General features: G+C 40.0%; 3 protein-coding genes, 2 long non-coding RNA genes and 1 other non-coding gene across 10 annotated transcripts; 5 read left to right on the plus strand and 1 right to left on the minus strand.

Annotated features, from left to right (window-relative positions):
* The first annotated feature begins 896 nt into the window (after positions 1–896).
* Positions 897–95,959, plus strand: LOC105387341 (serine/threonine-protein kinase minibrain). Of its 4 annotated transcripts, none has more exons than XM_048627379.1 (12): positions 897–1,896; positions 11,843–12,021; positions 13,392–13,493; positions 85,007–85,195; positions 86,162–86,309; positions 86,718–86,891; positions 87,352–87,464; positions 88,418–88,627; positions 89,318–89,406; positions 91,728–91,857; positions 92,371–92,506; positions 95,260–95,959. In XM_048627379.1, exons 1-12 carry the CDS (start codon positions 1,833–1,835, stop codon positions 95,397–95,399), a joined length of 1,674 nt encoding a protein of 557 aa, XP_048483336.1. In that variant the 5' UTR covers positions 897–1,832; the 3' UTR covers positions 95,400–95,959. The 4 variants fall into 4 exon arrangements, with proteins under 4 accessions (XP_048483336.1, XP_048483337.1, XP_048483338.1 ...); XM_048627380.1 differs by having other exon boundaries at positions 91,737–91,857; XM_048627381.1 differs by having other exon boundaries at positions 11,843–11,964.
* A 4,376-nt stretch (positions 95,960–100,335) lies between these two features.
* Trnah-gug lies at positions 100,336–100,407 on the plus strand. Its single transcript has one exon. It is a non-coding gene; the product is annotated as a tRNA-His (tRNA).
* Positions 100,408–101,946: 1,539 nt separating this feature from the next.
* Positions 101,947–103,362, plus strand: LOC125489836. 2 transcript variants are annotated; one of them, XM_048627119.1, is made up of 2 exons: positions 101,947–102,977; positions 103,044–103,362. In XM_048627119.1, exons 1-2 carry the CDS (start codon positions 102,410–102,412, stop codon positions 103,076–103,078), a joined length of 603 nt encoding a protein of 200 aa, XP_048483076.1. In that variant the 5' UTR covers positions 101,947–102,409; the 3' UTR covers positions 103,079–103,362. The 2 variants fall into 2 exon arrangements, with proteins under 2 accessions (XP_048483076.1, XP_048483075.1); XM_048627118.1 differs by having other exon boundaries at positions 102,090–102,983; positions 103,050–103,362.
* A 3,442-nt stretch (positions 103,363–106,804) lies between these two features.
* Positions 106,805–109,652, minus strand: LOC125489837. Its single transcript, XR_007267270.1, has 3 exons — positions 109,511–109,652; positions 108,986–109,100; positions 106,805–106,943 (listed from the first exon to the last, which is right to left on the minus strand). It is a non-coding gene; the product is annotated as an uncharacterized LOC125489837 (long non-coding RNA).
* A 5,000-nt stretch (positions 109,653–114,652) lies between these two features.
* Positions 114,653–115,432, plus strand: LOC125489838. The gene is made up of 2 exons (XR_007267271.1): positions 114,653–114,710; positions 115,369–115,432. It is a non-coding gene; the product is annotated as an uncharacterized LOC125489838 (long non-coding RNA).
* A 22,071-nt stretch (positions 115,433–137,503) lies between these two features.
* On the plus strand, positions 137,504–138,377 carry LOC105394043. The gene is made up of 2 exons (XM_011565881.3): positions 137,504–137,714; positions 137,993–138,377. The coding sequence occupies exons 1-2, from the start codon at positions 137,563–137,565 to the stop codon at positions 138,276–138,278; spliced, it is 438 nt and encodes a 145-aa protein (XP_011564183.2). The 5' UTR covers positions 137,504–137,562; the 3' UTR covers positions 138,279–138,377.
* Positions 138,378–144,179: the final 5,802 nt, after the last annotated feature.

A 144,179-nucleotide genomic window follows, 5' to 3' on the forward strand; every position in this document is an offset into this window, starting at 1 on the left:
TTATTTTATAGTTATATCGGACCAGCGAGCGTGCCAAAGATATGGAATATTTCTAACTCCTGGAAGAAACAGAACTGGCCGTTCATAAGAGAAATTGATGTCTTTACTATGTGTGCCCTTCGTCAACAGATCCAGTTTTTTTATACAGTTGTAATAACGTTATCTAAATAAATATTTATTGGTTTTAATATTATAGCCTTCATATTAACACCTTCTAGCTTGTATAAGAGCTTTTTTTGTGGATGGTAAGTTGTTTTTAAAATACATAAATAGGTAGGAAGTTAACAGGCAAAATTTCAAGTATCAAAGTCGCTATATAGGGTTGCTACATGAAAGATAGCAGTGCCCTCATTTAATTTCAGGACTTTATAGTTTCACTGTATATGCTCACGTCTGTCTCCCAGAGGGGTAGGCAGAGACTATGGATCTCCACGTGCCACAATCCTGACCTGACATACTTCTTTCGCTTTCTCCATATTCATAAGTCTCTTTTACAACGTACAAAAGTGTATATTTATGTTTTCTGGTGAAAATACTGAAGTATCTTTAGATATAAAAAATATTGGCGTACAAAATCTACTACGTCAAACATATTTTTTTAAACATGCAACACTTTTCATATTCTTGTCTATGATATGTCATAGACAAATGACGCTTGCTCGTTTCATTACACGGAAATAATTCATTTTTTATTTTATCTTATAATCATAATAAGTATTACAATTATATTTAGGTAAATAATAAATCTTCTTTTAATTAAATAATATAAAGTTTTTTGTTTTTTTAACCATAAATTTCTATTTTATCTAACGCAAAATATAATTTCAAATGTTGCATTTACGTGTAACGAAAAAAAGTAATAATAGCTAAGCATTTAAAAAAAATGAGACCACAGACAATTTCGTGTGCTTTTTCGAGTCTGCCATGTTTTGTCCTATTTGTCGCGCTTGATGAACGCGTATTCTGTCCTAAAACTATTATTTCTGAATGCATTGCGGGTTGTGTTGTGTTTACAAATAGTGCAGTTGATTGAATAATAATAAGTTTAGTGAGACTTTAAGTCGAAGTATCATTTTTGATACATCTGTGTGTAACGGTGTTATTTTGTATTTTCATCATATTACGGAATATTTCAATAGCTTTGTACGGTGCTGTGTTTAGCGTTGCTTCGTAGCTACACGAAACATTCCTGTCATTCGTCGCAGTGAATACATACTTTCGGCCTGTGACGCAACCCACGTGCACATATTTCAGCGAGGAACGCATGCACATTTGTTATTATTTTGTTCGTGCGTCGGAACCCATTACGGTGAAGGACCGAGGACCGAGCGATCGGGGGGGCGATCGGCTGTCCGACTTGCACGCGCCCTCGGCCGTCGCGCCGTATTCATTCATTCGCGGATAGTTTATCGGTGATTTCTCGGTGTCGTTTGTTGTAATCGTGTGCGCGAGAATAGTGAGTGGTGGTCGATCGGGCGGTGCACCGCACACGTGACACGGCCGTGTTTGCTTGCATCAGTCGAGCGCGGCGCGAGGGTCGGGCGCACGAGCCCGCTGCAGCGAGCGACCAGCCACCTCGCGGAGGTTAATCACCCGCTCTCGTGCCTCTGTTTACCTCGCGAGTGAAGCGCGCGGCCGGAAGCGCTCATGCCCTGCCAATGACGCCGCCGCTGCCGGCGCCAGTGTGTTGAGCCAGTGAATATCAGTGTTATGCCCCTTTGGTTATGAGTGTGTGACAAACAAGTGCTGTGCTAAGGACACTGGAGCCCCTCAACGGAGTTGGGCCCGCCGGGGCGGCCCTAGTGCTTCTCGGGGCTCCTCACGAAGGCAAAATGGCTGCGTGGAACCGCCACCACCACTTTACCATGCTCATGGATGAGAATGGCAAAAATAAGTGTAAGTACTTCACAATCTCTTGTTTTTTTACAGCACCTGTAATATGCTGTGTCAGCAAGTTCATGTGTTTGTTTAGATGGAACCAAAATAAACATTTTAAATCAGATCATAATAAATCACCCTTGGCAGGGTTGCTAGGTTAGTGCACTAGACAGATGCATAGCCCGATTCCTCTAGAATAAATAAATTGAAATAGCCATTTGTTTGTGTTCAAAATACTGAATATTGCCAAAGGACCTAATACAATAGACATTCTTTAATATATATTTTTCCCGCTCATTTCACACTCATGCCCTAAGATATTGGGTACATATTTTATTTATTTCTAAAAGGATATGGACAGTTAAAATAATCTTTAAGATAGTAAAATACCCAACTACTTGAGAATAATAAATCTTAAAATGCATTTAAAAATGATTATTGATCCTAAGAGTGGGTTAAAAGATAGATGAGCTGAAGAATACATATAATCAATTTGCTGCGGTGCATCTAATATTTCTTGGCTCATCTGTGACTCTTAGTTACAAACTGTTTTACAGCATTAGAACCAATATGATTGTCAACAGTACATAAATTATCAACTCTATACATAGCAACTGTGTGACACAATTACCATACCCCCTAGCATAATGAAGATCTTCATTTGCCATAAATAACCCAATTATCCGTGCCATTGGCTCTCACGGCCCCTACTCCGTGTAGTCTGCAACGCAACAACATTATGATCTGATTATGTATGTCCTTTGTTGAATGCACACCCTTGAGCTAGCAGGACAGGAGAACCCTTTGACCTGATTATGTACTCAGTACTCGCTACTGATTGATCCTATGTTTCCTGTAGTTATGATTGTGTTATGACCCTTTATTTACTTCCCTGCTATGAGATAAAATAAGACCTGAATATAGCTTTAAATGATTGGATTTGTATTCATTTACTTTTTGCTCCAAATTGTAATTTAAAAATAAATGTACAATGTATAATTTTAGAGCTGGTAGAAGCTAAATGAATAATGAGCAACATTTTTGTCATACAATTTTTATATAATTTTTTCTAGTTCGTATGTAATCCAATTGATCAAAAACATGGGAAATTATGAAGCACGTATCAGAAATAATTAAATTGGGTATAATTAAATGACTACAGTCTACAACTCAACACTTTATACTACAAACAACACGTTAATCGTGAATAATTACTACACACTCAAGACGAAAAACGTAAAATTATTATGTTAACCCTCGCTCATCTCCGAACGCCGAAAATGCTTAAATGCGTCGCTGACCCCAACCTTTGACCTACTTCCTCATCGACCCCACTGACGGAAACACATCCACGCTTGTTTTTATTTCACATCATTTTTATATCCATCCATCCAAGCCTGATACGATCGCCAAGTACAAACACACTAATTTCTTATGGCTGTATAAATTGAAACTCCATTATTACAGATTGGATGTGTATTGTATAATTTCATCCTATTGTCATTTTATTGTATGGATATTGGGGTACGTAATGGCTGATTTATTACAGCGCATAATGGATGCCAAGTGAATTCGATTAAGTTACATTCCCAAAAAAAGCTGATAGTGCTTCCCGGTGAGTCATATCTGGATCTCGGTAGGTCCCGGCGTTTAATTCAGCTTTGTGGAAATTAGCCTGGCTTTCTTTCACCGCCCACGCTTTTGGCACAACGGTGGAAAACGATGCATTCTGCGGATCTAAATAAACACGGAGATTGTGCTCTTAATACCCAGTTTCTTAGTAATACGGCTCAAATGTAAATCTATCTTTAGCTCTGGGGAAATAAGAGTAACAAGACATTGCACAGCACAGTCGTGTTTATCAGAAAATAAAAGATTAATAGGTAAATGCCCCAATCATTGTTGAGACGGCATTTACCTAGTCAATAAAGTTAAACTGAAATGGTGTAGATTTATTTTATGTATGCCAAGAAGATCAATCAGATCTATGTAGGTAACGATTATCATAAGACGCTTAAGAACTATTCTCCTGTCCATCACTGGGTGAAAGTGACCACATTTCATCGACTACTTCTAGGAAGCCATTGTTGTGAATTAGCATATTCTGGTCTGTCATATTTGTCTGCAGGTAATTGAATTGCCTGCCTATTTAGTACAGACACATTTGATATATTAATTTCTCCATTAGTTTGTAGTTTTGTTGCTATTATGAAGCTACAAGTTCTATAATTGGATGAGACACGAACTGTGCAGGTTGTTTTACACGAAAGTTCCTAATTGGCTCGACGCTACAGTTCCTGGCTTAATTACCTACCAGGTACAAATGCATGAAACTACTTACTGATGTTGTAAACCAAATATTACACATTTTAGCCGCTTCAAAACAGTTCGAGAGACATTTTTTGCGACTCGTCTGACATGCTCATAAAGTTATTGAATATTCGCTATTTCAGCTTGTTTACTTTGTCATAATGTAAACAAAGCGAAAGGCATAATCATTATAAACGGCACAAAAGAATAATCGTCTGGTATTTCCCCATAGACTTGCCGGTACAAACGCGATCCCGATCTTCCTTATATAAGAAATAACAAGGACAGTGGATTCCTTAAAAAAATCTCAACAGCCTCCTTGGAATTCATGAATGCAAAAATAAAACATTGGTAATTTCACCGAATGTCTTCCGAAATGAAATTTCTTGTGAATAAATTAGTGAGGTTGGATTTTGCTATTATAAATTATTTATCCAGTTATTAAAGCAAGATTGGGGGAGGGGTCTACCACGAAGTGTCTTACAGCATCCATACGCAAAGAAAGTGTAATGGACGACGAAGGGCGCGTGGTCGCCGAATATTTGCGGTGATCATTCACACCGGAACTATCGGCGGTGAGTGGCTCGCATTTTTGCGATCAACTTTCATTGAGCGTCTGAAAGCGTTGCTATGCGGATGCTGGCCTCACGGTGCGCCGCCATTAAAACAACGCTCGTGCCTCGTGCACTCGTGTTATGTTGATGATATCGTTCTCTTTGGAAAGTATTTAGTTCAATTACTGACGATGCCGCCTGAGCCTTGTCCTCCGTTATTAAATTCCGCATTAAGCGCAACCTGAACAAGTCATGCCGCTATTGCTCCGTTCAGTGCACTAGACGGAGAAATTACACTATGGCGCTCCATCTAATAGGCCAAAAGAAACAGCGATGTCCATAATTAAACTGTTCAAGTGCCGTTAAATATAACACTTTGCGGATAACAAAGTCTTTTTAATGATTTTAATAAATAAAATGGAAATAAAGCGAGAGCCTCTGTCGGCGCGCATGGCCCCCGCTGATGACGTAGCTGCTAACGGTACCGGCGTGTCTCGGTCTGTGGGAGCGGCGGCTCTTGCGCACCGCGACCGGTGAATGGTCACCTTTCTCCGACGCACCGTCTAGACGCTTCTAGACACTGTCTCTCCGACCTCTGAATGAGTTTCGCATCGGAATGTGTCGGCCGATTGTTCCACTAAAATTCTCTCCCGGAGGCTATTAGACATTAATCGACAGCTCGTCAGAATGTTGCCACCGAGATAGGCTTCCCTATCGCTATTGCTCAGACAGAAACAAATGTGGGACTTTTAGTCATTTGACAGAATCATTTATCGTCTCCGCGTTTAATGGCAGCTTGCCATAATTCTCGAAATGTTTTCCGTAAACAGTCAAAGCGATACCGACGATCAGTCAGGGTCGGTCGTCAAACCTTCGAGGACAATCGGAAGTCCACGTGTTGGGAGCGTGGGCGCCCGCCTGAAGGTATGCAAATACACGACGATTTCTCCACCGCACACACTAACTCAACCGACCTATTATTTCTGAGGCCACGATTTCATTGCGCGCCGATGGTGATTTGCATTTTAAGTGGATTAAGACGGGCTTACAACATATCATGTGCGAGGAGTGTTTCATTCGGCTCTGTCATGAAGATGAAAGTACCTTTTATGGCTAAATAAATTCTCGCACTTTATGCTTTGTTGGTTGCAATGAAAGGTAATAAACAGAGATAATTTTCTCGGAAAAGAGGTGTATCAATGTAAATAATAGACAGTAGTAAATACGAAGTGTTGGAGGAAAAACACTGTTAATAAAGGCAGGTTTGGGCTCGCGAAATGAGGAGGGCATCCTTAAAGTGCCCCTCAGAGTCATTGACCGTCCGTAAAGGTTTTTGCGCAGTCGTTGCTTTAGTCATAGTGTTTGTTATATGGAAAGTCCACAGTAAGTAACGGTTGTAATGATCAATATAACGTGACGTCAATAGCGCACTATAGATTGGAGATCATACGTATTCATGAAATATGCTAATTTGTGTTTGAATAGGCTGTATCTATTCACATGGAGATGGAAATCTTTGCGTTATTTTTGGGAAAAGCAGTTTGGCGTGGCCAGAGGGTGACGTCAGGTGGAGGCTTGATGTCGATGACTTGTTGTTTGAAGGTTCCGCGCTAGATGCCGTGATGCTGCAGCCCCGGCGGCCTCCGACGTTGACCGCGGTTTTTATTAGCAGCGGTCGCTAAGCCATGTGGACCGACTCGACACGAGTAGGTGGTTTAACAAAGGCTTCGTCTATCATAGCGAAACGGAATAGCCGACCGAAAGCTGTGGGTTGAGCTTGGGCCTCTTATTTTATACGGTTTCCGATCCGGGGACACTTGAAGTTTCTCTTTCGCAAAATGATTTGTTTTCCCAGGTCTGGAACTGGTTCGTTGCTTGAGTTTGCAGTTTGCCCTCTCTTCCGGCCCTGATTTTTTTGACTGATGATGATAGTGGGTCAGTGATAGTGAGGCGCAAGTATAAAGTACGTAATTATAGACCAACCCAGAAATAAATACGTTCATCATTATTCTAAGTCTATTTTAATATATTTTTTGTATTAACTAGAAGAATTAATTGAAAATTTTATATTAAGTTAAGGTTTTAACTTTAATTAATGATGTGATATGTAAATGTGTGCAAACATATATTTTTGAATAATTATAAAAATATTTTGTGTGCATGTTGTTGGTACGCAAAGGTCGATAAAATATAAAAAATATATAGCATTACTTAATCAAACCAAAGTCAAGAAAACTAGATTATACCTATAACCTAGTGTGTTTAATACCAGCCAACAGCACTCTTTACAACAGCGCGTTATCAAACCAAGCAATTCGATTTTGAATATTCGCAGTTCATTCACTCTTATTCGCTTATCAAGTTATCAGCGGTGGATTGGTGGATTCGGCGCGGGCGCTGTTTTCGCGCACATTCGGGGCCGCGGAGCCCCCGCGCGGGCCTCGGGTGAACGGCCAGACGGACTCGGCCGGCCGTTAAACCTGCCGCGGACGATCCTGAGGCCTCGCCGCCCGTGCTGCCATCTACCGTTCACCGCTGAATCTGTCATTATGACAAACCACTCAGCGCTCACTTGATTGTTTGAGACGCAACTCGTTGTAGCCTCGACGTATTTTTCTCTCTCGAGGCCGCCCAGAGATGCTAATGCAGTCGCGACCGCTTCCTCTTGCTTATGCGGCGGCGGCGCCGGCGTCCTTGCCGCTATGAAAATCTAGTAGATGCATTATTCTTCCGCCTAAGTGCATAATAGAAACCCCACTGAATTATTCACCAGACGAAGACGGCTAATAAAAGCCTGTTCGACAAGACGGTGCTCGACTATGGAGGTCTCTATTGAGGTATTTTAATAGCGTGCTCGGATTGTTTACTGTGGCACTCTTGGCTTGCCTCAATCCGTGTAAGGTTTGCGTAGTGGATCAGCGCGGCGGTGCGGGCGCTGCAGGCGGGACGCCGGCACCGCTGGGACAGGTAGCACACAACGAATGTCTGCGTTTTTTTCCATTCTTTGTTTGTGTAGAGGATTTGCATACAATCGGGGAAATTGCGTGGCTGGCAGCCGCGCGGGGAAAAAGGAATTCGTGTAGTTTTATGCATATGTGTGTTCGAAATGTGCGGGCCGTTTTTCATTTCTAATGATTCGCAGAATGCAGCTTCGCGTATCGGAAGCGTGCGATACACACATTTAGAAATCGACTCTGTCTGCGTTTGTTTTGTTATTGCGCATGGCGCCTACACACTCTACTATCAAGTGCTTCAGTCTAATCTAATACACTCATACTTATTGCTAAACATTGTAAGAAAGCGAGTGACAAGATGCAAAGATTAGTTGTACACCTAGACAGCTAGCTGTAAGTGGTTGCGTCTGTCGGGGGGTCACGTGGCCGCAGCCCGTGGTGGAGCCTCCCGGGGCAGCGCAGCCCTCCACGTGGACAAACACTGTTGCACAACAACAAGCCGACAAGGACGCTGGCGACACGCTAACAACTCCTTATCTAAACACTCGCTCCATGTGAATATCTGTCTGGCGAGCTGCGGGTTCCCGCGAACACATTCTTGCACCGGATTTTTCTCAGTGCTTTTAATGAGATAACGTCGAATGCTAATGACTTCTTTGTGTGCGGCAACGATAAATCTCTTGTTAATAAGTAAATATTGCGCGGCTTCGCAGAAATGGTTCGTATGAGAGGTTTGTAATGTAATGATAGGGAGACTGAGGAGGGTTGCGGTGAACGTAAGTCAATTTCTTGGAGTAAGTGTACATTTGTATTGCGCGTGTTTTTCCACGGGTCCCTCGTCTGATACAGTAATGTGTCAAGGAGCTCACTTAATGGATTCCTCGAAGTTTGTTGTCGGTTGTTGCGCAGTTGCTGGCTCGCGTCTATAGCATTTAGTTATTTAACTTCACGTCACGACTCCCAGACGACCTTGTGTTTAATGCTATCGAGTTGAAAGTTCAAGACCCCGACGCTAGAATTGTAAAAACCAAAAATCTAACTTTTTGCTGTGTGTTTATCGTCTGGCTAATACAGCGCGCAAAAAGCTCGAAGATACAAAAGGTTTTGTTCATAATGAAAATCAAAAGTTTGTTTGACCAAAGGCTTGGTTAAAGACAAAATAGAGTCACAACTCCACAACAACATTCCTATGTAACAGACAAGTCCAAGTAAATAAACAAACGCTTCGTTCACACGGCACCTCCACAACAGCTATCATCATTAAATAGAAATACTCATTTCAATAACTTACCCGGCTACTAATTATTATCCGAAGATGCTATTTGCAAGCAAATATGTATAAACCGTCGCCTACGCGAACCTACCTGGCGGTTAGCAGTAAGGAATCAACATACCACACATTCCGATGGTTGTCGTCCAGCCGGTTTCCAACGGTCGGCTTGCAGCCGGTGACGTAGCGGCGCGTCTCGGCGTTCGACGACCAGCCAACCTGCACCACAGTAACAAGACCCCTCCCGCCCCCCCGAGCCTTCTAACCACAGGATGACAACGGGCCGAGCCGACATCAGACGCCGTACCAACGTACACTGGTACATTTACTGCGCAGTTTAAATGCAAACTGTAATATCACCGATACATAGATCGCGTGCCCGTTCGCTTTCGCCGCGTGCTGTCTTTCTACGTCGAATTGTATTATCGACGCGACCCTAAAATTAGTTCTGTTGATGTTTTTATTCCATCCGTTTGGCTGTCGAGCTGCTTATTTTCTAAAGCATCAAGTGCAATTTCCCTGCTTTTAGTTGACTGACGTTGCATGTAAATGGTTCATCTCGAGTCGGATATAATGAGCGGATGTAGCCAGATATTCGAATCGCCTCGCCATTCATCTCGTTCGAATTAAACTGTACTCGACGTGCACTAATAAGCAGTCTCAATTTGAATACCGAGAAAGACGCCGGCTCCTTTTAACGGTGCATTCAATCAATACGGTTTGCCCATTTCTCGTGCGGATATTCCGTGTTAATTAGCCGGCAACAGAGTGCTCGAGTCGGTAAACTTTTGCCAAAGAAAGTGGAGTAGTGCAGACGTTTGTGGCCCGTCTCCCGACTTATGAAATGTCACCGTCGTCCAGTCGGCAGCCGAGACGGTACATAAATAACATCGAATTAACCCGTCTGCGATCTGACTGCAGCTCTATAAAACGAGTCGGCGGGGATCTCTCCACACCTTGAGTATCAAACACTGAGAGGTGTTGGATTAATGGATTAGCTCCTACGATCCCGTTGTAAGGCATCCTTTTAATTAGACAACTATTCTTCAGGCTGACCTCGACATAAATTGGATCAACTACTAAATATTAAACGTGAAAAATACTTTGTAAAGACTAGAGATATGCAACTCTGTCACCATTTTTGCTTAGCTTATTTTATTTATACTATTACTACATACAGACCTAAGAAGTAAGTTGTTAAAATAAAAATAAAAAATCAATAAATTTTATATTTTTATAACTTAATATTTTATATTATTATTTTTACAACTTTATTATTTATAAAGTCTGCATTTTGGCGGCTATTGAATCTTAGCTTTGCCCCTCAAAAATCCTACAGCCGAAACAAAGAACATTGGCTCTGTCACTCCAGGGTTGGGCAAGGTCGCTCCACGTATCTGCGGGATTACAGACGTCACTCGAACTACACCTCGGGGATGTAGACTTTAAACGAGAAGTCTTATAAAGACGCTGCGCCTTAGGAATGTGTACTGGCGGAATACTAAGCAATTTGTGTTGGTTAACCGGTAACAACCAGTGCGAGACTGCAAAGGTTATAGATGATATAAGTTGTATTATTTATTTGTTATTATGTATTGAACTAGCCATGAGATTTGTTAGACTGTCATGTCTAATGCAACTCATTGCCACGCATTGAATTACAACACCGAAAGAGGAAAAATACCGCATCTTGTGGCCAAAGTAGCTAAATCATACGACAGTCAAGGCGTCGCCCGTTAATTTGAATACCGAGAGAGAGAGCCTAGTAGACGCTCAGTTTACAAGGCGCATACTCATAAATAAACACGTAGGCTTTGCTAGTCATCGTGATTCATTCGCGTCAAATTCCCACGCGTTACATACACACATACATACGGCCGGCTCCAGTCAACGTGTGGGCGGTAACAGGTGAATCGAACGTTCACAGGCAATTTCAACTATTATCATATCACGGTTTGACTGACACGGTCGTTGTGTATGGGAAGTGATAACTAATTGACACACATTTAACGCTCACGGCTACACAGCGACCAACTAAAACACAAATTAGTCGAATGTTCTTGACATGCTTTTTACCGTCATTATTTATTGTGTACCTGTGTACATCCGAAAATTGCGTCGTAATGATCGAATCACATGAATAAGTTTAGGTAAACATTGATCTTTGTCTTCTACTAACGGTTGATGAGGTTTTGTTAATGAAGATGATAATTGCCTTTTTTCTGGAATGTAAATTACCCATTAGTTTATTTGCCATTGGCTTTTTTGTGTTGAAATATTTTTTATGCGGCTTTTCTGCCCTTCGTAGTCATTGTAGTCCAGGACATTGGGTTATGAGAGTGATGGAACAGAGAGTGCTCCTGTGTACTGCGCACACACTTGGGCATTGGGCACTATAATCTACTCCTGCGTAGATGGCTGATCTCAATTGAGATTGGCCGCCGTAGTCGAAATTCGGCTAGGAGGACATTATTATTAGTCCAGAACAAGCGTTTTTTTTTTAAAATCCGTTTACAAGCGTCTAAATGTTGACTATTTCACAGATCCAATCAGATTTACCCTAGAAAAAAAGAAGATTAAATTATTTATTTAACATTTGTGGTTTCCTCTATTACATTTCGCAATGCGTAGGTGCTGCATTCATTTCCATCCTCAGCCAATAATCGCCAAAAGCGGTTTGGACATAGTTCCCGATTTTCATTAAATTTAACCTTCTTCTAGTACTTTTAACTGATGTTCATTTGTTTCTTGTAGCACTCCTAAAGGCGGGATCAGACGGTTCATTCGAGTCATACAAAAATGAACCACCTGAGCCCGCCTTAACTGATGTTCACTTGTTTCTTCATGCACTTCTAACTGTGATTCACTTGTTTCAGTGGGCGCGGTGGGCGGCGGCGTGGCGGAGGCGGGCGGCGGCGAGCGGCGCCACGTGCCGCTGTACGGCCGGCTGGTGGCCGAGGAGCAGCTGGCCGCCATGAGCGCGCCCTCAGACATTCAGGTGAGCGCCGCCGCGCGCAACCCCCGGGCTTTCCACCGCTACCGAACCCCCGCTCAGGTAAATGATGCACGACGCAGTTTTGTGGATGCAGGCGTCTGCCCCCCGCGAGGCCAACAATCGGTCGTGGGTAAACAAATGGTGTAGCGATTTAGTGCTGTTGACGGGAGTTTAAAGTAAATTAACAGGGAGATGCTCCGTCTTTCTTCGGCGGGTTATTGGGGAGCTGTTTGTTTTGTTGGTAACGGGAGTACAGCCAGGTTCTGAAAGGCTAAAGTGTTAAGGATGATCTTACAGTTTTTTTACGTATGTCTTATGTGGAGGATCCACGGGAGTATGTGGTTGTGGACTGATGCTAATCGTAATCGTTAATTACCGATAAAGTAAAAAGATTTTTCATTGACAATTATTATTAGCTTTAGCATCGAAAGCTTTAGCTATGACTCCTGTTAATGATGGTGTCTACATTTAAATTTCCAGTATAAAATATGCATTTCTTAATCGATTGTTAAATTCCGAAAGCCTTTAAGAAACGAGGCGTTAGAGACGTAACGTTCAGTTAAATAAATTGGCTCATAAAGTGGCACTAATTACGGGTTAGCACTAAGTTCCTTTGCCCAGGGACCGGTGATGTATTGAGTGTTGGACGCGGTGAATACAGAGCAGCAACCGATCGATACCTTCACTGGAGCCACTCACTAATTAATAAATGTGCGCCGCCATAATATGCTCACGGAGGATCGCTCTTGTTACTTGTTTAATATGTTTCGTCTACCAACTTGTATAATATATTGAAAGGCGCGTGCAAATCGAATCCTATATCAAAGTTATAATGATCGTCCCACGATGAGATCCGGCGTGGTTGCGGAAAAATAAATCTTAAACGTCAACAAACAAGTTATACCCGAGGGAGGCATATGGGCAGAAATAACAGAAACCTTCAAACAAAATTGCCTCGGAATCATTTGCCCTCTCTCATTCCCATCCAGTATCCGATTATGAATTTCAATCAGTATTTTTACCTAGTATTTTTTTTATCCCGGCAACAGAAGCCGCTTAGTTTTGATTTTATTATCCCGAATGCTGAACCCCATATGCGTTGGTATGTTTGTGTTAGAGCGTTTGTTTTATAATTTTATTTGCTATTGCGACAGCAGTTGAAAGTTTGTTTACTCATTTGATTACCGATTTGTTGCGAACTGCCTCACCACCTTTGTTCCTCACGTGCTTATTTCATTTTGCTTGTTGTTTGTTTGACTCGTGTACAATCGAGAAAGAAAGTGAGAAAGACAAAGACCTGTTGTCGTTAGCTGGAATGCGGCTCGTGTTTCATAACAAATTATGTTCGTATTATTGCCGTGTCTTTCAGATGACATTCTTTCTCGGTTTCGCTGTACCAGGCACGTATTAATGATGGCTCCCTTGTGCAGGCGATGCAGGCCCGAATACCTCACCACTTTCGGGATCCCTCAACGGCGCCGCTAAGGAAACTCAGTGTCGACCTCATCAAAACCTACAAACACATAAACGAGGTAAGTGCCAACTTGTATAATTATGTACTGTATACTTTTCCTATTTGATATACCTTGTGGTAAAACATCATATTATATAAATTAGTTGGTAATACGTGTATACAGATTACAGATACAATCGTTACAAACATACATAAAATATCTTATTATATCGGAAACTGAGCCCCGGAAAACTGTTACCATGGCGACCACATAAGCACCCAAATGTGACACTCTCACGTTTGACGCCCGCGAATTCGCCCACTGAAAGGCAAAGCGATAGCGTTGGTTGTTTCGACCTTTCCGCGCCCATCACGTGGGCGCCGTTGCTAGGCGGCGCGGGCCGCGTGGGAGACAATTTATTACGATGTGCCTTCATGAAAAGAAAACTCTCAATGAAGCTGTGACCGACTTTTAACCGTGTCAGTCAGTATTCCGCGAATCCAGAGTAATTCGGTTATTTTTTGCGTACATTATTATAAAAAAGTTTCTCAATAAAGAATAAAGTGCTAGGGGAAAGTGTGGGCGCCGAAATTATAAATAGACGTAGAGTATCATACTGATGGAAAGCTTTTCACCCACGTGTTTTTGTCGTGAATATTCCACATAACAAATCGAGCGATTTTCATACGCCTACGGCTACGTTTACTAACAAAACAAGTGGATTCCGGCAGGGATGTGTGCTAATTTAAACAATTCGCACAGAACTTGGTCACACTCTCCCGCAGTAAATAAAAGTTAAGGGCTGTGACCGAACTCGAGGGTCATCGTAAAGTTGTCAGTCCGAAAACGCGATAGTTTTCCAACGCGCAGCCGTTTCGGCCACAAATTTCTGAACTGAAGTGACGCGCAAGTCTACCACAGTCAGAAGAATTCATATACTGCATTTTTTCAGACGTGGCAAAAAGGCTAAACAATCTTAGCTAATATTTTAATATTTATAATCTAGTTTTTAAAATAAAAAAATCTATAATTTGGTACTTACCTACTAGCGAACATTTGTCACTTTCTCAATGAAACAATTAGTGTTAACTAAGTTTATTTGTTTATTAATATATTGATGAAAAATACACACTAGGATTGTTTACCTAAGTAATTTATGTTGCTGCGACTTTATACATTCGCAATACTTAATCTCATAACGACCGGTAGGTATTATAATTATAAATCCGAAGCGAACAGTGTCCATTCATAACTGCTCTCAACAAGAGTGCAATCATTATCTAGATTTGTTTACGAGGGTATAGTCGCATCTGGAGGGTCACTCTATATCACAAAAAACAGATTGCTGCGCGAGCCACGTCTATCTCGATGCATTAAACAGACAGCTCTCGTTCGTTCGTTTTTCGCCAGTATAGAGTGACCCGCCTGACCTTTTCGTGGTCGGTGGGCGGTCGCGCTATCGCGGTGCATTGTACACTGCGCAGTGGCTCCACTGCGTCACGCGACTTGTCGCCGGTGGCCGTGACGCGACGGAACGTGGAGACCTATAAACATGGTGGAATAGCGCCGCATCATTGCGTTGTACTGGTTTATAAGTTATGGTGTGATGATAGTGACGCGTAGATGGTTTTCACCAAAGGGAGAATGCCGTGTTACGCTTTGGAGGTCTCGTGCTGAAATACATATATGCCCTAAAACTAGTGAATCATAGGTCATCCTAGTCTAGTCAAATCTAAGATGCGCAATACCCAGCAAAGCTACGCCTTTCCAGCACGCGTAGTGATCTCTCGAACTTCACCGAACTCACAACAATAATAACACCGAAAGCTAATTATAGCATCGAAATTCCTGTATCCGGAGCGTACATGCGGCGGCGTCACTCGTCCCCTAAGTATTTTTTCTGTTTATTTATTAATAGATTTGTGTTTTGGTCGTTCACTCTGGTCGTTGCCCTATTTGGTGGTGTGTTTACATGGCTCCCTGCCAGGGTACGGACCTGTGACGTGTCGCGTGATGCGGACTACTTTGTCACCGCTGCTACGGGATCACGATTGAGACAAAGAAGTGGTCGCAACGATTCCGATCCATCTTTAGCTACTTTGAGATTAGTAATGCATTGGGGCGTTTAATTGCTCGTGTTAAGCTACGTATGTATAGCATGCTTGAATATAATAGTGATAGTAATTATTAAAAGTTGAAATGTATGTATGTTATTTTTGCAAAAGTTAACGCGCAAATTACAGAAATCAACCTGTCACTCATGTCTCACGTTATACTTACCTTGATTTAACTGTAAACAAAAAACAAAACTTAACGGCATATTCGTCACTTGAACGACAAGGGCGACAACTTTCATTATCTTAAACAAGCAATTTTATCAACCGATTCGCCTTCGAGTAGCACATATTTGGTTACATGAATGGAATGACACCGGCCGAATACTCGGCTCAATCACGCAATGTTTGGCGTTTTGAATGTATCATTCACAAACATAAAATATTCGTTAATGCTTTGAAAGTAATAACATGGAATCATTTCTCGAGCCAGCGCCGCCCACACTTGTAATACATACAAGTTAATATAAATACGAACCAAATTTTATCTGTATAATTTTATTACGCTCAATTATTACTCGATAACCTGCAGTATCGTCTCACAAATGTAGATAGATAAATTTCTGTAGAAACCTCTATCTATTGCTAACTATAGTTTATAATCAAAGCAGCCGTGTAGTTTATTAGATTAAGTAGTCAATATTGATTACATAGTTGGGTATTTATGCCTATTAATAGGTTGCTGCGGTTAGGCGGGCGAAGTTATTGGTTTCGAATGACCTGATTGCGTCACGGCGACGCATTCCGCTGACTGTACACCTTTTGTCGAAGCAAAACATGTTTTTATTTTATAGACGAACACGGAAACTCGCCTTGCGAAATCGTGCCTAATGCTGCTATTCCAAGAATGCATATTACTGAAACAGGAAATTCGTTATAGATAAGACAGGTTATACGCGATGAGTTTTTAATCGGTGTTTGCCTCAATAATATTCTCTGTAACCTTTACCGAGTCCGTGAACCTATAAACCTTTGTTCTTGTTTCAAAGTCAATTAGATCGAATTTATACAGAACGCAGTTGACTTGTTGAAGTTTCCAAACGCATCGGAATTTCCGATTTGCTATTTGCGTTTCGCTCCATAGAGTTCTCATTTACAATTCTCACAAAAAGCGACCGAAGGAATGATTGAAACAGCCACGACCTCGTTATTCTCTGAATAGTTTTTAAATTGCATTATGCAGTATGAAGCAATAGGCACCGATGCAATATAGTTAGTTAGTTCATAGTTATTTATTCATAAACAATATACATTGTGTGTGAATTTTTTAAAACTAACTTAACCTAGGTAGTTACACAATTTAATAAAGTTTTGTGGTATCCAGCCTATACTTTACAATATGCAATCAACTTTTTACAATTAATATAATTTGAAAAAGTCATCAAAATAATAATTATACTTAATACAATTTGTCGAAATTACCAATTCAAATAATTATAATATCATTTCAAGTCAAAATAGATGTAAGTAGGTAGGTACAAAAATTATTAAGTTTCTTATGTAGGTAGGCAGTCACTTAAGATATTCATCTAGACTATAGAAGCACCCCTTCAACAAAAAATCCCTTAGTTTCGTTTTGAAGCTGCTATGGCTAATAAGTATTTTTAAATAGAGTGGCAATTTGTTGAAAACGACCTGGGACTGATATGTGGCCGAATGTTTAATGACTGTAAATTTTGGAACAAACTTTATTGGTAAGTCTTTTCTTCTAGTATTTTCCCTTCGTTTTTTTTCATCTTCACTTTCAATTTCATGTCTGGTTTTGGCTAATCCCGTTAGTAACACCAGAATGTAGAGTGAAGGCACCGTCAGTATTTTGAGTCGAGTAAAATGAGGTTTGCAGGATTCAGTTTGAGGTATGCGGACAATAGTGCGAATAGCTCTTTTTTGTAGTATAAATGCTCTTTTTATGTTATAATCGAAACTATTTCCCCAATGTTTAATGCTGTACCTCAATTTTGACTCTACGAGGGCGTAATAAATCATAGTTAGTTGTTCTTCATTGATCTCGTCTCGAAGACTTCTGAGTGCAAAGCACGCCGAGCTCAGAGTACTATCTATTGATTTTAGTTCTGATTTCCAATTCAGTAACGCATCTATATGGACTCCCAGAAATTTCACGGAGTCTACCATGTCAACTTTTTCTCCGTCTAATCTTATATGTAGGCTATCTTTATTTCTAATAGTGGATTTAAATAGTAAAGCACTGGTTTTCGAAGTATTTATTTTTAAATTGTTGGCTTTAAACCATAAACTGAAGTTATCAAGTATGTAATTTAATTTATATTCAAGGGTATCCATGTCTTTTGCCGATAGGATAGCATTAGTATCATCTGCATATACTATTAATTTATCTTCCGGGAAGGATCGCCGGATGTATTCTAATAGGTCATTAGTAAAGATTATAAATAGAATGGGCCCCAACACTGAGCCTTGTGGGACTCCTCGTTTAATATTTACATATTCTGAAGTGGTAGTAACTTCTTTACCATCTACAATATTAGTAATTTCCACAAACTGTTTCCTGTTCTTGAGATAGGATTCAAAAAGCTTTAAAGTTTGATTTCTGACTCCGTAAAATTCAAGCTTTTGCAGAAGTATTTTATGATCTACAAGGTCAAAAGCTGAACTAAGGTCGAGAAAAAGAGCTGCCACCTTTTCTTTGTTATTTATTTTGTGAACTATATCATCTAGAAGCTTGTCTATAGCATCTGTAGTTCCTACACCTCGTCGATAACCAAATTGTCTAGCATTCAGAATGTTATTCATGTTTAGATGTAGGACTAGGCGAGATTTAAGTATTTTTTCGAATATTTTTGAAAGTATGGTTAAGAGAGAGATTGGCCTGTACTTGGATGGGTCAGTTTTTGAGCCTTTTTTGTGTTTTGGCAAGATCTTGGCTATTTTTAGTTGCTCTGGGAATACCCCCTCAAACATGCACGCATTGAAGAAATTGGATAAGGGAGTTGCGAGAATATCTATATTGTCTTTGATTACCGTTATTGGAACTTCATCGTGACCGCATGATTTTTTATTTTTAAAGCCTAGTACTGTCTTTGTAATTTCAGTGGGGGTAGTGGCTCTACAGATCATGTTATCTGATGTTTTTTCATAATTTTCTGAGAGTAGCGCTATTGCCTCGTCAGGATTCACAATCGTGCTGTCATCTTCGAACTTAAATTTATCTGAAAAAATGTTTACTATTTCTTGTGGGAGGTGCACTATCTTATCATTTACTTTTAACAACAGTTCTTCTTTTAGAGATACAGAATTTTTATTTCGGTGTCTATTAACGCAGTTCCAAATTCCTTTGGTTGAGTTCTTCGCTTTTTCTATTTCTGTTTGAACGCCAATTTTTTTGGCTATTTTAATAACCTTTCTGTATATTTTTATATAATTACTGCGATAAGACTTTATGGTAGGGTCACAGCTATTTGTATGTGTAAGTATCCTTTTCATTTTACTCGAGGCTTTAATGCCTTTTGTAGTCCAAGTGATTTTAGTGCCCTTTTTAATTGTTAGTTTTTTTCTCCTTTTTGGAAAGCTCTGTTTGTAGACTTTATTGAAAGTTTCCACGAAACCGGTAGTATTTTTACTATTCCAATTTTCTTTCATGATTTCTTTCCTGAAATTTTCATTGTTTTCTTTAGAGAATGTTCGTCTTACCATAGTGATTGATTCACTGGTATTTTTTTTGGAACCTGAGATGTCAAGTAAAAGATCACAAAAAATTCCAGCGTGTCCATCAGCCAGGCCATTGTGATCTACTACATTCTTTCCCACGTACTCCTCAGGTAGATTAGTGAAGAAATTATCGATGCATGATTCTGAGTCGTTTCGTATGAAAGTTATTTCATTAATTAGGTGTCTGAAATTATAAGATTTTAGTAGAGAGATTAATTCATTTTGTTTTTTACAGTCTATTAGAACGTCAACATTAAAATCTCCGCATATTATACATTTTTTGTCGAAGAAGTGCTCCAGCATTTTTTCTAGTTGTTCCATGAAAATGTTGAAATTTTCAACTTCGGGATTACGATAGCAACAAATAATACATAAGTTAGTCTCTAGATCCCTAATACCACAAACTTCAAAGCTCTTCAAAGTATGTAGGTGACAATGACTAACGCTCGCTGCTTGGCTACATTTCGCAACTAACGGCCAGCTGCCAAGTCGATCCGAGTCAAGGAATCGAATAGCGAAATCGAGTTCAAACCCGTTGCCAATAACATCCCTACAGTGTCAATTCGAAATTCATTACGCGATGTTCAAAAGGGCCGCTGTGTTCACATCATCTAGGTCGTAAAAAGTGCGCTATGATTATTTGATTGGTCGGTTGATGATCAAACTTGGAGCGAGGTCGGTGGTTGGTCAATCCGCTATAGTGAAGCATAATTGCCCAATGCACATGCAGATCCTGCATCAAGAGCAGGCTTGCTTTAGTCCCCGGTGGCGACAGAGTCAGAGATGCGATCTCTAAAACTGTTTCACTCCGCTACCGCGAACTCCCAGCGTCTCGCATGCAATGTTTTCAATATCGTCGTAGAAAAACCTGGTTCATTCATTGTCTCGCTTTCTACAGCTAGCGTGCTGGCGTCTCGCGATCAGCTGTTCGTGCTTATCACGAGCTCGGTAATTAAACACAAACACTGCGCTTTCATAACAAACACATCTATTCTCGGTGAGCTGGAATTCTGCGCCGGATCGAGCGGTCGTCTTTTGTTTCCCAGATGGCCGTCAATTAATATGCCGAAACACCGACACACACACACACACACACACGGCACTAGTGGGTAATCTCGGTTTTACATAGCAAGGCAACTGATAGCTGGCGTTGTTTCCATGGAAATCACGTATCTAGTTACTATGTTACAGTTACGAGAGGTAAGACTTTGTCAACTTCGGCATTATCCGGCATTATCAGTAAACAATTTCTCAGAAATCTTACCTTTTGTCAGAGATGCTGTCGTTTAATAAAGTAATAAATTGTGTTGAACTAACACAGGACATAATATTTTTTTATTTATTTCTTAATTTTTGTTTTTTATAAGTCTTAAACTATTACTACAGAGTAGTACGTATGCCGTTTCCTATCATAATCTCACTAGTCTTTGTGTACATAGTCATGTTTCATTGTTTGACAGGTCTAGTTCCCATTTCCAATCGACACAAAACAAATTCCCCTAGCGACCGCCACATAGATTCGCGAGAATAGCCAAGTCCGCAGCCTGGCAATAGGTAGTGCAGGCGTATCTGAGTCAAGGTTGGCCCGACGTCACGCCGGCGTCACTCGGGTAGCCGGTTGCCACCCGGCGAGCGGCGCCGCGGGTGCAAAGTCTACACGGATAGGCTGGCGGCGTCGGCTTGGTGCGAAGATTAATAATGTAGGAACTAGATGGAGTGTTAAAGGAACGTCTCGACATAATTATAACACCCTACTTCTACCACTGTTGTTAGTTGTTATTGTGAATTAGTTAGGTGAGAAGATAGAACAGAGGTGCCCGTGGAGGGATTTATAACCTTATTCATTGGTACAATGGTTGCCATTATAGGTTCCAGCCATCGTGTGTCGATTCAATGGCGTGGTTGTGGCTGCTTTCAAATACATACAAGATATGTCAATGATGATGATACCAAAGCTGGAATGTTTAGGCCCTGTTCCACAATGTCTGGTTAGTGGCTACTTGTGAGATAAAATACATGCTGTCACTGTCAAAAATATAATAACAGAGAGTGACAGCTTGTATTTTATCTCACAAGTAGCCACTAACCAGACATTGTGGAACAGGGCCTTAATCTTATGGCCCATGGCATGGTAAAGGCAAAATAAATTATTCCATGATTTTAAATACAAAACAAGTGTGTTATAATACATATTTGTATATATTTTTTCAGAATAGTTTTCGCCATCGTTTAGGTAACACTATATATTTTTGAAACACGTACACCCTTTAATAAGCGTGGTCATAAAGTACAGTCAGTTTATGTCCGCCCGAAATTAAAACTCCGTAAATTGTTTGCTCTACTTCATATTTTTAATACACTAGAAACGGCCGGTTAACGGACGTATTGCGTGCAGAAAAACAATGATCGACATCGTCAAAGCTGTATAACTTGGCATAACCGAAAACAATAAAACTATTTGCAGGATTTGCGGCTTGGGAACTAAAATATGGTTTTTGGGAACGACGGCCGCTGTTGCCGTGCGGGCGGCACACAAAAGAAAATAAGGTAAAGGCCGAAAGTCCCTGAACGGGGCAGCTATTGGTGCCAAGGTGTTCGCCGGTTTACTAATTGCGTGTTAAACTTTACTTGACATCGCTCGGACTGTACCGACTGGTCTGCCCCGTCCCCCGCGCGCCCCCGCCGGCGGGCGACGGAGGGGACAAACAATCACTTTTCAGACGCCAACAATGAAACACTTTAAGTGGAAGACGAACGGCTTTCAGGTACTCTATGACGACCTTGTCACGAAAACCTCTAAATTTTCCAAATTTTCTGCTACACCCTCGAGTGTAGAAGAGATTCTCAAGCCGTTTTTATATCAGGCCTGCACTCGGGCCGCGGCTTGAAAGCCCATCCATAATTTAGGTATCAAATCTGCTATCAGTGTAATGGTGTTTACACGGAAAGTGTGTCACGCCCATAACCTGCATGATATGATAATAAAAATGTTACAAGGCGGCGATTAAGTAACTAGCTGTATAAATCATCTTGCTGGCTGAGTCAAGTGAAAAAACATTGTGCAATTGCACCGAGACTGAACTAAGAGTAAATAAAACATCTTGAAGCTTATCAAATACACATAGATCTTGTCTACTCATCAACTGTCTAACGAGGTGCGCTCAAGGAAGTCTTGGTCAACAAGTAATAAATAACCTTTAGCGAAAAGAGAAACCGAAATCAATTAAGCTTTAATTAATCAAGAAAACAAGACATTTCACAAAGCAATTACTCAACGAAGCAGTCACTCCTGTTATTGAATAAAAAGTTACTTGGCTATATTTAAAAGTACACTTGTGTCTGTCGAGTCCGCAAATTAGCATTTCGGGGCGTCACGAGCTGTCCGCCGGCTCTCACCCTCGATCCCAAATAAAACACACCCTATTCGTAATGAATGGAACTTGTAAAATAATTTGTCATAGTCCAAATTAATTTCCTGGACTGTTGTACCGCTGTGAATGGACACTAATTGCAAATGACTGGCCCCGAGATTGTGGTGGCCGATTCGGACGCGAGCACCGTTAGCTGGCTTCTCAAAAACAGACACTTGTTTTCGTGTCATTATGTTTTTGTCGGGTTGGCGTGATTATTTATTTGTGGCCAGTAGATTTCGGATTTAAATTATGTATAATGGTAAAAGGATAAAAGTAAGTATCAACACAAGCAGCGGTCTTAAAGCAACGTACCTAATGAGGTAAATGTGGCACCTGAACAATCCAGGCCAATTATGAGAAAACCCCTTTTAAAACAACAATCCGCCTTCGGTAATTGGATTGCGTTGGGGGCGATCGGGACGGCAAAAAGTCGGGCGTCCGGGACGCTACGGCCGGCCATGCCACGCTTACGTACCGTCCGGTGCCCGGCGATAATCTCGTTGTACGCTTACCGGCAATTAACTCCAGCATTGTCGCGATCTGCTGTGTAAGCCGTCCCGGACCGTTGGCAATTGTTACGGCTTAAAACAAAGAGCAAAAAACCCTCATACGACTTCCTCGCTGCTGTCTATTCGGCGCCGTTTTTAAACGCTTCCGCTAAGATTAATGACGACGACGGCCGGAATGACACCAATAAACTCCTCTTTAAAATTAGACGGCACCAAAATACGCTCTGTGTGATTCAACGTGATACTTATTAAAACTTAATCACTTGAATATGTAAATGCGTAATGCTGTACCACTGCGCTTCAGCCGCGACTGGTTAAGATTCAGCGCTTAATAGTGTTGATTTTATGATGATTACTTAGTTGCTAATATAAATGTTGTCGGGCGTTCCTCGCTAATAAAATAAGTCTATAAATGGCGGTGTAAAAGGAATAAAACCGTCGGTGGTAAACAGTGGCTATCCCGTTTAGTGGCTGTGCGGGGCGCGTTAATCTAGTTCTTTGCAATTAGTCCGGAGCGGCCCCTATACAGACGCCTAGACCGGGGCGAGTGCATTTTTCTTCCATTTTTATTTAGCCAAGTGTTTTTTCTTGTTTCCCGCCCCGTCTCGGCCGCGTTTCAGAGCATTATCTAGATTTACACGTAACAATGTCACGGTGAAACTGATGAGTTTGCTCTTTCCATTGCGGAGGGTGGTTTCTGCTAACATGTCGAGTTCGCAGTTCATGTTTATTATTGGAATGTATGGTGAATATTATTAATTTAATTATTTATTAGACTAAACCACAAGTGTACAAAGGGCGGGATTAATCCTATAAGCATTTGTTCGGGTCAACCCACAGGACATGTTATATTATAAGGAGTTCAAAACCAAACTATTAATTTACTTTAACAAAGTTACACCAAATCACTTAATAATCAAAATATACATAAAATATATTAAAAGTAATAAGCATTACATATCTACTATGAAATGATAGTTAAACGTATGAAACACTTATAGGTACATATAAATATTCTGAACATTAATTTTGTAAAAAACAACATCCCACTTACCGTCGCCCACGTATTTTCCATACTTGCAAAAGTAGACCAATAATGCAAATAGCGGGCGATTCGTCTTTCACACTGTAATAGTTTGTTTGTGAGTGCGTCGAAATGTCTGCGGGTTCATTGAACTTGGGAGTGTTTAACCGCGGGTCACCTTTGGGTCGGCCGTGTCACCTTGTTTCATTCGCTTGTCAACACAACATCGACAAGGATAACGTGGATAGCGTGGCGGCGCCACCGTCTATGTGAGCTGGAGCGATGGCGGTGCCCGTCTTTCCAGTTTAGAAGCCACCGGCACCGGACTGCCTTGGAAGGCCGCTAGTCTCGCCTTTTACCAGTGAACTACGTCGAAAATTATCCGCCGATGAAAATAATATCGTTTCTCGGAATTGAATTAGGAATGACTTTTTGGCATCATATCATAATTTCGTAGATACTATTATGAAGATCCGATTCGATTCTTATTATGAGCGGTCGAGCTTAAGTTAGCATTCGTTTAGTTCACACATGGAAATGTTCATATTTCGAACAATTTTGTTAAGTTATTACCAACCTTTATCAACTTCCATCGCGATCGGGAGCGAAAAAGTAAACACATTGATAACTGAATTAAATAAAGTGCAGGTCTTACCGACGAGAGAGTGCCAGACTAATACACACTTTTGAACACCTACTTAATAATAATATACGGTATGATATATTATATCGACGTAAGCATTTCATAAGGTGTTAAATGTTTTTAACTGTTTAAAGAAGGTTAATTAGGTTGCCCTTTGAATACACTGCCGTGGGTACCTATTTCTGTAATTACACTATAAGGAAGTGATAAACTCAGTAACGTCCTGCAAATTAATTTAGCAAACTCGAAATAAAAATATCATCAGACGGGGGCGGCGTAATTGCGGCTATGAATCGTATTCCGTTCGTGTTAAAGGTTAGAGTTGAACGGACTGGATCGTTTGAGGCATGAATCAGCTGACGGTGGGATTACTGAGTCATTTCTGTTGCTGTGGATTTCCCATGAGCGAAGGATAACTAAATTTATTGCCATTGTCTATAGGTGAGTTAGTAGCTATGTGTGAATTCGTAGAATTAATGGCTCTGGTGGACTAATATAGCTATTGATATTAGGAGACAAACATCAATAAATTAAAAACAGAGTGTCAATATAAGATACCAGGTTTGATGAATCTCAGTCGAATAGGCACCTTAAACCCTTATAAATATGATCATGTGTTATAAAAAATAATAGGATTATTTAGTGGTTAGCGCTTATTGTCGTCGATTTCCTAATAATAATTATTTCAACACTGCAGTCTCCATTAGGCGTCCTTGTCACAAGGTCTTTCACTTCCTAATGCTAATGCCGCGGGAAGCTCAGTCTATGATAAATGCAAGGAGCTTAGATTAACAATATACGAACAAGATGGTCTGTCACATTCAAAATCAAAGCAAAGAACTCTCTGCATTTTGTATACTGTCAAACCGTTTTATGTTCAACCTAATGAAAACCACTGTACACTTGTCCAAAATTAATAATGCACATGCAGATCTTCACATCCGAATCATTAAATCGTAAGAGCCTTAAAAAAACACTTGCATTTTGCACCTTGTTCGAAAGAAATTGGAGTCAATATCATGTGTCACATAATCGAAAACAACCGATCTGTCAAAGATTTCTATGCGCATTATCAATTTCGGAGCACTGTACCTATGAGTAAAGTCACAAATCTGCTAACCGAACAAATTCAAAATAAGAGCTCAGTGGTAGAAGTCAGATGTTGTTTGTCGAGACGTTTCTTTTTCACTGACAGTCCATCTTGTTCGTATATGGTCAATCTAAGGCAAGGATAATAATGAGAAACATCACTCGTAGACTCAGGTGCAGTGAGTCAGGTGATGGCGCAACGATCAGCCACCGCTGACTCATGGGTGGATTGAATTCAGCGTTGCACTTCGACTTTGTAATACCTCATTAACTGATGCTAGTAAATGAGCAATGGTGGCTGTATCGCATGATTCAAAAGTGACGCGGCTGTTTGTTGATTGGGGTGGTGGAATTGCTTATCGACACCTCATTCATGATGACAGTAAATACCTGTTTGTATCTATGTAATGGTAAATAATAATCATATTATGACTGTAAAAAAAACGTTAGTTTCACAATTCGGTTGGAATATCCTATTTTTTTTTATCGTAACTTTTTTACCTTGTCACTGTAAACTGTAACATTGTTGCAAACTGCGTGTAGCGTTTGCAAATTCGGCGAGACCGCCCGCGCTGTGACGTCACGCTGTCAAAGCTTAGTCACTGTTTGCTTTGCTAACCCTCTCTCCGGTACAAACCAAACAAAACACTCCATACTAGGGCGTGCAAAACCGGTTAACCGTAAAACCGGTTAACCGGACAATATATCACGGTTTTTCATAACCGGTTTTGAAAGTTCAAAACCGGAAACCGAAAACCGGGTTTTCACCGATTTTGATCGTATTTTTATATACTTTTTTACATACATTAGAAGTTGAACCCATAAACTCTAAAAATAAAAGAATTTGTATATCGGTTGGCACACTGATGGACACTAGATTAATGGTGAAACTCATAAAAAAGCACTAAAATATTGTATGGAAATTGAGTGACGATTTTCTGTGCACATGCCGGCACTCTGCCTAGGCGCAGTAAAGCAAACACGACGTCAGTGACAGATGTGTGCGTGTGAGTTCACATTTTTTGCTGTATGAAAACTTATTGCTGTGTGAAAAAAAGGGTACTCTGGGTGCACATAATGGACAACATTTCATTTTCTTTACCCTATATTTTTATTAGTTATTCGGAAAGTTTATAGAAAATTAGTGGACCCGTATTTTTTTATTTTGTATATACAATAATTTTTGCATGTTATATTTAACATTAAAGTTAATTATTTTAAAACCGGAAGTGACGTCTCATATTAGGCTCAATTTTTATTTTTGTATATTGCCTGAGTCTCGAAAAAAAACATAAATGACACTGACAAGTGACATTTACACTTTGTTTACATGCCAACCAACAAATGGGTCGTTTTCAAATGACCTTGATATTTCTGGTGATGGAAAGTAGGTACTTATCATGTAAAAAAATTAGCAGTAGCATTTTTTCATCTTTGTAGGCGGTGGCATGCTCTGGGACATATTATATAGAGGTCATCTCTTAATAATAAATAAAAAAAATAGTCAGAAAGTGTCAGAACAGAATTTATGAAAATGACCCAAATAAACAACAACGTCACGATAAAACGTCAACGTCAATCAAAAATGAAAGTGACAGTTACTTTGTTTTTAAATCTATAAGGCTTTGATCATCAAAATTCATCGCACCTGATGCATGACGTCATCAGCACTTTTTTACTATTTTATGATTTTCTCGAAAATGATACATCCAAAAAATACAAAAACATTTTTTTTGTGGCCTTTAGAGCTAAATCTCGAAATGGTTTTCGATTTATAGCAGCTTTAGTTTTTTGAAATGTTGTCCATTATAACGTTGAAATCTGGCCCAATAAAGCACAACAAGGTGGTCTTCATACAAACTCTAGGTAAAACAGGACTGCATTGACCGTTGTTGAAAATATAATTAGGCCAAGTGCGGGGACTGCATTCGACGTTATGGACTTTTTTCATGAAGTGTTGAGGACGTCAAATCAAATGCAGTCGTGTCCATCAATGAGTTAGGCTTTCTTTCGTTGCGTTGATATGAACAAATCTGTAATACATCAAAAAAACATTCATCATCTTACTGCTACTATAGAGTGGTCGTAAGAATCAGACGATAAATGTTTTTTTTTCAAAATCTGCCTGTATGTTTAAAATGCATGTTCCAGTACTGGTACGCACATCAGTCCAACAGTGTCCGGTGGGCGGGGGCAATGTCAGACCCCTACCGGCTCGAGTGTGGAGTGAGACAGGGCGGATTGACATCCCCAACCCTGTTCAACCTCTATATGAACGAGTTGATCGTCGCGCTCAGCAGTCAGCATTTCGGCTGCCACGTCGACGGTGTCTGCGTCAATAACTTGAGCTACGCAGACGACATGGTTCTGCGGAGTGCGTCGACCTGTGGCCTTAGAGCGCTGGTGCGGACGTGTGAGGAGTACCCCAGTGGTCACGGATTAATATATAACGCAAAGAAAAGCCAATGCATGGTCTTTGAGGCTGGTGCAAAACGACCCAGAGATGTACCACCAGTACTATTAAATGGCAAGTCACTTGTGATGGTCGATCAGTTTAGGTACCTGGGGCATATACTGACCACCGATCTCAAGGACAATGCAGATATTGAGCGCGAGCGGAGGGCACTGTCAGTAAGAGCGAATATGATAGCCCGCAGGTTTGCACGATGTACTCAACAAGTTAAAGTTACGCTCTTCAGGGCTTACTGCACATCCCTCTACAGCTGCAGCCTGTGGGCAGACTACACGAAGCGAAGCTACAGTGACCTCCGAGTCGTGTACAATAATGCTTTCAGGACAATGTTGGGACTGCCACGATTCTGCAGCGCATCTGGGATGTTTGCCGCGGCGCGCACGGACTGCTTCCACACCACCATGCGCAAGCCGCGTCCCTGGTGCGCAGGGTCCGGGCCAGCTCCAATATTGTCCTGAAAATGATTGGCGACAGAGTGGACTGTCCATTTCTCCGGCACTGCTGTGACAGACATGTCGCTGTAACGATGCCGCTAAGGAAGTTTTGATTATTTTATTTTATTATTATTATAATGCATGTAATTAAATTAAATTTATAATCTGGCATTATTATTATTCTTATATATATATGTCGGCGAAGGTGAGGGGTTCGGCAGTAGCTCTCCATCTCCATCAGACATAGTGGGCGTGCAGTGGGATCCGGGCTTGATGGAAACACTCTTGGTAGCAATAACTTGGTATTTATTAAGTAGTTACACTTTACAGATCACAACACAGAACTAAGACACGAAACGTAGGGTACAGGTCGATAGTGCTCGGCGGTTGGAAGGCAAGTGAGGGAGCGCGCCGCTCTGCTCCCACCTGCTGCCACGCGCCCCACCATAGACGCTGTAGAGCGCCGCCAGGCGGCGCTGCTGCGCTTCGTATCCGGGCGAGTCAGCGGTGTCAGTATCATGACTGTAATCATGACTTCACCGACACGGCCATCCTGTGATGCACACGTCCTCGTGTGTGTTATTCTGTAACAAGACACAGCGAACAGTATCTTCACAAACTTCTTACTTAGCTTACTACTATTTACAATGCTCTACATTAACACTATGCTTATAGTAGGTATCTTAAAATAAAACTAATCAACTTCTTTATTAACAGGAATAAATTAACTTCTTGCCACACAGACACATTGTATCATTGACTAATTAATCTCTAAGTTCAAAAACTAACATCTTCAGTACTCTTTCATTAAGCTTTCATAAACCATAATCAAATCGAATCAACCTCTCAACGGCTCATCGGCCAAAGCAATCACAGTTGCATTCTCATTACGCGCCTCCCTCCAAGGGGATCGCCGAGTCAACCTTTGACTCTCCACATACGGTTCATCATGAACCCGACCTCCGCCAGAACTATACGCCTGCCGCCTGCCCACAGACTATGCGAACATAGATGCTGATTTCTACTAGACTACGACTACGTATCAGTCTCTGGTACGGTCTCATTTCACCCATTATCACTTATGCAAGCTTAATTATTATTTACAACAGGCTCCTCAACAGCCTCTTCATTCAACTCCGTCTCATCTTCCTGAAACTCTTCAATGATACAAGGTTCTGAGGGCATCTTTCTAAGCCTATCGTGTGCGTACTTGTAAGTACGTTTCGAATTCAACGCCTTTAAGGTGTATCTGTCACAATCTAGTACCTCTATCACTTGGAATGGGCCTTTATATTTAGGGTCTAACTTAGTCTGGTTTCTCTCTTCATTAGCCAGTAATACAAAATCTCCTACTGAAAATTTGCTAAGTTTGGCCTTTGTGGAATCAAATCGACGCTTCTCATAAACAGCTGAATTCTTAATAAGTTGAGCAGCTTCAACTCTAAGTGCAGGTAAGTCTACCTCTATTTCGTCATTACATGTCATAAGAGTCAATGGTCGCGCAACTTTACCAATCATGAGTTCTAATGGACTCGCTTGAGTTGTACGGTTTACGGTGCAATTAATGGCGAGTTGTACTTCACTTAACGCGTCTTGCCAGGATCGAGTATCGCTAGTTTCTACCGCCGTTAGCATAGACTTTAGTACGCTCATAGTTCTCTCTACCTGCCCGTTAGCACGCGATGATCCGGTTGCGATTAAGTGTAACGAAATATTACTAGCATCACAGAACTCTTTAAACTCCTTACTGGCAAAGCATCGTCCTTGATCCGCTATGATCCTTGTTGGCGCTCCAAACAACGCTACGCTATCTTTAACAGCCTGTATGCTACTAACTGTGTCAATTCGTGTTGTGTGAAACAGCAGAGTGTATTTTGTGAAGCCGTCAACTAATACGAACGCGTATTCTTTTTGGTCGTTCTTCCCGCTAAGTTTACCGGTTGCATCAATGTGGATAGTATGCCATGGCGTTGTTATCTTAGGGATTGGATGGAGCTCCGCTTGAACTCGGCCTGAATGTGATTTAGCTACCTTACATGTAACGCAACTATCGATGTACTTCTTTACGTATCGCGCCATGCCTTCGAACCAATAATGTTGGTACAACTTTTCCAATGTTTTATCGGAGCCTAAATGTACTAGAGACTCATGGATATTGTTTACGACAGACCACCGTAGAGCTTTGGGTAGAATAGGCAAACATCTCGTGCGTCTATTACGCTGAACCTTCCTATGAAGAATCCCTGCTCGCACCTCGTAAGTATTGGCAATGTCCGCACTCAGTGTACCATTATTGAGATCAGTTAATAGCTTGCTAATTTCGGGGTCACGTTTTTGTTCAGCAATTATCCAATTATTTGTAACTTCTGTAAAGTTAATTTGTTTCTGCTCTACATTTGAAGCTACTTGCGGTTGTAACTTTACGCTCGTCTCTACCTGTGACTCTATGCTCGGGACTTCGCTAGCGCTTAAACTTGACTGAACGCAGCTGTCCTGGTTTGCGTTTCCGAGGTTTCGTGAAAAGAAATCTACGTGTTTCATGTACTGTCCGGCTTTATAAACGACGTCGAAATCAAAAGATTGGAGATAAGCCCACCATCTTTGGACCCGCGGTGTCAAGTCAGCTTTCTTACTAGAGGACCTTATAGAGTTGCAATCTGTTACAACTGTAAATTTACGCCCGTGTAAATATTATCGAAAATGTTTTATAGCATTAACTATAGCTAGCGTCTCAAGCTCGTAACTATGATACCGCGACTCCGCCGGGGTGGTACGCTTGCTGAAGTACTCTATTACGTGTCGCTTGCCGTCCACAATTTGAAATAAAATAGCGCCATAGCCGTTAGCACTCGCGTCAGTATGCAACTCGACGGGGTATTCTGGATTGTAAATCATCAACACAGGTTCTTTTGTCAAAATCGAAATAATCTCCTGTCTAATTTCTTCATGACGCGGCTGCCAGATAAACGAGACATTTTCTCTGGTAAGATTGTAAAGAGGTCCCATAATGCGCGAAAATTGCGGTATGAACTGACGGAAGTACGTAGCTAAGCCTATAAACTGTCTCAACTGAGTTACCGTTTCTGGTGGTGGTAATTCGGTAAGGGATCGAACCTTACGCTTATTAGGTTTTATTTGGCCTGCACTAATCTCATATCCTAAAAATTCTAGTTCAGTTTTTAGGAATGAGCATTTCTTTAAATTTAATGAAAATCCCGCCTTCGTAAGTGTATTTAAAACGACTTCAAGCCTTTCCAACCCTTCAGTGATCGTTGCAGATGGAATTAACACGTCATCAACGTACACAATGACGTAATCATAAGCCAGAGGGCCTAGCGCTTTAATTATCGCTCTTTGAAAGACAGAAATGGCATTACGAAGACCAAAGGGCATGGACAAGTACTCAAACTGCCCGTCAGGTGTAATAAACGCGGTTCTTTCGATAGATTCTTCCGATTTGATAGGAATTAAGTGAAATCCACTTGCGCAATCTAGTTTAGTGTAGTAATTAGCTCCCTGTAGACGTCCAATGAGGTCAGAAATTAGCGGTAATGGGAATCTATCAGGCACCGTGTTGCTGTTTAGTTCGCGGTAGTCAATGCACATCCTATCACTACCATCGCGCTTTTTAACCAAGAGAGCCGGGCTCGCGAATGGGGAACTACTCGGACGGATAATATCCGCTTGCAACAATTCGTCTACGCGGTCACGCATTATTTTTCTCTCTTCCGGGCTAAGGCGATAGGGACGCCGTTGTACGGTACGAGTGGGGTCAACAAGCCGAATTTCAAGTTCTCCTGTAGTTACGCGAGTCTTAGGCATACCCGTGACAAAATAATCAGAACTACGCTCTAAAATATCTACCAACTGTTGCTTATTATTGTCGGGAATATCCGTGTCAACGTTTTGAAAATCATTTTTGACCGATAATTCGATTTCACAACTAGCTATCACTTTGTGTTTTTCTAACCTAAACTCAGATGACGTCATATGCACTGCAAATCCTTGTTTTAAAATTTCGCGACCAATCATTATCTCATTTTCTAATATAGAGTCAGGCACAACATGTAGCAAAATTTCTAACACATTATCACCTATCTCAATGACACACAGAATTTGCTGGATGCTGACTGTTCTTGATTCACCAATACCCTTAAGGTAAACAACGTTATTATAACGTTTCCCAGAAAATTTACGTGAAACACTCTCTTTAATCAAAGAACATTCAGCACCAGAGTCATATTGGAAAACGAAAGACTGACCTTTATGATTTAAATTTCCTGTTGGTGCTTCTACGACGCACACGTTGACACGTCGCTCAGCATTGGGCCCGCCACCGCTGCCACCTCTGCTGGCGCCCTGGGCCGCTGGACACCGGCTCGCGATGTGTCCTGGCTCGTTGCACTTAAAGCAAATGATCTTGCCCGATGTAGTTGGCTGCTGCTGTGGTCCACTTCGTGTAGTTGGCACGGCAGGATTGGTCCATTTCTTGCTTTGGACCTCCTTGCCACGGTGAAAGCACTCAGATTGCTTGTGTCCGATTTTTCCGCAGTGAAAACACTTTACAGGGGGTAGTGTGGAAAATTTGGCACGTTTGAATTCTGGTGCGATTTTCTGATCCAGGGATGAATTAGCCTTGCGTTTTAGGAAGGAAAACGCTTGTAGCTCTTGCTGGAATCGATTACGAGTGCCGATTTCAGTTGTGTATGCCAAACGATGTAATTTCGAATCGAATTGCGACATGTGAGCGAGCACTGTTGATACGGCGATCTGCTCCACAGTTTTTCCTTTCCAGTTGTTCAGTAGGGAAGTGATTAGGCGGCTTCCATAAGAGGCTAGTGTCTCGCCGTCCTTGGGCTTATTATTGTTTAGGTTAATGAGCGTCGCAGCTGAAGTTTCGACAGACACGAATCGCGCAACGAACATTTCTTTAAATTGGGTCCATGTCATACCTGCATACGATATCTGGGCAAGCCATGTCGATGCCACGCCTTTCAAGGCCTTGCTGATTACAACAACAAGCTGGCCTCCTTCTAGCGGCTTGTCTGCGAAGCACACGTCGGCAGTCGCACACCATGCACGTGCGTCTGCATCAGGTTTTTCAGGGTCGAACTCCGGAAGCGTGATCTTGTAGCCAGCACTCGGTCCAGGTTGCTTGAGTGCGGCGATGAGGGCTTTCATGTTCTCGTTCTGCATCTCGAACATCATGCGCCAGTTCTGCTCCGTGGCACCTTGGTCGCTGCTGAGTGGTGCTGATGCTGCATTCGCCCGTTGGGATCCCACTTCTGATGTCGGCGAAGGTGAGGGGTTCGGCAGTAGCTCTCCATCTCCATCAGACATAGTGGGCGTGCAGTGGGATCCGGGCTTGATGGAAACACTCTTGGTAGCAATAACTTGGTATTTATTAAGTAGTTACACTTTACAGATCACAACACAGAACTAAGACACGAAACGTAGGGTACAGGTCGATAGTGCTCGGCGGTTGGAAGGCAAGTGAGGGAGCGCGCCGCTCTGCTCCCACCTGCTGCCACGCGCCCCACCATAGACGCTGTAGAGCGCCGCCAGGCGGCGCTGCTGCGCTTCGTATCCGGGCGAGTCAGCGGTGTCAGTATCATGACTGTAATCATGACTTCACCGACATATATTTTTTTAAATATTGTATTTAATCCTGAATTTATGTATTAATTTGATTTATGATAAATTGTACCTACTTATGTTAATTCTTGTGCTCGTTGTTATTTGTATTGTTTTTTGTTTATTGAATTTTATGACATGTACTGAATATGGATCAAGTTATCTGAAATAAATGAATTTAATTTAAAATATACAATTATTGATGATAACAGAACGATATAAAAACACCATTAAGGTGCCACACACTTTTTTTAGATGTGATAACAGTAAGTACTATGATAATTCTTATTTAACTTTTTTTCCTGTTCACTAAATTATTAATTTGTCATATGGTTGATTAAAAATAGGTAAGTATATCATAAAAAATGTTTTATTCGTATGTTTTGTGGATATCTCTATCTAAGAATATGGGTTCCTGGTTTAATTAGTACTGTATGACAAAAAATATTTAAGTAATATCAAAACCGGTGAAAAACCGGTTACCCGGTTTTGAGGCTGAAAACCGAAAATTCAAAACCGGTTTTGAAAACCTTCCGGTTTTGCACGCCCTACTCCATACAGCCAGCGTTATAGAGTCATAAAACAAATTAAACTGGCCATCTATTTACCGGAGTGCATCCGGAAATTATCATCATAATTTCCAACTTCCTTGTAATGGTGACATCATAATGAACAATTGCTGTTTTACAACGTACAGTTGAGGACTCGCTATACCAAACACCTTGGACATTTAATTTTTTGCGCAGAACATCCGTAATATGAAAATAAACTTTGACTAGCGAAAGGGAATGCTCATAAATATTCGTGTTTTCAACCGGACACCATTTCTCATTAATACTAACCAATGCTAAAACACTGAACCCTAACAAAGTGGTTATTGTGTCAAATAAATTCCATATAAAACGGGCGAATGACGTAAAAGCCAACCACTTTGTGTGACGCGGGTGATGAACCCAAACACCTACTCTCGTTTTCGACTGACGCAGGGCGTGATAAGAGCCATTGTGGCTCTCTATCGCGGTACCTAATCATAATCATTGGCGACGCCTACGCACAGTACGCACTGGCCTTTTTATATCGCGAGTAGAGGCTCTGCGTACAGTATATCTATTAGATATACAACTTTTTTAATTCAAAGGGTATTAACGTAGGTCGGCGTTATTGCTGAGTAAATAAGGTCGTTGACATTATATTAGTTAGGCTGTAGGTTGGGTGGTAGAAAATGCTTTTAGCATCAAACCCGCCATGTACCTATAAGCTTATATTTTATATTTTTTAGTCAATAAATAATTAAATATGTAGTCCATTGTAGGTATATTCTGTATGTATGCAGAAATGTCTAGCATGGGACGCCCTGGTACGCTACTGCGCTAGTGATCTCATAGTTGTTTTATAAGCCTTACATAAACGCGAAAATAACGAAGTTCCAAAAAAACCTGGTCCAATGCGATTAATACACGCCTATAAGAGTCATACTTATTTTACATATTTTTTTAAATAATAGCAATATTTTCGTTGAAGCTAACACAGTGTTAATTCACGTCATCCTATTAAAGGTTTACTGTGCTCGACAAAAATCCGGATAATACGCTGGCAGACAAGCGAAGGCGCAATAAAACGGTCCATTTGACTACGGAACCCCGAAAATGACATTCCACAAGTAGAATGGCCTCGGTGAAAATGGTGTAGTAGTAAAACAACAAACGCATTTTCGAAAGGCTAAAGATTGATCGCTGCGTAGTGCATGCGTCCTCAATGTACGCGCTAAATATTGGCGTCCACTGCGTTGGTTATCTCTGTGTAATATTCATGTGAGGTGTAGGTGAAACGTGCGCAGATAAAGAAACAATAACAAAATGGCGGCTGTTACTATAAGTCGGAGTAGGAAGGAGTACTGACAGACATGATTCATGTCTCTCAATACAGACATGTCACATGAGAGCGAGATTGCATGATTAGTTTTTATTTATTGTGGTGGGCCTAATGCAAAAGGCATTTTCTGCCAGTCAACCTCCAGGAGGTACAGAAGGTACATTAGTTGGTTACCATCGCCATATTTATATTGTTTCTTTATTTGCGGACGCTCTACGAAGGTCTTCGTTATCAAAATTAAATGTTCAGGTTGTTTTTGAAGATAAGATTCAAGTTATGTTAATTAACTGTAGCTTGATTTTACTCGAATAAAGACGTAATTTCAATTTAACATTTTAGTTAATAAAGTAGAGGTAAAATAAGGTAACATGAACTAGTCAAATTGTTTAGTCGACCATAGTAATTTGTAATTCGATAGAAATGGCTCGGTAACACTATTTGACTGGCTACCTGAAAAGTTATTTGGTTCTTCCCTTTCACACTCTATCGGCAAAATGAGACGGAAAATGTACAGGTAAACACGCAGGTAGTCCCACATTATGCATAAATGATGGTTTCAATTTGTGCGAAATAGGATCTGTTTACACTATAAAAAAGTATAAAAATTCTTGTCTCCGATTGGTGACATTTTAGGTACCTACATTGTTTGAAATAATCCTGAAGCTATTTACGCTGAAGGGTATCATATTTGTTATTATAGTCATATACCATGTTATTCATTGTGTATAAATAAATATTGTTAATTACTTACTAATATTAGCATACTACCTTCTTGATTCATAAATAAAGATACACATTTATCACACAAGTATGGGGTCAAGAACACAAGACAACATTGATATTGTGAGTGTATCAATGAAAACAACTCTGAAGGTCCAGCCAGTGCAGATTAATGCTAAATTTAAAATAATTATAAAAAATCCTCGACCCGTAAATAAATTTTCCCAAAAAGCGCCATAGCAGTATCCTAGCCACAACCGGCTAATATCTACCGTGGTTTTTGTAATACATATATGGTTATTCAAAATGTAATAAAAATGTTCTACGCCTATGAAGATACTTCGATCTGAGGCATCCTCGTGCACTACTAGAAGTCAACAATGACCATTGCGATTCTCACTGAATAGGCCGTCGCGAACAATGCCGCACATAGCCAAACATCCGGCCGCTATCGTAAAAGTTCGATAGAACGTGGGAGCCAGATTAGCTATGAATGAACGTAGGTACTTACCCACCTCCATGTGTGCTATGCGCGCCTGGTACTTGCGTTATGTAACGTTATAAATTTTATTCAAAATAAAATATACAACACAACAGTTGCGATGCCGATTTTATGTAATGCTCAACTCATTAAATTGTTCCCTCATTATTGTTTATTCAATGTTTTGTTCATGTTTTGATTTCGGCGTGGGAGCTAACCGATTTTGTGAATGAACGCCGCTGTGTGAGTGCTAGGGCATGCAATACCGCAATACCGGTATTCGTAATACCGGTATTAGGGACAAAATTCACGCTTTTTTCAATACCGGTATTGAAAGTTAATACCGGTATTGAAGTAATACCGGAATTGGATTTTTTTAGGCTAAAATAAAGCGATTAAGATATAGTATTCCTATGTACTGTGAAAGCGCACTTGTTTCCAACCGTTTGATGCAGTTTTCGGCCGTTTGATATCTACTGTTGACCATGCGTAAACGGACACTGGATGTAAAAATAATAATTTATTGTAAAATTTAAACTCTAATACTCAATTCTCGTAAAAATCTATTACAAAATACTGAATTTAATTGCTTTTTCTCGTTTTATTTTGACCTATACGACCTTTAATCACAATATATGCCATTTATTACAAGGAAATCTAATACCGGTATCAATACCGGTATTGAAAATAGTTCCGGTATTGCATGCCCTAGTGAGTGCTAGATGTGTGTGCGAAAATGATGTTTCTATGAACTTTTTCACTATGTTAAAAACGTTTAATGTTAATATTCTCACGCTGGTGTCTAGGCCAGTTTTACGAAACTTCCCATTATTGAAGTCAATGCGCACATCCCCAGATGTTATAATAGAACGTATATACACTATATCAGATTCTCCAGTATTATCAACCAGTTACATCCAACTCCAGCTACGACGGTCCACGACAAACCAGCAGCATTTATTACATCTTCCTGTTGCATTGTGTGCTCATTTCTGTAGTTTTCCTATTCCGCCCGTCATTGTGGCGGGCCGAGACAGAATGGCTGGTAATTGGGGCGCGTTGGCAACACCTAAATAGGCGCGGAATGTGATTCGGCGGTGTGACGTCACGGAGTCTAGGTAGACTGTCGCCGGCCGGATGAATGGCGGCGCGTGAGGCGTGAGGCGGTTGCGCAACCGCGGTGACGCAACCTGCGCCCGCGACCGTTGCCTCGCGCACAGCCAAGCGCGCAGACCACCCACTGGCGTAGACGAGCGCTCGACGGAGTCTAAGTGTAACGCTTTTTGTGGGGGTTGGTGTAGCTGTCTAAATATTCTGTGGCACTCCTTACTAGCAGTCCAATCCAGGATTTGGTGGATTCGGGTCTGATGATGACTAAGATTGAGCTTTTTGGTAGTTTCAGTCCATATAGTAGATGAATAAATGAAACCCCAATTTAATTTAATTTATTTCCTCATTGTGAAAATGTATTCATACAAGCTTGTTGCAACAAAGTGAAGCATCTGCCTGTGCACCTGTGTTATCATTGTTGGCATGCAAAAATGTACATGAGCGAAATATTCACGTCGCGCACGCGCGTCCCTAGGTGACGGTATTTACAGCTACGCTGCATTCTCGGGGGCGCATGTACTCGAGGTACTTGATGGATTCTCAGAAGTGTTGTTGTCGTCCGCACCTCCGGCCACTTTCCCCAACTGTTCCTTTGAAGTCGGCTTTCTTGTAACGATATATCTTCAGTAAGCCACCTATTATTGCCGCGGTTCTCTTTGGCTGCCCTAAAAGGTTCCTTTTTATGTATCACTAATCCCAAATATTACTTTCGCAGACAATATTTAATATTGAAATGACAAGCATTACGAGATGGATTTAATATGAGGCTGTATTGTATACGGCAATATGGTTAAATTTATTTTTGGATTAGTACAAAGATGTAGGAATCTATGTTGATAACAATAAAGGTCAACATTCTCCGACTGATATCTGAAAATTCCATTAATCCGTCTATATTTAGACGTTTTAGTATCTCCCTGCTTCAAATTAAGATAACAAGTTAAGGAATTTATTTAAGTCATAATAATTATGTAGGCATTTAAGTATTTTTATTTTAATCATTGTCTATCTTTGACTACTGTACATAATACATATAAAGGAAACCGCTTTTTTGCGGCACCTGTATGATTTCCGACCTCCAATAAAAGACTCACGGTGTCCAAAGTAGAATACTCGAAGTTCTGATTCCTATTTTAAACGTTGTTATTTCCAATAGACACAACAACGTACACGCTCCTCACCGCGACCAGTTTCTAAACTCAAAAGGGAGAGCTCAAAAGATTGTAGCAACAAAATCCGGCCATCTTACCCGCGCCAAATCCCTGCGAAACCGATTGCGCCCGAACTTTGCTCATTAGCGGCCGCCGCGGCCAGGGCTGTCAGCTGGTGCTGCTTCTTGCCGGTAATATTAAATTGGGAAATTGAGTTTTCGACGACCCTAATACCTACTGCGGCGGATTAGTGTTTGCTGTATATCTTATTTTTGTTACACGTGTGAGTGTCGTGAAATTCAATCTATTTCCCCCAATTCGGTAGCTAGAGCTATACGGCGTAACTGTCGGCCGACGTCCGTAACGGATTGTGACGCCCGAAGTGTTAACCATGAAATCTGAGTTTGTGGCTACAGCAGTCAAGTGAGTTGCGTTATCCAATTTCAATGTGGGGCAACACGGCATTTGCGGCTATCGGACTCCAAATATTTATAGTATTGGACTCTCCTTTTGGTTGCGTTCCTTTTTACGTATTGTTTTGTTTTTCTATGCGATTCCTTTGCCAGCCATGTCGTCATATCGTTCTTCGACAGACCCATAGGCGCTCCGCTCACTGCACGAGAGGCAGCGTCGCGGCGCAGTGGGCGGAGCGCCATAGAAGTACATAGTAAAGAGTTGTGAAGTTGTAATTCGTCGTCTTCTACAACATAATGTCGTAGGCTACCTATTTGCACCTATAAGCTTACCATTTCCCAGTGCACTTGTGTGTTGGCAGCGCTGTGGCAATCTGAGCTACTTGTGTGCGTCAATAACCGATTACTTTTACATTAAGAAGCTTTTGAACATGTCTCATGTCTCCCCAAAGAGGAATAACTGTCACGGGCTAATATTAGCCTGTCAAAATGACACACTCATTATGTTCAAAGTAAAGCACTCTGCAGTATGGTTCCATCAAATACCTAATTGTAAATCTTCATAACATTGCCCCTAATAAAACACTGAGGAACATTATTTCACTACAAATAAACATAGCTTTTATGTTTACACAATAGCCCAATGTGTTTACGATAAGTGTGGTTAGTTGGAATAATTATTACGAGCGTCGGATTGTTCGTTACGATTTATTTGGATTGGTAAAGCGTATTCTGAATGCTGCTCCAGTCACAACAAAGTAAAGTAATTATGAAAACACGTGAGAATTGTAGCATACTATAACTTTCTATATACATATAAATTGCGGACAATGTCAGGGGATTAGGCACTCAGTATTACACACCCCGCAACCTGAGGCGCCCAGAAAATTATTAAGAAAACGATCACTATTCAACTGTGGACGCCCATTGTTACTCAAGCTTCTTATTCGTTTGATTTATGGATCCAAAAAGCCGTCTGCTTAGGGGTTCCCTTCTTACCTGAGTATTATATTCGCTATCGTTTGAAAAACTACAGATATGACCGAAGCGGAGGACGTTCTGAGTATAGCTAGTGCAAACTGACGTTTTAGACTCAATTAAAATTTTACATATTCACGGAACGCACAAATTATGTGACTAATTTCTAGTCCTTAATAAGTTGAAGGTGTTACGAAAAGAAAACAGAAAGGCAAAATGACGTGCTCTCAGTGTGCAGGTATAATATACTCTTGCAATATTTTCGCAAACTGGCATCTAGGAGCAGAATGCGTTCCGGGAACGCTATAACGTGCACGAGGATGTCCGAAAATCTTCTTAAAATGAGCCGCCAAGCGAAATGGAGGCTTAAAGTCACTCTCGGCTAATGCATTTTCCTCTGTACAAACTCTTAATGGGGCGTTGAACTGTCGGGAATGTTTGCCGCTGACCTAAGTGGTCAATAATGATCTCTTATCCACTTTATGACGTATTTCTGCTCACAATTCTATGATAATAATCACGGTCACGACGTGAAATAGAACATCTTTTATGCTCGTAAATGAACAGCGGAAAGTCTTTGAATTATTTGTTTTGAGAAATTGTTAGGTTCTGCATGTACCTAGTTTCCGTTTTATGTACTCGACATTACTCTAGAGTCTAGATAATGATGTGTGATTATAGTAATTGTTCAATGTTAAACTTTAATATAAATGTTTATAATATTTGTCGTTTTTGGAATGCAAAAACACCGTGCTCGGCTTCAATTAATTTTGACATTCCAAATAATTAACAACAAAGTACACTCGCTTACAGAATTTAATTCAATTATATCAGCTAACCAGTTTAATTGGCTCTTTACACTGCTCACATCCGCTAAAAACCGGTTCATATATTTGCATAATTATCTAACTATATTTGGGCGGTACTAAGGTACAATACGCCATAATAAACGGGAGTAATGAGTTAGTGTAACGATTTTCTCGCTGAATATACCGGACTCAGGCCGGCCTACATAGCAAATGCAACTGGGTGGTCTTACTTTCAGAATGATTTTTAAAACAGTCAGATATATTGGTCTCAATGTTGAGGCCAGGAGGGCTACTCTCGTTTAAAAATAACTGATGAGCGGATGCCATGCAATCGGTTCGTTTAATCATTGAATGCAATGAGATGTAGTCTTATTTTTTCGTAATCTAGAGTGTGATCACACAGCAGATAAAAGTCATATATAGGTATGTATCTGACGTTCAATAAATTGTATTTAACAGCGAAAAAGGTAATAAAGAACAGGTGTTTCACATAGGAAATTAAAATATTTATGTAGAGATTAACGTAAACAGTACAAAATGATTTTTAGTGCAGACATGAAAATTAATATTTATTGCTTCTAGTAACACTTCGAGATCTTACAGTTTACTTATTGAAATCCCTTTGTGACAGTTCACTCGGGGCAGTTGCGAAAGTTTCCTTGAATCGAACACTTACAGAATTCCAAATTAGCAATTACAACCTTCATCCCAAATTGATGGACCCCTTATAGATACAGGTTGATTTTTTTCATGTGATTAAGATATAAGAAGGTAGGTTATTGGTAACTGTGCAATCTTGTATAACGATTCGTTTAAGCCTGCTTTATTTTAGTATAAATCTGTTATTATTATCTTGTGAAGAGGTTAAATATTGAAGAGAAATTGTTTCCTCATTAAGCTTTGTAATTAGGCCATGTTATGGTTAAGCCTTTGGGCGTGCGTATACTAGTATAATCGAATTTCTTAGAAAACGTACAACGTACGTGTAGTTGAAAGGTTAATCTTTATTTATTTTTTATTTTTTTAAGTTGGTGACGTTGGTGTATCTCTATAACTACGTTATTTCATTTTCCCCCATATATTCCAGTTTATTTATGTACTTTATTTATGTACAATCGCATTATCTACTTCCAATTACGTTCATTTCACTCGTCTGTTTGTTTACCAAGTTATTTACGAAGGCTCTTTATAGACTCTCCAAGGGCGCACAGTAGAAATAGAAATGGATTAGATTTATAAATACTTTGAGGACGCGACAGGCTATCTCTTGGCTGCGTAGGCGGTTATCCTGGCCGACCTTCGGGTTGCCATGGCAACGAATATTCTGATATAATATTCCTAAGTCTCGATAATGATTTTTTTTTATTTGGCCACATTCGTGTAGTCATTTACAAGTCAATGAACTTTAGCAGTCACCTTGGGACGTGACGTAGGTATGCTGTTTTAATAGGTTTAGTCCCTCACGGCAAAATTAGTTGCTTTGTATGGTTTCGCCGCGAAACTAGTGGTTTGATACGTTGTAGATTGTAGATCAATTTGTATTATTATTTGTATGTTTGGATAAGCTGCTGCTTCGACTCATTCCACATTGTGTTGACCAACTGTATTGGATAACCAGATGAAATAATCATGTAAAAGCATCGGTATAGTAATTGATCGTAGTTTCTATATAAATTAGTTAACTGAAAAGGTTTGCCTTTACAGATAAACTAGCAAAACTGTTTTGTAGGCTTATCTATTTCTAGGAAGCTATCTACTATCGATAACTACGACGTTTACTGACGTAACATTATAACTAAACTAGGTTTTCAGCTGTGGATCTAATAAAGTTCCCCGTGGAATTACTGGATTCAAAGTATACTATACCTATAGAACTGAGAGATAATGTAGCAATATAATAGCTTTTTTGAAAATCAGTTATAGTATTTATTCTTTACCAACATGTACGGAACACAAATACTACCCCCATAAAATTAGTAAGTACATACTTGATCGATGGTGTAGACAGAAATGGACATACAATATGTTATTAATATAGTTTCCGGGAGGCATTCGTTCGAATGGAATTCGCAAATTGTTCTAGGAAACCTAGATTCGTAGAAAAATATGTTAGCGATTACACAAATACCTGTTCGCGATCGCTCGCCGCCGCCGCATGGCGCGGCGCAGTCAGTGTTCCCAGAAATTAAATGGGCCTATCTTGTTTGTTGCAACGCTATCGTTATAGTTAAAAAGTATTTTATTTATGATCGATGATGGTTTTCACTTTTACTCTAATAACCGGTTACAAGTACTACCACTAATACTTTTATTTACTGTAGAAAGAATCCAGGATCAAAGAAGACAGAACAAAAAATGTTGTCAAAAGAAGTTTTATGGCCATTGACATTGACTAGGTACATCTAGTACACACGGCAACGTCAAATGGTCGGCAGGGCACACTAACGTAGTGTATGTGTGCACACTAACGTTGTCTATGTGTGCATAAACGCAGAAATCGGTTTACACACCAGTAACAAACCACACACACACACACACAACAGCACAAACGAGTTTGCGCGTAGGCAAGCGCTCGTATACCAGCTGTGACATAAAAATATCAACCGGTAGTGTTAGTGAAATAGTTATAAAATTGATGTGAAGCAAAATTTCACTACCTGTGTCTATACACTTCGTAGCTCATTGGTAGAATGTTAGACTAATGAAACATAGGTCGTGAGTTCGAGTCCACGGATGGTTATTTTTATTTAACTTAATTCAAATTTTGCGTTAATTTAAACGCTGTTGAGTATAAAATTAATATATTTGAAACTGACAAATGACTACAAGCTGCATAGCTGTCGACTATTTCTCTTCGCCAAAAATATATGATTCGTTCTTCATTTGAGAATTAAAACCATTCTACCCTCATACAATATGAATAAACGAAATTTGTTTTTAGTTTTAGTGACAATTCACCTCTGCGTCTGCAAAGTGATTCACTTTGTGATTTGTCAATTTAATTAATTACTCTTCGCAGTCAGTATGGAAAGTCACTTAACCATGTTCAAAAAGGCGGAGATAATCGTATTTATATGAACAAAACATTACAATTAGTGAAATCGCAAGACGTTTAACGGTAAGTAACATAGAATTGTAAATATTTTATTTGACTGTTATTTGTATTTGTATAAGCTAAGTATTTGTTTTTTTTTGTTTGCAGAGGAGAACTGTTCAATTATGGGTTCACCGATACGCAGATTCGGGACATGTAGACAGCAGTCGTCTATACGGATGCATTACCACGCCATCGAGATATCGTAGCTGCACATAGCGCTGATCCGTTCTGCAGCACCCGTTCTACGGCCACAACACATAATCTATCCCTACAAACCGTACGGGTTCACTTGCGTGCTGCTGGGTTGCGATGTCGGAAGCCGACGAAGAAAATTGCTCTTACCGATCAGATCCGACGATGTCGAAACAGAGTGCGTTTTGTGACTGACTATTTTAAACTTTGATTGGTGCAACAATGTGGTGATATTTAGTGATGAAAAGTCCTTTAAGTCAGACAAGGATGGACGTAAGACATTATGGCGAAAAAGTGGTGAAAATTATAATTATTGGGGTTAGCTCAGTAATTTTTATTTTTCCATTTGTATAAGATTTTAGTTATTTTGTTAAAGACTTATTATTATTTACAATTATGGGTAAGCCAATGTGTTAATGATGTTATTGTTACTGAGGTTGGAATAAGTTATCTTATTTCTAGCTAATTAACATGTTGATTCATATAACTAATGACTTGCCTATTTACTTTAGTAAAACAGCCAGTCCATCCTTGTCTGATGTTTATTATGATTTAAAACTGCAAATTGAAAAAAAAATATTATTAATATAAACTACAACTATGTTTTAAAACGAAAAACAACAAAAACATAACATCCTTAATGTTTATGTTATGGCAAGAATAAATTTGGTAATTTTAACACTTAATAACTTGTTTCATTTACTTTCTGTGTTGCTTTTATTCGTATATACTACAATACTATTATTAACCATCTTAAAAAATAAATTAAATTTATTAAAAAAAACAAAAAAGGAATATTGTAAGTTCAGCTGGATTTGAACCACCATACCGACTCTTGTAAGTCTTGTATCATACCAATTGAACCATTCAATCTATTACAATGCCTTGCAAAATTTTGCTTCATGTCATAAAAACAATGAATCATTGTCACTGGCACAACTACATGCTTACAATATCCGTGTGTGGGTTGCCCAGAACTAAATAATTACGTCGACGTCGCTGACACACACATACACTAACTGCGTTAGTGTGCCCTGCCAACCATTTAACGTTGCCGTGTGTACAATAATAAAGTCTAGACTCGTCAAATGGTAAAAATATGCAAAATATCAACCGTAAAACTTCTTATCTTTCAACCCTTTAGAATATTGATCGAATGGTATCCGAATATTCAAGCATTGTGTACCAAGCAATAAATACACAATTTGGTATAAAAAAATCTCAAAAAAGTCTTTTGTTAAAGAATCTTGAGTGAACTAACCAAGAAAGTGTGTAGGACAAATCAAAGTTTTGCAGCATAAATTGAGAAAACGTTACAAAGTATTAATAATATAGTTAGGCTTAACAAGACCGTGTCTGAACAATGTATACGACATACGGAAACTTGCAACATTGAAGCTATTTCAATTTCTCATCTGTACTGGACATTTTCATCGCGCTTTTACGCCCCTTGGTGGATATTTTTAATAAAGCTTGCGGTCGGTTTAGTCAGCCACTACGTACTAGCCGGAAATTTAAAATGAACCCTCCAGTCTACAAGTGCCTTTAATATTTTAGCCCCTTTTTATTACTACTGAAAGGCGAGTTATACTTTTTATGTTTCTGTATGAATTCTCTCTATAAAATCCCTTCTTTTCTCTTGCAGGTAAGCATACTGCTCTATTGGCATCACCTGATTGTGTAAGTTAAAACTTCCATTACAATTAAGTCTGATATTTTTTTCCGCAAGTGCTTTCCAAACATGTCCTAGTATTACCTAAACAGTGTTTATTGACATTGCACCTGCGTCGAGACGCTGACTCAGGGTGTGACGAGCCTGGAGGGTTACTCTACTCTGACGAAAAACGAACGAACGCGAGCTGTCGTGCAATCGGCACGTTTAATACAACGAGATAGAGTCGTGGGTCGCTCAGCAGCGCTCCGAAGCTTAGTTTTTCGTAATATAAAGTGACCCCCCTGCGCCCGCGCCGGCGCCCGCCTATCTTATCCTTATCACGTTCCGTGGAAACTGGCACGGCGCGTTAGCACAATCTATAGCCAGGAATGCGTTATCGTAACCTATTTGTTTGTTTATCATCGATAACAATGCTGCTATTTTATTTATTGTTATATCTTTTTTTCGAGTTTGATTCTGATTGTTGTTGTGCGCGGATTTTATAAATATTATGTTTCTAAAAATTTTAGTGTACAAAAGATGGGCTACTAAAATATTTTCCACCAGCCTAACTAGACTTCACTTAGTTTACTTTTGACCGCCTGAGAAATCTCGTCTGATTAATGTATGTACTAGGTATATACTTATTCATGGTTTCTGTGATTTGGTATACAACATTGTCGATGGGGTTTTGATAGCATTGCAAATGGCAATTCGATTACCGTTTCTTTTTCAATTTAAATGGTGGTTAAAAGACCATGCACCCTTCTTACTCCATGCGCCGATATCACAGTGGCACCCCCTGGGAAATTACCTAGCCGGCTGAACGGCTAGCGTGGTGTAAACGTAATTAATTTCATATCAACTTGCCACCAGATGCAGATGGGAGCATTGTCTCCATCTGTCGATCGATGTTTTGAAAAATTATATAAAATATTTTTTGGAAGCTGATTTATCCGTGGCAATATTTTTGATATAATTACTATGTAAAGTACCTAAATTTAGTAGGTTAGTATTTTTTAAAATTTGTGTATTTTACGAAGTCATAGTCAACTAACTAGTCCTGGAGGCAGCTCAATACAAAAGTTAAACTAAATCATCTTTCTTAAATTTTGTATATTGCACAAAGACTACTAGTGAAATACACCTAGGTATTTTTAACGCACAGCAAATAAAGTTTTGTAAACTCTGGCCCGGACAACAGCATTTGTCTAATTTCTTCCAGTCCAGTTATTATCTCCGCTTCCACCGCGCGCCGTGGCGTGGCGTGGCCAGTAAAAACGTCAACATGGAGTAGGTAAACAAAGTAAAAAGAAAAAAAACACCGCCTGTCCTAGGCCAGTACAAGACGGGACACCTGTCTCTGGGAAACTGGTTTCGTGCGTCGCCGCCACCGCAGTTACCGACAAAACGATGCCCGACAAAACAATTTAAATATACAACAATATTTCCATGAATAGGTACTAGAATATCGGCATTAATGTGTTATTCCTATTATTGATTTAAGAAAATGAAGAATTAATTTAATTAATGATTTATGCTAATTAATGAATTATTAATTGTTAAAATACATTTTTAACGTTCTGTAGTGACATCATTATAATGCGGTCAGTAAGTTCTTGATTAATTAAGCTAGTCGTTTGCCATAGTGTCTCGAGGAAAACATTTTTATTTGAAGATTGATCGCATCGGCTCTTTTTTTGTTTTATACTTTTACTTATAAAAATAGAAGAATAAGTGAATTAAGTACGAAGGAAAAACAAGATTTTCCGCCCACCATGCGTGCGTGAACCTCGTGTACTGTCCGATATCAGACAAGTTGGACGTAAGGGATGGACTGAAAGCGTTCAAAAAGTTAACTTTGTACGGTTGAAATAGGTCGGTAGATAGATGAAGATTATTACTAATAATTCGAAACATTTATTTTTACCTTATTTATTTATATTTAAATAATTTTTATAGCAAATTTGCCAACACTTTCTACATGCGTAGTGGGGCCACTATTTCATTACCTGCTCCTCACTTAATTAAGGCCTATGTCCAAGGCTCGGACCGTGCTCGCTCCGTCTTCATCCGTCTCCTAGGGGTCACTCTATATGACGAAAAACCAGACTCTATCTCGCTGTATTAAACTTGCCGATTGATTATTTTTCGTCAGTATAAAGTAATCCCCCAGAGTCCGCAGTCTCGCCCGTACATTGTCATTAATGATTGAAAAGGTCAAGTTGTTGTGTTGTTTCCTTCTGAGAATTTCTGTTTTGTTACTAAAAGCAGGATAAGGTAGGTATGTTTTATTGTAAAATGGTTTCTGAAATATAGCTATGATCCACCACTTGTACACTGAAATATAAATGCGCACTAAAAATTTAATTAAAATTATGTTATTTATTATTTTGTATTTATGTTTTGGTTACAGGATCAATATCAATACCAAGTTTCAACACCGGAAAGCATAGAAATTGCTTGTTCGTCGAAAATTACGGCCTGTAAGGCAATTTGTCCAATCAAACGTAGTTACTATTTACAAAGGTAGTCCTTCCTTCGTACAAAGATAGTTATCGGCGCCTACATTTCTCAGTCATTAAAGCCATCAGCGTGTCAATTATTGTTTATCATGAAAACCTAACTATAACTGAACCGCTGCGCTACGTTGCCCGGCACTCTTGTTCCTACACAAATAAAGATTAGAATCGTGTGTGTGGTCGATTTAGCCGCATCAAATGCACGTGTACAAAATAAACACGTATTTACGGGGAAATCCCCGGCCCTAGTGCAGTTTTCTGTGCTGCGGTGTAATCTGCTGGGGCATTCGCGATGGTTGTGGGGTTACCCAACAATAACAGCTTTACAATGAAACCAGTCAATGTAATTACGCTTTCAGGTAATAACCTTCAGAATACTGAAGGTTCGATCCCTCTGATTCTGTTAGATCCATGTAAGTTACGAAATTCGGTCATACATAAATCGGTATGTTGTGCTTCTAATTTGCGACATTGAAGACTTATCTTGTATAGGACACAAAATCACGATTCCTTGGCCAGAATATTTAGCCAAGAACCCTGCCTCATAAAAATCACAGAGCAATCAAAGGCACAATCTCTCGGCAGCAACGCCTCCTTTCTCAATACCTAGCATGAAAAAATAGGTTTAGACTTCAGTTAGATTTCCATCTAATCACTAGATCTGAAACGTGTCGCGGCAGCTCGGTAGGTACCTGAAACAGAATGACGTCTGTGTATTGTTAAAGCTTATGTAACAGTTTGTTTGTGTATATAATGGTTTACGCATGCAACTGTATTGTATCGCACTATTTCTAATTGTGTCGTCTGCGTCAGTGATCGACTGCGTCGTTCTAACTGTGAACGAATTAAGTTGCGGTATTTTAGTAGCCTTTAAAATCGTGTCTTACTTTTAGACAATGGCTATCTGCGATGCCCGGCACGATGGGTGGTCCAGAGCGATTTTCATTCACTCTAGTTTTGTGATCATTCACATACACGAGATATTTCGTATCGAGAGGGTGAAAATCTTCGCCCAGCGCCATTTTTGTTAAAGCTGTAAGAGTTCCTGCTTATTAAATTATTGAAAAAATTATGAAGGCATAGTTCGACACAAAAGGTCCTCCTCGTCATTACTTTCGTTTCATCCAATGCAGCTGTTGACAAGTTCAGCAGTCATTGCACGGGGTGAAATAAAATAAGTACCTACTAGTAACTTTCTATAAATAGAAGGAAAGGAATAACCCTCTGGTTTCTCCTCAGGGACAAGTATTTATCTTCACTCACTCAAGTCTATAACCTATCAGTATCAAGTTTCGTGAATGTGGAATAAACTAAGGGGCTTCCGGGCCTAGTGTAACCTGATACTCCTTAAGTGGCCCCCTAAGCTGCGTATGGTGGTAAACTTTTTCCACCAAACTAATTTGACCCACTAAATGTACCAGACACCGCTGACAGCCCCCAAGCCCCAATCGGTCGGCCTTTATTTTCCTCATTAGTTTCCTCGACAAAGATTGCAAAACCGCGATTTCACAGAATCGATTCTCGCTTATAAAAATGCCGTCCGGGAACAAAAGTTTTTGTTGGCGGAAGAAAAAGAGAAGTAAAACAAATAATGGGCGAAGTGGCCCTTCCAGTTGAATAGGCGCCGGAATCGGGTCGGTCATCGGGCAAACACTTTCGGTTCGACGACCCAAATTACCTCAACTTGTCACTCCGAGTGTGTGCTCGCGTGACTTGCAAAAAACTGTATCACTTCCCCCTTATTGGGGCAATTAGATCAGCCCCGCTGGAAGCCTTTTTGCAGAACGCACGTCGCGTTCAAAAAGTTTAGTAGGTACGTACGAGATAACCTTTTTTCTTCTATTTTCTACAGTGTCTATATGTGCGTGTGTGGCGTGCGTCCACATATTTTGACGCGGGGATCGCGTATGGCCGGATGTCGGCTGCTTTGTTTGTTACGAAAAATGCATAGGTTTTGTTATTGCACTGTGTAAATATTATATTCATATTGCATACATTTTTCCTGGTGAATTTAGTAAGGTATCAAAATCTAAATGTATGTAGTATGTTTGTAGGTACAGCATAATCAGGTACCTTATCTTAGGTACCAAGACTACCCAAGAGATCCAGTTTCCAATGCACTTAGAAGTTTCTCTGTCCACCCACGCTACAGGAACCAGCCAGCACAATAATAATGTGCCAGTATCTCCGATTCAGATCACTTTACGACTCCTAGACGTATACATAAATCGAGCTTGCTTCCCGCGCTTTCCACCTACCGCCTTGTCTCCTTGTCATGTCATCAACCCGCTTTACATAATTATAATCTAACATTTCACATTCAGAATACAAAATCGAAAAAACTAAGAATGTGGTCGGTGCGAACTCAAACAGGTTCCAGCCTCTAACTAGACCCCAGTTACCCCAGTCTGTGGGCAGGAACCGGCAACACGTTTATGGAGTTGGCTCATCGAATTATTTATAGAAATAGGATGTATTAATCAGCGGCACATTGACTTTGCTATCGTGACTACGACACAGGTGTGAAACGAAAACACCTTTCAACAACATTTCGCATCGACAAACTACCGCCACCTATCGCCTTATCTCTTCCATTAAATATAATATCATGTTTACGTTTTACATAAACAATAAATAAGGTGTAAATGGCGCGAAACGATGAGGCGTTGTGTTTATGAAGTACTAGGGCTTCATAGCGGACGCGGGGCGGTTCGTCCTTGACTCGCGCAGGTCATTGACGCCGGCGGGGGAAGCTGCCCTACGTTGCACGCGACACCCAGCCCTTCCCAAGCCGTCTCCTCACAACACAAAGGGGGGATAAACATAACTCACGGGTGTACTATTAAAAATTATGCTCGAATGTAGCAGGGCGTCACGGCAACATAAGATGTGTCCTTGACTGGCCGCGGTCATTGACGCCGGCGCCGCGAGGTAAGGTAGCCCTCCGTTATGCATGGCCCTTGATTGGTGGGCACGCGAGAGTCGTAAGCCGCATCTTTTGGCGCCTACTGCCTCGGTTCATGTTACAAAATGACATCCATATCTTAGCGATTCAAATTTTAGAACCCTACTTTTATTCGTAGGAAAGGAAGAGTCTAGGTTTTAATCACGTTCTGTCTAGGTTTTAATCACGTTCTTGTCCTGTAGGAACAAAAAATCGCGCTCAACCTATCCATGGGATCACCGTACGAACAGTGTGAGTTCTGTATTAATTATATCACACACGTGTCGCCCCATTAGTAGAAACATTTGTTGCATCAAACGACCGTGCAAATTGTCCGTGAATACCTAAAGACGCGTCCATAATTGAAAATAGTTGACGATTAATCACGCCTTCGTCGAGGAAGCTAATTAAATAGAAAAAAAGTTGGCGTTAAATTACGTAACTAACAAAACAAAGACGTTAGAGGGGCATTCTATAAACATAATCGCTATTTAATATGTTACAATATGGTTTCTCCACCAATTCCGTCCTAACGAAATTAAATAGTCTTAAGTCCCATAAAACGCACTATTTCTACGTCACGTGAACATTAATTCGACAAGGTTCCTGCGCCATAGCAATTATCGGGGCCTATGCCTATCCTGTTATTGTTATGTTCTAACAAAATTAATCCATCAAAAGCATAAGTCCATCATTTGTTTTGCGTTTCTCTTTTAAAATTTCCTTTTTTTACACCGAAAATGCACCATCACTGTATGCTTGTACCTATAAGTACTTATCTCAATTTTTTGCGCATCTAACCTGCTTTCTATGTAACGGCAATAGCGAGTGGTTTGCTTATTGATATAATTTCATATAAAAGCAGCCAACAGGGATCTTGCTAGGTAAATCTTTATTTTGTTAATAGTATACTTCTTCATTTAAAAACTATATCAAGACTAAACTTGATAGGGGTGACTCACCAACATACAAGTCCTGTTAAACAATACTTAATGTAGGTTTTTCCTGTTGTATATACGAAAGTACTTGACTACCCAAAATATAATTATCAATATAATATAAAACTACCTTTTGATTAATGGTGGTAACTTACTGGCTAATGTGGTAACTGCATGAAAGGTAAACATAAAGAAGAGCACGTAAAAATTAAAATCCATGTGTTGATGGCAATGTTTTATGAGTTTTATGAGTCATACGGAGCCATGCGGCGTTGAAACGTACACTTTGGAGGGAGCACGGTCTATGTGAGTATTTGCTCGATGGTCGTCGGCGTCGAGGCACCCACCACCAGCCTGGAAACCCTGTAGGGCAACAAAGTCACACAAATATTTGATCGATGGACATAGCGTAACATACCTTGTTTTATGGTTCATCAATTATTATTGTTCCGTGACCCGCAAGTACCGGAATAACCATACGATAATCGATTTGGTGCGCGTGTTACGTGTTTCAGGGACCCCCATAAAGCAATGTTTCCGCAGTGCGCTTATTATGACTGCTTTACGACTGCCGGCAGAACGGTATCCTCGACGCTCGTACAGGCGAAGACGTAACAGTAACACTTGCATTTGAAATTCAACTCTACGACATACGAATTAATGCGGTCTCAGAATTGACGCTAGTGTACAGGCGTATGCAACTTCCACTCCCAACGTATCGATGCTAAGCGGTTTACGCCGGCTCGGCACGGCGATGTAGCGGCCCTATTTGGCCTAATTGCGGCGCCGAAACCACCCTAGGAAATGCCCCGGCTAATGCCGCCGTTCCAACACATTCTTTTCCAACATAAAACGCTAAACTCGACCGCGACTAATAAGGGAAGCAATGAACGCGCGAGAGATTTCACCTAGCGTGCTTTCTAATTGCTTCTTCTTTGTTTGTTCTAACTGGCACTAACGCCACATCTAATGCTGAACAGTATGACTAAGTTTTATTAATTTATATTTCTAGTTACATTTTATGTGGGGGGGTAGGATGGCGGTAACCCTTTCGCCATAAAGCAGGGGTCCGCGTGGTGTTATCGGTCGCGATCGACAATAACGGCCCGAGGGCGCTCCGGCAACTTGTCGGCCGAACGACTCTAAATCAACGTGATTGTCGAAACATTAGCCAGTGATGTGATCGAGCCACGCCGTCTAGACGAGCCTGTTTCACTCACTCGATAGGCACCGGATCTAAGCACTAATTAATGATCGATACCTACACCATTGTTTCCTTCAACTTCCGCGAAACTTGACGTGGAAACGAGTGAGACGTTCAGTTTACAAGTGAGTGGGCTCGAAAATTTACATTTTAATCTGAAGGTACTGAAATGTGCGGAAACTTCCAGGTATTCCGTCCCACAGGTATCGCGTGGGCGTCTCAAAGGTTGTAACAACTAGGAGCCCACGTGAATCTATTAGACGAGGTTTAAATGTCACCTAGCCCAAACATTGTACATAAATGATATAATATTTGGAAGCGTATCGAAGGAGCCCCCTATTCCGAATACAGATGTTCGGGGGTGGGATTACGCACGTCGCATTAGCATATAATGGCGTTATTTGCATTCGACCGCCGCGGTTTAGTTTATGAACGTTAATTTTTGAGAAACCCGGGCTGGGTTGCATTGCCCGTAATGTATGCAAAATACCCGGCGTGATTGGTCGGCGGCCTCACCTTTCTTTTTCAACCACCTCGTTATAGCTTGCTCATATGTTTACTTGACGGATAATGTTTTTTCTGTAGCAATTTTTCGGTCTGAGCACCTTGTTTTCCTTCGTATGCCGCCCGTCATTTATTCGGTTCGCCGCTGTTATTATTCGCGATTTTTCTTCCCTAACTGGTTTCCGACGAACTGATATTATCTCGAGGTGTGTATACTCGGAACACTTGACCCGCCCGTGTTCCGGTAAAAGAACTTTGGGTTCGCCGCCGAGAATCTGCGAATAAACATTCCAGCAATCACATCCATACGCGCGGGTACAGATAGATAATTCCAGCGCCTCGGGCTGGGAGCGCGGCGGCGGGAGTGCTCCACGAAAGAATTTCAATAAGTTTGTATTGGCAGTCATTTGCAAATTGCGCCGCGAGAGGGCGACACCTAATGGAATAGGAATCTGTTGCCGCGTGCCGGCCGACGCCGCCGTCTCAGACCCGCTTATTGGATTATAAGGAGGTCTTCTATACATAATTCCGCAGCGGACGGTTATTCCGTCTAATGATATTTATACGGCGTATTTAAACAGAGAACTTAATTTAATGATTAAAAGTGGTTCCCAGCTCGTGTGACGGTGATGGAGCGTGATACCGTCATCGGCAGCCGAAGTCAAACGAAGAGCAATATTCGTCACGTCGCGGCTGAAAAATGCGCGAGGGGGTAGTTCGCATTATTAGCATCTCGAAGATGAGACAGACATTATTCATAGGCTCGCGCACTGACACCCGTCGCCGAGGAGGCGATGCGAATCCGCTATGACGCCGGCTTTTCATAAATATGTAGGGAAAAAATGTGGTGAACGTGTTGTGGGAGACTGATTGCCTGCGCCTTATTCGCGCCATCGACATTGAACATATCTGTCTTGGCTTGCGGCTATTTACAAATGTTTTTACTTTATTTATATACATCAAATTTTACACAGAAGCATTTTAAAACATAGTTAATAATGTTTTAAGTTAGTTTTAAAATTTCGTATCGTCAACTGAAGATTTCAAAGCATGCCTCGATAGGAGGATCAAAAAATTCATCATTTTCGCTAACAGGCCTATCGGCCCCTCTCCCGCCAGCCGAAGGCTACATTAGACGGCGCGTGCATAAATTTCGTGTGATAAATTAGACCATTCATAAGATAGTGTGCACGCACCTTTCGGCCCCGGACCATGTGTATAGGGTTCGGGGATAATCAGTAGGGTTGATGCAATTTGCCATAATAGCTTTTACGTAAAACAAAAGGCCAGCTGAGGTTAATTTAGCACCGAAACTAATGCGAGCTTACCGCGTAAATCTACATTGTACTCGTTGTTAATTAAAACAGGGGTTTTCCATAATTTTCACTCCCAATACTGTAGAATATACCTATGTAGTAACGTGAAACATAAATCTTGGGTCGTTACCCGACGCGACGTTTCGTCGTTTCTGTAACAAAGGTTAAACCCAGCCTGGTTACTAGTTAGCCAATTCAGTAGTCGTCACTGAATTTATTGGCAATCACTCTTGCTCACAGCCCATTTGGACTTTAGCGGCTACATTCTAGGTCGATTGAGCAACTCGCCTAGTCAAACAAACTGAAAGATTAGACTAACTGCGTCTCAGAATAAGAATACTGGCATTGTTGCCCAACCTTTTGTAATATCACAAAATAACTCGATATTCACAAGGACCGTAAACGCCATTTCAAACAAAACAAACATGCTGCCGTCGAAAAAGTTTCCGCTCCGATGCCGCCCGAGGCGCAATATTGTTCTCGATTTATAAAATTACTTTGTAGAAAGGAATAGGTCTCTCAAAGGACCGTATCGCCTTTATGTACGTACATACGTGGCTTAAGAAATACGGAAGCATGTGTGGCATAACATAACACGAGCAAAAAGTACTAGTGGTTTGACGCCCCTAGCCATGTTTATACATACATATTCTACATCAGCTCTAGCCGTACCTACAAAGATAAATTGTAATACATCACATACATTAATCATGCAAGTTTACTTTAAAATATTCGTCACGGCATATAGCGTACCACATTTTCACAACGCTCGAGCATCCAATATTGAAGTATCCCGATAAAGTATTCAGTACAAGATGCTACATAAATTAAACAACAGGTGTGTCTCAGACGGAAATCTCCATAAATAAGTGGAAGAGTTCAATATCTCCGACTATTTGCCATGCGGCAGATTTATTTATAGGGCTACTCGTGTCGTGTACGGTAATGCCCTAAAACGGGACGCAACTGAAATAGCCTACTGAACCGTCCGCCCCAACAAAAGTCTATTTTGTCCCCGTACAAAAAGTTTAGCCGATCAAATTAAAATCGCTTCTGCCTGACCCCTTGCCTGACCCATTTATTTGCTCGAATATAAAATGCATTTTGAAGTAAAGTGATGTTGAAGAGATCGTGCCTGGAGCCGCGAGCCCGAGCGCGGGGGCTGCGGAGGCTCGCGTGACATTCGGCAGGAGTGCTAATTGTCTTGCCGGCTGCGGCTGTTACTACTGAACAACTTGTATCGAGAGCTCCTTTCAACTTGCTCCTTTATACCTTTTGTGGCGTCTTGTGATTTAGCTTCTTGTAGCCTTTTTGGTGGCGGCGGCAAGCTTTGATGATTTATATCGCGGCACTCGCGCGAGTGAGACAGAATTTTATGAACGCTTAAGAGACTGATACAACACACAGCTAAAAGAAATTCTATTTCATGGGGTAAGCAAAAGTGCTTACCGAATACTTAGCGTCTAGAGTGGCCACTTTTGATTGTGAGGCTTTCACTGAGGCCGTGTTTCATTGTAGACCTGTGTTGTTTAGCTTTGTTATGAAATTTAAAGAATATAATAGCTACCTACCTTATTGATTTAACAAAACAACATAACAGTTTTATGTAGGTACTATATTTGCCCCCTTTACACACTATTATCGAAATATCAATGTTATAATTCCCAGCAATTTGCATATCACTTTCATCAATCCATCGCTGTTCTCAGACATATCCGTAGCAACAAATTAGCCTTATCGGGCACTGTGATCTCGAATATTAGTCTGGGCTCATCCAATTATGAGTGGGAAAGTGATTGTGGCGAGGCAGCGAGGCAAGTCAAATGTGGGCTGGACACGCGGCCATCAATTGTCTGAGCCTTCTCAGCCTTGGACTGACTCGTTTAAGCCTATAAATAGACTGGATCACTTAATTTAGGGAACTGTCGCCTTCCTGCGACTCATATTGCCATCCCCAGCCGAACGCTACTCGGAACGAAGTAAGAGTTTGATGGCTCATTGTTGTCAAACGAAATGTGGCTTCCAACGCCGTTTCTTTTGTCTGTTTCGAGTTATTCTTTCGCCGAAGTGTCTTCACAATGCACACTTACCGTTTTAGCGCTGCAGTTGAAGTGCAGGTTGCGGAGGTTTACGTCCATGGTTGTGAGGTTGAAACTACTCTTCTCTCATAAAATATAATTAGCCCCGACAAACCCCATCTGGCGCACGCAGTGCATCTCAACTGTGAATCATTCCGAGCAAAATATCCGGTTTTTACTGACAACTATTTATAGAATGCTCAGTATCGCTTCTCTGAAATAATCGCTGACAATCCTCGTCGCGCCGCCAATGCACACGCATCTATTTTCTGCATAGAAACAGTCTCCTTATTCCTGAATTCGACACAATCATAAGTATTTAGAGTTAGTTTGTAGGTATATAATTCTTGTAGGATATTATATTTAAGTAGTACATATTTAGTTTTCTTCGCTGAAATTGTCTTAAATAAGTTCTTTTTTTTTTTGCACTCCCATACAATTTACTCCCTGTACCTCCTGTAGGTTGACTGGTAGAAAATGCTTTTAGCATTAAGTCCACCTAATTGTACATAATTACTTTTGTATATTGTGCAATGAAGAATAAATAAATAAATAAATATAATAATAATTGTTATATCATAACGTTATTCCTTTATAATTCTTTTGTAAACTTTGCCCTATTCGATATACATACCCTTCCACCCAAAGGTTGTCTTGAAAAAGCTTGAACCGATAAGACCGCCATTTTTGTACCTTTATGTTAGTATATAAGTTATGTTCTTGTTTATGTACAAATAAAAAACATACTCAGCACTAATCCAGAACCGCAGTCACATCGCTTCATCCGCTGGAATAGGGAAGGCCCGTCTGCTCCTCGATCGCCCCCCTCGCCCGGCGGCGTATGAGCCGTGACGGCTATGCGTCTAATCTTCTAGTCTTACACTGTTTTCTGTATAAAACTGGGCTATGCTCTGAGAATAGCTCCTGGGTAGACTCAGCTCGGTTTTATCCACTTCCTTTGGGAGACGGACGATAACGCTGTAAATTTACAATATTCGTACTAACACCTATTTAAACTATGCGATATGTGACGACTAAGACCATAAACTTAAATAAAACAGCAATTTTTCACAAAAATGTCTCGAACATATTCTCATGCATGCGGGAATGAGTCATGGCCTCATGAATACTGGGTGGCTGACCCCTGACTCGGGATCCTAAATGCGTCTAATGTTACATAATTTCATGAGCACACAAAAAGAAAACATCTGCCCCAATGAATGAACGTGCATTAAAAGACAATGTTAATGAAATTATTGCGTCATCGCAGCTGCCGCTCGGATTTTTACCGCTTTAGATGAATTTGGAATGCGTTTAAAAATCTTTACGTAAGATCTCTCCAGATGTTTGCGAAGCTTTCAAAGCGCTGCAAGCTTTATTCACGGTGGTTAGGAAGAAATCTATTATTGATTAGTTGGGCGCTTGTCAGCTAAAGAGCTATTCTTGAATGCAGTATTATTGAAATGATTCAGTAAAAAGTGTGCTGTTAGTGAGAAATGATTCGACCCTACTGCGTCAAAACAGCGCCGCGGCTGATCCGCCGCTCGTGTCGATGCCGTCAGTGACTTGCAACATTTTTTGTTATTACAATCTGGTATTGATCTTCTTCAGAGCACTGACCTATCAACGCTATATCTGCCCACGTTCAGTTCACATCTAGTTCATCGACATATTTACATTCCATTACTTTTTTTGTTGCAGGTAAGCGAACACAACACCCATGATCGATATTTATACCAAATATCAATGGTAAGGCTGCCAACGGTACATGCGCCACGGATTCAATTGCGTCTATAATTAGTAGAACAACTGAATTAACATAAATCAATAATGAGACGAATTGTAGTAATACGTCATCGATATCCACAATGGCGGCGACGCTACTATCCATTCCAAATTTAAAATTAGGTCAGCTCTTGTCTTGCTTGGAGTTATTTCAGCCTGGCACTACGTAGGGCGCACTGGCCAGTTAGAATGATATTTCAATCCGCTTCGGTCAAGGAACTATTACATCGCCATCGCGGCCCCATTATCTTGGCCGGGAGATTGATGGCCCAATATCATGATACAGATATGCCAAATACATATTAGAACATGCACGACCTAATAGCTCTCTATACGAAAAGTATACAATACAAATATTATTATATACAAATACACATATCACAGATTAAGAACCTGTTACAAATATATACATACAAGATATAAAAATTTATATATTTATAATAATAATAATAATAAATTCATTTATTTCAAGTAACCACGGACTCATAATATAAAACATCAAAATTACATTTACACATTAAAAATACAATTTACACATAGAACACAAACAAAATCGGAGGAACAAATTAACAGAAAATTTTAAAACATTCATTAGGTACAATAATATTATGCAGTAAAATTTAAAATAAATTATCAATGAGTAAAATAATATAAATCGAAAACAAAGATACATTTTGAATAATATTGTCAACGTAAATAAAATTTATATAAAAACAAACATACAATAAATCATAATAATTAAAATTTAATAATATTATATCTGCCACTGTTCGTTGTGACATGTTTTTGACAGCAGTGGCGGATATAAGGACACTCCTCTTTGTTCGCAATCATCGCAAGGACAGTGTTGGCGCTGGCCCGCACCCTCCGCACCAGGGACGCGCAGCGCTTCCGCACGGTCGCGTGGAAGCAGTCAGTGCGCGCCCACGCGAACATGCCTGAAGCGCTGCAGTAACGGGGCAGCCCCAACACTGCCCTTAGCGCGTTATTATACTGGACTTGAAGGGCCCTAATAGACTTCTGCGTGTAGTTAGCCCACAAGCTGCACGTGTATAATGAGGTACAAAATGCTCGGAAGAGAGTTATTTTTACATTTTGTGAACAACGTGCAAACCTGCGAGCCAACATGTTTGCTCTTATCGATAGGGCCCTTCTTTCCCGCTCTATATCAGCACAGTCTTTGAGGTCTGGTGTTAGAACATGCCCAAGGTATTTAAAATGTTCTACCCGGTCCAAAGGCACGCCATATAGTCTGATGGGCGGCACACCGTCGGGACGTTTTGAACCGGCCGCAAAGACCATGTATTTGCTTTTCGGCACATTATATTTCAGACCATGACTCATTGCGTAATCCTCACAGATCCGCAGAAGCTTCCTCAGACCGCAGACCGACGCGCTCAGCAGCACCATGTCATCTGCGTAGCTCAAATTGTTTACACATACGCCGTCTACGTGACATCCGACATGCTGCTTGCTAAGCGCGACGATCAGCGCATCCACATATAGGTTAAAGAGTGAGGGGGAGGTTAACCCCCCTTGTCTCACCCCGCACTCCATACCGAAAGACTCGGACATCACGCCCGCCCATCTCACGTTGTTGACCTGGTGCGAGTACCAGTACTGAAAAATTGTAACTAGCTCATGAGGCAAGTCGATATCCCTCAGTTTTCCCCATAAGATGTCGTAGGAGACCAGGTCAAAGGCTTTGGAGAGATCAAGGAAGCAGGCGTACACCGGAGTCTGTCTATCGGTGTAGTACCTCACTGTGTGCTTTAAACTTAGTATTGCACTCTCAGTTGATAGGTTCGGTCGAAAACCGAACTGATTACCGTGCAATACCAAGTGATTTTGTAAATGCACATTCAGTAAGGCATCAAAAACCTTCGCAAGGATTGTCGCCAGAGATATGGGCCTATAGTTATTCATATCTCCAACGTCTCCGGTTTTATTTTTCAAGACAGGCACCACCACCGTACTTAACATCTCAGGAGGTAAGTAAAAGTGTCTAACACATAATGTAAAGAACATTGCTAGAACCCTAGATATATGAGGACCCGCGTATTGGAGATGCTCAATGCTGAGACCGTCATGACCTGGAGATTTTCCTCTAGATATAGACTTTATGACCTTTGCTATTTCTTTTGCTGTAAAACGAGTACTCATTTTCTGTACATGGGTCTCAACATTGGGCATCGTCCGAGCAGGGCCCAGGGGAGAATTGATTGTAAACTGGTCCCTAAACAACCGACACTCACCGGGAGACCAGGTCGCGGGTTCATCTTACTCGTGGTTTTCCAAAACGTTCGAAAATTACCTCTCTCATGTTTTTCTGCAAGGGCATCCATTTTTATTTGGTCCTGGTGGTCTTGGCACCACTTTAGTCTGGACTTAAACACCTTTCGGCTACTGCTCATATCATCGTAAACACATCCTGAACTAGGTTTACCGCTTAACAACCATTCATGAAACCTCGATCTGGCCTCCCGATGAGCCGCACTGACGTGCTTGTTCCACCCTACTATACGTGGGCCCCGGCCTACCCCCTTACTGCCTCCTCGACTCACCTTAGCCGCCGCCTGTAGGGCGGTCACAATGTCCGAGTACAGATTGTCGAGAACGCTTCTGTGGTCCGGCTCACCACAGCAATGGTCAGCACAGTCTGTGAATTGAGCTGGAAAATCAACGCACCCTAGTAGCCTATGACACTCCTTACTGTAGGAGGCAACTTCGTCTTCGTTTCTATCCCCCCACACCACTCCATTGTCTTTAATGCTTTTAGAAGCTAACTTTGGTGTAATAAGATTTAAATTGCACTCAATTATTAAAGGAAAATGGTCAGACCACAGAGTATCATATTTGACAAACACATTAGACACAGAACTAACAACCGATTGTGTTATGATACTGTGATCTAACCACCTTCGTGTACCGTGAGCCTCACTAATAAAGGTGTAAGTGTCAGAGGATATTCCCAGTTTATCAACATCGATACAAGACCAATTTTGTTCTTGACAAAAATCAGATAGCTCGTTAAAAAATAATTCATGCGGATGAGCATTAAAATCACCCAATAAAAACACTGATTCGATACCATATTCGTCAACAATAGCACTTACAGTCCCAAGGCAGTCCGTGAATTCGGGTAAATTATCCTTAGAATCTGTTGGCATGTAGATACTCATTACTATCACAGGTCGATCACTCGTTATTATTTTTATGGCACACACACGAACATTATTGCAATTTAAAACTGACACATTTTGAAAGACACTAGTTCTCCATAACAGAGCCACTCCTCCGAACGGTCTTCCCTGCAATATTCCACTTGAAGTGTCCACAGCAGATGTCCCCGTACAACCAAACTCTTTGTTAATTGTACTTAAGTATGGTATATCCGTAGGCAGTAACCATGTCTCTTGTAGTGCTATGAGATCACACGAATTGCACAGTTCTCTTATGCCGTCTATCGAACGTTTCACACTCTTACAGTTGAAACTGGCAAACCTGTAAAGACGACTATCCATTATTTTGTCTCTCGGTTTCGTTTACAGAAAAAATTCCGTTCGCTGTTTTATGATCAAAGTTAACGAAGCGCCTGAAGATTATACCTTGCGGCCAAAACGTTTCATCCAAATATACAGGCACGTTCCTGTTCAACACAAACATCTTGTACGCTATGTGGTCATTTTGTTTCTTTGAGTTTATTTTGTGTAGTGACACCGTTTCCTGGGTCCTCGAGTAAATGTACTCAATAATGTCCGTTTCGGAAGTTTCTTTGTGTACATTTGTAATGAAGAAGGGTACTTTTCTTTCCGCGGCCTTAAATTTACACGCATGGTCCTTTGCTATACCTGATTTTCCAGTAAAGCGGTATTTCGAAGTGTTTTTGCGTTTCGTTACTTTTACCCACCCTGTGTTGCCGTCATTAGGTATACGTGGTGAGCAGTTGTTTTCATGCGCAAGTGTCATCCGTTCCACAATATTAGACGAATAAGATCCGGTTGGACCGGCCTCCGGTGACGTCATGTTTGCGGCAGTGGCGGCGACGACGACGGTTGCTATCGGGGCACGCTCTGAGTCATCGCGCCCGCTCGGGCCGCCCGCGCCCGGTGCACAGACGTGACCGCTACCCGCAACTGCTGAAATTGGCGAATGGGCTAGCGCATCGTAGCTATTTTGCGTAGGTACCGCAGGCGTTAACAATACAATATCTCTATACTGTTGTGTAGATTCTTGCACACATTTCGGAGACTGTGGGCTTGTAGGTAAATTCATAGAATCACTTTGACTGCACAAGCCCATGGGTCCGCTATCCAATGTCCAGGTACCTCGCTTTTTATTTACATTATTATTAAACACTGAACATTGAGGCAATGATTCATGTTTGAAATCATGAAATTCCATTTGTAGATCCTTAAGCTGAGTTGTTGTAGCGTAAGTACATTTAATCTCTTTAATATCTGTTTGCACTTTCAGAAGATCTTTAAGTAATTTAGTACAGTCCAAGTGATCAAACGTAATCGGAGGCAGCCTGTCTAAATCTCGAGCCACAAACACAGGTATCGTATCGGGCTCTGCCGATCTAAACAAACTGACCATATCCACCAAATCTCTTGCTTCTCTTCCTTTGTTTTTTCGTAGAATTTTTCTTCGATCTGTTGGAACCGAGTCAAATAATAATGCTTTTGACTTCTTGATCTCATCACCAGTAAATGCGGATGAGCATAGGCGTACAAGCGTTTCATCATCAATCACCGACACTTTATTTTGCATATAAGACAGCAGTTCGTCTATAACTATATTACACGCACTACACTTTACAATTTTCGTCATTATAACGACACGAAATAATTTATCGCCGTAGAAAGGATCGTACGCTGTCACCCGGGTAGATGCGCGCGCGCGACTATTTATGATGATCAAGAGAGGCTGTCTATTAAAGCGATCTCTTTATTTTATCATAATCATTAAAACGTAAACCATAATAAAAACTTGTCTATTAATCAGTGGGAATCAACAGTCCGCCGCAACCATTCGCTCGCCGAGAACAAATACAATTGACGGACTAATATCGTAATGCGAACGGGTGTTTTAGCTTCCATTGCTTTCCGTATCGCACAGCCGATCTATTTGGCGTAGTCGACGAAGTCACAGAATAGAGACTCGCAACATTCGCAACACTAGAGTTGTCGGGGTTCGGAAATACACACGGATTTGTAAAGAAGTGACGCGGGGTCGATTGGTTTCGTTGTAGATGGACTCCGGGATAGCAGCACAGCTCTAGTCGGACCGTCTAGCCAATCATGTAATGTGTGGTGTGGTGGCGGTATCTGCTTCGACTGATCTCTCTACTGTTTCAACAGAATCAGAAGGCTTGTTGTATAGAACTAAGATTAAAATAAAACAGACAGCATAAATATGCAAAACTGGCCATTTAAGATTTATGAACAAACGCGACAAACAATACATAATTAATAGATATTTCCGTTACGTCTGTCGTCGTAAATCAAACGGGCATAAGTTTGTTATTAATCAATTAGTGATATAAATAAGGCAATAAGGTGCATAATTGCGCGGCGGTAGAACAATGAGCGCGGCTGGCGAGCGCCGGCGCCGAAACGCTCCAGTTGCCTGCGTCTGCGCATGCAACTTAACAAGTACTCGTGGATAAGGAGTGAAAGGGATGCACGTAGATGGAAAGCGGCGAGTAGTGTCCGTTTTCCTTCTCCTGGCGACAGGAGGGTTACTCTATACTGACGAAAAAACAAACGAACGAGAGCTATCGTGCAATCGGTACGTTTAATACAACGAGATAGAGTCGTGGCTCGAACAGCAGCGCTCCGAAATGTAGTTTTTCCTCGTATAGAGTGACCCCCCCTGACACTTGGAATTTCTGAGGTCTGCGGTTTTTGTCTACGGATCAGTTGATAGTTGGGGACTTTGAAACCAAGATGGCTTCTGAATATGCGGGCTGTTGAACCCGTGACCAGAACAATTGCGACTCCGTTTATGTTTAGATTATAATGTAATGTTACTTTTACATTATTTACATAAACTCTGTTAATTAGAAGCTTTTGGATTATATCGTGATATCCTCCCAAGCCCATTAATAATATTGCAATACGTTTTCATCGTGTACCCAACATGTCTGACTAACTGGGCCGCATTTCAGAAAAATCTGGCTGATTTATATCTTCCGGACTATTTACCTAAGCGAGTTGTATGTATGTAAGAAATATGTAGTTCTTGCGAAATTTTCTCGGAACAGTTTAATGTTGCGTCGAATTAGATTTGGCTCCTCGGCCAGCGCAAACACTTGGTCCCTGTTGCAACTGAGCATAACCTCACAAAAACATCTCCCCCAATGTGTGAAGAACACTCGAAACTTCGGGAAAGTGCTCAACTAAACGGAGTTTAACTCGCGCTAGTTCGTTAACGTTCAGTAACAATCCGCTAACTGCTGAGACTTGTTAAGATTGCTGCGTACTGTTGACACGAAGTAGGCGAACATTGGGGTAGAATGTTTCGGCCAGTAATAGCCGACTGTTCGGCATAGGCCTCTTCTATATCTTCTTATTCAGCCTATAGAAGTTTACTGCTGAACGTAGGCCTCTCCCAAAGCACGCCACATCTGTCTTCTTCAATTCTAAATGCATTTAAAACTGTAAAGTCTTTAATGGTTTTCAGTGATGCTCCCTGTGTATTTCAGTCAGGTCTTCAATGCCACTATTATATATTTATCTATGTAAAGCACATAACTATGTAATACACCTGCACATGTTTGGCGAGCTTGTATCTTCTATGCACGTAAAAGCTCTATTTTGCAGCGAAGGGCGGTCTAATTACATCAGGATAAATACGTTTAGTCACTCTTTGACACCTGAAAGTAATTTTAATGCATCCGCTTCGCTGTAGGCGACATGTAATTAGTGTAATTCAATATTATGATGTCTTGATGTTAGTTTTTAACATCCGATTTAATTTTACAAGCGTCTCCTAATTATCAAAAATATTTATAATTCAATTCGTAAAGGCTAGTCCAAACGTTAAATAGCTACACTGTTATTGTTCGGTTAGTTAGCGCGTATTACTCACACTTTTCAGCTCTGCGAATGACGTGTCCCGAGCTCGCATAGTTACAAGATAAATAACGAGTCCAAACGCCATGGCAACCAGACGGCGCTGAAGAAAAACGGCAACCGTCAAACATACGTCACGTGTCTACGTGGAACTAGTTTTTTCTCGTTTCCACGCTCCTACGTATCTGCAGATGCCGTGACGCGTGAGATTATGCGCTAGTGTGTAATTTTTCGACACCTCTCCCCGATAATAACCTACAGTACGTATGCGCGGTATGAGTAAACATTGACGCCGCCGTCACACAGTAAACTTTCCATTTCCGTAATCACCGTCCGATCTGTTGGTTACGAGGTTGATCAAATAAACGGTGGTGTAGTGAACCCTCGCTCACCTTGCGATAAACGCACCATCATCGTCCCTGTTCCCGGGCGATTGACGGGCGCTATCGCCCGGTTATCGCGCGGTGATCGCGCGGTCCGCACTCACACGTCACGCGCTCAGCCGCAATTTGTCCGGTGATCTTCCAGGACGTAAGGGATACATCAGATCAGACTACCGTGTTTGGCGTTTTCAGATGCGGTTTGATTGCAAATATAGTGTCAGCTCATTAATAGTTCATTATTAAAATTTCTTTGGGTCAAATCTTGAAAAGGAAGAGCACAAATTTACAAGTCAGGCTTTAAAAGATCGTTGATGGGAAAAGGGGCAGCAACTTATATTATGCATGTATTATTAATTAACTGACGACCGAATGGCGTAGTGGTTAGTGACCTGACTACTGAGCCGATGGTCCCGGGTTCGATTCCCGGCTGGGGCAGATATTTGTTTAAACACAGATATTTGTTCTCGGGTCTTGGATGTGCCCGTAAAATGGCAATAGGCCCGCCCCCTATTACATTGGGACTAACATAACACTCTGGCGAAAAGTGGGTGCAGCAATGCACCTCTGCCTACCCCGCAAGGGAGTACTGTAGTACAAGGCGTGAGTGCGTGTGTTTTTTTATTATTTATTAATTAACTGGTGAATTTATGGATATAATTTTTTATGTGTCTTTTCTTATCAGCGTGATCAGCGGATGCCTAAAAACAAACTTAACCGCTTTTATATTGAGGTAAAACATTGCCAGAATATTTTTACATAATAAATAACGTAGAATTTGCATTCTCATTTGGTGCAGCGATCACCGGTCGCATCGTCTGCCTCCTCCGCTCGACAGCCATTCGTCAGATATTAGAAATTACTGGCTTTGAAGACAGTATGCAGGCCGCCGATTGGTCTATTGACCGATAAACAGCCCGTCCGTTTTAGACAGCGAATTTGATTGGTAGACTCTAGGACTGGGATTTAAGATATTGGATATGGTGTAAGATGAAAGTGGTACTTTTATCGTACTCCGAAATCGATAGGATATTTAATAATAGGTACTTAGAGTCGGTCCCTATTACGCTCACAAGAACAAGGTGGAACTTTTTCATTGCTCTTGTAATTATTTCGCATTTTAATCAAAGAATGCGACAGCCGCCATGGGGTCGCATTGCACTGCACCGAGCAGGCAACATTTCCCGTTTATCGTCGGTTAATCGGCGACCCGTCTGAAAATATTGAAAACTCCGATTACCGACCGCTGCGTCGGAACGGTGGGGTTACTCTATACTGATGAAAAACGAACGATACATTTAATAGTCGTTGTGACTAGGAGACGTAGCTCGCGCGGCAGCGCCCGAAACTTCGTTTTTCGTCGTATAGAGTGGCCCCCGGGAACGGAACTAATGATTGGGTGCAGCGAGCGACTCCATTAGAGCGAGATCTGTATCGCGCCTGTCGCGTGCCCCGCCGCCGCTGCCGGCGAGACGCGGGCCAAGAGGCAGACGAATGTTTTTGGGTTTCAATTATTTGCGCGAAACTTGTAGGCGAGTCTATGGTTTTGGGGCCACTTTTGCTTTAGTTGTTTCAATAAAAATCATCACAACCCGTCACGTCCCCACTGCTGGAGGTCCACGGGTCTTCTTCAAATGTAGGAAATTCTTTCTTTGCATAGCATAAAATATAATTTAAAGACTTTAATAACATACATGCAAAAACTGAGGTCTAATCGCTAAAATCTGTCTCTTCCGTTGTAAAAACAGATTAGATCATTGGAAAATGGCATTTAGGTGTCCTTACTCCTGTAAGTTTATAAATATATTATGAAATAAACCCGTTTATCGGAAACATAAAACGTACTAATAATGCGAATGTGTTTGCACTTCCGCTACCGATTCGAGTGGGCCATACAAGTCGCGGACATGTTTTATCGTCTCGCGCTCTCAGACTGGGGTTACTCTATACTGACGAAAAACTAAGTTTCGGATCGATGCTACGTGAGCTTCTACTTTATGTCGTTGTATTAAACGTGCCGATTGCACGACAGCTCTCGTCTGTTAGTTGTCAGTATAGAGTGACCCCCCTGATGCCGCCGCTCGTCATAGCCGCCCCAGGCGGGTCGCGGTTGTAATGAAAATAATGGAGACTGCTATCGATGGAGCCAATTTGCCGAATAAATGGCTCGATAATGATTGGTTTATGCCATCGGTGTTCTTGCTTGTGAATAGAATCGTTTTCCCATTCCCCCTTTCGAGTGGCACGCGACGAAACGTTTTTAGGAGTACACGGAAGCAAGTACATAGGCAGGTAGGTACTACTCAGGTACACTCAACTCGGAGAGGTAATTGAATCGTGATTAAGGTCAAGAACCTAAAGAAACAATTGCCGGTTAACAAATATTGATTCTACTTCACCGAGCGTCGAGGGATCGATTCCAAAATTAACAGTGTGCGGAGGCCGTGGCGGGCTTCTCCCCCGAACCGAAAATATTTATATTATTCCAACGCTAATTATGGACCTGGAGGTGTTGTGTGCACACACCATTTAAATTCACTATTAACTGGACACGCTAATAGTTCACGCAATGTCAACGAAAAGTGTATTATTTACGCCCCAATCAATTGTTTCATTAAAAACGGGTCGGTCAGTAGTTTTATTTCTCGTAGAGCAGACCCGCTCAGCGGCGATGTTTGATTGGTATCTAATCGATATCTCGCGATGAAAATTGAATTCCGCTTAATCTATAGCTACAGAGGATGAAATTCTAAACTGCGTGCTTTATCTTGGAATGCGGAAATGTCTTAATATCTATGACAACGGGAAGCCCCCACATACCATTGCGTACGTACATCTTATAATCAATTTATTTGCTGACGAAACGCTTTGATGAAGCTTTTGCAGCTATTTATGTTGTCAAAACAAGAATTTCTCGAGCTTTTGATGTACTCTCTGAAAGAGATGTTTACATTTTCGGAACCTTTGATGGATCCTATATTATATGCTTTTTTTCTGAATGTAGTGTGTAGCCTCTCAATATTAAAAACTATATTGCTTATACTAAATTTTCTCCTCTAGAAGCTGTACAAACAAGGTACGTATGAGGATTTGGCTTCGCATTCAATAGCGCAATGAACGTAACCGTGCAGTTGTGCCCGAAATAATCTGTCTCGACGACTCGCAAATATTATCCTCCGCTCGGTTTTGGCCGGTTTTAGCCCGCACGGGGTCGCCCCGCCGCGGAAAATGCGGATCGGCTGCAATTCCGGAAAAACCCTGTCAACGACCCGAACAACCGATATAGTACCGACCCGTTATCCGAGTGATCGACCTGGACTCATGACATGACCCCAACCTCCCGTCTAAATATACTTGGCCATTCTATTTACATGCATACCTCGCACATAACCTGAAAATGAATGAGTCCTTCATAATTCTTTGCAGTCTTTTGTCGTCAGCATCAGTCGTCACATGCTTTGGCATAAATCAATAGGCACTTAGCTGTGTCAAAATTGAAATGTTTGTTTAATTTAAAAACTCCAGCTTCAACCAGATTCGCGGTCATCCATCTTTGTTATGGACACAAAATCTTATCCTATTCTCACATACGCACATTGCGAATCTGGCACATAAGCTACATCATAGCTATAGGGTTCGCTAGTCGCTCCAATTTCTGCTCATCCAGATTGAGGGCATCGGCTGTGTCCAAAACAACTTCAGATCTCGACCGTGAGCAAATCCTACTTACTGGAACGAATAGGTGTCGTATGCGATAAAAGAGCCAGTCGCGTTGGCGCGGCCGCTTATCGCGGTTTGTTTCTGAAGCTGTTTATTTAAATAGTCAAAAGGCCTTGCGGTTAAAACTGTCTTGGTGGTCGCTCCCTACAGCGAGTGCGCCGTAGTGCAGTGTGTGTTGGTCAGCGACCAGGCGCCCAGGCGTGAAGGCGATGGTTCGCGAAGGGGAGGGCCCGGCGCGCGCGGCGCTCAGCTCCCTACTTGATGCGCTTCGCTGGCGATCGCTGCTTGCCGTCAGAGCCGTGAGTCCGATTATACACTTCTTACATCACCACGGTCTTTGCCTCCATCGAAATTAGCCGTTCCAACCTTAACTACTACTCGATTTCCAATGTTTTGTCCAGCAACAATAATTATGCCACCCTTCATCCTCGTACGCTTTACTTGCCACTTATTTCTATGTTTACGTTCCTGGTAATTGAGAGTTGTTGTTCGTTTGCGTCATTGGTAGGGTGTTGTATCATGACATGAGGCATCCGAGTGATGCACACGAGCAAAGGTCACGAATTGTTTACGACGCAGTAGCGCCAAGGAAATGAAAGTTCATCTTCTGCAAGCGTTTTAACTTTTTTCTTAGGTTGTGCGTGACAACACGCCATGTTTTCTAGGCCAGTACTTTTGCTGACAGTGTAATACCTGCATGCTGTGTTTACGTTAGCAATGGTACTGAGCAAGTTTTAATTGAATACAGGTGAAGTACCTTACCGCAGACTAGACGCTACGCAAAAAGTGACAAGCAGTTTTCCGTATATACTAGAATTAGTTTTTATGCATCCGACGCCTGAGGTTTTGTTATTTGTTATCCGCCTGCGCGATAATGGCACTATTGACTTTCATTTAATCTATTTATGGGTACTTGAACTATGCTCTTAATAATTTGCTCAATAACTAGGCCAACTTGCATGCATGTCGAGTATATGGAATCGGCTACATTTGTTTACATGCTGGCACATAATGTTTTGTTGCTATGAAGGTGTGGCAGACATTTGGCGCGACTGTGTTGACCCACTTTAGCGTGGCTACTGGTATCAATGGCTCTAACTACCTAATTCTGAGTTGTCGTTTTCTTGTGCTATTACAGTTATTGCTGACTACATAGTCTGTACCTGTCTGTGTGTCCAACGTAGAGGCATATCTTCGATTGTTTATCACATTTGATGTCAGTACTGGAAAGAACGTCTCTTAAATCATTTACTTATACAAATACTAGATATCAATAAACATAATAATATAGATTATATTTATATATAAATAAATATATAACATCTATAAATATAATCTAAATTTTATCAAAAGATCAAATTTTATTCTTCTCAAGCGTCTGCCGCATCCTCCGAGGAAACTCCGCGAACTAAATATGAGTTTAAACGATCATACTTTGTCTTAGATTGCGGTTATATCTTTAGAACTGGGTTACTGCATAGATAGTGGAAAACTTTGTATGCTCCACGTAGCTGGGGGTTACTCTATATGACGAGAAACGGAAGTTTCGCAGAGCCACGGCTCTATCAGGGTTGTATGAAACGTGCCGATTGCACGACAGCTCTCGTTCGTTCGTTTCTCGTCAGTGTAGAGTGGCCCTCCGGCGGCGCGTCGGCGTTGGACGTTACGTTTCAAATATTTATAACCGTCCTGCTGCAAATGTTCAATTTATTCCTTTTATGTCTTCGTGTATTCGACATCATCTTAATTTCTCAGCTGCTATTTTCTAGCTCCACCTCAGATTTATTACCAGCTGTGATTTAAAATTTACAGTAAAGATCATACTTACATACCTACATGTTTTGATAGATTTTATGCATGGTCATTGACGTAATGCGGAGACAACTCAAACATTCCGTGCAGTGTTTTCAAAAATAATCTCGTGAACGCCTGAAAGCTCAGCTGTGTATTTCAGCGACGATTTTCAGCTGTTGTATTACGAAGCTCGTTGTCATCGGCATTGTTTTATTTATACGCGATTCTTCTATCCCGTTCCCACCGACTTTCCCTCTCTCTGTCTCGTCATTCCGAAAACATTCAAAAACCCTGTTTAATTCTAGTTTATCGTGTTCGGTGGCTGGCTACGCAGTTTCGGATGTTATGGAATTTTTGAAACGGATCCTCTCCGAGGTTGGTTCGTGTTTGATTAATTTGTTTAATGTGTTAGTAACTTAATCTGCCGGCTTGAAGAGTCAGCTGTTAAATCGGAACGCTTTCGTTTATCATCGCGTCTCGCCGGTGTCTATTTATATCTGTCGTGGGCTCTCTCCGGCTGTCTCTACCTCTACATACGACGGTGCTGTGCCTATGTACAGACAGCAAAAGAGATAATCACCCCTCCAGAGCAAACAGTTTGAGCTTAGGACATCATCATCATCATCATCAGCCAATAGTCATCCACTGCTGGACATAGGCCTCTCCCAAGGAGCGCCACAACACTCGGTCCTCGGCCTTCCTCATCCAACCACTACCCGCCACCCGCCTAAGGTCGTCAGTCCAACGGGCAGGAGGGCGTCCCACGCTGCGTTTGCCTGTTCGTGGTCTCCACTCGAGAACTCGTCTACCCCAACGGTTATCGGTTCTTCGGCAGATATGACCAGCCCACTGCCACTTCAGCTTGCATATTTTGACAGCTATGTCGGTAACCTTAGTCCTCTGACGGATAACCTCATTTCTGATACGATCCATCTTAGGACATGAGTCCTATGAAGAGGATTGATGAATCCAATAATATTTTGTCTCCTCACTCGAATGCATCTATTGGATTTTCCAACTCATGCTACTGAGTGATACAGTACTAATTTACTATTACTGAATGAATATAAGTATTTATTTAAATATTGTAAATAGCATTTTCGTGTACCAGTCTGGATATTATATTATTATATGTTTGTATATATTATATTTATGTATCCTAATATTATATGTATTTTATTATTATCTTTTATAAATTTATATAATTATTTGAATGTATTGTTATTATATATTAAGATAATTATTAAGTGACTATTTAGTTTTTTCATCTTACATACTTTTTCGTTTTTTTTTTTTTTTGCACATCTTTGTACTTGTTTTCCTGCACCTCCTGTAGGTTGGCTGGTAGAAAATGCTCTTAGCATTAAGCCCACCTTTTGTACATGTATTTTTATATTTGTGCAATAAAGAATTAAATAATAATAATAATAATATGTTTGCGCTGAAAGTTATACATGTCTCTTTTGCTGACTGTACCCACATATGCTATCAGCCACTTGTACCCCCTTCATGTTCTGAGCATGAAGCTGCTGGCACCTGGTGAGGTCACCGATACTGTAGCAATAGTAATCAGCCCCAGTGTTTATGGTTTGAATATCAGAATAACATCTTGGCGCTCATTATGTGGCCAACGTTTTTTTTTTTTGTTCTATACAGAGGATATTTTATTAAGTTTGTGTTTATTTCTCTGCAGTTTTTGTCGTCGTTTTACTAGTCCTTCGTGCCAAGATTTTAAGCTTGTACTGTGTGGTATTAAAATTCTCGAATATATCCTTTTTGAAGAGGATTAAGTCTCTTGAGCATATCTGGAACCGTCGTAATTAGCTTATTGAATAATACATCTGTGGTCCTTATCCCTCAAAAGGGCTTTTTCATTTCTGTCTCGTAGGATTCATTTTCGACATGTACCGAGTAGCTGCTTTATGTACCATGTTATGTGACTAAAGTTCAAAGGTCAAAGTTTGGACCTTTTCGCTTGTCGCTTATACCTAAATACAGTCCCACGACTCCCGCGTTTTTTTCCTTTTATTGACCAATAACAGTTTAAAAAGCAATCTCCTGTATTATAGTGAGCCGCAATAAGGGAAAGTAAAACGGTATTATTTTTGTTTTTAAAACGTTTTATTTCTTGAAGTCCGCACCACATCTGGTGCGGAAATTGAGTATCGCAGGTGTGGATTGTGGCCGTCGATGAGATTCAGCAGCCGTCGGTTATCTCAGCGACGTGCCGTATCGCCGCCGCCGCCGCCGCAGCGACTACTGTGGGCTCTCATTCATTACAGGCGCGCGGGGGGGGAGCGAAGACGCCGCGCGCCGCCCGACGCCCGACAATATCGATTTTGTACCACCCCCCCTCCCCGCCCCTCCCGCTTCACAGCATCCGACCTCGAGTGCTCTCCTCTCGCGCCTACCGACCTCCTCCAAAACAATCTACGCCCTAACGCCGCGCCGCACGGCACAAATTCCCGCCGCCCGCCCGCCCTGCAACGCCAACCCGCCGACCTCTAATGAACCCTTTGATCGAAAGTCACTCGGTCGAGATTCCAACGTCGCCGCGACGGTCCACGCCGCTGGAAAAATAGGCTTTTTGCTACAATTAAAATGGTAAATCAAACTAATTTCAGTAATTGCGAGGTCAAAGTTTGGAGAGACGGCGCGCGTCGGGCGTGCGCTTTTTGAGCGCGTATGATTTTTAATGGGTTCTTAGCGCACGGCGGCCGGGGGCTGCCGCGACAAGATTTAATTATTAGTTTACGATCGCTCACGAGCAACTTGTCGACTCTTGCTACCTGCGCCGCCGCCTGCCGCTAAAAACTTGCCGCCAGAACTTGTGTCTGTCGATCTCGACGTGTAATTAATAAAACGTACCCTCTCGCCACATTATTAACCCGGGTCCGCCCGGCCCGTGTAAACAATAAGATAGATTGTCGGAAGAAATCTGATTATTGTATCCGGATTTAGGTCTCGGCTGTGCTGTTTCATGGCGTGGTACGCTCGAGTTGTTTGAATTTTCATTCGAGATCTATTTGTTTGCTTATACTAGTATTTTTGTACTCATTATAACTCATATATGCAATATTAGTAGACCGCTTTACGTTTTTGCCAACTTTTAAATTACGTTAGTTATGATTATGTTTGAATGAGGGCTGAAGAAGAGATGGCCATTGGCCATAGGAGATAAGGGGTGGATGAGTTATTTGTACTCACGTGATAGGTTGCGAACCGTATCGCCGTTTTTGAATAAGTACAATGCACTTGACGATGTTTTCTCACTATGCGTAGGATGATGAGCACTATAAAATCATACGCCTACGATACATATGCCATTTATACCAACTAACCGAATTAAACCATGTTTATTAATGCCGATTTCCGTTAACTAATTCAGTAAGCTAAACAAACAGTTATAGACAATCCCAATGTTTATAAATTTTACACTTGCACGGAATCAAAATATTAGTTACGGTTAATGTTATTATTACATTTATTACCCTATGTAGGAGGATTAATCAATTAGATAAGTAATTGAGTTACCTTTTATTGTGTGTTATATGTTTAATGCAAAAACTACTTATATTATGTTAGGTATTTATGTGAAAAGCTAGTACATTGGATTAACTTTTTATCCCGTTTTTTTAAGTTAACGTGAAGTTCAAGGGATGTGCTAATAATAAATATTTTCTGAACTCTAGACAAGTCCATCTTACCTCTTACCTACAACATTTATATGTAGTAGCAAGTATGTTAGTTATATATAGTTATAAACTATAGGTTAAATTCAAAATAAAGCATCCAGTCGGTCAACTTGCAACAGAAAAAGCATGACAAATACCTAACAAGTTCTAAATATGGTTACCTGTAAATTAAAATTTTAAAAGTATTTCAAAAATCCTTACTAATATTATAAATGCGAAAGTAACTGTGTCTGTCTGTCTGTCTGTCTGTCTGTCTGTTACTTTTTCACGCCAAAACTACTGAACGGATTTGAATGAAATTTGGTATACATATGGTCTAGACCCTGGGAAAGAACATAGGCTACTTTTTATCCCGGAATTCCCACGGGAAAACTTATTAAGGCGAAGCGAAGCGCGCGGGAACAGCTAGTTTATTATAAACAACACCACTAAATAAAAGAGTTCCTGAAAAAGAGACGGCTACTAAAGCACTCGATGGAACTGAAATCAATTATAAATTTTAAGTACCTGGCGTAAATGATTTTATTAATAAACCCTTTTAAAGCCCCTGGTTTCCGCTTCACCGCAGATATGTTTAAATATTCACAGTACAATGCAGACTTCATCATAGTATACACGTGTTATATCTCAAATTAACTGCCTATGGAATGAATATCGGATATTGGTCTTAAGTTATCTTAAATTTGTAGGGCTATGTTACCAAATATTGAACAGGTATATGGCTATTACAGCGCAGTAAATACTATCCATTATTAACGAATACCTTAGTTAGTGGACTTAAGGAATTTCAGTTTATGTGTTGTAATAGCAGGGTGAGGTCATGATCATGAGGTTACATACTCGATACATACCCAAAGAAAATAATAACATCCCTCGTTTTTGCATCAAGAGCTTAAAAAAACGGTAAAAACTTTCATTACATGGTTTCTTCCGAGTTGTTCCTCAGTGCTGTAACATTCCGCCCGGTTTTATTTACCCCCGAGCGCGGCTCATAGATGTTTTAAGACTACAGTCGATTGTGATTTTTGTTTATTTATTTTCATTCACTCCCCACAGTCTGAGATTGAAGTTTGTTGGACGGTTGTTGTGTATCTTCTCTTCTGTGCGCTTCACTTGTTTTGTTACAATACGATAAATTGTAGGCGGCGTCACTCGATCGCTGGATTCATACTGAAATGCGCAGGGTCCGCCACTTCGTCTATGTTTCAGATTGCCAACAAATTCCATTTATGGACACCTAAAACTCTAAAGATCATCGCCTCAGCTGCTGACGAAGGCTGTATCAAGTTAACATGGTTTAACAGCAATCATGCATGATAGGTACATAGTCGTCGAATTATCACTAATCAATTATCATTGACCAACCAATATTGCACTATTTAATCTATTGAGTTATTTAGAAGTAGTGGTAATAATACATTATTAAGTAATTAGATCTGTGTATATTCACCAAGAAACCTGCGTTATTTGACTATGTCTAGTCTACCTAACACAGGTAGCTAGCAACAGCTAGATGTAGACTTGAGGTAGCAAAACGCATTCTAATAGAGTGGCGGTTATGAGTATGTGGGTGTAAAGTGCGTCTGCCATGGCCTGCCCCAACAGGGGGTTGTGTGCCCCGTGCAGGTTGGGGTGGAATGCATTTCAATGGACAACAGTCTGTGCGTTGGGGTAGGTTGCGTTTGTATGCAGCAGAGGTATGTGCCTACCGGCGGTTTGTGATTGTTTGCGTTTGAGGCTTTAGGTCATCAACCAACGTTAGAAATTTAAAGCAACATTATTTGTATGGAGCTATAAGTTATCAACAAATCACAGTCCGAAGTTGGTCATATTTTATTCACGAAGTGTCGTCTGTCTATAGCTAGGTATGTAGATATAATTTCAAGCCTAACAGTTTTGTCTGTCGCCACTTTAAATTAAACTTTAAAACGCTTTAGTTTTCGGCGTATTGATTCCGGTGTTAGTTGGTTTGTTATAAATTTTTAAGCAGTTATCTGCCTAGTGGGTAGTACTCGTAGGTTCGAAATAAACACGACACGGAGAGATCGATACGGCTGTGCCGGAGGTCGGCTCCGCTCCTGGCGCTGACCTGCCGCAACATCCGCCGACTCCGTACTATTACAAACGAACGAAATACCCTCACATTACTCCAATACAGCTTATTTATATGCCAGCTACATCAAAAGCCTCTGTTGTCTGTTGTAGCAGGCTGTTAAGGTAATTATTATCGAGTCAAAATGAAAAGGCGGTGCGGGGACGTTCGGCGCAATGTTTGCTGCCTTCCCGCGTGTTGATGTGCAGTGCAGGTCGCTAATGAAACGTTTGGAGAGGCAGGCCCGGCGGAAGAGCGGCGGCCTACGTACGCAGCCAGCATTGGGTCGGGTCACTGAACCCGCCCGCCCCCTATCGGGGTAAATATGCCGAATGCACACAGATGCGCGCGCCGCCCGCCGCCGCCGCCGCTGCACTCCGCACGCATCCACCCCCACCCCACAGGCCAGCCCGCCTCTTAAAACTCCTAATTGATTGCTGAAATTTTCTCGCAATAACTGTCTTTTTACGGTGTTAATGATGTAAACTTGCGCAGTTCCGCGGCGTTAATTGATACTCTGGAGCCGTGATAAGTTGTTAACTTGTGTGAGTAATGTCGCCGGCGGCGGCGCGGGGCGATGAAAAATTTATTAGCATACCGACCGACCGAGGATTCGCCTCCGCGGCACCGCGGCGCCGCGCGAGCCTCCCGTCACGCAGACACCAATATTTGCTGCCACACCGCCTGCTCAATGATAGACAGCTGTTTGGCATGGCTTGTTCCTGACGCATTCATATATTCTAAATCATAATACATACGAGTTTAACTTCGTACTGCACCATCATGTCCTGTGCTTCAATTTCTCACCTCTATATCGAAGGATTGCACTAATGCGAACTCAAGCTTAGCAGATGTTCTGATTTCTACTGCATTCGAAAAATGGAATGTCGATAGAGAGGTCGAGGACCCGCGAAGTATCAAAACAAAACGATCTAAGCATAATGATGTAAACATAACAACACTATCACAATGCAATGCGAATTAGTCCCGATATGTGAAGTGGGTATGTTGGCCTCATACCTATCAGCGGTATAAGCCCAGCTTATATCCACCCATATACTGCCCTTGTGGGTTATGCGCGATGAATACTAATCGGACCACACACGACTGTGACAACCGATATATTGTATCATTCTCTTTGATATCATCGCTGTTTGCGTCGGTCGAATGATTGGCTCAAATTATCTTGAATACGCGTGTGGACTTTCTGAAGAAATTACAAAGGAGTGGAGCTGTTCGTTCTGAAATAGGTACGAAAAATTTCGCAGATTTTAGCTTTTTGTAACATTCTTATTGCTGAAGCTCTTGCAGTTCAGATTAGGTGGCTAGTCCTGAATGTTCTACAGGGGGCAAATCATATCATCCAAGAATTTCAACGCCAAATTTATCTTGCTTCCTCTTAGCTTGGATGCTTTTGTTTACTGTTAATCTATCATACTTTCTCATCTTATAATCATCAATAGCAAGGCTCGAATCACGCATTATGTTGACAAACAATATTATATCATCAAAGATATTGTAATATCAAACACAATCATAATGAAATGATACTGTGGATATAACAATGACGGCGGTCATCACTCGCCCGCCGTGGTGATGGCAGCGTTGCATCACCGGGTGCAAGTGGGTGATGTCACGGTGACGTCACCCGACACAAATAACTGCACCAGAAAAGTGGGACGGCTGGGGCACAGCGCGAGTAGCGGAGGTACAGTCGCTTAGTAGCCGACAGGTGGCGGGGTCAACGGGTTAAGTGGGGATTGGAGTAAAAATTTGCGGCTGCGTTCGAATCGTTGGTTGGTTTTTTGAAGGATTTAACGTTGGTAAAAATAAGGTAATTGAAGGGTTAGGGAATAGACCTCAAAGATTATAGATGACCATACATAGAAACGCACACAAAAATGCAACGATAATTTTGATCGTGGGTTGCCATTGCCAACAATGTATACATAACAAATCCTATAAATATATGATCGCTTAAAATCGTAGCAATGGTAATAAATATCGTTTCTTTTGGCATGATGACATCAGTATGTGTAATTTTCTTACAGAACATTGTGATTGAATCACCTGCTCGCGATTATTTTGTTGAGGTTATTTTGAACAATTTATTATTCATGTAGACTTGTAGAGCATATCTTCACTTCATGGGTTATACCTTTTTCACCTGATTAGGTACTTCATTGCGTACATTGTGATTTATGAATCTACGATCCTTTCCACCGACCGAAATTTTATCAAAGGCCCCAACAAAGTCGTTTTTTCCCCGAAACACATGTTTTTGATAACCTATTGTGAAACTATAAGTAAGAAATTGTGCACCGTGTACAGACATATAAAAAAAGCTGCCACCACAATGACGAAGATTAATGATGACTAAGAAATATCCCCAAGTGCGGTACAGTCAAGCACACAAACATCCGGCAGGAAGCATCGCCAGATGAAAGCTTGCCCGCTCCGGGGGGTCACTCTATATGACGAAAAACAAAGTTTCGGTGACCTGCTGCACAAGCCACGATTCTATCTCGTTGTTTTAAGCACGACAGCTTTCGTTCGTTCGTTTTTCTTCAGTATAGAGTAACCCCCCGGCTGCACACGTCGTGCACGTCTCGGGATAGATCTAGAGACGGGGCGCCTACTGCGGGCCTAATTGATTAACCAGAGTCGGATGGTACACCCACATTGGCGGCACCGATTCTTCCCTATGATGTAACCGGAACACGATGGTTGAGTATGACTTATGCGAGTATCCGATTAGGAATTGACGTTGATTGAGGATCTGTTAGTGCTTGTCAGTATGTAAGGAGATGTGGATAGCAGGTTATGAAAATGTGTAGGTAGATGTTTGGTCTGTAAAAATAGCAAAGATTCTGGAGCCTCTAATCGTAGGGAAAGCGTAAAGGATGCGAATGAGAAACCATATCATGTTTTTCTATATTTATATTTATCCGTTTTTTTACATTAATTACTAAGTCATAATGCGGTAATAGATTTACAAACTAACATCATAATCATAATCGTAAAATAAAACAGTTCACATCGTACTTTACATATTCGTTTACATAGCAGATACACGTACTTACCACAATGTGTACAATATTTGTGAAAAAATATTATCACAACATGTGAAGGGATCATCGTGTGTTTGCTCATAACAATGTCAGAGTTATTGTCGCTTTCTTCGCGATGACATAACGGATAATCATCGAACCGCCGAAGTTTGTCCGTTTACATAAGCGGCATTCCGGAGACACACGAATATCGCCAACTTGCATCTCGACAACTGCAACTCCAATCTCAAGTTGTGAATCAGCTTTTCCATCTGTACTATTGAGCCGGTGGCCCACGCCGCGCTATCAGGTGCCGCGCAAACAAAACTCTGAATAGACTCGGGTTAAACATGCACGTTCGGTGTACGGGTGTAATTAAAGTTTAGGAGACGCTCACGTCGCCCGTTAACCTCGTTATCGGGCGCTGGGAAGTGGGTGAGACGGGGGCGTAGCGCCACCAGCGCGCCCGGGGTAGGGGGAAAATCAATGACAACGTCCGCCGCGCGCCGCTCTCTCCGCCGCGCCGCGCTCATCTCGCGGCCACGTGCCGCGGTCATCGGCCTGCATCGCTGCAGCCGCACGCACACATGCACGCCACCCCCCGCCCCGCGCCCGCACCCGGGGGGGAAACAAATGACACTCGTCATCATTGCTACTCGCAGAGGATGCCGACGCTCCACACCGCCCCGCAATATCACCTCTACAGAAATAAATAACAAAGTAAACAAGTTTTTTTCACGGGGAGCGCCCGCAACTGGTGGTGAAATTGCGGGAAAATACGATATTCAAAAGAATATCATGGCTGCAGACGCTAGGACCGAAGGGCAAGGTTAAGCGACTACTGAACTTGGGAGATATAACTCGTCAATTATTTTACTTCACTGCATGCGCAAAGGGGAAACTTTTTCTTAGACGGTTTTGATGTTAAAAGTAGACAGCTCGGCTACAAAAGACTTCAACGTGCTAACGGTTTAATGGAGCATACGTATTAATACCTCTAAAAGGTTTCCGTTCACTAGCGTGTGTCCAAAAAGTGTTTCTTCAAGTAATTAAACACCTCCAACCCTACTAATATCGAAGCCAAAAGAGTTGCCACGCTATTCGGAATGTATTTTTGTCAACGTTTAGTCGCATCGGATAACAGACAAACAACCACATGGACGAAACCTGTTGGGAAACATCTCGACTCGACACTTTTCTGACCTTTGTAATCAATATCACACCAACCATAGCTTAATTTTGACCTTTACTTCTAATAAGTTACAGCCGTCAATTTCTACACATGAACAATAATAAATTATAGCTTTCCACAATGTTGTCTTTGGACATAATTACCTTGTAATTTTGAGTAATCCCATTATTAGTATAAGAATGGCCGCGTCATTATTTTAGCTTCTCAACCGTGAGAGACGAATTTTCTCATTGCCTTCGCCGAGATAAGTAAATGTACCTACTTGTCCCATTTTTGTCGCCGTGAAAAATGAAAAAAATTGTCGCGTCATTGTTATTTGTCGAATCAAGAGTGCGACTCGACGGGATGTGGCCCTGCCGGCTGCCGGGGCGACCGCCGGCCCGTGAAATATACCTACGTGATATGTGGGTCGCACTCACATATTTAGGTTATCGTGTGTCAAAGCCGGCCGCGCCGTCGATATGGCCCGCTTCCGTGCCGACTCCTGGGGGGTCACTCTATATGACATTAAACATGCTGGCTGCACGACAGCTCTCGTTCGTTCGTTTTTCGTCAGTAAAGAGTAAGCCTCCTGGTCGCCAACAGCACGGATTCGCAATGCCGTCACTCCGCTATACAGTATATAAAATACACAGCGATAGTGGAAGAGGCTTTGTTTGATAATTTCAGTCATAAAGTATATGTGAACGCTATTTTGGAGCGTGAGACGTTATTTCATGTATTTTGGTATTAGGAATTCAGTAAAAAAATATTACAAAAATCCTCATTAGCGATAGCGAAGTATGTGTATCTAATTTCGTCAGTTGTGTCTTTGAAATGGTTTAATTGGCTCTTGATTAAAACAACGCTGTCCTAAAAGCACGAATTACCGTGAAACCATAACACGGAATGCCGAAACGGAGTCCGATTCTCGAGTCGATGACCCAGATACACAAGTGACATTGATCGACGGCGCATGAAGAGAAACATCTATACACAACCCTAGATTCAGAAAAAGTCAAGTTCATTGCCATCGCAGCCACATAATATTATCCACATACACACCTACATCAATTAAAAAATAATGGCGCACCCAAAATAGTACTCATGATTCATGAAGTTTCAATTTAGGAATAATTATTTCGGGCGTGCAAACACTGCAATTAATTTTGTCTGCTCCTAGGTCAAGCACCTAGCGTCGAAGTGAGCTATCAGAAAACAAACATAATATAACAATACAGTTAGAAGTTGATATAATAAATAGTGGCCAATGGCCGTGTGAATTGGGATGGCGGGCTAATTGGCTGCGATTCGTCAAACTGTTTTGTAACGAGCCCCATGGATTTACGGCTGCTGTTCTGTTTGAAGTTATCGTATCTTTGGTGCATTTGTTGGTAAATATGTTGAGCGCAGTGGCGGTGAATTAGATTAATTTGATGTGTTAATTGTGAATATTTAAAGAGTATAGCTCTGTGTTTACTATACATTAGCTGTTTCCACATGTTTATCTAGCTTTGGATTTACATACCACTAATATAATATGATATTGGTCATATCAATGATAACCAAATTCATTGATGTATAGGTTATTACAAAGAGAAACAGTGAACGAAAGCTATGCATAATTATAACCATTTATCAACAACAATTTAAAGGTTTTGCTACCATTTATCACATATCTGGGCATAATCTATTCTTATATTTATATGAAAACCTGCTAACTTTTACTTATTTCCAAGCCAATATATTCGACCAAAACAATCTCCCAATCAAGAAACGTATTAACATACTCAAAAACTAACCGTCACCTATCTTTCTTCCGCAGGTATACTACGCGAAGAAGAAGCGGAGAGCGCAGCAGTACCTCGGCGAGGACGGCTCACACAAGAAGGAGAGGAAGCTGTACAACGACGGCTACGACGACGACAACCACGACTACATCATCAAGCAGGGCGAGAAGTTCCTCGACCGGTACGAGATCTCCTCGCCCATCGGCAAGGGGTCCTTTGGACAGGTAAGTTTCTCTCATCTTTATACATAAAAGAAGAAAGGGACTGATTCGGCATCAATGCACAGCCCAAACGGCAAGGCTACAATCATGAAACTAGGCACGTAGGTTTCTTAGGTAGTGTAAGTGAGCACTAAGAAAGGATTTTCAGAAACTCCATTCCTAAAGCGGTAAAATAGGGGATGAAAGTTTGTATGAAAGTCCTTCAGTTTATCGCGGAATTCCCACGGTAAAACTTTTTAAGGCGCGAGAACAGCTAGTTATTAAATAGATACACACAATCATTATTTCTGATTGATTTCAATTTCATATCTGGGTTCATGGAGATATGCAAATACGGAAGTAGTTGCGATAGTAACGGTACATGATTTATGTAAAACTTTAATCATTTATAGATCCTTCGCCTCGGTCAGGTTTACTATCCAATCTCCGTAACTACCAATATCGGTAATAAACGGAGATACAGTTACTGCTAAAATAAAACGAGGAAATGGAACTGTTTACTACCCACCTAGTCACCGGTGTGAAAAATAATTTGAACTCGAAATAATAAAGAGCGAGATTGTGTATGAACGTAATCAAAACGTTTTTATTAGTTGGCTGCTTCATCTCTTCATGTTATGGCTCTATTACTATCGTCCACGCATCTAGATGCAGCACTCGTTGGGTTCCCATAACAATAAACTGTGGGAATGTTATAATAACTAGTTGTTTTGTCGCATGGTCTTGATACTTTTTCCACGTGGGCTTTCAGGGGTGTGTGTTTTTATAGACGAGATAATATAAAGTTTATGAAGCCGCTTCGGTGTTCCAATGCTTCGGTGGCTATCTAGATTTACCCTTATATTCCAGTGATGACTAGGTCATTCCATCTATGTTCTTAGTACTGATAGATTTATTACACAGTTAAACTTTTCGCAGTAACTTGCATTTCTCGTATAAAATTAATGTATTTTTTGTATTATTTTTCAGGTTGTGAAAGCGTACGACCACGAGGAGCAGTGTCAAGTAGCAATAAAAATAATTAAGAATAGGAAACCCTTCCTGAACCAGGCACAAATAGAAGTCAAGTTACTAGAAATGATGAACAGAGCAGACGCGGAAAACAAGTATTATATAGGTGAGTTATATTCTATCATCAACTATGTGTACTCTGGACTGGACCTTAGATTTGTGGCTATAAGAATAGATTGATTCCAGCAGTATAACGATTACGCCATCAAATATGATTCTTTCTGTCCTTACCCTTCTTCGTTCACATCCAGTCATTAGGACTGGCCTTGTAACCCCTTTTCTAATCCAACTCCATCTATTTTCCAGTAAAACTGATGGAGCACTTCATGTTAATTGTCAATGAATAATGCATCTTTTCAAAGCTTCTTTCTCGCCTTACCCTCGTGTGCCAGTCCAAATTCTTGCTTCTCCTTTCCTAATTCAACTCTTTCTATCCCTCATCGCATCTGGATTGGATTGGACTGGTCCAAATCCTTGCAAAACCTTCTCTAATCCAACTCCACCTTCCTTCCAGTGAAACTGAAACGGCACTTCATGTGGCGGAACCACCTGTGCCTCGTGTTCGAGCTGCTCTCGTACAACTTGTACGACTTGCTGCGCAACACCAACTTCCGCGGCGTGTCGCTCAACCTCACGCGCAAGTTCGCGCAGCAGCTGTGCACGGCGCTCCTGTTCCTTAGTCAACCAGGTGAGGAACTTGGTACTATTTAACTAAAACTTGCCTACTGTTGGATATGAAAATCGTATTCTGGGTTTCTAAATTTATTAGACTTCTGGTCGATAGTAATCTAGAAACGGGTATTTATTTATTTAATACTTAATTGCACAAATATAACATATGAGTGTACGAATGGTGGACTTAATGCTAAAATAATTTTCTACCTGCTAATCTACAGTAGGTATAGGAAAACAAGTAGAAAGGTGCAAAAAATATATATGAAAGCAGAAAGAACTAAATATAGACTATACAGTACATATGTGTAGTCACTTGATTATTAACTTTATAGAAATACATAAAATATACATATTGCATATCTTGTTTCTTGGGTACCTAGGTTGTTACAGAATTATGCTTACATAGCTGCTGCTTGTTACATCTGCAGCCTGTACCTTTATGTTATTAACATATTGTTTATTTTTATTTCCAGAACTAAATATAATTCACTGTGATCTAAAGCCGGAGAATATCCTGCTCTGCAACCCGAAGAGGTCAGCAATCAAAATTGTCGACTTTGGCAGCTCGTGTCAACTTGGACAGAGGGTAAGTGACCATTTGCTATTTTGGACCCTTATATCAAAGAAAAACATTAGGTTTTACTTCCCAGACTAGTAGTTCATAGTAGAGTTTACATTATTTTTCTCCCGATAGAGAAGATAGATGCTGTGGATATCCTGTTCCTCACTTATTACGATCGTGGTTGGCCCTTTTTGCTACTTCGTCATTATGACACAGTTTTTTTGTTTAAATGTGTATGGACACATTTAAACAAAAGTTTCATAATGTGTCTACTGTCTAGCTAGTCCATTCAATCTGGTCATTCGTCTTTTTATTACTATGATATATCACACATAGCAAGTGTGATCCAGATATGGGGTCATAGTTTATCGATTATTGCGTATTTGTAAGGCCGTGTGTTTCGAGTAGTAAGGGTTTTAATACTTTTCGTTTACTCTCAGAATCTGTTCTAGAAGCACTAATGTTATGTTTTGTGTGTCTTTAACCCGATACCGTTCATTAATGAAATAAATCTTCTGCTTATCTCACAGAGAGGTTATTATGACGACGATTGTGAATTTATAATGCAATCAGTGCACCCGGCATGTTTTTAGTATCAACACACGTGATCAACAAACTTAGTAAGCTGTAGCCAAATTCGAACTGTCTGACGAAATGAATGGCAATATTTGTATACTTATGCCACTTCACAAAGCCATATTGCAACCTTCTGCATTATTATTATGTACGGAGTGGAGACCACGACTAAGCAAACGATAGTGTAGGACGGCCTCCGTCTAGATGAGGGCCTTAGGAGTGCCGTGCTTTGAGAGGCCTACGTCCAGTTGTGGACTGCTGACTAAAGAAGATAATTGTATTATTAATTATACAACTGATAATTGTATAATTAATTGTAAGATAATTGTAAGTTTAAGTATATTAAAAAGTATTATTACAACAAACCCAAGAAACTAACCTCCAACACCTCCCTCTTCCAGATATACCAATACATCCAGTCCCGGTTCTACCGCTCGCCCGAGGTCCTGCTCGGGGTACCGTACGACCTCGCCATCGACATGTGGTCGCTCGGCTGCATCCTCGTGGAGATGCACACCGGTGAGCCGCTGTTCAGCGGCGCCAACGAGCTGGACCAGATGAACAAGATCGTGGAGGTGCTGGGCGCGCCGCCGGACCGCCTGCTGGACCAGGTGAGGGAATAGTCTTCCGCGATGTAGGTTACTGTAGGGATGTGTAATGAGCTGGACCAGATGAACAAGATCGTGGAGGTGCTGGGCGCGCCGCCGGACCGCCTGCTGGACCAGGTGAGGGAATAGTCTTCCGCGATGTAGGTTACTGTAGTGATGTGTAATGAGCTGGACCAGATGAACAAGATCGTGGAGGTGCTGGGCGCGCCGCCGGACCGCCTGCTGGACCAGGTGAGGGAATTGTCTTCCGCGATGTAGGTTACTGTAGTGATGTGTAATGAGCTGGACCAGATGAACAAGATCGTGGAGGTGCTGGGCGCGCCGCCGGACCGCCTGCTGGACCAGGTGAGGGAATAGTCTTCAGCGATGTAGGTCGAGAGATAAAAGTACGGTGTGTGCGATGCCGATGTGGTTGTAGCGACATCTAACGGACGAGTTTGCAGCTAATGTTCAGCGAAGCTTTACCAAGCTGTTACCGAGCAAGCTTTACCAGATGAACAAGAATTTGGAGGTGTGGTTCGCGCGAGTGTGAAGGGAAATTTGATAACTTTATACCTATATCGCATTATTTTTTATGTAAAAAGCATTGGCTTGCTTCGAGAACGAAAGAAATAGGAAGCTAACAAGCTTAATAGACATGTAGCGGATACTGTGCATAACATGTCATATTAAAATATATCTGTATTGTTTCAGGGTCAAAAGACAAGAAAGTTCTTCGACAAATTACCAGCGTCAGAAGGCGGTGGTTACGTGTTAAAGAAAGTCAACGGCAAAGACGGAAGGTATGTTTGTGATTCAACTCCATCCTTTTATAATACCTATTATATAAAGTATCTGACAAACTATCAATGTATCGGATGGTACTGATACGGGGCCGATTTCTTGGATATATACCTAATATCAGATCTGCTTCTTTGGTAACACCGGATGCGCCCGAAAGAAGGATCTCTTCTTACAGTGGACTTTCTTAGCAGTGGTCCTTCCGCATAAATTGATTATCTCTGAGTTTCAGAAAGGGACCTTAAACTTATGCCAACCTTAAATATATAGCTGCCCTGATTTAACAGTATACGGGCAGACCCCCGGTTTCGCAACTGAGTATTTGAGGTTGAGTCGTTCTCAAAGCCTACTTAAGTTCATACTTATTAAATTTCTGTTTCTGAATTGAGATTTCTTATGATTGAGTTTGGTTTGAGCAACAGAGCTTGAGAAATCTCAAATTTGACAGTTGGCATGCTTAACTTCATGCTTAGCGACGAAAAATGCGTTTCACAACGCGTTTGACAGCGCTCAAACCGTACTTGCTCAAAGTTGAGTCTGTCAAATTTAAGTAACCAATTTCGGCTACTTAAACCTTAATCAAATATTTTTACTCGTGATTATTTTGAAATATCAAGTATTATACAAGAGTTTTGTTTGCTGTACAATGTCCAGTGACGATACTTCGTTAATCTAATCTTATAACACCATTCATAAATGCAGCCATACTGTGACAAGAAGCATTTAATAGAGCCCAGAACCCAACAAGAAACACCATTGAGTGATGCTTTGTGGTGCTAAAGAGAAGATTCCCATATCTACATTATGGAATGCAACTCAAATTGCAGAAGGTTTACAAGGTCATTATGAGATGTTGCACAACATGGCTCTAGAACTAGACGATTATACTTGTGGTTCTGGACAATGAAATAGAAGAGGAACCATATGCTGTGCAGCCTTTGCCTCAAGAACTGCAGTGTTTTGAAGAATATGCTGTAAGAACCATGTAAGAACAGCACTGGTGGAGACATATTAAATATTTATGAATGTAAGGACTTATATTAGATTTCATGGCTAAAAATAAAAATATTTGTTTAAACTTTTATATTCTTTAATTAATAATATTTTTTATCAGGAAACAACAAAAATCACAGTAATCACTTAGAAATCAAAATAATGCTCCGGGTTTGATTTGTTGTTGTTGTTGTTGTTGTTCTAAGGTACCCTGGTGGTACAGAGGGTCTTCACGAGAGTGCGCCACGCCGTCCGGTCCTCAGCAACCGCTCTGGCCTCCGTCCAGCTCAGGCCTTGCGCTCGCAGCTCGCTGTCGACTGTACGCCGCCATGTGTGCACGAGGCGACCGCGTCTGCGGTGGTGCGTCCCTTCTGATAGTGTGGCCGATCAATCTCCAATTCGCCATGCGACTTCTTACTCGATATGTAGTTGGTTCATCGATCCCTTAGTCACAATCGAACAGCAGAAGCCACTTGACCACGGAGTTGAAGAGGGGTTTTTACGCAACGTTTGAGCATGTTGGAGTCCCACACAGATCCGAGTTGAGGGAAGGCAGTTTTCGTTATTTATTCCAGCATTCACACGGGGCTACCAGTCAGTGCTCTACTTGGTTGCTCACTGGGTCCAGTCACTGAACTACCTAACTAATTATTATCTTCCTTTCCATTTTAATATTTGGTTAGAATCCTTTAATTTAATGGATAACTATGGTAAAATACACAAGATTATATTTGGTTTTGAAGATGAATGTTTATGAAATGACAATAGATTTGATTGATTGACAATGAAATGACAATGACATTTCGAATTACACAGATTGGATTTTGAAATGCGTTCCGTTGTCTATCCTGGTGATTCGAAATTAAAAGAAATATCTGAATTTATAACATTATGGCCTATTATATTATAAATAGATAATTCTTTTAATAATTTCACGTGTTTGAAATTAAATTCGTCAATATTTTTGAACAAAAATCCTATACAATAGTTTTATCGATTAAAACCGGTTTTTTGTACATATAATGAAACGTAAAGTCGTGCTTAGAGGCACCTTGATTAAATACTTAGCTAAGTACGGTTTGATAAAAACTATGTTCGACTTGTGAAACGTAGAAAACCTAAGTATCTACTCAACCATTGAGCAAATCTCTACTGAGATTTTCTTGAATACTCTATTCTGAAACCGGGTGTTAAAGAGACAGACATAGATTTGATGCCGATATTAGCTTTATTCTGCAACTCAGCGTATGACAAGACGTGTGACGTCTATCTATCTATCTATCTTATGTGCTTATGAACAATATTGTCTTATGTACTAACATATGAGCAGTGGTTACAGGAAGTACCGCGCGCCGGGCACGCGGCGCCTGCACGACATCCTCGGCGTGGAGGGCGGCGGGCCGGCGGCGCGGCGGCGCGGCGAGCCCGGCCACTCCGTGTCCGACTACCTCAAGTTTAAGGTGAGAGGGATAAGGGTCATATTGCAACGAGGCGTGGAGGGCGGCGCGGCGGCGCGGCGAGCCAGGCCACTCCGTGTTCGACTACCTCAAGTTTAAGGTGAGAGGGATAAGGGTCATATTGCAACGAGGCGTGGAGGGCGGCGCGGCGGCGCGGCGAGCCCGGCCACTCCGTGTCCGACTACCTCAAGTTTAAGGTGAGAGGGGGTTATATTGCTTTGTTAGGGCTGGTGGGTAGGGGTGTCCCATGTAGGAGTGTTTGATGTTTAAGGTGCGAGGAAAACAGTTATATTGCTGCGATAAAGTCAGTAAGAGCCGTGGTGGAAACTCAAGGAGCAAGGATAACATAGCTATCGGAGTGCGTTGATGCTACCATAGACGATAGCTTGGCATAGCGCACCCCATTAGGGTGCTGGTCTTGAGGTATTTCATGGGTGCCTTGCGCCCTACAACTTAACTTGAATTGAACTTTATACCTTGTAAAATAATATTTAATAACCATACCGTCGTTTCCAGGACCTAATACTGCGCATGCTCGAGTACGACCCGAAGCAGCGCGTGACGCCGTACTACGCGCTTCAGCATAACTTCTTCAAGCGCACCGCCGACGAGGCCACCAACACGGCGCAGGCGCAGGCGCACCATCCGCACGGTACGTTGTTGCTGCAGTCGAGGGGTTAAGGAGGGCGGTTGAGGGGTTAAGGAGGGCAGTTGAGGGGTTAATCTGGGTGGTTGGGGGGTTAATGGCTGAAACTGATTAGCCACGCGACTCGACAATACGCGAAGCGTGGCGTTGAGTCTTGAGACTCAATAAATAGAATAACAATAATTTTGAAATGATAAAAATTTGGGTTTGGGTGACATGCCAAAATGTAAAGGTTTAGGTTGTGCGGTGGTGGGTGTTTGGTGTTACTCGATTTAATTTTTATACTATAATTCCAATTCAATATAAGGTATGTGCCAAAAAACAAACATAGTTTTTACAAACATGTACTTAATATATAAATTTAAAGACACATGATCAGGAAAGTAATTATAACTTTAATGTGGAAAAAAAACAAAATACAGCCAAATCGAGTATATCCAAACCAGTTCTAAGGGTATGTTACATCTCCTACTGTGCATACAACAATGGATATAATAATGTATATCCATGAGCCGTGTTTCAGCCGCCATCACTCGCTTGCCTCACCCCATTCTCTGTGACTCATCGCTCGTGTCTCCATGTTGACTGTCGCATCTGGAACTACGCTTCTGAACATCTGCTACTTTACTAACAATATGTTGTTTTGATATATTAACATGTCTGTCCACTATGTGGGTTTGAAACATTATGAATACTGGCTTTGGTGTAAAATGGGCTATAGTTGGTTGAAGAGTTTGTCATCTACATGCTAAAGGTCACAGAACATATAAACGTAACGTAAACGGATCCCCTTTCTTTTCTTATGTCGCGCACTCGCGAACGCCTGGTTGACAGAAGAAAAGAGAGGCGATCCGTTTACGTTACGTTTATATGTGCTGTGACCTTAAGAGGGAAAATGCAAAGAAAAGTGCACATAAATGTTTCAAACTCACACGAATAACACTGTTTCAATGACATCCTCGTGTCCTTAACACTATACCTCGTTTCACATATGCAGTCCGCTGACAGGACCCTTACTGTGCTGCAATAAAAACGATAATCGCTTGTCACAGGGGTCTTTTTATGCGAAATGTGGTATAAAGCTCTATTCAGACCTAAGCATTATCGCTGTCGCTCCACGGTAACGATATCGATACTGACTCGGTATGTCATATATATCATACAGCCTCAGATAGGTACGTTGCACGTTGTATTATACCTTGTGATCTGTAACTGCCTATTGACTCCCAAGATTACTAGGCGAAATTATTGCGTTGCAACGCACCGTGTGGTAAACAATATCACGCGACAGCGACATGGCTTCGTTCTGAATAGTCCTTAAAAAAGTGTCCGTCCAAAAAAAACTCATTGGTGTAATTTCTACGCGACAGAGGGCCCGTCGGACCCTCGATGACTAGAGCGGCCGGCCGGCCGGGCCGCCGAGCAGCGCTAGTGTCTAAACCCAGGTCTGGATACTTACTAACTCTATGGTCGACCCTCCCCCCTCCCCCTGCCGCTCCCTTCCTCGCCTCTTCGGATGTCCGAGCATGTTGAGACCTCTTTGCATTGCATGGCTTCTTTCGTTGTTGATGTTTTGTTTCGATAGGTTTTTGTTTTTTTGTTTGGTTGGTGTGCCGGGTGGTTTATTTTAAATCAGTGGGGAGTTTATAATAGTTAGGATCTATCACAAAATATAGATTTTCAGTTTATATAAATCCAAGTGCAATGATTGGTTAAAATTGAAATATCCCCATCACTGATGATTTAAATGAGCCAACCAGTACATCTCATCATCAATCACATCAAAGGGCGTGATAGTGTAGCTGATATATCAAATAGCTTTTTATGTTTAATTTGGAAAATCATTTTATTTAATTAAGCGCAAATCCAATCATAGCATTTCCAAACTGCTTTATTTATAATTTTGTCGTATTCATTGTTTAGGTAGTAAGAATAAATTGTAAAATGTAGGTTATAGTTGTAAAGATGTATTTTGGACACTATTCTAAAATGCTTTATTGTGAATGAACGCTTAATGGTACCTACTTATATTTATGTATTCAAACTACATGTAAAGCCGGGTTTTCACTATGAGTATATTCTCGGTCTGAGATACTGTTCTGTCTGACTGATGCTACTCGTAAAACCAGAATGCGTTCATTCTCTATTTACATACGAGCTGGCTAGAACTGAGCATACTCTTATCGTGAAAACCTGGCTTAAGCATCCCATCGCTTTTATTTTCTTGCAGGTATTTTGTTTGTCAAAATACAGGATGTTCGTAAAAGTGTATTGAAAGCCGAAAAGTTTCACTTGGTCATTCTTTTGTTCTTTTAATAATACATACTTCCCGGCTTACAATATCTCTTTTCTAACATTCTGTATATTGGAATCGCCTTATTCGGCCTATAATAATAATAATTAACGATTCAGCGTTGCCACGAAATAAATAGATCAATTCTACATGATTTGATCGTGACCCAATTCAATCTTGTCTGGATTAATTGAAATCAAAAACACGTTTATTTCATTACAATTATCTGATGAAATACGTGACATACATTGTTAATACAATTATTTTACAACTTCAGTTCGGCACATGGACCGACGTTTTTTTTTGGTGATTGTGTAGGTGAAAATTTGTCGGTCCATTAGCCGAAAACTCTTTATTAAGAATTTATCATTTGGCAGGAGCATAACTTCAAATCCTCTTCTGGATGTAGCCCCTACACTACAACCAACGCAACCACCAAATTAACCGTTTATTTTCCCGCTCGCAGGTCACGGCGCGCGGCTGTGGGGCGTCTCGTCGGCCGCGTCAGCTGAGCGCATGGAGGTGGAGACCCGGCGCGAGGACGAGCCCATGCTGCCCGCGCCCGTGTGTCCGCAGCTGCAGCACAGCCCCGTCGCCATCCACTAGCCACCAGGACCATGCTAGACTAGCAGACGATGTGTGAAGTGAACCAGTGTGGTGTAGCGCGCGGCGCGGAAACGACCGCCCGGGACCGAGTGACAAGTGACAGTGACAGTGGCGAGCGCGGGGGTTTCCGTGCCGACAGTGTGAAGTGCAAGTGGCGAGCTCTGGACTGAACTCCATATTTATAATTCTATATTTTTATTTAATGCGATAAGTCTGACTGTAAAGAAAATATTATGGTGACGATTTGTAACATTGTATTATTATTTCGTTCTTAATGGCTTCACTCCGTACTTAGAGAAATAACGTTCCGATAGAAGGTATGCGGGCAAGCCGACACTCTGGACGCATTAAGGGCATACAAGCTAAGTTTTTTTATTGTTACGCAATGCATATCAGGAACGCAATATTGATAGTAAATAAATATTGTATATATTATTAGGAACCGAATAATGAATACCGACTGCAACTGAACTGGTTATAACTATAGTTTAATTATGATAATGTATGCTAGTTAGCCTTTCATTCACATTGAGTATCGCAAGCTTATTATATACTTTATTATATACATAATACAAGTGTGGGCAACTGATGACTGAAACTTATGGGCCAACGACTATTTTAATTTTATAATTACCACACATACCGCCGATACTATAGCATGGTACTGTTCAGAACTGTAAAACAAATTGTATAAATTAAACACAAAACGGTACTTGATTAGGAGAACATGCCCTCGCATTTCAGAGTTGTATATTTAATTTTTTTGCTTGACAATGAATAAGCAAAACTGTAAAACTTGTTCAAAGAAAAACTTCCTCACTCGGAGTTTGTTCTGATCTTAAATGCTGGGTAAAACAGATAAATAGTTTATAAATAGGTATCAAAAACACGAAATGTAAACTTTTAGGCTACGGATGTTGAATCATAATAACTTTGGTATTTCAGATAGCGTTAATAAATTGAATTACGACTTTAATCTTTTTGGATTTGAATCTACAATAGACTAACCTCATCGCAACAGACTGGGTCGAATCTTTGTATAAAAGATATTTTGTATAGATTACACTGTGTCACTGCCTTACTGTGCCGGATCTTTAATAAGAATTACAACCGACGAGCGAGCGAACAACTAGCTGTAGCCCACAATATGATACAGATATCCCTTTATCTATAAACTAGTGAGTGATGAAGTATATTTTCTAATCATGTAGGTTGGTACATATTCGTACGCACCGATTGACTGTCTTGTCAAGAATCAGTGCAAAAACAGTGATATGGAATAAATTAAATATGACATTATTTGCTTCAAATTGTTATATTGAACTCGGTAAATAGAGTGGGTACAAAAGTTTATAAAGGGTGTCTGATAGTTTAAAGTGTATGATAGTATAAATAAGTGCGGTTGATTCGCTCGCGCGTCGGCGAATGTGTAGCAACGCCACTCTGAACTGTTAAATATAGGTAAATAAGGTTTTGTTCAATTTACTTTAGTTAATGGCATGGTTGAAGTTGTGGACGCTTCGGGGTGGGGTTGCTACTCGAAGATGCAAGTGAAAACGATTTGTTTTTGTACTGCAAATGTTGCTGTGAATTATCCTCCTTGGTGTAGAGTACGGATGTTTAGTTTGACATGTGAAGCAAATATAGGTGATTGGCTTTTGTTTTATGTTTCTACATACCCGTTCCCGATGTATCGTGTACCCGACCGGCATTTGTTTTTCGTTCGCCACCGATCGACACCTATGGTTAAGATGTAAAGCTATTTTTCAATCAGAAGTTCGTTTAATTAAGCGTATTGTATGGGGGCATTTAGATAAGACATTCGATTCGTGTCCAACGAAAAACAAATGCCGCTTCCACCTTGGTTTCACCCGAAATGTATCTTACTTTGCTTCATGAAAAACATATTATATAATGTATCATATATTTTCTAATATACATAATTGTAATAAACAAAATTCAAGGGCAGACGACAACATTTGGCAATTAACGAAGTACATGTATTATTCAACGCAAGTGTTAAATTAAGTTTTCTGCTGTAGGTATTTTTTTTAAATCGTAATCGTATCGGGCTGTACTTTTTTTTGTTACATGATACTGCTGGTAGCTGCTTTAATTTCTATCTATTCATGTAACATGTAGTGAGACACACCACACCGAAATTGCCGGGATATTCTACGAGCATGGCCCTGCTACCATGTTGGGAATGTATTGTAACTATACTATTTATTATGATTTGTACTGTGACTGCGGAACGGGTTTTTTAAGGCAACATGTTCATTGCTCGGCAAGGAATTACTTTGAATGGAAGAGGGCATTCTTAGTATTCAAAAGTTTGTGAAAATATCAACGAATAAATCAATATTATATTAAGTAATAAGATTAATAAGTTTGAAATTCCTAAACTTATATTTACAAACTCTTTCTGAAACATGAATCATTGAAACAATCTTTTTCTGTTGGAATAAATAAATAAATGACGCAGATATCTGCTGCATGCAGAATTTTCTGAAAAATTCTAGTACAAGAGACTTCCTTGGACAATCTTTAGTGCTGTCCGTGCTATGCCACGAACTTTTTATTTGAACACAGCAAATATGATTGATGACTTACACCTATTACCTATTCCTCTGAGTGATTAAATAATTATATAACAATTTTCCCGAGATGTCGATTCTTTTGGGAGATGCAGTAAATTTATACTTGATTGAACATGTTGCCTTGAAAATGGATTCCATTGTAAGAATGAGTGTTGAAGGGAGAGTGGTGGCGCTGGGATGTTTATTTCCTATCAGATTGTCAGTTTGCAGGCACTGTAACAATAAAAGGATAGAGCTTTATGTCACTAAGTTTTGTATTTTAAATGAATAAACGATAGCAATGATTTTTCTTTACTTTGATTTCGATCCCTTAGGTTAAGCGCGCACTACGGTTTTTAATAGCGCGATATTTTTAGCGCAGTGGGTAAAGCCCGCGCAATTAAATAATCGCAGGAAGATTATATGAAGAGCGCTACGCGAAAAGCAAAATTCTAGTGTGCGTTTTAGCCAGCCATTTAATAAAACATCAGTGGCTAACCTTTCATGAGTCATCTTCATAAGTAACTATACACTTAAGTAAAAGTACGTGTTTTCAAATTCACAAACCGCGTATTAATCAATTCAAACATTGATGCCAAAAATTATTGTCTACTTGTGCTTATGAAGGCCTAGTGTCAGCATAGGCTGCTAGATAATTAACACCCCTGTTACATTGTACCTAAGTGCCTAAGCGTCAAATCACACGAACCACAACCACACCACGTCGCAGCGACATAATGTGGTCAAGCTGTGGAACCACAGCTTGACCACATTATACGTGTGAATAGTGTGACAGCGGCTTTTTGCAGTTGCGTTGTGGCAGCGACAAAATGTCGATGCGGTTGTGTTGTCGCTGTCGTTGCGATGTGGTAACCACGTGGTCGTATGCATTTAATAGGGAGAGGAGGTGGCCGCGGTGCCGCCGCCGCGTGGCGGCGTTGCCGACGCGATGTGGTTGCGATGTGGTCGTTTATATATATATATATTACACAGGTGGTCGATGACAACGGCAAAATGTGGCACGTGTGAATTGGATTATTCATTTTCAATACAAAATATACACCCGACCACACGGCGTGGTTGTGGTGTGGTGTGGTGTGGTGTGGTGTGGTTGTGGTACGTCTGAATTGACCCTAAAATAAAATGTCCATATTGAATTCTTGACAGATGTGTCAAAAGTCAACAACAAACCCCTTGTTATAATGAAACAGGGGTGTTAATGGTCTAGCAGAGTATGGTGGAAGGCATAAAGGTTTCGACGACTCACCCATAGACATATGCGCACAGAAACAAGTATAGTGACTTTGTGACGAAAATTCATTTAATACATCCTAGTGTGAACAACTTGAGGTAAACTTAATTAATCATCATTTATTCAACGTATTTTTTATTATGAGTCTACCACCATTTCAAAGTAAGTATCGACTATTGATGAACCGTTACATCTCCGAAGGGAATGGTGGTAGGTATTTATCAGTGAACATGTCGCCCCGACGTCATCGGCAGATAGTGTGCCATGCCACCAGAGCTCAGAGATATGCTATGTAGCTATACTTACTGAAAAAGGTGTGAAAGCTATGCTAGGAAAATATGGGACCGCTTCCACAAATACTAAGCTATGTAGCTGTAAGACGATGTGCTCTGAAGATGCACTGCCGCTTCACTACTAGCGACGACCCATAGTACACATCTATTACTCACATCTATAGCACGAATCATAGCTACATCCTTCCATACAAAAACATAAAGATCTTTCTCCGGTGGAATGGCACCCTGGCAACAACCGGATCAGGAAGACTAAGAAAAATACCTAATATACTTCCTTACTTTTGTGGGATGTATGTAATAGCATAAGTTGTTTTCTTTGAATAAAGATTTATTCTATTCTATTCTATTCTATTACTTATACTAAGCTAAAAGTGGGTGAGAGTTGCTCTGATAGGTTTTGTTTTACGACTTTAATTTGTTAAATGAAATAATTTAATTAATATATTCTATTCTATTCTATACCTACGCCGGTGGCACAGAGAGCCTTCACGAGAGTGCTAAAAGAGAGACTAATTAATTAATTTGTTAAATGAATAAAATGTTACTCCATAGTAAAAAGAGAAAGTCAAGTAAAAACACCACTTTTGCAACACCCTGTATAAATCATTACGAAGTTCTCCGATCCTCTCCGTCTTCGAAAGACATAGAACAACGCGGACTCGGGTGTACTCAATGACGAAAGACGATGACCGTCAATAAAATTCCTTCTCGATAGTAAAAGGTTCGCTGACAAAATCGATGACGTGTATTTTTAGTAGGTCTTTAGAACCTATACCACAATTTCGCCTTCCCTCTCATCTACTCCGATAGCCGTGATCGTCTAGTGGTTAGGACCCTACGTTGTGGCCGTAGTAACCCAGGTTCGAATCCTGGTCACGGCAGTGTAAAACACTGTTACGGCGGAGTTATCTTTTTATTTTTTTAATTAGCTGCTTTTCTTTTGACAAGTATTTTTTTTGTTTTATTATTATTTATTTAAAAAAACGTAATAATAAAATAAAAATTTACTTTTGACTACTGACTGACGTGAAATAACATAAAATCTTTATCAACATTTTATAATAGACCTACACATTTAATGATTATTTTATCTCGTTACTTAATTCATTTTAAAATAGTAATTGATATAATTATTTTTAACGTCATCTACACCTACTGCTTTGAAGTTGTACGGAGAGCTACAAAGAAAATAGGTACTTGACTGAGAAGCGTTGTTAACTAACGTAGCAAGAGTTGTCTGATAGTTAAACACAGATGTCGCTAGTTGTATTGTTTTGATACGACGCCGCAGCTGTTCGCTATCATAGAAATAAGTGCGAGTAAAGGAGTGGTGATTAGGCTGTGTTTCGCTAAAAATGACGTTTTTTATATGGTCCCAGGCCTCCTCGGACCCTGTGCTTGGAACTAGTGCTAGATGAAGTCGGCCCACAGGTGAGATATCGTTCGCAGCTCCTCAAACGAGCTAAAAAGTGTTAAAAATCGGTAGTGAATGTTGGTTATGACGTTTACGCGTGTTTGTGTTGGTGTGCGTGAGTTCCGTCGGTGTTGTCGCGCCGTGTGCTGAGAATACTTGTAACGGGATTGCTGTATGGTGTTTTGTTGGTGAGTTCGTCAATTTTCCAGGGTGTACGCGTCCTAACCTATAAGGGTCATGCCTGTAGCGTGTCGTGGACGGTACGGATCCAGTGCGGAGAGATGTTTGACCCCGTTCCGCTGGCTGCGCCGCAGATATCCCCTTCGAAAGGCGCTAGCTCTGCGCTATTTGCATGTTTTGCTAAATTCTACCTGCTTTCGTTAGGGAATCTGAGGTGTGGACTGATCTATTGCATAGAGGAAAAGTAGGTAACTATTTTGCGCTCAAATGCTAGTTTTAACCGAGCCGAGTGCTAAATTAGCATTTAACATAATGCGGAAGTTTTGTTAAGTCGGTACACTCTAGCTCAGCGATCCGCACGGAAGGAGTTAATAAATATTTAAGCACTTAAGTAAGGCGGTAACTAACCAAGTACTTATTCAATTCAATATTTACTTGAGTCAATGGTTACTTAAAATCCTAATGAAATATTTCATACAAAATAACCTTTTCAAAATGAATTCTTCCGCAATGAACAACTTAAATGCATTCAAATTAAGGCGGTGTGTTGTAACCGTTATCTTTTCTAGCGATAAGTAGGTAAGTACCTAGACCTACCCATATCTAAGTATATAGCCCTTTGGCATTTAAATGTTATATGGATTGCGAGACCCTAATATATTACGTGGGCAACTACATACATAAGTACATATCTGTTTAAATGCCACTATCTATAGGCAATATTCTACTATAAGTATATACCTACATATATTATATTGCCTTATAAAGACATGCGTAGGCTGGTTAAGCAAAGCTATTTGGCTGGTTAGATATTTTTGCTCAAAATATTTACAGCTAAGCTCAAAAGAATTCGATCTTGTGTCGATCATAATAAGAACTAAAAGAACTTAAGTATATCCATATAGGCACTTTGTACATTTAACGGTTACTGTTGTTTGGAAGATCATTGTCTTGGCGTTGAAATTATGAGGCAGTATTTTCTTCTGCGGTCATTGTATTGCTTTTTAACGTACCCACCTATTAACTACCTACCTGCCGATGATTCATGATATTCAAACGATAACTTGTAAGTAAGTACTTAATGTTTATAGGTTGAATATTAAATATTTTGCCGTTTTAACTATAACTGTAGGCTGAAATAATTGTGCTTCCTTAGCATAGTACCTACTCAACTCGTCAAGCATCTGTCAAGCTTGTTTTGAAATCAAATTGACAGTAAAATTAAAATCTAAACAAACACATAAAAACAAGAAATGTTTTAAACCCACAAAAAATATTTTAACATAAAAATGGCTAGCAAATGTTCTGTTTCGCCATCCCGTAAAGGGCGCAACGAGAGTCCTACTAAACATCCTATCTTCCTACCTGACGTAGCCCTAGCAGCCATCTTCGCTTCCAATAACCAAGAACAGGTCAACGAATTCATCACCTTCTTTCTTCAGGCCTTAGCCAGAAACAGCGTTTGGGTCAACAAGATTCTAGAGAAGTCCAACTACTTCAAGTGTGCTCTAATGCAAGGCGCTGGCCCCAACAGGTTCAAACTGATAGAAACTATCTACCCTAACCTAGAAGGAGACATCAAACTCGAAGTGCAAGTTAAAGAACACGAGGACCACGACAAAATCGCTATAGCAGCACTCACGAGAATGGCTACTCCTCATCTTAAAAACGCAATTGAATTTGTCAGGAACCGTCTCGGCGAAAACAAGACGCTCCAGGAAGACTTGCTGAGGGGAAGGTCCATGGGAGTACACTTCGCCGTCTTGAAACCAATAGATGATAAACACTACCGTATAGTAGAGAGGTTGGTGATCGACAACTGCCCGACATCCAATAAAAAACGTGACAAATCCATGTTACAATTTATTTATTTATTTATTTATTTATTCTTCATTGCACAATATACAAAAGTAATTATGTCGATACAATTCGCACCGAAGAGAGCAAGAAAAGTTTAATCAGTCCGTTAATGTGCAAAGCGTGTTTCTGTGAACAGTAAAAATATTTCGGTAACGTAATGGAGTAATGGGTAGTTAAGGCCTCCCACAGTGTCGCATAGCATGTAATGACTGCAATTTGGCATCATTGCGACATCTGACGCTCTCTATAAATTATGCTCATTTTTGCAACGATCACTCTCAATTGCTGATGATGAATACAGAGGTCAATTTGCGGCAGACACGCTTAACGTGGGCATTTGTATAAATTCGTTATTTCGATTAAACATCCTGTAGGTACCTTTCATCTGTTATTTCCTTTTTTTGTAACACTGTGCGTTTAATAGCCGGAGGTAATTAGCGAGCTTCCATGTGGTTGGCGGGTGTATTCTCTCTGGCGGAGATCAATATCTGTGGAATCAGGGCACCCGTGCGCGAGGTGAACTTACAGCCACAAATCCTTCCACAAAAATTACCGCACTAACTTTGGGATTACACGGCTGAGTTGGGGAAAACAATAGCTGTGTCCGTTTAGTGTGCGGGGGAGGGCCTACCGAAACTAGTTGCAGTATACTGCGCTGGGAAAAGTTCTCTATCTGCTTATCGGTGGTTATAAAACGTGCCTCCAGCTATAATCCTCCAAAATTTAAACTCAACAGAAACTATTTCTGATGATGCCAAAAAATAGTCGTGAAATAGTCATAAATAGTCGTGTTTTCCAAAAAAATAGTCGTATCATACTTTCGGAGTTAGAGCTATACTTTATGGAGGATTATAGCTGGAGGTCTCCAGCTATAATCCTCCAGCCTCTGCAGAACAAACGGTAAGGCCTATCGACTTGGTTAAGGTCTCAAAAAATAGTCATGAAATAGTCGTAATGACATGCCAAATTTCAGAAATAGTCGTCAAAAGATAGCAGAGATATAAAGGTACTTTGCTGCAGCCCTGGTGGAGGATTATAGCTGGAGGTTTTGAAAATATCGAATATCTTTGGAACTACTATGACTATCGGTTTGAATTATGTCTCAAAAAATAGTCGTGAAATAGTCGCTTCTATTTATTATAATTTTAATCTTGATAAAAGCTGTTAAATAATGATATCAAATTCTTCATACAAATCAAAGTGGACGAGAATGCCAAAGCGAGCCAGTACACAAAAATAATACCGTAGCATTGAAGTACTCATGTCGAATTTATCTATAAATCATTTATTTCGTCATACTTTGCATCAATAGTATCTAAACAAATCTTTGGTATGACATTTTATTGCTTTTGCTCTTAGCCTTTACCTTACTGTGTACAGAGAAAACGTATGCCTATACACGCACACATTTATCTCTGTTATCTTGACAAACGATAGCGATGACGACTACCGCGATGTAGTACTTACCTAGGTCAGTTATTGTCATCCCTTACTATCCCGTAATCAGACAAATATTGCTATCCTTGTCTCCTTTCTAACCGACATGCATCGCACGCATAGAACGCGTGAGCGAACGTGTCACCGGTTGCATCTTGACAAGCAATAGCAAAGCGGTATTTATTACGTCCTTTACTATCCCGGGATCACACAAATAGTGCTGTTCTTGTTTTTTTATTAGCGTTGATGTGGCCGCCACCTCCGCCGGTGAAATTGGGATTAGTTTTATTGAAGACGCTGTACAGGGTAGCACTCAAGCGATAAGAATAAAATACGGTGTTTGAAATATAACTCATTTAATATCAATCACAGGCCGAAAGTACTTTTATTTATACTTAAGTTATTCATTAAACAATCTTTAGGTAGGTAGATTAGGTTTCATACAATTATCTTAGTATTATTTGACTATTACCTATAAACAAATTTAGTTTAATTTAAAATAATCACAGTTGGTTTATTGCTAAGTAATAATATAATATTGACGAAGTTCAATGAAAAAAACATGGTATGAAATTAAATATGTAGTTATTTCACTATTAGAAAATAATTATTTTCCAGCCCTATATCATAATAAGCTTAATTTAAAGTAATCACAGATTGTTCATTAGTAGGTTTAGGTAAGTATAATCACGGTTATTGTCATAATGAAATATAACTCATTTAATTACAATCACAGGCCGAAAGTACTTTTATTCATACTTCAGTTATTCATTAAACAATATTTAGGTCCACTTGCGCAGACCTGGGTTAGCGAATTAACTCGGGGATATTTGACATAAGAAGGGTTAGATTATTAATTTGTCTTGCATCGCTGAAATATGAGCGCTAACCTTGGGATAAAATCTTAAATATTTAACCCCCCAATATTGGAGGGTTAAGACGCTAACCCGGCTTACGTCAAAAGAAAAAGTTTTTATCAATATTCTTGTATTCCTTGGAAATGTTTGATTATGATGATTAACTCATCATTCTTATATTTTTCCCCTATCTAGCAAAGTAGCAAATGGTCCCACTTGTGAAATTAAGAGCACGATGGTGTGGTTACATACATATATGCTCACGACTATGACTGTAATGTAGTTACTCAGAGGTGACTCACCCACTTTTCGCTGTACATTTTTGTACTCACGTGATAGGTCGCGAGCCGTATCGCCGCTTTTGAAAGAGTGCAATGCACTTTAGGGTACACATTTAGATCACGATGTTTTTTTCACCATAAGAGCTATGGTATACATTTTTGGAGATATTGTGTAGAGTAGGTAGAAAATAATACTCAGAGTGGACAGAATAATAATAATTTATTTACAGAAAATAAGCCTACTTATACGCGCGGTGCTAACTTAAATACTCGTGGCGTTGGGAATGCACGGGGACTCGTTCCTTTTCTGCGCTGTCGGAGGCTCTCCTCTCCGAGCTGCCGCGGTGACGGTGGTAGTGCTGCTTGCTTGAGCTTGCTGAACAGTAATTTTCGGAACTCCCTCTTTGTTTCCAGAAACAGCTCTTTACAGGGCTATCTTTGCTGTTATCTAAAGCACAACTTGCAACCGCGATGTGTTCAATAAAATCAATACTTGCTGTTGTTATTGGTTGAGTATTGCTTGCTGGTACGGTTAGATTGAGGAGAGCTGCTTATGATAAGGTTCTTGAACGTTTTGTGGTAAGTAGAATGTGTGATAGTAAGTTGCCACACATTGTACTTAAATTCCAAAGAACTCATTGGTATGTCTGCGCTAGGATCCAAACACGCATCTTTTGTGTGAGAAGCGAGCGCTTACCCGACTGAGCTACCGCCGTTTCTTTTCAATTTTTTATAATTTTCGTAATGTATATCTACAAGGAAATCACAAATATGACACTTTGTAAACAAAATACAAATTACTGACAGATTGCGAAAGTGGAAATAGAGAGGGATAGTTTTATCCAAAGACGTGAGGTGAAAACGAGATAGAAGACAATGTTTTTTTACGGCAATAGAAACTTGGTCCCTTTCAGCCTGGAACGGGACATAGATTCACAGAGTGCAATAAGAAACGTCAGGTTAGCTAACTCAGGGATATTTTCCATTAGCGCAATCAAAAGTCCGGGTTAAAATTTTACAAAGTTAACCCTGAGTTAGTTACCTCTGAGTTTATATTTTTAACCCTGTGATCCACGCAAGTGGGCCTTAGTTAGATTAGGATTTAATTATTTTTAATCTCCATACTAAAAAGTCACGTGACCAACTAAGTTTCTATGAAAAATGATATATTTTTTTCGCGAATTTTTAAATTCTGATTTCAGTTTCGGGCTTAGATATACCATGCTGCACATGTAGCTTTATATAATAAATGTACCTAAATAACTTCGTAGGTGATAATAGGGTATCTATAATGCCCAGATAACTGAATCCTGTAGGTGTAGAACTTGTAAAAATTATGAACTGCCACTGTAGCTTGCGACGTTATTGAGGAACACACGTAAGCTGCGCTGAAAAAAAAATAAGGCAAATTAACGTCTTATTAATAAAAATATTTGTTTTTTTTTATATTATATATATATTTATATGAAATACGACAATGTAGATACGAGTAGTAATATCGTTATTTCACCTAGACCAGTGTTTTTCAACCTTTTTCATGACGCGACCCCCCTGGAATAAAAAAATATATCGCGACCCCCTTGACCCTTTCGGTTTTATATCATGTATGTATGTGTATGTTACACTGTTACAGTATTCACAATATTCATTCCATACGACGTATTTATGGTCTCCATGATTAGGATTCGAAGTAGTACGCATACTTATCGGATTTAAAAACACATTATTTTACAATTACACAATCGGATACGTGTGGCCATGTACAATTGTACATAGGTACGTACGACTAATGCCATTGCGACCCGGAATTTCTTTTTTGAAATTAGCTTTTTCTTTCCGACTTTTTTGAGCATTTAAATATCTTGAATAAAAGTTTTCAAGGGTGAAATGAAAATAAAAAGACAAAATACATAGCTTTACAAAAAATATATATATGTGGTCGTCGTCTTTGATCCAGGCAGGAAGGCCTCCCACGCTGCGTTTGCCTATTCGTGGTCTATACTCGAGAACTCGTTTACCCAATGGTTATCGGTTCTTCGGCAGATATGACCAGCACATTACCACTTCAGCTTGCATATTTTGTCAGCGATGTCGGTAACCTTAGTCCTCTGACGGATAACTTCATTTCTGATACGATCCATCAGAGAAACCCCAAGCATAGCTCTCACCATATCACGCTGAGCGACTTTAAATCGGTGGACTAGTCCTACCGTCGTCAGTGCCCACGTCTCTGCACCATACGTCATCACTGGCAGGACGCACTGGTTGAGATCTTTAGTCTTCAGGGTTTCAGGGATGGCCAAGAAGAATATGTGCTGACAAAGTTTTCCGAATGAATTGTTGTCTCACCAACGATCACCGGCTCCGGTTCGATGTGAGCATTGTACATGACTTTCGTCTTGTCCAAGTTTATACCCCGAAGCCTACACGTTGGGAAGCAGCATTTAGGCCACTTCCATCATCCAGCTGAGTTCCTGCAGAGATTCTGCCATAATGACGATTTCGTCCGCGAAACAGAGAGGTGTGACATGTACTCGCCATTTATACATATGACTCCTCAACTCCTCGATATAGCGCCAGTCGATTTGAAATCTCTGCAACGCTTCCAAAATTGCCCATGTCTCGATGGAGTTAAAGGCATTTTCATAGTCCACATAGGCTAGATACAGAGGTTGATTATACTCTTCGGTCTTCTGTGTAATCTGCCTTACGGTGTGGATGTGGTCTATTGTACTAAAACAGATCCGCGATGAGATAATTTATTTAATAGAGCCTTCGCATTTAAGAAAATTTTAAGTAAAAGTATTTTTAAAGTAAGAGTTTTTCTTAATAAATGAATACTATGTAATGGTCTTTATTTTTTTTTACTAAAGTTCCCAGTTTTTTCGCCCTTTGGCGACCCCCCTACAGAAGCTTCGCGACCCCCCAGGGGGTCGCGACCCACAGGTTGAAAAACACTGACCTAGACTATTTGTTTGTTAATTTATTGTCATATGGAGCAAACAGTGGAGTAAAATTACTTATCAGTAACTTATTGCAACAATAACTTGAAACTGCGAACTTTTGTGCGAAAAGGGTAGTGTAGAAATACTGTTCATTAATGTATTCGCTTTTTTCAATATAGGTATATGTCCGATAACCGACCTCTATTGTTTTTGAGCGAAAGAGATAGCTGAGAAAACAATTTGGCTTTTGTCCAAAACCGGTTTGGTCGGACGGTGCGTTTGAAACTTGTATGAAATTTCACAGGGTGTGAATTACTTACATAGGTATTTAGTTCAGAAACACGTTTTGGTCGCTTGTAACTGATAGGTACAAATGAGTTTTGAAAAGTAAATTGGCTGTTATAACTTTATCAACTACAGCATCACAACACTGTCTAGGCCTAGCATAAGCACAATACCATATGAAAATTGTGATAAATTCTTACCCAGGATTTGTTATCTGGTAATCATGTATTCGGAGCCATTGCAGTTTTTAGCGCATTACATCAATGCAGTCATGATAGTTTATCGGCGCATTACATCGATAGGCTGTGTTTTCACCTGAAATAATAATGGGTAGGCTTATAGGTAGGTTACACATAATTTTTTTATACATATATTTATTTGCCTGGTTTCATTCACAAATACAAACAATAACGCATTTTTTGCTATTTATGGGTAAATATCCACATTTAACCAGGTCTACCATAATTATGTAGGTAATCGATGATACCCACATATTTTCGTATCTACTAAGATATGTACATGAATGCCTTGATTGCATGTATGCACAATTTACTCGCTCATAGTGTAAAATTGCTAATTGAATAACAATCCCCATACATATTAAGCATAGATATTAAAAAATAATTTGGCTACGTTACTTCAATAAAAACTCATGTTAATAATTAAGCTGAGCATAACAAAATGCATGGCTTGCTTTGATATTGAGTATTAAAAAGGATACTTACTTGCAATATTCAAACATAGCACTCACTAAACACTCTTATCTGCATCCACTAATATCTTTTAGAATATAACATCTTGAATATTCATTTGCCTATAAAGCACTCACAATATTTTAACAACCAACAATACCCGATCGTGACCATAGTTTGCACTAAACTGTAAGCAAATTATCAAACAAAACATGCAAAATACTAACCCCAACTTCACCGGTGGCGGCGCGCGGCTGCGGTCACATAAGGGACGTAATAAATACCGGTTTGCCATAGCTTGTCAATATGTTACCGGTGACGCGGTCGCTCACGCGTTCTATGCGTGCGATGCATGCCGGTTAGGAAGGAGACAAAGATAGCAATATTTGTCTGATCACAGGATAGTAAGGGATGACAATAACTGACCTAGGTACTTCATCGCCGTAGTCGTCATCGCTATCGTTTGTCAAGATAACAGAGATAAATGTGTGCGTGTATAGGCATACGTTTTCTCTGTACACAGTAAGGTAAAGGCTAAGAGCAAAAGCAATAAAATGTCATACCAAAGATTAGTTTAGATACTATTGATGCAAAGTATGACGAAATAAATAATTTATAGATAAATTCGACACGAGTACTTCAATGCTACGGTGCTATTATTTTTGTGTACTGGCTCGCTTTGGCATTCTCGTCCACTTTGATTTGTATGAAGAATTTGATATCATTATTTAACAGCTTTCATCAAGCTTAAAATTATAATAAATAGAAGCGACTATTTCACGACTATTTTTTGAGACATAATTCAAACCGATAGTCATAGTAGTTCCAAAGATATTCGATATTTTCAAAACCTCCAGCTATAATCCTCCACCAGGGCTGCAGCAAAGTACCTTTATATCTCTGCTATCTTTTGACGACTATTTCTGAAATTTGGCATGTCATTACGACTATTTCATGACTATTTTTTGAGACCTTAACCAAGTCGATAGGCCTTACCGTTTGTTCTGCAGAGGCTGGAGGATTATAGCTGGAGACCTCCAGCTATAATCCTCCATAAAGTATAGCTCTAACTCCGAAAGTATGATACGACTATTTTTTTGGAAAACACGACTATTTATGACTATTTCACGACTATTTTTTGGCATCATCAGAAATAGTTTCTATTGAGTTTAAATTTTGGAGGATTATAGCTGGAGGCACGTGTTATAAATCAATTTGAATCGCGGCCACGGCGGGCACAGACTCGGGTCGATGCGAGCCCTTTTTCCAACTCGGTCACGACCGTTCGGGTTGCGGGAATGCTCGCACAACTATAATTGGGGTACTACTGATTTATTGTTTGAATAATTTGTTAGTTTGATTTATGAGTAGTTCGGTAAACTCTGAATTTGCTAAATTATGGGTGTGACCGTCCGTTGCTCCATTGAGTCGGAAGTACGTCCTTATCGAGTCTATGAGCTAATAGCCGTAGCAGTAAGCCAGGGCTGAATATAGTATTAAATGGATTGGTCATGATATTTAATGCAGATGCGTGTTAAGACATGATTAATGTCCAAATTTGTCGGCGATACGCTCGAGCTGCTACCAGATAGTGTGAGTAACTGAGGTACTTAACTAATGTGAGGCGTGATATACTACCAATAATATCCTATTGTGATTGATATCTTACACTACAGTATACTCCCTCTGCCAGGATAACCACAATCTATCTATTGACAAGTAAATTACTCTTGAATGCCACCCATACTATCCATAGAACAACGCGCACTCGAGATAAGACTATTATGCTTTCGATAAACTAAGCGCTCCACTCTACAACTTTCAAACCCCTCTAAAGTCTCTCCAGCATCAATCCTCGTACTCCCGAAGGCACTAAACGCTCATGAAGACAGCAGTTGTTCAACAGGAGCTACACTGGTGTATTTAATACGGCGTCCCTGAGGGGTTACTCTATAAGACGAAAAACTAAGTTTTCGTAGGGTTGCTGCGCGAGCCACGACTCTGCGTTTTATTGTATTAAACGTGCCGATTGCACGACAGCTCTCGTTCGTCCGTTTTTCGTCAGTATAGAGTGACCCTCCTGCACCCGATCCATCATCAGGCTACCTGCAGATCCCACTTGGGGCCGATCCATTAGTCGCGGTGGAGTAGATGGCGCTGTAGTCGCGTGTCTCGTCGGTGTCTGCGTTTTTATGTCGCTCCCTGCTGCAGACTGAAAGTTGAAGCCCTGAAAATCCTGAAATTAATATCTAGTCCTAGGTGGTCTGCGAGAGTGTGAGCGAAAAAAGTAATAAAAATGTATTAAAAGCGTTAATGTCATCATCTCCCACCCAGTCAATAGATTGGCTGGAAGAATTTGCTTTTTAGCAATAAGCCCGCCTTGACCCGCTAGGTTATTCGCAATGAAATGTATTGAGGACTCATCGATGAGCCAGACGCATACATTCTTGAACAAAAGTAAAAACAACATAAGTCGTAGATAAATGTTTTACATCCACAAACTTCTGAAGATAAACAATACAAATTACATACCCGTCGCTGGCAAGTCTCTGAAGACAACAAAAAATGGCTTATTGGCAGAAGTTGCAAAAGTTTTCGGTTACTTGAGAAATTTTGAAGCTTACAGGAGGTAATGTATGGGGCCTCAAGTGCGTTATGGGTCGCCTGGGAACCCCCTGAGAGGTGACTACAAACACCATGTAGGCATGTAAGTAGACTTTTTGAAAATATTGAAGCCATTATTAAGGATACTGACTATGCACGATAAGGAAGGTATTAGAAAGGTGGTAGGTAGAAAGTTTTAATTGTAATACTTTGTTCCTTATGTGTTGCTTAGGTAAAATATGTAGTTATTTTAAGCAAGACTTAAGTTAACACCTAACTTAACTTTATCAAACTTTTAAAGAAATCTTAATTTTAAACTTATGATGATGTGAAAAAGAACCAATATAATAATATCCTTCTTCATAGCTTCCGAAATAAAAAAAACACAAACTAAAACTCTTGTCTTTCCCACTAACAAAATACCACTGGAAATTCCAAATATCTTAGTGTCCAACACTCGAAGAATTCCAATCCAATAAAATGCATCCCTCTGAGGGTTAGCAGGGTTATTCCATACTGACGAAAAACGAACGAACGGGAGCTGTCGTGCAATTGGCACGTTTAATACAACGAGATAGAGTAGAGGATCGCGGCGCAGCGCCCGAAAAATTATTTTTTCGTTATCTAGAGTGACCCGCTAGCTCGGGGACGGTCTAAGTGACAACGAAACACTAGAACAGGACAAGACGTGTCGTGTTTAAAACTTTAAGGAATACTGCGACACCTTAGCAGTTCGCAACTTGCCGTGTCTGCGACATTCTGCGTATCGTATTTTGGGAACTTGGAAGTTTCGAACGAGATATGTTGCTAGTGCAGTTTGGAGATTGTCGCAGTTGTACTCGTATTTACTTATTGCTTACTGCATCAATAAGATTGTATATTATATGGTTTTTACATACTTAAAAGTACATACTTATATGAAGGCAGCATGTCTGTGGAACTCCTTGCCAGAGGAAGTACGACAGTCACCATCAATGGCAACTTTTAAAAAAAATGTTAGAGATCACTATTTTGAATTATTAGGTTGGCAGGTAAAATAGATATATAGGTATATATATTTATATTTATGTAGTATTATTTATATAAGTATAATGTAATTTTTATAAGTTATATATTTATATATAAGTTATATGTTATAATATTATGTTTATTTTATGTTGTAATCATGCACTGTTAATTTAAGGTTAGATTTAAACCATAGGCTAATTTCTGTTTGATAATTATTAATTGTACCTACTCAAATTAGTTAAAGGATCTAATGTCATTTATCTTTCACCCAGTCGTAGGTTGGCTGGAAGAAATTGCTTTTTGGCAATAAGCCCGCCTTTGTATACGTCTTGTGTTTTGATTTGTAACTGTTCTCTTTTATGTTTGCTTGTGTATGTGTACAATAAAGTGTATATAAATAAATAAATACTTACCACAGACATAAATACTGAAATACATACAGACATACATATAATGTATATACGAGAATGTCTGTGGTAGGTACTCAAGTTGTTTGTTTGCGTACTCCTAGTTCTTTTAGATTAAGAAGTTGTTAGTAAATAATTACGCCATGACTAATTTCCTCTACCTAAAATTATATCCAATTAAAGTTATTGTTTAAAACAAATCTCTCCAAAACAGGCTAGCATAGTCGTTTGAATGGCTAATGCTGCACTGATTGCTCGCTCGGAATTCTTTCGCAGCATAATTTCCACATTAAACAAGATGAGAGACAGGAGGGAGTGGGCAGAATGAAAAAATATGCAGTGATTTAATATTGTTGACGATCCCTGACGTACCGTAAACCGTAACCTACTCCGAGCATACATATTTACAATGCAATAAATGAAATGAAAGGACTTTAGGTACGAAGGTTATTTTTATATGTTAGTATATAATATTAATTAGGTATTTGTTAATTTGGCAGCAGAACCTGAATGTAGCTTTATTTTACAGTCGTTGATTTTTTTACTTAATGACAACAGCGTGGTGGACTAGGCCTAAACCCTTCCTTCATTGGATTGGCCCCAGCAGTGGGGACGTAATGGGTCGTGATGAATTATTATTTATTTATTTATTTATAAACACTTTATTGTATACTTACAAAACACAGTTACAAAAATGGGACTTAAAAGTAGTGTATACAAAGGCGGGCTTATTGCCAAGAAGCAATTATACCTAATATATTGCTAATTTGCTACAAAAACAGTTGAAAAAGTAGTTGACATTCTAGTCTATGGTTGACATATCTCCACAGAGCAATGCATATCTCTGAAGAACACAGAGTTCCAAACACGGATACAATGAGCCGTTTTCCTTGACAGCTGTCAGTTGAGCTTTTGGGTATAGTGCCACAATCTTATCTGTTCCGGTGGTCAAAATGTGTACTAACGAGACGTCATTGTCAAACGTCATTTCATACTCTGTGCGTTATTTGACTTGTCAATTTCTGCGAAGAGGCTGACGCTACGTTATTTAATTTGTTTTGTGATTTTCTGGGTGTAAAAAATGCCAAAAGCGCTGAAAAGTGATGCAAGAAAAGTAATACTAGATATATTGGCTTTTATGCAGGAAGAATAACGTATTCATGCGCCTTTAATTCCGTTAGAAAAATTGGAAGAACGAGTTGCAGCGGCTACAGGTTAGTGTTGCCAAATATGACGAATAATTTTACCCATATACCTACTCACATGTAATTTTATTAATATTTTCCCGAGAGACCCGTACCCCATCAGTGGGGACTAGGGCATGCAATACCGCAATACCGGTATTCGTAATACCGGTATTAGGGACAAAATTCACGCTTTTTTCAATACCGGTATTGAAAGTTAATACCGGTATTGAAGTAATACCGGAATCGGACTTTTTTAGGCTATAATAAAGCGATTAAGATATATTATTCCTATGTACTGTGAAAGCGCACTTGTTTCCAACCGTTTGATGCAGTTTTCGGCCGTTTGATATCTACTGATGACCATGCGTAAACGGACACTGGATGTAAAAATAATATTTTTTGTGAAATTTAAACTCTAATACTTAATTCTCGTAAAAATCTATTACAAAAAACTGAATTTAATTGCTTTTTCTCGTTTTATTTTGACGTATACGACCTTTAATCACAATATATGCCATTTATTACAAGGAAATCTAATACCGGTATTAATACCGGGATCCCGGTATTGAGTTGCAATACCGGAACTCAATACCGGTATTGAAAATAGTTCCGGTATTGCATGCCCTAGTGGGGACGGGATGGGTCGTGATGAAAGTATATAATCTTTATTTTTCTTTGATTACAGGTGTGAGTGAAGCTGCGTACCTATACCTTAGGCAGTATACCAAGAAGAATTTCTCGCACCTGCAGCGATTTTAGACGAAATAATTATGATTAATGACATCTTCTTCTTCCACTACGAGTATCAAGGGTTGGCTGGAAGAAATGGATTTTTGGCAATTAGTCTTTGTACATTGTCTGAATTTCTTTTAATTTTATGCTCTTGTTTCTTGTTACTTAAGAAAATGAAAAAAATAAAGTGTTCATAAATAAATAAATAATAATTAAGTACAATAGTTTGCCGTCGACAGACAGAGATGGAGAACCGTTGTGTCTGCCCTTTGCCCCACGGGGGGGTCATAGGACGCCAAGAAGAAGAAGAAGAAGAAGACAATAGTTTTCTATCTCGTTATTCCCACGACCCACGGATATTACCTATATCATTGTAAAATCTAGATTTAATGTCTTATATCAGAACATAATCAGAACTAATTTTGTTTCTGTTTGCCGTGGACAATTTTTTTATACATACAACAAATGTCGTTTGATATATTATATCCTCTTTCATTTACTATCGACCCTATATTTTGATTTATCTATAGTTACTTATGAATGTAACTAATTATAAAAATAGATAATAGCAGAAATTAGTTGTCGTTTAAACCAGAAATAGGCAAAATTTAATCGATGGCATCACTGGATTCAATGACAGCGACGTCGCCACCGGAACAGATAAGATTGTGGCACTATAAGCCGATAGATGGTGTGAAAACGCAGAGTACCAACTGTCAAAAATTACATAGAGAGCAAAGAGTACTAAACTCAGAATAAGAACTCACTAGTTGTGATTAAATGTCGGGTGGTAGCGCGAGCCATCCTCCCGAGGCTCAGACTGCATGTGGCTTGGGATAGTGCTAAGTATTCTGTGAATAGTTCTACCCGCGCCGTTTGAACGGGTGCTAACGCTCAACTACAACTCAATTAATACAGGAGAAACACAAGGAAACTGAGAAAACTTGAAAAGAACGGCTGTACGCACAATCGCACTGAACGCTGAAGCAACAGTGACATCGACATCATAGAGAAAATAATACTACAAATAATAATGCAAAAAGACCTACGACACTGCCAAGTCTCTGAAGACGACGTTGGAGACAGGGCGAAGTGGAGAGAGAAAACGAGGAAGGCAGACCCCACCACCATATGGGACACATAGCCTGAAAGAGAGAGAGAGAAAATAATACTACAATACTACCTACCTACGTCACTTTCACATTTCGTTAGCCTCACAGAATAACATGTGATCTGAGTGTGTTCTGAGGGTTTGACAGTTGGTAGTTTGGTACAACCCTAGACAATGCCATCTATTTCTCCAAAAAGGAACTTTTTTTTTTTTTAACAAACGCCTCATTTGAGTTACATTTCCTCCCTAGTAACCGATTAAAGTGAAGTGATTATGATACTGGAGAGCTACTTATACTAAGTTTGGTAGAACTTATCAAAGATCATACATATATATGTACGTCTATCGTTAAAATAGTATTGTTCTATAGTTATATTCTAAACGTACCTCACGTAAACAGATTTTATTTACATTTCATTTGCGCGTGGTTCGCATTGTACTTTTATTCAGCGGCTAGATATTTTAATATAGCGTGTTGCGGTCCAGTGCCGCCAGACGTTTAATATCTGTTCGAGGTGGCATTATGTTTATGTTCCGTAGCATTTTCTGTGAACATTCCTCTCAAACGTTCTTTCAGGAAACAGCGTTTTACAAATGCTATTACCATACGTATTGTCTTTCAGGGTATAATATGGGTAACGACGGTTTAAATTATGTTTTAAACACTACATAGTATAAAAAATTGTAGCTTAGAGCTCGCTTTCTGCCGCTATGATGCTAAGATATTTATAAAGCTACTATGCAGCTGCACGCTTTGATGCGTTTTTATCTACATAAATACTAGTAGATAGACAGCCGGTTTCACTGACTAATTTGCGTTTTAGTACATGTTAAATGTATACTGTGTACATTTAGGTTGATTCACTCTAATAAGAAAATCACTCAAGAATAATAAATAAAGACTGTTCATGTGTACATACTATATTTAGATATGTAATTAACTTAATGTAGGTTGAATTTTGTTAATATAATTTTACATAACCTTGCCTATGCCTGATTACATTCTCCGCAAACCTTATCCTTAGAGAGAAGGTACTGTAGTGTTCTGTGTGTTAACGTAAACTAAGTGTGTATAACAGTAAAAATACCACAATGTAAAACATTGTAGGGTCGGTCGTCACGGTGCTCAGCTGCCTACCTGCCATATGCACCTGCGGGGTTACTCTATATGGCGAAAAACTAAGTTTCGGAGCGCTGATGCGCTAGCCACGACTCTATCTCGTTGTATTAAACGTGCCGATTGCACGACAGCTCTCGTTCTTTCGTTTTTCGTCAGTATAGAGTAACCTTCCTGGCTCTACCCTCGGATTACCTATGTATGTACCCACTGCATGTATTGGAGGTAGGTTGTAGATAGGGTTTCTGCTCGAGAATTCTCGAGCTCGAGAAGATTCGAGAAATTCGGCTTGGTTCGAGACGAGAAAAAAATGTGAAGACTCGAGAATTTCTCGAGCCTTGAGATAAAAATTAAGAATATTCAATTCGAATTTTCCTGGGCCGCTTAACAACACAAACGCATACCATGTGCGTGTATTATGATTTACTATGTTTCATCTCCATTTAAGCTAGTAAGTACTGTACTGATAATACCAATGAATGATTAAAAGATAACGTAGTAATCATGGAAGTAGAATTTTTTCTACTTCCATGGTAGTAATAGTTACGTAGGTATCTACTGTTTCTTAGTTCAGGTAGACCTTATTGATTGCCAATATTGCCATACGGGCTTGTTTTATGGCATTTCTCATCACTTAAGCGAAAACTTCGGGCGAGAGTTTCTCGCACTCGTGTCGAATGTTGTCCTTAAGGGCTTCCAGAGACACGGGTTTATTCACATAAACACGGGACTGCAAAAAACCGCAGAAAAACTGTCTGAAACGGTTAAATCGGGCGATATTGCGGGGAAAAATGACAGATAAAACGAAAAAAGGCGAACGAAAACTTAATAAACACAATTATTCTTGGGGAGTATATCACTCCTAGGCTTCTGAACTTGTATTCTGCATTTGTCTAGTCCACCAATATCAAAACTGATTTGAAATTGGCGGCGATTTGCACAAATGAGAGCAACATCCAAGAGGGTGATTACTTTTGGCCCACCTTGTACTAGTAATTAGTAGCTAGCTAGACAGCTCAATATGAGTATTAGTAAAGTATTTTCTTTGTGATTAAATTGAAAAAGTAAAAAGGAGATTTAGTGGATTTTTTAAAATTAAGGCTTTTTTCTAAAGGTTTTCTTAAAAAGGCTCGAGACTCGAGAAGATTCGAGAATTTGGGCTCGAGAATTCTCGAAGCTCGAGAACGAAAACAGGTCGAGAAATCAGAAACCCTAGTTGTAGAACACATTGCTAAGCCCGGGTGCAACGCAACATTGTGTGTTAACACAAAAGGCACGGAATAATCCATGTCGGTGCTGAGTTCGATGGAATTGTGTTGGATTTGTTAGCACCAGTTTTAGAACAATTTATTTTCAAATACAAATTTTGTCTACAAGGGTGTTGAGCATACTTTAGGCATTCTTACGTGTGAATACAACGAAAAGTTCCACGTCTAATAATATAGTGTACGGTTGTCTCCTAGTCAAGTTCGCAAAGCAAATTTGTGGTCAAGTGTTATAGAAAATATTCAGAGTTCAGACCCAATACTAAAGCACATTTTTTCATTTAACAGCTAAAAACGTACCTATACTTATATCGTTATAATAATAACCAACTAAAAACCTAAATATTATCTTAAAACTTAAACGTACATTTTGGTGTCAGCATTTTGTAAGTGGAACTTTTTTATTGCTCGTATATATATTTTAAAATGTGAGTAGTCAACAAGGCCATGGCCAGGCAATTTACCGCGGACACAACTGGAATATTGCCACAAAGGATTGTCTAAAGAATTTCGGAGAGCCGCGGGCACTGGAAACATCCAGTGGAACACGGTATATCGCTCACTGAATATAAGTTTGTTATAGGATATCAAATGTTGGTTAATCTTTTGTGGTAATACCTACCTAGACCATAATATACAATGCATGTTGCATGTCTGATATTTTTTTGTCTTCGTTATCAAACGGCCTTTTATTTTATAAAAATAACCTATGAATGCTTCTACTTGTTCGATAAAAAATCTGGTACTACTAATCAACTTAAATATTAAATGCATCTTTTTGAGCACTGTGGGTCACCTTATAAGATCAACATAAACGTATCAACTATGGGTTGAAAGCCATAAAGAACACATAAAATGCACTGCTTTTGGGTTTAAATTTTTATTTTAAACATAGGAAGGGATTTTGATGGCTCTCCAACGTCGTTCCTTTATTGCATAGTGTAGCCGTAAATGCAGAGACATACAGTGCTCCAAAATTGATAATGCGCATAGAAATCTTTGACAGATCGGTTGTTTTCGATTATATGACACATGATATTGACTCCTATTTCTTTAGAACAAGGTGCAAAATGCAAGTGTTTTTTTAAGGCTCTTACGATTTAATGATTCGGGTGTGAAGATCTGCATGTGCATTATTAATTTTGGACAAGTGTACGGTGGCCTGCGCCTAAAAGTATACAGGCGGAGTTTTTAAAATAGCGATCTCAAGCTCACATGCTGCTCAAGCACATCCACATAAACACCACTGCTACACACATCACACACAACACGTCCCCGGATTTATAACAATTGTAGCTGGTCCCTTCATCATCAGGGAGCTATTTTAAAAACTCCGCCTGTATACTTTTAGGCGCAGGCCACCGTACGTATGGTCCATTTGCCACGAAAGTACCTACTAGATAAGTGGATATAACTTCAAATATTAGGGTGTCTATATTATTAGTATACAAGGTGTTAAGGGATATACTTGTTGGTTTGTCGTCGACACGATAAGAAGAAGAAGGGATATACTAAGCTGACCCCTACGTGTGTGCGGTAAAATATACTACAAACATAGGTTTCGGCTTAGTATACCCTTTTTGCAACACCCTGTATATTTACTAACCATTGAATACATATTAAATTCCAAGCCATAATCACGATTTCACTGTATATCTAACGATACTACGAAGACGTTATCTTCAGATTTAACGCTTGTGGGTAATAATAAATACGTCGTCGTCGAGCAAACGGCCACTTCTAGCATCTTCTAGCGCCATCTTGTGCACATTCGGATTTGGGGGTCACTTTTATACGACGAAAAACGAAGTACGACAAATTGAGTAGTGGTTAGTGACCCTAACTACTGAGCCGAAGGTTCCGGGTTCGATTCCCAGCTGGGGCAGATATTTGTTTAAACACAGATATTTGTTCTCGGGTCTTGGATGTGCCCGTAAAATGGCAATAGGCCCGCCCCCAATTACCTACATTGGGACTAACATAACACTGGCGAAAAGTGGGTGCACCCCCTGGTGCTCTGCCTACCCCGCAAGGGAGTACATTATTAGTACAAGGTGTGAATGTTTGTTTTTTTTGTTGTTGAAAAACGAAGTTTGGTTACGCTACTTCGTGAGCCACGACTCAGTCGTTCTTTTAAACGTGCCGATGGCGCGACAGCTCTCGTTCGATAGTATTTCGTCAGTATAGAGTAACCCTCCAGTTCGGCGATTTATGCACGATATTAACATAAAATACGATAATCGTATTGCAGTATTATAAATCTGTGTATTATGACTACTGCAGAGACACTAAGGTTTTGTTGGACATTAGTCGCACTCGGGATGATTGTGACCGCTATTCTAAGTGCCAATTTCTCCACTGTCGGTTATCTAACCGACAGGGATTGATTTATAAATTAAACGTCATCTCCATATAAAATTCATGACCTATGTGATAAAAGTTAACCACTACTCCCTGGTTATGCTCTAACCGAGAATAGAGAAATTGGCACTAAATAGTTTAATGATAATTTGTGAGATTCCTTTTGGTTAAATATTCTAACTAGAACAACAACTAGATTAAATGGTACAACACCATAAAATTGTAGAATTTATACACACAAATACACATACTTTCCAGCTTTGCTTTCTTTTTTACACAGCGCTCCCAAAACATCCATGCTATAAAAAACTCTGACAGTAAATCTAAAACTGCATGGTCAATTATCAACAATTCAAAAATGTGTTATCCAAAAGCTCCCATTGATAAAATTAAACTGCATAATCGTACAATTATAGACCCACAAGAAATAAGTGATTCATTTAATGATCATTATATTGATAACATTCAATCATTTCAAAATTCAGGTAAGGATACAACTTCGAACATTAAATCGCAATGCAAGTCAATGTTTATGGCACCAAGCTCACCTAGTGATGTTTTAAAATACATAATTCTCTTGAAAAATACAAACAGTGTTGGCTACGATGGTGTATGTACTAAGGTATTGAAAGTAGTGGCTGATATTATAGCACACCCCTTAAGCCATATCCTTAACTTATGTATAAGTCAAGGAATATATCCGAATGCATTGAAAAAAACAATTGTAAAGCCACAATTCAAAAAAGATGACCGGGAACTCATGAAATATTATAGGCCTATTGCTCTTATCCCTGTTATATCAAAGGTTTTTGAAAAATTTATACATCATGAGTTATATACCTACTTAGAAAAAAATAATATATTAATAGAAGAACAGAAAGGATTTAGAAAACAAAAAACCATTAATATGGCGATATATGACTTCCTCAATATTGTGATGAAAGGCGTTGACTCCAAAACGCCTACATGTGCCATATACATGGATATGACGCAAGCGTTTGATTATGTGGACCACACTACTCTACTCCACAAACTAGAAGCCTATGGCATAAGGGGAAATGTTTTAAAACTGATTGAATCATATTTAAAAGATAGATATCAACAGGTTGAAATATCAAAAATTAATATTAAGACTAAAACAAATGAAACTTTTTTGTCGAAAGAGCGAACTGTTAGGTATGGTGTTCCACAGGGAAGTGTTTTGGGTCCTTTATTATTTATAACGTATATAAATGATCTGCCAAGAAATGTTAAATACCCCATGACACTATTTGCTGACGACAGTACTGTAATAATTAATTGTAAAGATAATGATACTTATGAGTTTGACATAAATGACGCGCTTAACACAATAATATCATGGCTTGAAAATAATAATTTAAAGGTTAATCTTGATAAAACAAAACTAATGCATTTTTCGCAAAGAATCTCTACAGGTACAAATATGAATATTAATTTTAATGGTACTCGAATTTCTGAAACGACTATTTCTAAATTTTTGGGTGTATTTATTGACAAATCTTTGACTTGGAAGCCACATATACATGATCTCAGCAAAAGGCTTAGTAAATCTGCTTATGCTTTATTTAAACTGTCACAAGTAGTCAACTCGGAAACCCTTCTGATTGCATACCATGGGCTTGTAGGTTCGATATTAAGATATGCAATAATTTTCTGGGGTAACTCAACGGACAAAAATATAATATTTAAATCTCAAAAGAGATGTCTCAGATCAATGTTTAATTTGAAAACAGTTGACAGCTGTGCACCAATATTTAAAAAGTACAAAATTTTAACTGTACCATCACTCTACATAATGGAAGTTGCAATGTTTGTTAAAACGAATCCCCATCTATTCCAAAGAGCTGTAGATATGAGCTCACGTAGGCAACGTGATGAGACTAGACTCGGTGCGACTCAAGCAAAGACTGCTCTGAAGCATAAAAGCTTGTTCTGTATGGGACCAAAAATCTTTAACCACATCCCAAAGGACATTAAGCAATTAAATATAAATTTATTCAAAGTCAGATTGAATAAGCTTCTTGCGGAAAAATGTTATTATTCTATACATGATTTTTTAATTGATCGCTGTTTCTAATGTTGGACATGTGCATTATCTTTAAATTATTTCTATAAATACTAAATTGCCTATGTATCTTTACACAACTTTTATATTGCTTGACATTGTACTTAGACTTTAAATTTTAATTATATTGACATATTTTTATAGCAATTTTTGGATGCCTCGTTCACAATGTAATTTTATTTTTATTTAATGTTATTTTTATTAGTAAATTGTTTTTTTTTGTTTAAAATTTGCATGTAATCTTAGCATGTTATTATTAGAAAACATATTAAATATTTGTACGCCTAAGGGTAAGACATGACGATCGATGCATTTTGTGTACTTACAACTATGAAATACTCATGTTCTGACAAATAAATGATCTTTATCTTTATGATCTTTATCTTTCTCTCAATTCTGTTGAAAAGGTAACAAATTAGGAAAAACATAGCGAGGGACTAGTGATGGTCCCTGAACTATATATCCCGAACGTTATTTTCAATTTTAAACTGTATTTTGAGAGGCTTTTGCATTTTAATTAGATATACATACTTTATTTTGCATCAATGTGATACGATAAAATTTTCCGGTACAAAGACTCAAAGTTGTGTTACTTTATGTACACCTAATAATTCTATGGTTTATTTATCGTGATTCAACTCAATAATGCTAAACAAAAGTCGCTCACAAAGAAAAGTTACATAATGTGGCATTATCTCGCATCGTTTTTACAAAGCTATTTTAATGACATCAATAACGTTACACATACTTTGTAAACTGTAGCAAACACTATAAAGCCTTTCTATTTTGTTTTCTGTTAAAACATGTTAGCCTGACGTGCAAGTACATGGAGCAGGCGTACCTAATGTAATAATAATAATAGTCTAATAAATTAACTTGATTTCTACAAAAGAAAGCGAGAACTCACTTGCTTACACCTCATTTTCAGAGGAATAAAGTATTCTTTCAGTGTGAAGCAAAGCATAACACGAAGTGACGTCAAAACCATTTTAGAATTCCGTTTGTGTTGAACTTTTTTTTCATCTACCACTCTGTAGCTCGCACACATTCATGCACTAAACCATTCATATTTGATGCGAGACACCCAATTTATGTTGAGTTCAACGGAATATTATGTTTTGATTTAACCGTCCTTAAAGGGTGCAATTTGTAGAAATAAGATATTGACGGACGCCTCGGTCAATGCCCTGTCGCAGGAAAAGGCTGTTTCTTTGATAATATCTCGTCACCGAACAAATTTGTGTCTGAAAGGGGCTTAGCCTGGACCCTTGCGCGATAAAAACCCCTATCGGATAGGACCCCGCAAGTGTCCAAACAGATATTGCAGACAAAGTATATGGTGTAGAAAAAGGTAAGTAAGTACCAAGTTATGCTTTACCCAGTTGCAATGGCTTACTGAATAAATTGTAGGTCCTGTTTCAAAAGTGTACCTACTAATATTCATATTAATGACAGATTGAAGCTTTAGTTATGTCATCGTTATTAAAACGCTTTAACAGTTGGAGAATTTCTATATTTCTAAACAACGATCAACGTATAGGTACTTACTAACTCTTTCCTGGATCTGAAGAAGCGTAGTAAAACTTTTAACAAGATTTGAAAGTATTAAAGTAGCAACAGAGCCTCAGTCCTCGCAACTGTGTTAGGCTGTTCCATAGCAATTTTTCTTGCGGTGCGTATAAAAATAACTGTTTTATTCATGAATCTTCCGTTAGTTATCCATTCTTTTAACGTTCGACAATCCTTCGCCCCATAAAGCATATCCGAATAGCACCAACTTTAAATATGAAAGGAGGGCGACCGATTTTGGGACAGCCATAAATATTGTTAGATAAACATGTATCATTGCGGGAAACGCGCCCGCTCCTCCGATATAAAGACACATATTTCGCGGCGGGTGACAATCCGGATAGTTTCCAAGTGAGGGCGTGAACTTATCACCTGCAAAATAATACCCATTTCTGTTGTGTGTCGATTTGACAAACTCATAACGCGCCCCGCCGTATTTCACACTGGGTTTATTGCGTCTAAAAGGTTTATTTTGTTGGGGCAAAAGTTGGAATTCTCTCTGAATAATGGATGGAACTGTAGCTGAGCCACGTATGAATTTCATGGTTTTAATTAAAGTGGCAAGCGTAGTTTATGCAAGTCATGATTATACGCTATACGAGTGTAACGTAAGTAGGTTATGCAAACGTCCAACAGGGGTGGGACAAGGAAAAGAATTTAACCCATATTAAAACGTAGCGAAGATATATCGAGGACCTTGCATAATTTACGAGCCGAAAATAAATCTGTAAGGGGATACAAGCTTATGGGTCCTTTCAAAATAGGGTGGGCACGTCTGTCGCGCCCGAAGGTCGGATGACGAATGCCGACATGTTGGCCCCGGGCAGGATATGTTGTACGTAAAATTGCTGTCCTCAACTACCCTCATATATCTTCCGATGACCTTTCGCTGTGCTCAGCATTCCGCTTACAGACTTAATTTAATCATTTCTTCCATTAGCTAAGTGCATGCGAATTAACGTGTACCTCCGGTAGAGAAATGTCTTAAGTATAACGTGACTTTGCTATTTTGTGCTAAGTAAATAAAATGCTTGGAAATATAGCTCAAATAAATAGCTTACCGTATTCATTTCCAAATTCGCTGCATCAGACTACTGCCATAATGAGGATGGTGATGTTTTTTTAAGTAACAAAGCTAGCAGTAGGTACCTAATGTCACGGTAGGTTGCAAAGACGGAATCTCCACATTGCGCGGCTACTTTATTCGACTAGTGCACGGTCTAGCGGAGGTCTAGTGGAGGTCTAGTGGAGGTCTAGTGGAGGTTTAGAGGGTGCAGCATCACGTACCAACTACTCGAGTTTAATTAAGCGGTGATTAAAGTTCTGCGCTGGACGCACCAGGAATCCATTTTCTCGCGAACTTGCTCGGGCGGCACAGCGGGGACGGGAGATAGAAGAGAAACTTTGTAAGGGCTGCTTTCCAATAGTAATAGCTTTTAGTTTAGACGATAGATATTTTGTAAGGGCTGCGTTCCAATAGTGTGACCAACGTTATCACAGGAATGAAATTGTTGCTGTCACTCTCCATAAAAACATTCAGACATGGCAGCATCAGAATTATTATCCAGATCACTTTAATATGCCCACTGCCCACTGAAGAATTATCTGCCCTTATTAACGTGTTCCATAAATATATAATTAATAATAAAATATGATAATATCTAACCAAAGAAGTACAGAATTTTAAAATTAAAGTTCTCAACTGGGCGTAAATGTCGCCACTAATATAGTCTTCTCTGTGCCTAGTGTCTTCTTTGGCGCCCAACACGGGGCAGTTTTATTATTTCTTGTTTACTCGCTCCAATGAGTATTTTCACTCGAATTTATGATGTTAATGTTTCACCGAGGTGGCTGTGTTTGTCTTTGCAGGGTACCTGTTGGGTTTGAACCAATATATCATCGTTTTAATTATTTAATATAGCGGGTTTGGTATTTTAAACAAGAAGATTTTCATATTATTAAGAAATGTTCACAATGTAGATTTTCAGTTATAAATAACATGATCAAACAAGTATTAAACTGCATTTAAACAATCAAGAATTCAGATTAAATGTTGCATAAAAGGCAATGATTCCCAGTACGAGCTGTGGAATGTAAGCCGAGCACGTTTCATAGCGCAAAAAGGTATACTTGGGAGACGAATGTAAGATTTTTATTAAAAATTCAAGTCGAGATGAGCTTCGGTCGGATTTAGGACACTCCGGACCGCTCGTCGCGATTGGTCGCCTTATTCTCGACGCTTCGAGTTCGAGTCTTTTTAAACCCTGTACGAAAAAAAGGGGTGTTAATTTTTTACGTGTCTGTGTATCTGTGGTAGCTTAGCTCCCAAACAGCTGAACCGATTTTCGATTTTGTTTTTTTTGGGTCATAGGTAATGTTACCCCGATCCTGAATTTTCTAAGCTATATTTTATATCCCCGGTTGGGATGGTATGAGATACTTCGAAGTGGGTGCTTACAGTCATTGGCAGAATTATGTTATTTTATTTAGAATTTCGGTTGCTAAACCTGCAGGAGGTATAAATCTCCAACATCACGACATACATAATACCACTCTATAAAAATTGTTCTATAAGCTTTTAACCAATTTATCGAATATTTAATGCTATTATGGCAGAACAAAAGAAGACATTAAAACAATCCATGGACTATCATTCTTCATCGTAATGCCTCAATTAAAGATTCGTCAAAGAATAAAATTGGGGTAAATGAGAGGGCGGGCTGGCAACATTCCCTTAATATTACATTATAATGCCCTCAGCCTTTCGTAGATAATTGTGAATTAATTAATGGCTGTTCTAAGAAAAAAGGGACTTTGTAATGGTTAATTAGGATGGCGATAAATACATTTCGGCTTTAATTTACCCTGCTTTATAAATTACTAGCTGTTCCCGCGCGCTTCGCTTCGCCTTAAAAAGTTTTCCCGTAGGAATTCCGGGATAAAAAGTAGCCTATGTTCATTCTCAGGGTCTAGACCTTATGTATACCAAATTTCATTCAAATCCGTTATGTAGTTTTGCCGTGAAAGAGTAACAGACACACAGACACAGTTACTTTCGTATTTATAATACTAGCTGTTCCCGCGCGCTTCGCTTCGCATTAAAAAGTTTTCCCGTGGGAATTCCGGGATAAAAAGTAGCCTATGTTCTTTCCCAGGGTCTAGACCATATGTGTACCAAATTTCATTCAAATCCGTTCAGTAGTTTTGGCGTGAAAGAGTAACAGACAGACAGACAGACAGACACAGTTACTTTCGCATTTATAATATTAGTTAGGATAGTTAGGATTAGGATTAGTTAGGATTGAGATTAAGATATCTGTTAAGCAAAAAATGCTAGTTAGTTGCTCGGAAACGTAGTTATACAGTTCGTTTACCGGGGCCCTATGTGTACATTATAGTATTTTAACGCAAAATAATATAGTCATAAATTAATTACCGTAAAATTGATTTCAATTCAATGCATTTGATTAGTTCAAATAACTCTTTCTACCGGGGGAAACCGTGTTAGCAAAATACCAAACACAATTTCACAACTTTTCTTGCTGGTAAATAAGAAAAAATGAAAGGGTAAATTATTAGATTTCCTTGCGCCGGTTTCAATCGCTGGTTCATTTAATTAAGTTCTCCCCCCCCCCCCCCCTTCCCTTCCCCTAGGGGCGGCTTCATGCTTCACTCGTCTGTTAGTTCAGGTTTTATTTTTAAAAGAAAACTTTTCTACATGCTCCAGTTCGGTGACGGTTTTACGATAACTGTATTTGTATGAGTTGGAGCTCAAATTAATAATTAAAATTGAGTGACTCGTAGATTGACAATAGGGAAAGCGTAGGTCCTGCGGCCGTGGCACGAGTCTGTTATCGATGACTTCCCACCAATCATAGCGCTGCATTTATCGTGAATTGCAATATGGTAACCTTTATATATGTATATGTCGATATCGAACCCGTGTGTAAATTTATGTTTGTCTATACCTATGTATAATCTTGTTTCTCCTAATTTTATCTTAATAAATAACATATTAAGTATGTAGTAAATGTACAAATTGTGGTATTTTTCTCCTACATCCCGAAAATCACGATATTGTGTAGACTTATGTAGGTGCACTACTTGCCATACGTACGTTACTTAACTTACTTACTTGACGTAACGTTCTTATAATAACTGGTCAACTTCGTCTTCTTCTTCTTCTCGTGTCGACTTGCGCGGCCCATTGGCCTTCTGCGTATGGTAGACAATCTACGCACCGTGTCGAAGGGTGCTTGACAGCACCGTGCTCTCCACGCGTCCACCTATCGGAAGAGCTTTGTAACTCTTTCCATAGCACGCAACGTAACCACTTCAACAACTCTACAACTATAAAATAGATCTCTCCCACTTCATTCCCACTAAACATTGATAGTCTCCCGAGTATCTCTGCACACCGCACGTGCAAACCACCCGTGCGAGGGGGTTACTCTATACTGACGAAAAACGAACTATCGAGATTTGTGACGCCATCGGCACGTTTAATACAACGAGATAGAGTCGTGGCTCGCGCAGCAGCACTCCGAAACTTAGTTTTTCGTCATATAGAGTGACCCCCCACGTATTCAAATGAAACGTGGTGGAGTGTCCTCGGGGATTTATCCGCGGAATTAATTTCTTTCGGACCTCGCCTGTTCGGAAAATATTTCAATATTTTCGTGATTCGTGAATTTTCATTTTTGCATTAAGTAAATTGAAATTTTAAATTGGTTTGTTAACCGCTTTGTTAAACAGTTGACATTGTTTATGTTGATGTCGTCATAGTGCTTGGCGCGTGAAATCTATCGGTCTACCACAAAGACTAGAGACCAGTTAAACACAATTATGTTTAGCTCTGTGAAAATACCATAAGGTCCATGATACTCTTTATACATATTTTTTTAGCATACTGATTCTGATTATTCATAACTTAATTTTGGTATATAGAATATTATACTGACGCAGGCAATCATAAAGACGAATTTTAAAAAACTAATTTTAATCATCATTTTAATAAGCCATTCAAATTGGGTATCTTAAGAATCGCTCACAATACTAGAAGTAAAATCTTAGTTCACACTACAACTCCACTTGTCATGACCCGTGTCCCCACAGTACCATCATGCATCATGGACCATTCCCGTGAAAGGTCCCAGGTGTTCCCGGTACAGTTTTTATCTATCACCATTTAGGAGTTACGACTAGAGTACATTGTTCTATTGAGTGGTTGATGGAAAGTGGGATATAAAAAAAAAGTTAGGCCCAGTTTATCGATTTAGTAAATTTACTTAATCATGAAGTAAAGTTCTACTCAATGGCAATAAAATTCTGTACGTTTAAATTAAGTTGACGCTATGTCGCACCTTCTTTAGGATTAGATTTTCTATGCAACGCTTGTCCTATGGCGAATGTCTGCCACGCCAAATATGGTTCTGGTACTGAGCTCACTATTTTTCAGGCGTGTTTACACAATAAATAGCGTAGTTATAACAAAGAGCCCCGTCCATTAAACTGCGGGCTCAGATGTGGGGGCAAATTGACTCTTCCAGAGCCATCTGGGAGAGGATTTATTGTATTTTTAACGTTTCCATCCTATTGTTTTATAGGGAAACGGTCCTGGGTAGGCTGCTTGGCAGTGGCAAAGTTAGTCGAGCTAGAGATTGCAGCAATTGGTAGAAGAAGTTGTACACAGTTGGAACACAATATCATTTATCATTGTGATATTATATGATGACAGTTTTACCGAGATCAAAGGCACAAAAGAGATATACTAATAATTATAATACCTATATGAACGAAAGATGAAATGTATCGCCTATGTACTAATTAAATAATTTTTGGGTCGTTATTTTTATCACAATAGAATTATGTTTTTTTTCATTTTGTAATCTATATGAATGGATATGGTATCCAATCTATCGCTCTCGGTTCTTATTATACATCCTGTGCTCTTGCTCCAAATCATAATCCAGTGGTTGATTAAAAAAATTCGTCATCCGCATCCGCCTCCGTATTTCCGAAGCTTTCCATTTAATCAGTCGAATGACTGCGATGGTAAAACAGATCCTGTCCATTTTCCGATGAAAAGATATCTCTGAGTGCGATGCCGACAGCATTCCCGATATTTACTCCGCGATTCAAGATAAAAACCTCCTTTCAGCGCTTTACACAATGAAATCCTGAAAGAGTGTCTTCGTCCCAATAGAGATTTCTTCCAGCACCGTGATTTTAAGAAGAGTAATTGCGGTAATGGGTGGCAAGAATCTGTCGGATGAAAAGAATTTATTTTATCTGAGGTAGCGGTTGCTTTAAAATGTCTTTATTTGAATTGTGGCGTAATTTGCTCGGTTACTTTCGATGTTCAAAGGAATTTTTCGAAGTCAACATTTTAGGATGTTTTTTATTTCCATTGGGTTTTAGGATTGGGATTAAGATAATAAGTTATGATTCTGGTGTCAATAAGCATTTTTATGATAATTATGTATTTACAAACCTAACAACTTTTAAAAAACTTGAGCTCTAACTAGCTTTAACTTGCCAGTATGGTAGATGTGCGTAATTAATGTAAACTATTGTAAACGATATCGTTACCGTTTTCAGAATAGATCCCATCTAAAATAATTATGATAGGCCACATTTGACGCCGAAACGCAACAATATGTCTGTACTTTGTACATTTTGAATAAAATACCTATAACAAATACCTACTCTACCACTGTAAAAACCCTGTAAAGTCAATGTAAAGAAGCTCATAAATTACATTTTCACAAAACACAATAATCTGGTAAATTATGAAAAATTACCTACTGTCATTGGTCGGATACCGTCTGGTATTTGGCACAATGATGTCTGAGTGGTCACCCAGACTGCATTGTGCCACGGACGGCTCAAAATGTTTCGATCATTAAGCTGCATTGAGGTTCTGATGTAATTATTAATTCCAGTTTGTGGGATGTTGTCAGTCTACTATGATGGTGATGAGTGTTAACTTGAACCAAGTGTAGTAAATTTTAGATATACTTAGTTTAATTTTATGGTTGTTTTTATAGTTATTGTCAAAGTTACGATTATATCTGTAAATTCGTTTGGTTGTACGAAAGGAAATATAAGTGCAAATATTTCCGTAAACCATTAACATGTTATTATAGTAAACAAAACTGAATAAAAAATAGTTACATGTACAGTTTCGTATAGTAAAAAGCTTATATTATGCTATTTGTTGGACTTTTCCTAGTAAATTGCCAATTCTCCCTAAGATTCCTTCCTAGACATGCATTCTGCCGCCCTATTGTGCCCTATTCAACTCAATAGTTGAAAGTTGTTGTGATTCTTCAGCCAATAAACCAGCAATGCAACCCAGCCAATATCTGCTTATCACTCAAATACAACTCGTATGTCAAAGCTCATAAGGTGTGTAAAGCATTCGAGTACTCTTCAGGCGCTTCACACTCGATTCATGATTTATTTATTCGTGAAAACGCCTTTCGGTTTTTACCTATTTATGTCTGATAAGAACATGTCGAGTGTGAACCATGTGAACGAATGAAAGCCTTCTAGCGGTACTGTCTTGTTGATCCATCGCTCTCTTAGTAATATAGGGACGCAACTCAATAATAGAAAGGATTGAAGTTATGATAAACTCTGAATTCTAGAAATTGATCACTAAAACTACAAACCTCTGATTATTGAGTCGAATTTTACAAAACTGTAAAATTCGTGTATGTGTATTGTGTTGACGTAAAAAAACGTAACGTAAAGTTGAGCCTTTAGCACCTCAGTAGGAGGCTTTACTAATTACTACGCCATCCAGACTTATCCGATGCGTCGCGGGGGTCACTCTCTAAGTAGACGAACGAACGAACAAGAATTTTCACGTAATCGGCACTCTTAATACAACGAGATAGAGCCTTGGTTCGGACTGCGCTCCGCTTCGGAAAAACTAAACTGGATCGTCCACGACTCTATCTCGTTCGTTCGTTTTTCGTCAGTATAGAGTAACCCTCCTGGCTGTCTCAAAAACTTTTCTCCCGTTACTAACCCGTGTCGTGTGAAAGGTCCAATCGGCACTTCAACGGCTTTCCGTTTCCACTCGGGAGGCAAATCAGGAAACGAAATGCATAAACGTAATAAAACTTGCGAATATGTCGGGTTTTTGGATGCTATGGGTTCTGTTTTTTGTGTAATTTTAGCTGAATTATTTTTATTCTATAACGTTTTTACGTACGAGAAATACCAAATTTCAATAATACAGTAGGTGCTACCGTAGTGACCTATAATGCGGTTCATGTAATAATCAAATTTTGGTGGCTTTAGTTACTTTATTATAAAAAAAAAATTTGTTATATTTATACCTACTTAGTTTAATAATTTAGTAGTTAGTTAATATTTAATTTTATCTAGTTATAAGTTTTTCTAGCACCTGTAACATTTTACATAGTCGTAATTTTAAATAAATGAAAGTATTGTTATGGAAGTATCATCATTTGTTTATAATATACGGAACGTATTGTTCTGTAAATTAAAAACCAATGATCCAAGATTAGAAAGATTCACAATTCAATACAATTTTCATAGCAAATAAGGTTAGCACCAGCAGTTCTGTTGTCCCAAAATATTCCGTTGGGAAAACGTTTTGTTATTCATACTTCCGGAAAGGTTGGACATTGCGGATATTTGTATTATGGCCTTCGACATATTTGTATTATGTGTTGAGATTTCATACGGTTCTTCTTGGGAATGTTTTTCTTATCGCGATACCGTGAACTAAGCTTCTTTACTCCTTCTATAATCCAGGAATGTACGGGAAATAAGGGATTTGTTCATTTATATTATATCTATGTAGACGCGTTCGTAGTCATTGAAGTTCAGAAATACATGGCACGTTCACGCATTGGACCGTTTTCAGGTGTTTGTTTTCTGGGCGCTTCCGTGCTTCGGACGGCACGTTAAGCCGTGGTTCCCAGCTGTTTCGGAAGCAACCGCGAAGCCTAGTCAGAGGCCTTCAAGCAACTTGAAAACATCTGACAGTCGGGTTGATAACTTATTACTAAGTACTTATTCGACAACACAAACTTGCTTGTGTTTGATACCGGATACCACCAATCCGCACGGGGCTCGCATAGTGGACTAGGCCTAAAAAACCTTTCTTGTTAGGAGACCAGTGCCCCAGCACTTCCAGTACCCAGTAGGGACGTGATAGGTCGTAATGATATCTATGTATTTGTCATCGAAATAGTATTGGGTATATTATTGTTTAGGTTATCCAGCCAAACAAACGATCTGAGGCGAAGCGCGAGTCTAATAAATCAGGCGCAGTATCAAAGGCCACCCTTCCGCCGAGCGAGCCCACATAAACACCGCCATTACGTACATTTACGCAGCCCGGCACTCACGGACAATGGCGGAAATCATAATTTACTGACCAAATACTACCAGTCGTATAGCAGCCGCATAGTAGCTGTGTAGTAGCTCCGTAGGTTAAAAGCATAAATTCCGCGGCGCCCCGTATGTTCATTTTATGACTTAGTCAAGCGTTGGCTTACGCCAAAATGCCCGGTTATGGCGAATAGGTCGTAAGTTTGGAAATTATGCGATATTAATTGATGGTCTGGTTTGCGGAACAGTTAATGGAATAACTGACACTCTGTAAACGCGTCTTCTAATTGGGCGGGGTATTCGTATCAAAACTTCAGGCCTTATTCGCTAATTCTTTTTCTTTTATTTATCATTGCTATTGAATATTAGTTTATGTAACAAGAATAGATAATGACACTGGCTTGCCCAAAAGGATGGCTCATTTTGGACGTATAACAGCTGTTCCTTATGTACGTCTGCCGCACCTTAGGTATATAGCCAGCAAGTCAGCAACCGATCCTAATCTGACTGAAACTCTCACAAACCATAATCTTGATCGTGTGATGGTTGTCGATTTACGACCAAGATATTGACTGCGTTACATAATAAGATTAATAAGTACTAGTAGCAACTTTGTTCCACCTCCTACTTCTATAAAGCATATATATACAAAGATTATTAAGCCTGTATCTAGATAATGTGCAATTGTGCAGCCATATCTCGAGGGCACTAAAAGTGGATATAGTTCTTAGATGAGCATATACTTACGAACACTTAAGATGGAGTGTCAGTGCAAAAGAAACGTCTCGACAAATAATAATAATAATAATAAAATAATAAATAACGCAACACTTCTACTACTGAGCTCTTATTTTTCATTAGTTGACCTTAGCAGTGGTAAACTAAATAGGCTTTTAAAAAAAACAATGGTTGACATTAGGTTGAACTCAAAAGCGTATTGAAATACTTATAACAAAACCAGACTGTTTTTGTAATGTGACGCACCATCTCGTCCGTATATTGTTAATCTAAGGTATAGTTGGAGTAGTTGCAACATTCCAGCGGCGCCCAGAACAATGTTGCGGTCGTTTGCAGCGCAGCTGGAAATTAATTTAGACGGTCTGTAACTCATCCGACTTGAGGTTTTGATCTGGGAAATGCAGTTTGCTTGTGCATTGTCTTTGACCGAGACTGAGATATTATTTAATAGGACTAGTACTGTTGCGGTTTATGAACTTAAACAAAACAAATTCGTGGTGATATATTTTATAATTAGCTATTAATAATCTATTATGCAGGCTGTTATTGATATATATATGCAATACCATCGGATGAATTTTAATTTGATGTACCTTGACATGTGTTGGCACTAAGTCGAAGGCGTGGCTCAGGACCGTTCAGAGTGGAAATCTACTCTTTGAGCCCTATATCCCTGATAATGCCAGGACCTGATAATGATGATGATAGATAACTAATAAAAGTAAATCGAGTAATTTACCAAGTTCCTTCTTTAGATTCTGAGAAGTACTAGTTAATCAGATTTTATTATGCAGCATTTATTCTGACTAGGTCTAAGGCCACGTGCACACGTGGCCTCGACCAGCAGGCTGCAACAGCTGTTCATCATAAGACGTATAGCTAAAGTGCGACCATTAGCGCCTTAATGAACATAATTGAGAATAACCTCCAGGTGTTCTGTATCAAATGGAGCTAATATTTCATGCAAGAGTAAAGGGATTGTTCTTTGATGTTTGTTCTTGTTGCTAATCTAAAAAGTATGGCTGTAGGGTGGAAAAGTAAGTCCATCTTATTCAATTTATTTGTTAGTTAGACTTTGTGAACTGTTTTATTTATTATTATTATTATTATTTGTTATCTAAAGTAGATAGGCCCGGTTCCACGATGTCTGGATAATGGCTACCTGTGGTATAAATGACTGTCACTCTCTGAAATTATATATTAAACCATTCGCATGTAGCCATTATCCAGACTTTGTGAAACAGGCCCTTAGATGTTATTTAAACCAGGTTTTGATACTTTTTATATAATTAGTTTTGTATTAGTTTTGTGAGTCAATAGCTAGGTATAGGTTTAATGATTATTAGGGTTTTCTCTAAGAGCTAGAACTCCACAAAAGCCCTGCCACATCTGCCTAGTGTCCCCGTGAACTAATTACAGCCGCGTGCACAATACGTTGTACAATTGTAAGGACATTTCCAGATGTGCTGCAACGTTAGCTTTTAGTGTTATCTTTTATGTTTTAGCTTCGTGTGTGCGCGCGGCTTTATTGGATTTCTGCCTTCATTTGGGTTAGATGCGGTTGCAAAATTCTCAAGAGAATAATAGCAGACTACATCTAAATTTTGGGGTATTTTGTGCATTATTAAATAGGTGTAGTTAGGTAGATAATGACCGCCTCTGTGGTCTTGTTGGTAGAAGCTGTGCTTCAATACCCAGATGTCTCGGGTTCATACCCGGGTGAGGCCAGAAAAGAATTCCTTCTCTTCTTTCTAAATGGGCATGTAAAGCAGTCGTGGCTCTACGGCGATGGGAGTGATGGAACAGAGAGTTTTCCTGTGTACATAATGTATTGGCTGCTGTGGTCGAGATACGGGCAGAAGGAAATTATAAGTAGGTAGACATATATACTTACCAAACACAGTGAAAATCAATCAGACTCCACCAGCCTAAAGATAAGTCTTAAGATAACGTCATATTCATTATTTGTACACCAAAAACACGAACACATTACAAAAAACTTAATCTGACACATATGCACAAATGGCGGTCTTATCGCTTAAAGCTATTTCTTCTTTAGAGATTTCTTTAATGATTCTTCCTTGAGACTTGCTGCAACAGTGTACAATGTCGTTAAATATGTACCTAATTAATAAGCATGGTTCCCGAACGTGCGATAAACTGCCGGAATGAAGTGTTGGCGTGGTTTCGCTTATTACGAAACTTTTCCGGGAAGATTACGTATTTAACATTGTGTTGCTGTCTGTACTTGGAAACAGCAGTTTTGTTGCTGAACAATTTTGTGTTTGAAGAGTTTGCGCTGTAGTGCGCAACTGTACCAGAGTCATGCTGCCTTCTTTCAGTACATAATTATGTTTATGCTTCTTAAAAAAAATGTTATAAAAGTTTATCAATAGTTGTCAAAAAGAAAATTTGTTTGCTAAATTAGTCATAATTTTACAAAACACAAATTTTCGTACCTATTTAAAATTCAACAATTATTTTAGCTTCGTTTTAGGTCCGGTCTGGGGACGAGTGTATTCAGCATGAATTTTTTTCAGGACTTTCCTAGCAACCGTACGAACGATAGAGTTTCAGAGAGCGGCGATAATGCTGCACTTCAGGAGAATACTGAAGAAAAGACTATCGACGAGAATGATTTAAAGCTAATAGAGTTCAACTCTGCTGATGATGTCCGGTATGAATATATTCTATAGCTTTAAATAACCTTCGTTTTATATTCGATATTTAGGTACTTTAGAGCGAACTACAGTTGAGTTGATCGATAACCTTTACTGTAGCTGAATGACTCATTTAGCTGAAACTACTAAGTACTTAAAATATTCTAAGAAACGCCAGTGAAATTATTGGTATAGTAAAGGAATGCATAAGAGCCGACTATATAAAAAAAAAAAAACTTCCCGTTCCTCTAGCCCCGATCTAAACTAGTACTAGTACCTTATCATCTGATTTCAGACAAGAAGTAAAGAAACGTGTCCTAGAAGAAAGTGAAGATCTAAAAGACCACGACCATGAAGCAGACAAGAAGTGCACGTGCCCTAAACCGACCAGCTCTAAGACTAAAAGAACTAACTTTTGGAACCTAGGTCTCTCCATCCCAGGCTGCTCTCACGGACCTAGGCCACGCGGTAGGAGACCTAGATGTGCAGTACATGGCAGTGGGAAAATTAGCAAGGCCAGTATTGAGCGTTTTTACATCGGCCGACTAAGCAATATTATGAAAAGCAACAACCGAAGATAATAAGTTCTGTGAAATTCTTAACGTGTTTTGTGTGTTTTTTTCGTATTCTTAACGTGTTTTTTCGTATAATATAATGTATTAAAACTTGATTTGTCCAAATAAGTGTTTGAATTTTCCAGTTTTAGAGGAGGCCCAATATCCTACAGTAAATTGCTTACGAATTGCTTGCGGGTCGTTAGGTTTTTTGCAAGAAAAATTAACTGATATCAGGTTTTATATAGTAAATGTGGCATTTCCATAATTAAACAATACAGTCCACATTCCATACTTTATAATACGTGTAAACATGAGACCTTTCAACCAATACAGTCAACATTTCTTTCAGTATAGATCCAATAGTAACAATTTCCGCTCTGTTTGATTAGCGAGTTCTCAAATTACCAGTGACAAGGTTCAACAGTAATGCTGATATCCCCGCCCTCTACCGGCTAACAGACTGAATTTCATTACGAGTGCCGGCGATGGGTTTCACAAATCCTCCATATGGGACTAGTGAGAGATTTATACATAAGAGCACGGATCACAAAATAGTACTAAACATTACGCCTCACCTGCGCCACAATACTGCTTAGTTATACTCTATGCTGTTTTTAAAATGACCTAGTGAGGATTGGAGGATATTACCCATTGAAAATGTTCACCGTATATTATTGTCTCACCTTTAAATTGTATATTTTTGTCCTAAGGGAGCTTATTATAAGCATATACTAAAATTGTGTGTGTAGTGATTATAAGTCTGTCTACGAGGTACATTTGGTACTAATTTTATGAAGCCCATCGACCATGCATGAAGTCGAGCTAGTACCGCAGTAGGCCGCTTCCATCCCTGAGCGCTAGTATCGTGTTCCAGCAATCTCTTAGCTGATCGTATCGCATAGGAAATTCAATTTCCTATCGGCTATCGGGTGCAGAGAACGACCTCATTCGGTTACTTTCGATGCTGAGTGCAAGATTGGGCGACGCTTTTTGACCTTCCAGGTTAGTACATACTTCGTGCTTATTTTTTATTTAATATGCCATGTTGTTTATTTATTATTTTGTGCTGGTTGCGGATTACCAAGTCTAGGGTTACCAACAATGGTTGGCTTGGTGATAGAAGTCAAGAAAATTTGTTTTAAATAATTATGCATACCTGCTGTACTAGTGCGGTACTTATGTTGATTGGTACTATCGATCACCTGGAGGTTATTGTTATTATACAATGCCACAAATTTGCATTGAAGTATTGAAAAATACGGAAATCCAACTTTAAACGACTTAAATCTATGAATTTCCTACATCCCCTAAACAAATTACCGGTAATTTGGAAGACTCTAAATCGGTTGCGAGCAGAGGTAGACTGCTGCAAGGACAATCTCTGCAAGTGGGGCTATACCGTTGGTACCAACGTATCAACCTATGCGACTGTGGTACCGCCCCCAGACTATGGAGCATTTACTCTCCTGTCCCCTGTGCCCTTCCACCTGCACACGGGAAGACTTGCTCCAGGCCAACCAGAATGCTATCAAAGTTGCTTCTTTTTGGTCTGGACAAATATAAAAATTCGCATGTTCACTGACACGAAAGAAGAACCGGTAATTGCTCAAGATTTCAATTGATTTCATAATGGCTAAACGATTTCTACACGTTTTCGAAGTCGAAAGTAGCTGAATCCCCTACCCGCGGCGTAATGGATGGTTCCTCTGTTTCTTCAGTCAATGAAGATGATAGATAGTTATACTTGAACACTTTTCAGTAAAGTATTGGAAATGTAAGTGCTTTCTTTGATAGTCGAACAGCTTGCCAAGACGAATGGGATACATTTTATTTATTTATTTATAGACACTTTATTGCATACTTAAAAAAATAACATACACAGACAAAATACAAATGAAGAAGTAGTTAGTACACAAAGGCGGGCTTATTGCCAAAAAGCAATTTCTTCCAGCCAACCCTTGGTTGGTGGAAAACTCAGGTAAATTTAACAAAACTCTTTTATACAATAATAAAAAGAAAAACAGTAAATGCAGACATATAAGTAACTGAGACTACATTAAGCATGTCCAAAATAAACTTATAAACTAGAATTATACTACCTATTCAACCTACTTAAATAATAATATAAATACACATATACCTAAGAGACAAAATACACTTAATATATACTGGCTATATTAATACATACATATACTTACTTACATAATTATAATTTCCAACCTAAGGTCTGATAATAGTGATCCTTTACGCTCTTTTTAAAGGTAGCAAGCGAAGGTGATAGTCGTACGTTCACGGGCAAGGTGTTCCACAGACACGCCGCCTTCACAGCAAACGAGTCACTATAAGAAGCAGCGTTACGATCAGGCACACTCAACATCTTGTTCTCTGTAGATCTCAACGCTCGGCCGTGGGAACATAGGAATGAAGACTTAGATTTGAGATATTGGGGGGAAGAAGGGTTATTCAAAACATTGAATAACATGTTGAGAATGTGAGTATTCCGGCGAAGGCGAATTGGGAGCCACTTCAATTGAGCACGATACTCAGAAATGTGATCGTACTTACGTAATCCAAAAATGAATCGGATACATAAGTTCTGGAGACGTTCGAGTTTGTTGAGTAGCTCTTCAGTGAGGTCAAGATAGCTTACGTCAGCGTAATCGAGAATTGGGAGCAGTAGAGACTGTGCCAGCGTAACTTTAGTGTTAAACGGTAGGAAATACTGCAAGCGTTTAAGAGAGTGGAAAGATGCAAAAAGCTTCCTGCTCACAGCATCAACTTGGGGAACCCAAGAGAGAGTGCTGTCCATGATCACGCCGAGATTTTTTACTGAAGCCACATATGGTATGTCCGATTGGTCATACCTGACCCTCATCGCAGCTGCAAAGTCAATCTTGCGTAGCATTCTGGAGCTGCCAAAAACGATTGCTTGTGACTTAGTGGGATTTAATAGCAGACCAAAAGATTTCACCCACTTGGAGATAATCTCCAAATTGGTGTTGATGAGGCTAATAGCAGAGTTGAGGTGTTCTGGAGGTGTACTAGTGTAGAGCTGGAGATCATCCGCATATAGGTGGTAGAGAGAAGTGAGTTTATTGGCTAAGATGTTTATGAACAAAGAAAAAAGTAAAGGAGAAAGAACGCCGCCTTGAGGGACGCCAGCAAGTACTGGACACCAAGTTGAACTCTCGCTGTCGGTACGTACACACTGCTTGCGTCCCTTGAGGTAAGACTCGAACCAACTAGTGACTGCCGGAGATACGTTAAGAGTGCGTAAAATACCAATGAGTAGATCAAAGTCGACCGTATTAAATGCGTTACTGAAATCCAGCAACGCAAGTACAGTAACGTGTTGCTTATCTATGTTGCTACGAATGTCATCGGTCACTTTGATTAGGGCGGTAACTGTACTGTGGCCTGGTCGAAAGCCGGATTGGAGAGGGTTAAGGAGATCGTTGTTGGATAGGAAACTGGAAAACTGTTCAAAGACAAGACGTTCGAGGACTTTTGAGAGGAAAGGTAAAATTGAAATTGGGCGAAATTGCGACAAAGACGTAGGATTCGGGACTTTTGGCAGTGGAAGAACAAATGCATTCTTCCATAAGCTAGGAAAGGATTTGGATAGGAGGGAAAGGTTCATGAGGTTGGTTATGTGAGGCAAAATAACGTCTAATATTGGATTTACCATGGAGGCACTGATATCATCAATGCCTACTGCTTTGCTAGTTATCGCCGAAATACATCTCTTAACGTCGCGGCCAGAAACAAGTTGAAGGGCAGTCAGGGAAAGGCATAGCAGAAAGATGACTTAGAGTTGTGGCTTTAATCTGATCATTCAGAATCAGAGGAGGGGTTGAAAAATGCTTGTTGAGAGCAGTAAGGTCAGTGTTGATGTTTGAAAGTGCCTTGGTTTTCCCTATGCCCAAAGATTTCAGGAAGTTCCATAACTGTGAATTATCACAGTTTTCTATAGTTTTATGAATATGTCGGCGTTTCGCATCCCTACACACTCTATTGCATCGATTTCTCAGCTCCTTGTACATCCGCTCGTGCTCCTCAGTGGGTTGCATCTTGTAACGAAATCTGGCGTGATCACGTTTGGACATGAGCCTCTTTATGTCATCTGTGAGCCACGGGGCAGGCAGCTGTTTAACATGGACTGGACGGAGGGGTGCATGTTTATCAAAAAGATCGGTGAGGAGAGAGTTAAACAGAGCGACCCTCTCGTCAATGTCGTCTATGCCGTTCAGCTGTGCCCAGTCAATAGCCTTAGCATCTTCACACAGTTGCAGCTCGTCCACCTGTTTAAAGTTACGCTGGAGAATGGTACGCTTCTTGGGTTTTGGAGTACGAATCTTATATGAAAGATAAAGAAGATCGTGGTAAGAAAAGCAGTCAGCTGCTAACTGACCATGCTTAATAACAAGATCTAATGAGGAAACGATAATCAAATCCAGAAAAGTCGGTTCTGAATTAGGCGGGTGGTGAGTTGCATCTGACGGTAAGATGTGCAGATTTTTAGACGTAACAATGGAGTGCAGAGACTTGGATCGAGAATCGTTCTTTAAAAGGCAAGTATTGAAATCGCCCATGACTATGGTATTGTCGAATAAAGGAGAGTAATCATCAAGAAGTTTTTCAAAAGAATCAAAGTAATTGACAGTCATCGAGGGGCTGTAGTAAACTCCGAGGAGAATCCTGCTGTGGCCGAGACGTACTTCTATGAGAAGGTGTTCTGCCTTCCCAGAATACTCACTCGGAGATTTACTAATGATAGAGTATGGAATGTGGCTACGAAGGTATATAGCAACTCCACCACCGCCTTTATTGACGCGATCATTCCGGATGAGCTGGAAACCAGGTAGTGGATACAAAGAAGAGTCGAGTGAGGGTTTCAGCCAGGATTCTGAAACAAGAACGGCATGAATGTTGTTGTTATCGAAGGACGTAAGCATATCGGAATGGTGTGCGGGAATACTCTGAGCGTTGATGTGAACTACATTCAGAGATTTCCGACACTTCGAAAATTCTGTATTGAGGCCAGATGAGAGCTGAACGTACGACAAATCACAACTACTTATGGATCCAATGGAAGAGCAAGAAAGGTAAGTATCATCATCACTATTGGCAGAGTCATATATACTCATAGTTATAATAATATAATATACTTATGCCTATAATCTAATATAATATTTATTTAGAAAATATATATACTACGTATTTTACCTACAATATAAAATATAATTATATACCTACGAATTTATAACACAATATAAATATAGATTGCACTATACAATACACCTCTAAGTGCAGCGCTATGTATGTCACAAACAAAAATAAAATAAACATAAAAAGTTTTAAGTTAAACGGAACGTGATTACATTATACACAGAAAAAAGGAAAAAAGTAAATTAGTGACAACTGGTTGACAATGACAACTAATGACATTGACGGTGTCAAAGTGACAGACAAAATAACCTTAAAAGTTGCACGCATTATCTAATCTACTGAATTTTGTGAGATAAAAAATAGTACCTACGTTCAAATAACTTAGTAGACAAATTATAGGAGAAAAAAAAAACGAATGTCACGCTCAGCTCTAACGCCTGTCCTTGGCTGGGATAGTGGCCTTGCTCCTCGTGACTGGCTTGCTTTGCCTGGGCGCAGGCTTCTCTCCAGGAGTCTTGGCGGCCGCCGCCGTGGTCGTCGGAGCCACTGCAGGATGCTTCCTGCAGAGCTCATCCAGCTGCGCCGCCGAGACAATGGTCACCTTATTGCCGTCAGCGAGCTTGATATGCACTGCGCCATTCATGGTCCAGCACGCGCTGACCCCGAAGTGTCGGCGCGCGCGGGCGTAGTACTCCTGCCGACTCTTTGTGAGAAACTCACCAACGACAGTGCCGCTCGACTTCAGCTGCGTCTTAC

This window comes from Plutella xylostella, chromosome 18, assembly GCF_932276165.1.
Source record: "Plutella xylostella chromosome 18, ilPluXylo3.1, whole genome shotgun sequence".
NCBI lineage: Eukaryota > Metazoa > Arthropoda > Insecta > Lepidoptera > Plutellidae > Plutella > Plutella xylostella.

Coding starts and splice junctions, on each gene's coding strand:
- LOC105387341 (XM_048627379.1), top strand. CDS start 1,833: ATGGCTGCGTGGAACCGCCACCACCACTTTACCATGCTCATGGATGAG. Junction 13,494..85,006: donor CCTACAAACACATAAACGAG/GTAAGTGCCAAC, acceptor TTTCTTCCGCAG/GTATACTACGCGAAGAAGAA. Junction 86,310..86,717: donor GGAAAACAAGTATTATATAG/GTGAGTTATATT, acceptor CCTTCCTTCCAG/TGAAACTGAAACGGCACTTC.
- LOC125489836 (XM_048627119.1), top strand. CDS start 102,410: ATGGCTAGCAAATGTTCTGTTTCGCCATCCCGTAAAGGGCGCAACGAG. Junction 102,978..103,043: donor AAAACGTGACAAATCCATGT/TACAATTTATTT, acceptor TAATTATGTCGA/TACAATTCGCACCGAAGAGA.
- LOC105394043 (XM_011565881.3), top strand. CDS start 137,563: ATGAATTTTTTTCAGGACTTTCCTAGCAACCGTACGAACGATAGAGTT. Junction 137,715..137,992: donor AACTCTGCTGATGATGTCCG/GTATGAATATAT, acceptor ATCTGATTTCAG/ACAAGAAGTAAAGAAACGTG.